The sequence below is a fragment of the Melanerpes formicivorus genome, unplaced genomic scaffold (genome assembly GCF_026170545.1).
Source record: "Melanerpes formicivorus ecotype bairdi unplaced genomic scaffold, bMelFor1.0.p_v2 SCAF_133, whole genome shotgun sequence".
Classification (NCBI taxonomy): domain Eukaryota; kingdom Metazoa; phylum Chordata; class Aves; order Piciformes; family Picidae; genus Melanerpes; species Melanerpes formicivorus.
This window is the reverse complement of record NW_027142485.1, coordinates 1-110,000: the sequence shown is the minus strand read 5'-3', so window position 1 is coordinate 110,000 and position 110,000 is coordinate 1. Positions and strand designations below refer to the sequence as shown.

The window sequence follows — 110,000 nt, the reverse complement described above, 5'->3', positions numbered from 1 at the left end:
ACCACCTCTCTTCTTCCAGTAACACTGACAATTGTTCCTCCACTGGATCCAGAGTGCCTTCCTCCACTGCTCATGCTCCAAGCTCATTGCTGTGTCTCATGCCCAGGAGACTGGTCTGGGCTTCTCTTGCCAGAAGCTTTAGGGTGCAAGCACATTTTAGAACTCTTCAGCAACCTCTCATTGGCTTAACATAGAACTGTAAAAAGATAAAATTGTCTTATGAATCATAGAAATAATGATTTCCCCCCACCAACTTTATATCAAATACCTTCCATGGCAGTATCATGGTGCTCCACCATATTCCCTGTAATACCACAACAATACTCAAGCTACCACACTGCCCTAGACGCTACCACAGTCTTTCTGTGTCCTCTCTACGCCTCTGTTCCCAGCTCCTTCTGGTATTTCACAGAATCATAAAATGGCTTACACTGGAAGGGACCCTAGAGACCAGCAGACCCTATTTCCACCAGACCTATCCCTTATCTTCCCATAGTGCCCCCAGATTAATTTCTGTACTCTCCCTCCCTTCCTAACACCATTAGTCAACACGTGTTTCCTGCCTGGCTCACCTTGGCTGTTGGCCTGACAAAAATCTTCACAATACACTTGGCAACCATTTAGCTGGTGTTTGATTAGCTGGACATCTTTTCCAGCTGTTGAGCAGTCAGACAAAATATTTTCTTTAGGTATTCACCCTTTTAGCCCAGCCTCCAACCGGAAACATGTAAGTATTTTGAAGCAGGTTCTCCTGGCCCTCCTCCTCTCAGTGCTTATCAATATCTAAAGTACAAGTGTCAAGAGGATGCGGCTGGACTTTTTTCAGTGGTGCCCAGCAACAGGACAAAGAGTAAGGAGCAAAAATTAGAACACAAGAAGTTCTACCTAACCACAAGGAAAACTTCTTTCCTGTGAGGGTGACAGAAAACTGAAAGAGGCTGCCCAGAGACGTGGAGGAGTCTCCTTGGACACTGTCAAAATATTCCTGAATGCAACCTGCTCTAGGCAAACCTGCTTTAGCAGAGGGGTTGGATTAGATGATCCCTAGAGGTCTCTTCTAACTTCTACCGTTCTGTGATTTATTTTCATCAAATTTACAAGAAATGACAGTCTCTGTGTCCATCATAGAAACTGTGATCAGTCTAAAAGGTGTTAGGGAAGGGATTAACAGACATTGCAAAGCATACTGATCACTTAAAAATAAATAGAAAATGCTTCCACAAATTATTTTCCTTCTCCCAATACACATGGAGCCCAAGTTAATGATGTTACCAGTAGGCTGCCTAAACTGGTACAGCCCTCTGACTACTACCCCTTACTAGTTATGCAGTTAGGGAATGATGATGTTGCAACCAGAACTCCCAGGGCTATCAAAGATGACTTCAGGGCCCTGGGAAACCTGGTTCAGGGGTCAGGGGCACAAATAATTTTTTCATCAATACCCTTAACTGCAGGAGGGAATACAGTAAGGAACAGGTCAGCAGCTATAGTTAACAAGTGGCTTAGAGGCTGGTGCAGTCAAAAGAATTTTGGGTTTTTTGATATTGGGAAACTTTCCACTGCACCAGGCCAGCTGGCAACAGATAGAGTACATCTGTCCCAGAGAAGGGGAAAGATCACTGTATATGAGAACGGACTGTCCCCCAAAGATAGAATAAATAAACCTTTATTAGAATAGAATAAACCAAACCAGGTTGGAAGAGACCTTCAAGATCATCGTGTCCAACCCATCAACCCACCCAAACAGCTAACCCATGGCACCAAGCACCCCATCAAGTCTCCTTCTGAACACCCTCAATGACGGCGACTCCACCACCTCCCCGGGCAACCCATTCCATAGCGCAATCACTCTTTCTGTATAGAATTTCTTCCTAACATCCAACCTGAACCTCCCCTGGCGCAGGAACCTCCCCTGGGTAGGGAATTGGCGGGTCTCATCGACAGGGCTTTAAACTAGTTTCGAAGGGGGAAGGGGCTGAAAAGAGTCCTCTCAGACAAGAGTCTGGGGGCGACAAGCTAGAGTTGGAGGGGAAACCAGCAGCCCAGCTGAAGTGCATGTACACTAATGCACGAAGCATGGGTAACAAACAGGAGGAGCTGGAAGCCTTGATGCAGCAGGAAAATTATGATATAGTTGCCATCACAGAGACGTGGTGGGACGACTCACACGACTGGAGCGCTGCAATTGACGGTTACAAGCTCTTCAGGAGAGACAGGCGAGGAAGAAGGGGTGGAGGGGTGGCCCTTTACATCAGGAAGGCACTAGATGCCATTGAGATGGAGACTAGGGACGATCGGGTTGAATGCTTGTGGATAAGAATTAGAGGGAAGACCAGCAGGGCAGACACCCTGGTTGGAGTCTGTTATAGACCACCCAACCAGGAGGAAGATGTTGACGAAGCATTCTATAGGCAGCTTAGGGCTGTCTCAAGATCTCCGGACCTTGTTCTCATGGGCAACTTCAACCTGCCTGACATCTGCTGGGAACTCAACACGGCAGAGAGGAGACAGTCTAGAAGGTTTTTAGAATGCATGGAGGACAGCTTCTTATCCCAGGTGCTGCGAGAGCCTACCAGGGGCAAGGCTATGCTTGACCTCCTCTTCACCAACAGGGAAGGACTGGTGGGCGATGTGGTGGTTGGAGGGTGTTTGGGGTCCAGTGACCACGAGATAATTGAATTCTCGGTTTTTGGTCAAGCCAAGAGGGGCGGCAAGAAGACCTCCACTCTGGACTTCCGGAGGGCAGACTTCGGGTTACTCAAGGAACTAATTCAGAGGGTTCCTTGGGATAAAGCCCTTAAAAACAAAGGGGTCCAGGAGAGCTGGACCTACTTCAATGAAGAATTGTTGAAGGCTCAGGGACAGGCTGTGCCAATGTGCCAGAAGATGAGCCGCCGGGGCAGACGGCCAGCCTGGATGGTTCATAATCTTTTAATGGAACTGAGGGAAAAAAAGAGGGTGTATCACCTTTGGAAGCGAGGGGAGGCAACCCACAGAATGTTTAAGGATGTTGCTAGGTGTTGTAGGAAGAGAATTAGGGAGGCAAAAGCACATTTGGAGCTTAAACTGGCCTCTACTGAGAAGGACCACAAAAAGTCCTTCTATAAATACATTAATAGTAAGAGGAAGGGGAAGGAAAACCTCCACTCCTTGGTGGATACGGAGGGGAACATTGTAACCAAGGATAAGGAAAAGGCAGAGATACTTAACACCTTCTTTGCCTCAATTTTTACTAGAAGGGCAGAACGTCTTCCTGACAGCTGGCCTGCAGAGCTAGCAGAAGGAGCCAGGGAGCTGCACAGTTTCCCTATGTTCCATGAGGCGGTGGTTGGAACTCTCCTTAGCAGCTTGGATCCCCACAAGTCCATGGGACCAGATGGGACTCATCCTAGGGTGCTGAGAGAGCTGGCAGATGAGCTGGCCAAGCCACTCTCCATAATTTTCCAGCAGTCCTGGCTCACTGGCGAGGTCCCAGAGGACTGGAAGCTGGCCAACGTGGTGCCCATCCATAAGAAGGGCCGGTTGGATGAGCCAGGGAATTACCGGCCTGTCAGCCTGACCTCAGTGCCAGGCAAGATCATGGAACAGGTCATCCTGAGTGCAATAACACAACACTTAGAGGATGGCCAAGGGATCAGGCCTAGCCAGCATGGATTTAGGAAGGGCAGGTCCTGCCTGACCAACCTGATCTCCTTCTATGATCAGGTGACCCGCCTGGTGGATGTGGGGAGGCCTGTTGATGTAGTCTACCTGGACCTCAGCAAGGCCTTTGACACCGTCCCCCATAGCAAACTGCTGGCCAAGCTGTCAGCCCATGGCTTGGACGGGAGCACACTGCGATGGGTTAGGAACTGGCTGGAGGGCCGAACCCAGAGAGTGGTGGTGAATGGTGCCACATCCAGCTGGCAGCCAGTCACTAGTGGTGTGCCCCAAGGATCAGTGCTGGGCCCTGTGCTCTTTAACATCTTTATTGATGATCTGGATGAGGGCATTGAGTCCATCATCAGTAAATTTGCTGATGACACCAAGCTGGGGGCAAGAGTTGATCTGCTGGAGGGTAGAGAGGCTCTGCAGAGAGACCTCGACAGGCTGGACAGATGGGCAGAATCCAACGGCATGAGATTTAACACATCCAAATGCCGGGTGCTGCACATTGGCCACAACAACCCCATGCAGTGCTACAGGCTGGGGTCAGAGTGGCTAGAGAGCAGCCAGGCAGAGAGGGACCTGGGGGTGCTGGTTGATGGTAGGCTGAACATGAGCCTGCAGTGTGCCCAGGCAGCCAAGAGGGCCAATGGCATCCTGGCCTGCATCAAGAACAGTGTGGCCAGCAGGAGCAGGGAGGTCATTCTGCCCCTGTACACTGCACTGGTTAGGCCACACCTCGAGTTCTGTGTCCAGTTCTGGGCCCCTCAGTTTAGGAAGGATGTTGACTTGCTGGAACGAGTCCAGAGAAGGGCAACAAAGTTGGTGAGGGGTTTGGAACACAAGCCCTATGAGGAGAGGCTGAGGGAGCTGGGGCTGCTTAGCCTGGAGAGGAGGAGACTCAGGGGTGACCTTATGTGGCCGGTTGACGTTGCCCCCTTAACCTTTCCCTTTACCTTACAAGGGGGAAGGGAGGAGGCTTCTTGGCCTTACCTTCCACCCACCACATTTTTTTTATTGGCGTACCCAACGTGCGGCAGATAATTAGTTTAATTTATTACTTGATTGATTTAGTGTTTTCTAGATGAATTAGCAAACATGAAGGTATTGTGGTTTGTGGAGTGATTATTCTTTTCAATTTTTGGGGCTCTGATTTACAGATATTGTTTGGGTTTGATTTTGGATTACCTGGGTAAATATTTGGTGCGGACAATTTATATGTGGGTTATGTATAGAGTTAAATTATGGTATGGAAAATGTATTAATTTATTATGGCCAGTGAGATACAGGAATGTTACCTCCACCACTCTCCCAATTGAGATAAAGGGTTTTAAGATTCCGCCTGAGGAGACAGTAACTTTAGGTGATGCCTGGGATCCCAAGGTGATTTATTTCATGTCTATAATTCTGCTGATGGTGATAATTAATGTGTATCTGCTGGTCTCTTTGCGGCAAGAGAGAAAGGTGTCCAGGGCATGTTTAGTTATTAAAACTAGATCAAAAAGAAAACGCCGTGGCTCTGGATCAGTCCCAGAATCATCTAGTGATGAGGGATGTGCAGAATCTGTGTCAGCTAAAAAGAAGGCTAAAAAGTTAATTGGTAAAGCAGCTCTAAATGACTTTTCTGCTGATTCTAACAAGTTGCCAAGGACATCGGCTGGTATCAACATGGCGCCTACTCCTTCTCCTACTCCTTCTCCTCCTTCTTCCTCTCCGTCGGCCATTAATGGAGCAACGTGACTTCCGCCCACTGCCTCGGTGGGACCGGAAGTCACTGCCCCAGCAGCTGATTTATCTCAGGACCTGTCAGCTTCCATTAAGGTGGCTGTAAATTCAAACACAGCTCCAGTTAAGGTGGCTGTTTTAAAGACTAGAGGTGGAAAGGCCAAAGATGGAGAAGAAGAGCTGGAGACTGATCCTGGTGAGGGGCCCTCTACTCTAAAAGATCCTGCTCAGGAGGAAGAGAAGGTTTGTTTTAAAGATCTAGCTAACCTAGTGAGATCAAAGCAGGATGGAGATGAAGTTAGGAAAGCAGCTGGCAAAGGTGGTTCTCAGCTTAAAGAGATCCTCAGGAGAATGACAGCAGGATAATATAGACAAAAAATTCAGGGAGACGAAGAAGAAGATGATATTTCAGAGTGTTCGTCACCACGTGAGGAATTGAGAAATGTCCGTAAAGATTTCACCAGGGCAGATAAGGAGCCAGTTCTAGCTTGGCTTAGCAGGTGTTATGATACAGGTGCTCCAGCTCTAACAGTGGGAGACAAATCAGCAGCTCAGTTAGGAACTCTCTCAATGGATAATAGAATAGATAGACATCTAGGCAGGGCTCTCGGTAAGGTTAATCTGTGGATACGCCTTTTAATGGCGGTTGCCCTGAGATACTTCCATAGTTTCATAGTTTCATTCAGGGTTGGAAGGGACCACAAGGATCATCTAGTTCCAACCCCCCTGCCATGGGCAGGGACACCCCACACTAGATCAGGCTGGACAGAGCCTCATCCAGCCTGCTCTTAAACACCCCCAGGGACGGGGCCTCAACCACCTCCCTGGACAACACATTCCAGGGTTTCACCACTCTCATGGTGAAGAACCTCCTCCTCACATCTAGCCTGAATCTCCCCACCTCCAGCTTCATTCCATTCCCCCTAGTCTTATCACTACCTGACATACTGATAAGTCCTTCCCCAGCCTTCCTGTAGGCCCCTTCCAGATACTGGAAGGCGACAATTAGGTCACCTCGGAGCCTTCTCTTCTGCAGACTGAACAGCCCCAACTCCTTCAGTCTGTCCTCATAGGAGAGGTGCTCCAGCCCTCTGATCATCCTTGTGGCCCTTCTCTGGACACGTTCCAGCACCTCCACATCCCTCTTGTAATAGGGGCTCCAGAACTGGACACAGTACTCCAGGTGGGGTCTCACCAGGGCTGAGTAGAGGGGGAGGATCACCTCCCTCGACCTGCTAGCCACACTTCTCCTGATGCAGCCCAGGATCTGATTGGCTTTGCGGGCTGCAAGTGCACATTGAGAGCTCATGTTGAGCTTTTTGTCCACCAGCACCCCCAAGTCTCTCTCCTCAGGGCTACTTTCCAGCCAGTCACTGCCCAGCCTGTATTTGTGCCTGGGATTGCCTCGACCCAGATGCAGGACCGTGCACTTGCTCTTATTGAACTTCATGAGGTTGGCTTGTGCCCACCTCTCCAGCCTGTCAAGGTCCCTCTGGATGGCCTCCCTTCCCTCCAGCGTGTCTGCTGCACCACACAGCTTGGTGTCATCAGCAAACTTGCTGAGGGTGCACTCAATGCCACTGTCCATGTCCCCCACAAAGATGTTGAATAAGACAGGTCCCAGGACTGGTCCCTGAGGGACTCCGCTTGTCACTGGCCTCCACTGGGACATGGAGCCATTGACAGCCACTCTTTGGGTGCGGCCATCAAGCCAGTTCCTTATCCATCTAGTGGTCCACCCATCAAACCCATGTGTCACCAGTTTGGAGACCAGGATGTGGTGCGGGACAGTGTCGAAGGCTTTGCTCAGGTCCAGGTAAACGACATCAGTTGCTCGCCCCTCATCTATTAATTTTGTCACCTGCTCATAGAAGGCCACCAGGTTGGTCAGGCAGGATTTGCCCTTGGCAAAGCCATGCTGACTGTTCCCAATCACCTCTTCACTATTCTTTTGAGCGAGTAGTGACTCCAGGAGGATCTGCTCCATGATCTTTCCAGGCACAGAGGTGAGACTGACTGGCCTGTAGTTCCCTGGTTCCTCCTTCTTACCCTTTTTGAAGATGGGGGCAATGTTTCCCCTTTTCCAGTCTGTGGGGACTTCCCCAGATTGCCATGACTTTTGAAATATAATAGAGAGGGGTTAGCAACCTCATCTGCCAGTTCTCTCAGTACCCGTGGGTGTATCCCGTCGGGTCCCATGGACTTGAACACTTTCAGGTTCTTCAGATGATCACGAACCTGATCTGCACTTACAATGGGCAGTTCTTCCTCCCCGTCCCTGGCTTTGACTTCCATAACATCAGGAGTGTGGCTAGAGGCCCTTGCAGTGAAGACTGAGGTAAAGAAGTTATTAAGTACCTCAGCCTTTTCCTCATCACTTGTGACCATGTCACCATTTTCCTTTCTGAGGGGGCCCACACCTTCCCTAGTCTTCTTCTTCCCATTAATATACCTGTACAAGTTCTTAGTGTTCCCTTTAATCTCCCTGGCTAGATTCAATTCAAACTCTGCTTTGGCTTTCCTAACCAGGACTCTTGCTGCTCGGGCAGCTTCCTTATATTCCCCCTGTTCTACCTGTCCTTCCCTCCACTTCCTGTAGAGTTTCCTTTTAAGTAATAGTGTGTCCAGTAGCTCCTTGCCCATCCAGGCAGGCCTCCTAGCATTCTTACCTGCTTTTCTCTTTGTTGGTACACAGAGCTCCTGGACACAGAGGAGGTGGTCCTTGAATACTGACCAGCTGTCCTCGGTCCCTCTTCCCTCCAGGGCTTTGTCCCACGACACTTTGGCTAGCAGATCCCTGAAGCGATCAAAATCTGCACGCCTAAAGTCTAGGGTCGTGAGCTTGGAATACTTCCTCCTGATTGCCCTGAGGATGTTAAATTCAACTGCTTCCCGAGATTATCTCCCATGGAATCCTAAACCCTGGACTACCATAGATGAGGGAAATAAGCGCTTGAGAGAATTTGCTGTTAGAGAGCTACTCTATGGTGAACATGAAACTCTGAATCCTGATGACATTCCTGTGGGTATTGGTCTTGCTAAAAAGATCATCAAACTTGCTCCTTCTAATTATGCAAACATTCTGGCAAGCAGAATTGTGTCAAGAAATTATGGTGGAGCTTCTCCTACGGTTGGCCAATTCAGTGATCAAATGAGACAATTAGAGGATAGCATGTCACGTGGTTCTTTGGTTTCAGCCATTGAAACCCTGTCTGGAAAAATTGAGAGTTGCATGAAGGATCTGAAAGATTCCATATCCCAATTGGCACAGAGGTATAATTTCAATTCTTCCTCCAGGTGGATACAAGTTTCATCTGTGAGGAATACACGTCCTCCAAGGAGGTCATTCCAAAACAGGTCATTCCAAAACAGGCCATTCCAAAACAGACCACCAAGGCAGTCACGTAGAACAATTTGGATATCTCTGCGTGATCAGTTTGGTGAGAACATGAACCACTGGGATGGCCAACCAACTTCTAATATTTTCAGGAGGCTGAGGGAATTGCAAAGTGGCAGAACCCGAGGTAGCAATACCAGAAGGGTAGCTGTTACTTCCGCAGCAATACCAGAAGGGTAGCTGTTGCTTCCGCAGTTCCCAGGAACAACTCTTGTGGCTCCCACAGTGGCTCCAGTTATAACATGCAAAGTTACAAGCCTGCAAACTATGTGCAATGCACGTGCGCATGTTCCCCACAACTAGGGGTGCCCTGCCTCCCGCCAGGGGGAGGATAGGGATAACAGAGATAATAGAATCTATTGGGATGTGTACATCCAGTGGCCTGGCACTTCACAATTTCAGAAGTACAGGGTCTTGGTTGACACAGGACCTCAGTGCACCATAATACCATCAAATTATCAGGGATCAGAGTCTATAACTCTTCATGGAACAGGTCATCCTGAGTGCAATAACACAACACTTACAGGATGGCCAAGGGATCAGGCTCAGCCAACATGGATTTAGGAAGGGCAGGTCCTGCCTGACCAACCTGATCTCCTTCTATGATCAGGTGACCCGCCTGGTGGATGTGGGGAGGCCTGTGGATGTAGTTTACCTGGACCTCAGCAAGGCCTTTGACACCGTCCCCCATAGCAAACTGCTGGCCAAGCTGTCAGCCCATGGCTTGGACAGCAGCACTCTGAGCTGGGTTAGGAACTGGCTGGCTGGCCGAACCCAGAGAGTGGTGGTGAATGGTGCCACATCCAGCTGGCAGCCAGTCAGTAGCGGAGTCCCCCAGGGATCAGTGCTGGGCCCCATGCTCTTTAACATCTTTATTGATGATCTGGATGAGGGCATTGAGTCTATCATCAGTAAATTTGCTGATGACACCAAGCTGGGGACAGGAGTTGATCTGCTAGAGGGTAGAGAGGCTTTGCAGAGAGACCTCGACAGGCTGGACAGATGGGCAGAGTCCAACGGCATGAGATTTAACGCATCCAAGTGCCGGGTTCTGCACATTGGCCACAACAACCCCATGCAGTGCTACAGGCTGGGGTCAGAGTGGCTGGAGAGCAGCCAGGCAGAGAGGGACCTGGGGGTGCTGGTTGATGGTAGGATGAACATGAGCCTGCAGTGTGCCCAGGCAGCCAAGAGGGCCAATGGCATCCTGGCCTGCATTAAGAACAGTGTGGCCAGCAGGAGCAGGGAGGTCATTCTGCCCCTGTACACTGCACTGGTTAGGCCACACCTCGAGTACTGTGTCCAGTTCTGGGCCCCTCAGTTTAGGAAGGATGTTGACTTGCTGGAACGAGTCCAGAGAAGGGCAACGAAGTTAGTGAGGGGCTTGGAACACAAGCCCTATGAGGAGAGACTGAGGGAGCTGAGGCTGCTTAGCCTGGAGAGGAGGAGACTCAGGGGTGACCTTATTGCTCTCTACAACTACCTGAAGGGGGGTTGTAAACAGGCAGAGGTTGGTCTCTTCTCCCAGGCAACCAGCACCAGAACAAGAGGACACAGTCTCAGGCTGCGCCAGGGGAAGTTCAGGCTGGAGGTCAGGAGGAAGTTTTACACGGAGAGAGTGATTGCCCATTGGAATGGGCTGCCTGGGGAGGTGGTGGAGTCGCCGTCACTGGAGGTGTTCAGGAGGAGACTTGACAGGGTGCTTGGTTACATGGGTTAGTTGATTGGGTGGTGTTGGGTGATAGGTTGGACGCGATGATCTCGAAGGTCTCTTCCAACCTGGTTTATTCTATTCTATTCTATTCTATTCTATTCTATTCTATTCTATTCTATTCTATTCTATTCTATTCTATTCTATAACTATCCTGGGAGTCACTGGTGGCTCTCAAGAGTTAAGTAAGGTGGAGGTTGATATAAGTTTAACTGGTAAACAATGGAGGAAGCATACAGTTGTGACCGGACCTGATGCACCTTGTATTTTGGGAATTGATTTTCTGAGAGAAGGGCGTTTCAAAGAGCCTAGAGGTTACAAATGCGCATTTGGAGTAGCTTCTGTAGAAATTGATGGACAAAACGTGAATCTGTCTGCTAGACCTGAGCTTTCTGAGGACTCTGCAGTTGTGGGACAACACAAGATACAGGACATTAAATTGCTGTTTGCTTCTCAGACTGTGCATCACAGACAATACAGAACCAACCGTGACTCTTTGTTGCCCATTCAGAATCTGATTCGTCAGTTGGAGAATCAGAAAGTCGTCAGCAAAACTCATTCACCTTTCAACAGTCCAGTGTGGCCTGTGCGGAAGCAGAAGGGAGACTGGCGTCTGACAGTAGACTACCGAGCCCTAAATGAAGTGACACCATCTATGAGTGCAGCAGTACCAGACATGATGGAGCTACAGTATGAGCTGGAATTCAAAGAGGCTAAATGGTATGCTACCATAGACATTGCTAATGCATTTTTTTCTATTCCCATAGCAGAGGAATGCAGGCCTCAGTTTGCTTTCACCTGGAGAGGAATCCAGTACACTTTCAACAGGCTGCCAATGGGCTGGATCCACAGCTCAAGCATCTGTCATGCAGTGATCCACAATGCTCTGGAGAAAGGCGGTGCTCCAGAACACATCCAGTTCATCGATGATATCATCGTCTGGGGTAAAACTGCTGAGGAAGTCTTCGAGAAAGGTAACAAAATCATTGGCATTCTTCTGAATGCAGGTTTTGCCATCAAACGAGACAAGGTGAAAGGGCCTACCACAGAGATTCAATTTCTGGGAGTGCGATGGCAGGATGGACGCCGACACACTCCAGTGGATGTGGTAAATAGAGTCTCTACCATGGCAAGTCCCACAAACAAGCAAGAGACCCTACGTTTCTTGGGGATAGTGGGATTTTGGAGACTACACATTCCTGGATACAGTCAGATTGTGAAACCTCTGTATGATGTGACTCGAAAGAGAAACCATTTCCACTGGGGACCTGAACAAGAAGCAGCCTTTGACCAGATAAAGCTAGAGGTAGTTCAAGCAATGGGTCTGGGACCTGTCCGAGGTGGTCCAGACATTAAGAACATTTTGTACACGGCTGCAAGTGACAATGGTCCAACCTGGTGCTTGTGGCAAAAAGCTCCAGGGGAGACACGTGGACGACCTCTTGGTTCCTCGAGTCGAGGTTACAGAGATTCAGAGGCTAACTATACTCCAACAGAGAAAGAAATTTTAGCCGCCTATGAAGTAGTAAAGGCATCTTCTGAAGTGATTGGAACTGAATCACAACTTCTCTTAGCTCCCAGATTACCAGTTTTGAATTGGATGTTCAAAGGCAAAGGATCCACACCACATCATGCCACAGACTCAACATGGTCTAAGTGGATGGCTCTGATAACACAGAGAGCTCGAATGGGAAAACTTGAAAGACCTGGTCTAGTGGAGGTGATCTCAAGTTGACCTGAAGGCATCAACTGTGCTAAACCTCCAGAGGAGAAAGTAACTCGTGCTGAGGAAGCTCCTCCTTACAATGACCTTTCTGATGATGAAAAGAAATATGATTTGTTCACAGACGGTTCCTGTCGTCTTGTTGGAAACAAGCGAAGGTGGAAGTCTGCAGTGTGGAGTCCAACACGCCGAGTTGCAGAGGCGAAGGATGGAGAAGGAGAATCCAGTCAGTTCGCAGAGGTAAAAGCTGTCCAGCTAGCTCTTGACGTAGCTGAACGTGAGAGATGGCCAAAGCTTTATCTCTACACCGACTCATGGATGGTAGCCAATGCTCTATGGGGTTGGCTAAAGAACTGGAAGAAGAGTGGTTGGCAGAGAAAAGGAAAACCCATCTGGGCAGCCGACCTGTGGCAGGACATTGCTGATCGAATTGAGAGAATTCCAGTGGAAGTGAGACACATCGATGCTCACATTCCTAAGAGCAAAGCTACTGAGGAACAGCAACACAACCATCAGGCAGATCTAGCTGCAAGAGTTTCTCAAGAAGACATGGACTCTAATCTTGATCTCGGCTGGAAACACCGAGGTGACATATTCTTGGCTCGGTGGGCTCATGATTCGTCAGGACATCAAGGCAGAGATGCCACATACCAATGGGCTCGTGACAGATCCATAGACATTTCCATGGATGCTATCACACAAGTCATCCATGACTGTGACTTTTGTGCTGCTATTAAGCAGGCAAAGCAAATTAAGCCCTTGTGGTATGGTGACAGATGGTCCAAGTACAAATATGGTGAAGATTGGCAGATTGACTACATCACTCTACCACGTTCTCGTTCTAGTAAGCAATACGTGCTTACTATGGTAGAGGCAAACACTGGATGGTTGGAAACTTATCCAGTTCCACATGCAACTGCACGCAACACCATTCTCGGTCTGGAGAGACAAATCCTGTGGAGACACGGAACTCCAGAGAGGATTGAGTCAGACAACGGAACTCATTTCAAGAACAACCTTGTAAAGAACTGGGGCAAAGAGCACGGCATTGAGTGGATATTCCACATTTCCTACTATGCACCAGCTTCAGGGAAGATTGAACGCTACAACGGTTTGTTGAAGACCACTCTCAAAGCCATGGGGGGTGGATCTTTGAAAAACTGGGAAAAACATTTAGCACAAGCAACCTGGCTGGTAAATAGTAGAGGTTCAGTGAACCGAGCTGGACCTGCACATTCAGATTTGCTACAGAAAATAGATGGTGATAGAGTTCCTGTTGTTAGAGAAAAGAATCTGTTAGGTAAAACTATTTGGGTATTTTCACCCTCAGGAGAGGCTAAACCTGTCCGAGGGGTGGTTTCAGCTGAAGGTCCGGGTCACACTTATTGGGTAATGCAAGAGAATGGTGAAATTCAGTGTATTCCACAAAGAAATTTAACTTTAGCTGAAAGAGGTTAATTTCAAACTGTTGTACAGCTACATCGCGTCCAAAGGAAGAATCAACGAGGAATCTGCGGTGCACGAACCCTGAGATCCCTGAGAGCCCTGAGTCAACTAAGAGACCCTGAGAATCCCTGTTTCACTTTTCTTTGCTTCGTTGGCGAAGAAAATGAACTGTTTTCCATTTTTCTCATTTTCTGATTTTCTTGGACTTTTGAATCATCTACATCTGAGCATAGCCGGAATGGACTATGAACTTTACTCACGAACTGTAAATATCATTTTGTATCGGAAGGACAGTATGAACAGCCAATGAAATTGTTTAGAAGGGGTGGACTGTGACCATTTTAGGCTGTGCCTTTAAGAAAGGGAATATGGTGGACAGATGAATAAAATAAACCTTTATTAGAATAAACCAAACCAGGTTGGAAGAGACCTTCAAGATCATCGTGTCCAACCCATCAACCCACCCAAACAGCTAACCCATGGCACCAAGCACCCCATCAAGTCTCCTTCTGAACACCCTCAATGACGGCGACTCCACCACCTCCCCGGGCAACCCATTCCATAGCGCAATCACTCTTTCTGTATAGAACTTCTTCCTAACATCCAACCTGAACCTCCCCTGGCGCAGCCTGAGACTGTGTCCTCTTGTTCTGGTACTGGGTGCCTGGGAGAAGAGACCATCATCAGCCTGTCTACAACCTCCCTTCAGGTAGTTGTAGAGAGTGATAAGGTCCCCCCTGAGTCTCCTCTTCTCCAGGCTAAGCAGCCCCAGCTCCCTCAGCCTCTCCTCATAGGGCTTGTGTTCCAAACCCCTCACCAACTTTGTTGCTCTCCTCTGGACTCATTCCAGCAAGTCAACATCCTTCCTAAACTGAGGGGCCCAGAACTGGACACAGTACTTGAGGTGTGGCCTAACCAGTGCAGTGTACAGGGGCAGAATGGATGTTGGTAAACGGAAAAAATAATCTAAACTAATTTCATTGGTGAAGTGGGAGGAAGCACCTTCTGAACTGGGAGTGCAGGAGGAGTATCCTGGGCACTCCGGCACTTCTATCTGCAGTCTTGCTTCCGCCTCTTGTTTGGGCAGCAGCTTTCTGTGCTGGGCTTTCTGCCAAGACTTCGGCCTTGAAACCGATAAGATATAAGGCCTGTATTAAGTGCTTTCCAATTTACACAAAACTGCTTTTAACTTCTTTCTTTCTCTCTCTCTCTCTTTTCTGACCTGCTCTGGGGAAAGGGGGGGAGAGAGGGGAGAGCGGAGGTGGGGAACCCCCTCTGTTGAGGGGGGAACTCTCATTTCTGTGTTACTTTATTGTATATCTTTGTATATATTGTAAATATTGTAAATTTGTATATATTCCCCTGCATATCCTACATTGCTTTGTAAATATAGAGCTCCACTGCTTTGCTAATTCAGCTGTGAGGTTTTTTTCTTTTTTTTTCCCTTTCCCTTCAATTTTCTTTCCCTTTACTTTACAGGGGGGAGGGAAGAGGCTTCTTGGCCTTACCCTTCCAACCCCACGACAGCCATGCTCAGCATAAATGCAGAGCCAGCTAGCAGTGGAGCAAAACAGTGCTGTGCCTGCAGCATGTAACTAAAACAAGACACTGGTAGCTATAAACATGGACAGATATCTTGGGACAACAGGACATGCACCTGCATCAACAAACCTCGTTGTGTCATTAGTAGTTGGACCAATAATCTGTAATAGTGCAATGTGTGGTCACTCCTAGGGAACCAATGGAGCTATGCCAACAAGGGACTCTGAGTTTATATAAGTTGTAGCAGTTCCCTCGCTCCGCACTTCTGCCTTTCCTGTCTCCTGTTTCTTCTACACTTTACTGTGCTACACTTGCACTACAGGCCTGCTCCATAGGCCTGCACCTCAGGCCTGCACCATCAGCCTGCAACACTGGAACAATAAAGGAACAATACTCGATCATATTGGTCAGCCGTATTGATTCCAATCTCCGTCGCTGGTATCCATATCTGGCGCCCGAATAAACCTGAACTCGTGGACAAGGGATCCTCGGAGTACCATACTGATCGACTCAGCAGAGAGAGGTACGTTCGAGCGATACGGAAAGCCGGTCGAATAGCACTGCCCCAGTGCAGAAAAAATTAGCAGCACGCGCTCAAAAAGGAAGTGAATCTCACCCTGGCCCGGTGAGCTACCAGAGGAGGGGCAAGGGGCAGCATGCCACCAAACAGAAGAGGCTGTGCTATACGCCCTCCACCTATCCTCTCCATGAGAGGTATTACTGGCAATTCTGGGATCTTAAAAGGGCTATTAGCCTGTGCCCAGAGTCATCCCCATGGCAATAAGCTTTTACTTCCGAAGCACAGGACGAAATTGCAGCCCAGCTGTGGGATGAGGTGCTAAATGCTTAAAAGAGCAGCTTTTCGCTATAGCACCGTGTGACGGATCGTCACGGACATTGCAATCGAAAAAAGCAGAGCAGGCTACTCCCGATTCAGCTGCTGTGGCGTTTGGTTCTAACCGAGACGAAAAAGAGAGACTCAGAAGGCACACCCTGCCCTCCTCCCCCCTCCTCTCTCCTTGCACATCGTCTGCCACTCCATCAGCATCCTCCTCAATTTCAATTGCCCGCTACTCGTTCTACACGAATTGCGGCTCTTTATTACCGTCCTTTTGCATGGAAAAATCTGCTCCTGCCACGTCAATAGCGTCAGAAGTGAATCCTGATCAAACTGATAAGGCGTGTGAAATCAAAATGGAGTTTGCTACGCATTAAGAATTACACAAAGGAGACACCACCTCCGCCATCTTGGCAAGCACACCGTGTTTATTAACACACCACCACAGCCTTCCCACCCAGCAGAGAAACCCATAAAAAAAAAAAAAGAAAAAAAAAGGCGGCAAAACCTGTGGCTCAGCGTTTTCGATCCCCTTCATGAACATCTTCCTCTGATACCGCCAGAGACGGCTTGGGCTTGGAAGACAAGACGTCTGACGCTGGGAGCCCAGACAGCAGCAATTCTGCCCTACAACTCCTGGAGCGCTTGCAGGCTCGTGATCACGGCATTTTTGCACCCCGCCGCGAGCTCCGGCCGCCCCGATGGTGGCCCCCACCACCCAGGCAGTGCTCACCCCAGCCGCCTGCAGCCTGGCAGCCCTCAGCCCGGTGGCACCCACCCCAATGGCACCCCACACCTCGGCAGTTCTCCTGGCGACGCCTCCTGCACCACCCCCCATGGCCCCCGCAAGTACCAGCGGCTCCGATCAGGCGGAATCGACTGACGCACCGCCGATAGCAGCCACCCCCACGGCAGCGGCAGGAACGGCCCTAGCCGTCTCCTACATTCCACACGTTATCAGCAGGGTATAGCACTTGGACGGAGATTCCAATTGAGTCCCGATGGGGCAATCGGGAGTTGGGAGGGACACGGAACTGTCCCGCTGCGCTGGTGGAAAGGTATTGTGGAAATGTAGTCATAGATGGAGAAGGTTAACAATGACTAATCTCTGAACTGACTAATGTTAAAGGAAGCTAGACAAGCCATAGCTACCTATGGGCTACAGTCAGGATACACAACTGCTGCAATCAATCAGTTGTCTCCAACACATTTGTTAATCCCTTTTGACACATGTATGTCAGCAAATGGTGTTTATTACGAGGTCTGAGAGAGATCATGGAGGAGATGGGTGCCTTACAACCTGGCCTCCCAACTCCCAGTCCCCACAAATTGGGACCTGATTATTATTCATTGAAGGATCGTTTTCTTTACAATTTGCTCACACCCGGAGGACTCAACAAAGTCTGCATCTACTGAGTCATCGATTAAGGCAGACTCCACCCACTGATATCAATGGGTAGCCTCAAGGCATGCTTGAATTCTCTGGCACTCTCTTCCCACTTAAATAGACTCATTGTGACATAGACTTGTGACATCTATAAGTCTATGGATGATATTCTGATTGCTACAAAAAAGTTACACCCTAAGACAGTGCTGTCTGAGTTTCAGCTCCTGTCAGCAAGCAGAGACTTTGAAAGTCACACCGCCTTAGACCTTGCAAGTCCTCAATTAAGTGACAATTCACTTGCAAATGCCTCGGAAGCCATGCCCGGCAGCCAGCAGACTCTACGAGGTGTCACCATTAACCATCTAATTGGGGCGAGATCTTTGCCAGATCTTATCAGCAATTGCAGCTTCCTGAGAAGGCTTTGCAATTAAGTCAGGATTTAGTGATCAAAGAGTAGTCCAAAGTCCAGGACAATAACTCTGATACTGCTTTTCACTACTCAGCAGGGTCTAACAGGGACACTTGGTTCCTTTGTGAATACCATCCCTTACATACGGCATTCAATACTAATTCAGACCCGACTCATGATATGAAGGTAGAAATGCTGGATACTTTGGCATTTGACAATGCTAATGAAGAAACTAAACAGGTTCTCAGCATTTTATCAACAGGTGCCACTGCCTCACGTCTGCAGGATGCAACAACGAATCGACAAGCAGCAATGTATCTAGCCACGGCCATAGAAACAGTCCCCACCAGCATGACCACCGCACCACCTGGCTGGAAATCATCGTGCCTCTGTGCAACATAGGTACCTTAAATCATAGTGCCAGACTGTTGGATAGACTCGAAAGGGTCACAGACCTAATCATTTTACTCGAGATCGGTGCAGAAGCAGCTCCCGCAGTGCAAGTACACCCCGCGATGACACTAAACCAGGCTACTTGGACCGTGCCCCCTCCCCCCCGCCAGCCCCCTCTGGCAGTGCACAGCGGACCTGACAACAGCCGCATATCACTTTTGAATCCACAAAGCATTGTCGAGCTCAACTGGCATGGTCCTTTGGGTCACAGACCCTGTGCTCTGTTAATTGGCAGATTGTCCACCTCTAGACAGGGCATCCTTATAATTCCTGGTTCAATACATTCTGATTATGACTGGGCTATGAAAATTATGCTCTATACCATTGCCTCTCCTGTTAGCACTCTTGTTGGGACAGAAATTGCTCAGCTAATACCATCTGAGTCCCGAGTGCCTAAAACTTCTAACAGGATCTGAGGGCAAGAAGGCTCAGGTTCCACCGATATGCCTAATACCTTATTAGCCCTAGAAATCCAAAAGGGAATCTGGAACAGATTGTATCTGTCAGACACCCTTGTGGACAAATTATGCAATTTTCAATTATTATGGATACTGGAGACGATGTCATCATTATACCTAGTCATAAATGGAATGGTCACTAGTCATTGCTCATGGCAAATGCTGAAGTCATGTGTTTAAAAGGTATCCAAACAACCTGGGTTAGCAAAGAGCCAGTGCAATTAGCTTTTAACTACAGCAAATCAATCACTGTAAGACTGTACATGTTAACCCTTCCAGTTGCTCTATTGGGCTGAGATGCCATAAGTCAGCTAAGAGCAAAACTTGTTACCGTTCCTTCTTTGTAGTGGCTACTAGTCAGCAACCAACCCTCAAATCAAAATGGACAACACATAATCCAGTATGGGTGTGTGGCCGGTTGACGTTGCCCCCTTAAGAAAGGGAATATGGTGGACGGAAGTTGGTTAACGGAAGGAATAGTCTAAACTAATTTCATTGGAAGAGTGGGAGGAAGCACCTTCTGAGCTGGGACTATACTGGGTTTTTCCAGCACCTTATCTTCAGTCTTGCTTTCGCTCCTCCACAGAGCAGCTCTGTCTGTGCTGGGCTTTCTGCCAAGGCCTCGGCCTTGAAGACAGATAAAGGCCGGTATATTAACTCCCTTCCAATTAACACGAACTGCTTCTAACATTTTTTTTTCTCTCTTTTCTCTCTCTTTCTATCCCACTCTGGGGGAAGGGGGGGGAGAGAGGGGAGAGCGGAGGTGGGGAACCCCCTCTCTGCCGAGGGGGGATTACTCTCATTTCTGTGTTACTCTGTTGTATATCTTTGTATATATTGTAGATATTGTAAATTTGTAAATATTCCCCTGCAAACCCTACATTGCTTTGTAAATATAGCTCCACTGCTTTGCTAATTCAGCGTGAGAGGTTTTTTTTTCTTTCCCTTCAATTTTTTTTTCCCTTTTACCTTACAAGGGGGAAGGGAGGAGGCTTCTCGGCCTTACCCCTTCCATCCCACTATATTTTGTTATTGGCGTACCCAACGTGCGGCAGATAATTAGTTTAATTTATTACTTGATTGATTTAGTGTTTTCTAGCTGAATTAGCAAACATGAAGGTATTGTGGTTTGTGGAGCGATTATTCTTTTCAATTTTTGGGGCTCTGGTTTACAGATATTGTTTGGGTTTGATTTTGGATTACCTGGGTAACTATTTGGTGCGGACAATTTATCTGTGGGTTATGTATAGAGTTAAATTATGGTATGGAAAATGTATTAATTTATTATGGCCAGTGAGATACAGGAATGTTACCTCCACCACTCTCCCAATTGAGATAAAGGGTTTTAAGATTCCGCCTGAGGAGAGAATAACTTTAGGTGATGCCTGGGATCCAAAGGTGATTTATGTGATGTGTATAAATCTGTTGCTGGTGATGGTAATTGCATATTTACTGTTCTCTCTGCGGCGAGAGAGAAAGGCGTCCAGAGCTTGTTTTGTTATTAAAACTAGATCAAAAAGAAAACGCCGTGGATCTCGATCAGTCCCAGAGTCATCTAGTGACGAGGAATGTGCAGAATCCGTGTCACTTAAAAAGAAGGCTAAAAAGTTAATTGGTAAAGCAGCTCTAAATGACTTTTCTGCTGATTCTAACAAGTTGCCAAGGACATCGGCTGGTATCAACATGGCGCCTACTCCTTCTCCCACTCCTTCTCCTTCTTCTTCTTCTCCATCGGCCATTAACGGAGCAACGTCACTTCCACCCACTCCCTCGGTGGGACCGGAAGTCACTGCCCCAGCAGCTGATTTATCTCAGGACTTGTCAGCTTCTATTAAGGTGGCTGTAAATTCAAACACAGCTCCAGTTAAGGTGGCTCCTTTAAAGACTAGAGGTGGAAAGGCCAAAGATGGAGAAGAAGAGGAGGAGACTGATCCTGGTGAGGGGCCCTCTGCTCTAAAAGATCCTGCTCAGGAGGAAGAGAAGGTTTGTTTTAAAGATCTAGCTGACCTAGTGAGATCAAAGCAGGATAGAGATGAAGTTAGGAAAGCAGCTGGCAAAGGTGGTTCTCAGCTTAAAGAGATCCTTAGGAGAATGACAGCAGGATTATATGGGCAAAGAATTCAGGGAGATGAAGATCAAGATGATATTACAGACTGTTCGTCACCACGGGAGGAATTGAGAAATGTCCGTAAAGATTTCACCAGGGCAGATAAGGAGCCAGTTCTAGCTTGGCTTAGTAGATGTCATGATACAGGTGCTTCAGCTCTAACAGTTGGAGACAAGTCAGCAGCTCAGTTAGGAACTCTCTCAAGGGACAATGGAATAGATAGACATCTAGGCGAAGCTCTCGGTAAGGTTAATCTGTGGATACGCCTTTTAATGGCGGTTGCCCTGAGATACCCTTCCCGAGATGATCTTCCCTGGAATCCTAAACCCTGGACTACCATAGATGAGGGAATTAAGCGCTTGAGAGAATTTGCTGTTAGAGAGCTACTCTATGGTGAACATGAAACTCTGAATCCTGATGACATTCCTGTGGGTATTGGTCTTGCTAAAAAGATCATCAAACTTGCTCCTTCTAATTATGCAAACATTCTGGCAAGCAGAATTGTGTCAAGAAGTTATGGTGGAGCTTCTCCTACAGTTGGTCAATTCAGTGATCAAATGAGACAATTGGAGGATAGCATGACACGTGGTTCTTTGGTTTCAGCCATTGAAACTCTGTCTGGAAAAATTGAGAATTGCATGAAGGATCTGAAAGATTCCATATCCCAATTGGCACAAAGGGATAGTTTCAATTCTTCCTCCAGGTGGTCATTCCAAAACAGGTCATTCCAAAACAGGTCATTCCAAAACAGACCACCAAGGCAATCACGTAGAACTATTTGGATAACTCTGCATGATCAGTTTGGTGAGAAAATGAACCGCTGGGACGGCCAACCAACTTCTAATCTTTTCAGGAGACTGAGGGAATTGCAAAGTGGCAGAACCCGAGGTAGCAATACCAGAAGGGTAGCTGTTACTTCCACAGTTCCCCAGAACAACTCTTATGGCTCCAACAGTGGCTCCAGTTATAACATGCAAAGTTATAACCCTGCAAACTATGTGCAATGCACATGTGCGCATGTTCCCCATAACTAGGGGTGCCCTGCCTCCCGCCAGGGGGAGGAGAGGGATAACAGAGATAACAGAATCTATTGGGATGTGTACATCCAGTGGCCTGGCACTTCGCAATTTCGGAAGTACCGGGCCTTGGTTGACACAGGAGCTCAGTGCACCATAATGCCATCAAATTATCAGGGATCTGAGTCTATAAAAATTCCGGGAGTCACTGGTGGATCTCCAGAGTTAAGTAAGGTAGAGGTTAAAATAAGTTTAACTGGTAAACAATGGAGGAAGCATACAGTTGTGACCGGACCTGATGCACCTTGTATTTTGGGAATTGATTTTCTGAGAGAAGGGCGTTTCAAAGACCCTAGAGGTTAAAAATGGGCTTTTGGAGTAGCTTCAATAGAAATTGATGAACAAAAATTGAAGCTATCTGCTAGACCTGAACTTTCTGATGAATCTGCAGTTGTGGGACAACATAAGATACAGGACATTAAATTGCCGGTTGCTTCTCAGACTGTGCATCACAGACAATACAGAACCAACCGTGACTCTTTGTTGCCCATTCAGAATCTGATTCGTCAGTTGGAGAGTCAGAAAGTCGTCAGCAAAACTCATTCACCTTTCAACAGTCCAGTGTGGCCTGTGCGAAAGCAGAATGGAGACTGGCGTCTGACAGTAGACTACCGAGCCCTGAATGAAGTAACACCACCTATGAGTGCAGCAGTACCAGACATGATGGAGCTACAGTATGAGCTGGAATCCAAAGAGGCCAAATGGTATGCTACCATAGACATTGCTAATGCATTTTTCTCTATTCCCATAGCAGAGGAATGCAGGCCTCAGTTTGCTTTCACCAGGAGAGGAATCCAGTACACTTTCAACAGGCTGCCAATGGGCTGGATCCACAGCTCAAGCATCTGTCATGCAGTGATCCCCGATGCTCTGGACATAGGCAGTGCTCCAGAACACATCCAGTTCATCGATGATATCATCGTCTGGGGTAAAACTGCTGAGGAAGTCTTCGAGAAAGGTAACAAAATCATTGACATTCTTCTGAATGCAGGTTTTGCCATCAAGCGAGACAAGGTGAAAGGACCTACCACAGAGATTCAGTTTCTGGGAGTGCGGTGGCAGGATGGACGCCGACACACTCCAGTGGATGTGGTAAATAGAGTCTCTACCATGGCAAGTCCCACAAACAAGCAAGAGACCCTACGTTTCTTGGGGATAGTGGGATTTTGGAGACTACACATTCCTGGATACAGTCAGATTGTGAAACCTCTGTATGATGTGACTCGAAAGAGAAACCATTTCCACTGGGGACCTGAACAGCAAGCAGCCTTTGACCAGATAAAGCAAGAGGTAGTTCAAGCAATGGGTCTGGGACCAGTCCGAGATGGTCCAGACATTAAGAACATTTTGTACACGGCTGCAAGTGACAATGGTCCAACCTGGTGCTTGTGGCAAAAAGCTCCAGGTGAGACACGTGGACGACCTCTTGGTTTCTGGAGTCGAGGTTACAGAGATTCAGAGGCTAACTATACTCCAACAGAGAAAGAAATTTTAGCTGCCTATGAAGGAGTGAAAGCATCTTCTGAAGTGATTGGAACTGAATCTCAACTTCTCCTAGCTCCCAGATTACCAGTTTTGAATTGGATGTTCAAAGGCAAAGGATCCACACCACATCATGCCACAGACTCAACATGGTCTAAGTGGATGGCTCTGATAACACAGAGAGCTCGAATGGGAAATCTTGAAAGACCTGGTTTAGTGGAGGTGATCTCAAGTTGGCCTGAAGGCATCAACTGTGCCAAACCTCCAGAGGAGAAAGTAACTCGTGCTGAGGAAGCTAACTTTCGACGTAGCTAAACGTGAGAGATGGCCAAAGCTTTATCTCTACACCAACTCATGGATGGTAGCCAATGCCCTATGGGGTTGGCTAAAGAACTGGAAGAAGAGTGGCTGGCAGAGGAAAGGAAAATCCATTTGGGCAGCCAACCTGTGGCAGGACATTGCTGATCGAATCGAGAGAATTCCAGTGAAAGTGAGAGATATCGATGCTCACATTCCTAAGAGCAAAGCTACTGAGGAACAGCAACACAACCATCAGGCAGATCTAGCTGCAAGAGTTTCTCAAGTAGACATGGACTCTAATCTCGATCTCGACTGGAAACACCGAGGTGAGATATTCTTAGCTCGGTGGGCTCACGATTCGTAAGAACATCAAGGCAGAGATGCAACATACCAATGGGCTCGTGACAGATCCATAGACATTTCCATGGATGCTATCACAAAAGTCATCCATGACTGTGACATTTGTGCTGCTATTAAGCAGGCAAAACGACTTAAGCCCTTGTGGTATGGTGACAGATTGTGGTGGGTTTGGAAGGGGTAAGGCCAAGAAGCCTCCTCCCTTCCCCCTTGTAAAGTAAAAGGGAAAAAAAATTGAAGGGAAAGGAAAAAAAAACTCACAAGCTGAATTAGCAAAGCAGTGGAGCTATATTTACAAAGCAATGTAGAGTATGCAGGGGAATATTTACAAATTTACAATATCTACAATATATACAAAGATATACAACAGAGCAACACAGAAATGTGAGTGACCCCCCTCGGCAGCGGGGTCCCCCACCTCCGCTCTCCCCTCTCTTCCCCCCCTTTCCCCAGAATGGGATAGAAAGAGAAAGAAAAGAGAGGAAAAAAAAGTTAGAAGCAGTTTGTGTTAATTGGAAAGGAGTTAATATACCGGCCTTTACCTGTCTTCAAGGCCGAGGCCTTGGCAGAAAGCCCAGCACAGATAGAGCTGCTCTGTGGAGGAGCGGAAGCAAGACTGAAAATAAAATGCCGGAGTGTCCAGGATATCTTTCCTGCACTCCCAGTTCAGAAGGTGCTTCCTCCCACTCTTCCAATGAAATTAGTTTAGACTATTCCTTCCGTTTACCAACTTCCATCCACCATATTCCCTTTCTTAAGGGGCAACGTCAACCGGCCACAGTCCACCCCTTCTAAACAATTTCATTGGCTGTTCATACTGTCCATCCAATCCAAAACGATATTTACAGTTCGTGAGCAAAGTTCATAGTCCATTCCGGCTATGCTCAGATGTGGATGATTCAAAAGTCCAAGAAAATCAGAAAATGAGAAAAAAGGAAAACAGTTCATTCCTTCACTGATGAAGCGAAGAAAAGGGAAACAGGGATTCTCAGGGTCTCTTAGTTGACTCAGGGCTCTCAGGGATCTCAGGGTTTGTGCACCGTAGATTCCTCGTTGATTCTTCCTCTGGACGCGATGTAGCTGTACAACAGTTTGAAATTAACCTCTTTCAGCTAAAGTTAAATTTCTTTGTGGAACACACTGAATTTCACCATTCTCTTGCATTACCCAATAAGTGTGACCCGGACCTTCAGCTGAAACCACCCCTCGGACAGGTTTAGCCTCTCCTGAGGGTGAAAATACCCAAACAGTTTTACCTAACAGATTCTTTTCTCTAACAACAGGAACTCTATCACCTTCTACTTTCCGTAGCAAATCTGAATGTGCAGGTCCAGCTCGGTTCACTGAACCTCTACTATTTACCAGCCAGGTTGCTTGTGCTAAATGCTTTTCCCAGTTTTTCAAAGATCTACCTCCCATGGCTTTAAGAGTGGTCTTCAACAAACCGTTGTAGCATTCAATCTTCCCTGAAGCTCGTGCATAGTAGGGAATGTGGAATATCCACTCAATACCGTGCTCTTTTGCCCAGTTCTTTACAAGGTTGTTCTTGAAATGAGTTCCGTTGTCTGACTCAATCCTCTCTGGAGTTCCGTGTCTCCACAGGATCTGTCTCTCCAGACCGAGAATGGTGTTGCGTGCAGTTGCATGTGGAACTGGATAAGTTTCCAACCATCCAGTGTTTGCCTCTACCATAGTAAGCACGTATTGCTTACCAGAACGAGAACGTGGTAGAGTGATGTAGTCAATCTGCCAATCTTCACCATACTTGTACTTGGACCATCTGTCACCATATCACAAGGGCTTAAGTCGTTTTGCCTGCTTAATAGCAGCACAAAAGTCACAGTCATGGATGACTTGCGTGATAGCATCCATGGAAATGTCTATGGATCTGTCACGAGCCCATTGGTATGTTGCATCTCTGCCTTGATGTCCTGACGAATCATGAGCCCACCGAGCTAAGAATATCTCACCTCGGTGTTTCCAGTCGAGATCAAGATTAGAGTCCATGTCTACTTGAGAAACTCTTGCAGCTAGATCTGCCTGATGGTTGTGTTGCTGTTCCTCAGTAGCTTTGCTCTTAGGAATGTGAGCATCGATATCTCTCACTTTCACTGGAATTCTCTCGATTCGATCAGCAATGTCCTGCCACAGGTTGGCTGCCCAAATGGGCTTTCCTTTCCTCTGCCAACCACTCTTCTTCCAGTTCTTTAGCCAACCCCATAGAGCATTGGCTACCATCCACGAGTCGGTGTAGAGATAAAGCTTTGGCCATCTCTCACGTTCAGCCACGTCGAGAGCTAGCTGGACAGCTTTTACCTCTGCGAACTGACTGAATTCTCCTTCTCCATCCTTCGCCTCTGCAACTCGGTGTGTTGGACTCCACACTGCAGACTTCCACCTTCGCTTGTTTCCAACAAGACGACAGGAACCGTCTGTGAACAAAGCATATTTCTTTTCATCATCAGAGAGGTCATTGTAAGGAGGAGCTTCCTCAGCACGAGTCACTTTCTCCTCTGGAGGTTTAGCACAGTTGATGCCTTCAGGCCAACTTGAGATCACCTCCACTAGACCAGGCCTTTCAAGATTTCCCATTCGAGCTCTCTGTGTTATCAGAGCCATCCACTTGGACCAGGTTGAGTCTGTGGCATGATGTGGTGTGGAGCCTTTGCCTTTGAACATCCAATTCAAAACTGGTAATCTGGGAGCTAGAAGAAGTTGTGATTCAGTTCCAATCACTTCAGAAGATGCTTTTACTCCTTCATAGGCAGCTAAAATTTCTTTCTCTGTTGGAGTATAGTTAGCCTCTGAACCTCTGTAAGCTCGACTCCAGAAACCAAGAGGTCGTCCACGTGTCTCACCTGGAGCTTTTTGCCACAAGCACCAGGTTGGACCATTGTCACTTGCAGCCGTGTACAAAATGTTCTTAATGTCTGGACCATCTCGGACTGGTCCCAGACCCATTGCTTGAACTACCTCTTGCTTTATCTGGTCAAAGGCTGCTTGTTGTTCAGGTCCCCAGTGGAAATAGTTTCTCTTTCGAGTCACATCATACAGAGGTTTCACAATCTGACTGTATCCAGGAATGTGCAGTCTCCAAAATCCCACTATCCCCAAGAAACGTAGGGTGTCTTGCTTGTTTGTGGGACTTGCCATGGTAGAGACTCTATTTACCACATCCACTGGAGTGTGTCGGCGTCCATCCTGCCACCGCACTCCCAGAAACTGAATCTCTGTGGTAGGTCCTTTCACCTTGTCTTGTTTGATGGCAAAACCTGCATTCAGAAGAATGTCAATGATTTTGTTACCTTTCTCGAAGATTTCTTCAGCAGTTTTACCCCAGACGATGATATCATCGATGAACTGGATGTGTTCTGGAGCACCGCCTTTCTCCAGAGCATTGTGGATCACTGCATGACAGATGCTTGAGCTGTGGATCCAGCCCATTGGCAGTCTGTTGAAAGTGTACTGGATTCCTCTCCAAGTGAAAGCAAACTGAGGCCTGCATTCCTCTGCTATGGGAATAGAGAAAAATGCATTAGCAATGTCTATGGTAGCATACCATTTGGCCTCCTTGGATTCCAGCTCATACTGTAGCTCCATCATGTCTGGTACTGCTGCAGTCATAGGTGGTGTCACTTCATTTAGGGCTCGGTAGTCTACCGTCAGACGCCAGTCTCCATTCTGCTTCCGCACAGGCCACACTGGACTGTTGAAAGGTGAATGAGTTTTGCTGACGACTTTCTGACTCCTCAACTGACGTATCAGATTCTGAATGGGCAACAAAGAGTCACGGTTGGTTCGGTATTGTCTGTGATGCACAGTCTGAGAAGCAACCGGCAATTTAATGTCCTGTATCTTATGTTGTCCCACAACTGCAGATTCATCAGAAAGTTCAGGTCTAGCAGATAGCTTCAATTTTTGTCCATCAATTTCTATAGAAGCTACTCCAAAAGCCCATTTGTAACCTCTAGGGTCTTTGAAACGCCCTTCTCTCAGAAAGTCAATTCCCAAAATTCAAGGTGCGTCAGGTCCGGTCACAACTGTATGCTTCCTCCATTGTTTACCAGTTAAACTTATATTAACCTCTACCTTACTTAACTCTGGAGATCCACCAGTGACTCCCAGAATATTTATAGACTCTGATCCCTGATAATTTGATGGTATTATGGTGCACTGAGCTCCTGTGTCAACCAAGGCCCTGTACTTCCGAAATTGTGAAGTGCCAGGCCACTGGATGTACACATCCCAATAGATTCTATTATCTCTGTAATCCCTCTCCTCCCCCTGGCGGGAGGCAGGGCACCCCTAGTTATGGGGAACATGCCCACATGTGCATTGCACATAGTTTGCAGGGTTATAACTTTGCATGTTATAACTGGAGCCACTGTTGGAGCCATAAGAGTCGTTCTGGGGAACTGTGGAAGTAACAGCTACCCTTCTGGTATTGCTACCTCGGGTTCTGCCACTTTGCAATTCTCTCAGTCTCCTGAAAAGATTAGAAGTTGGTTGGCCATCCCAGCGGTTCATGTTCTCACCAAACTGATCACGCAGAGTTATCCAAATAGTTCTACGTGATTGCCTTGGTGGTCTGTTTTGGAACGACCTGTTTTGGAATGTCCTGTTTTGGAATGACCTCCTTGGAGGACATGTATTCCTCACAGATGAAACTTGTACCCACCTGGAGGAAGAATTGAAATTATCCTTCTGTGCCAATTGGTATATGGAATCTTTCAGATCCTTCATGCAATTCTCAATCTTTCCAGACAGAGTTTCAATGGCTGAAACCAAAGAACCACGTGTCATGCTATCCTCCAATTGTCTCATTTGATCACTGAATTGGCCAACCGTGGGAGAAGCTCCACCATAACTTCTTGACACAATTCTGCTTGCCAGAATGTTTGCATAATTAGAAGGAGCAAGTTTGATGGTCTTTTTAGCAAGACCAATACCCACAGGAATGTCATCAGGATTCAGAGTTTCATGTTCACCATAGAGTAGCTCTCTAACAGCAAATTCTCTCAAGCGCTTAATTCCCTCATCTATGGTAGTCCAGGGTTCAGGATTCCATGGGAGATCATCTCGGGAAGGGTATCTCAGGGCAACCGCCATTAAAAGGCGTATCCACAGATTAACCTTACCGAGAGCTTCGCCCAGATGTCTATCTATTCCATTGTCCCTTGAGAGAGTTCCTAACTGAGCTGCTGACTTGTCTCCAACTGTTAGAGGTGGAGCACCTGTATCATAACACCTACTAAGCCAAGCTAGAACTGGCTCCTTATCTGCCCTGGTGAAATCTTTACGGACATTTTTCAATTCCTCGCGGGGTGAAGAACAGTCTGAAATATCATCTTCATCCTCATCTCCCTGAATTCTTTGCCCATAAAATCCTGCTGTCATTCTCCTAAGGATCTCTTTAAGCTGAGAACCACCTTTGCCAGCTGCTTTCCTAACTTCATCTCTATCCTGCTTTGATCTCACTAGGTTAGCTAGATCTTTAAAACAAACCTTCTCTTCCTCCTGAGCAGGATCTTTTAGAGCAGAGGGCCCCTCACCAGGATCAGTCTCCTCCTCTTCTTCTCCATCTTTGGCCTTTCCACCTCTAGTCTTTAAAGGAGCCACCTTAACTGGAGCTGTGTTTGAATTTACAGCCACCTTAATGCAAGCTGACAGGTCCTGAGATAAATCAGCTGCTGGGGCAGTGACTTCTGGTCCCACCGAGGGAGTGGGTGGAAGTGACGTTGCTCCGTTAATGGCCGATGGAGAAGAATAAGAAGGAGAAGGAGTGGGAGAAGGAGTAGGTGCCATGTTGATGCCAGCCGATGCCCTTGGCTGCTTGCTAGAATCAGCAAAGTCATTTAGAGCTGCCTTACCAATTAACTTTTTAGCCTTCTTTTTAACTGACACGGGTTCTCCACAGTCCTCATCACTAGATGACTCTGGGACTGATCTAGAGCCACGGCGTTTTCTTTTTGATCTAGTTTTAATAACAAAACAAGCTCTGGACGCCTTTCTCTCTCGCCGCCAGGAATACAGAGAATACACATTAGTTATCACCAGCAGCAGAATTATACACATGAAATAAATCACCTTTGGATCCCAGGCATCACCTAAAGTTACTGTCTCCTCAGGCGGAATCTTAAAACCCTTTATCTCAATTGGGAGAGTGGTGGAGGTAACATTCCTGTATTTCACTGGCCATAGGAAATTAATACATTTTCCATACCATAGTTTAACTCTATACATAACCCACATATAAATTGTCCGCACCAAATATTTACCCAGGTAATCCAAAATCAAACCCAAACAATATCTGTAAACCAGAGCCCCAAAAATTGAAAAGAATAATCGCTCCACAAACCACAATACCTTCATGTTTGCTAATTCAGCTAGAAAACACTAAATCAATCAAGTAATAAATTAAACTAATTATCTGCCGCACGTTGGGTACGCCAATAAAAAAAAAATGTGGTGGGTTTGGAAGGGGTAAGGCCAAGAAGCCTCCTCCCTTCCCCCTTGTAAAGTAAAAGGGAAAAAAAAATTGAAGGGAAAGGAAAAAAAACCTCACAAGCTGAATTAGCAAAGCAGTGGAGCTATATTTACAAAGCAATGTAGAGTATGCAGGGGAATATTTACAAATTTACAATATCTACAATATATTCAAAGATATACAACAGAGCAACACAGAAATGAGAGTGACCCCCCTCGGCAGCGGGGTCCCCCACCTCCGCTCTCCCCTCTCTCCCCCCCCTTTCCCCAGAATGGGATAGAAAGAGAAAGAAAAGAGAGGAAAAAAAAGTTAGAAGCAGTTTGTGTTAATTGGAAAGGAGTTAATATACCGGCCTTTACCTGTCTTCAAGGCCGAGGCCTTGGCAGAAAGCCCAGCACAGATAGAGCTGCTCTGTGGAGGAGCGGAAGCAAGACTGAAAATAAAATGCCGGAGTGCCTAGGATATCTTTCCTGCACTCCCAGTTCAGAAGGTGCTTCCTCCCACTCTTCCAATGAAATTAGTTTAGACTATTCCTTCCGTTTACCAACTTCCGTCCACCATATTCCCTTTCTTAAGGGGGCAACGTCAACCGGCCACACACATGGTCCAAGTACAAGTATGGTGAAGCTTGGCAGATTGACTACATCACTCTACCACGTTCTCGTTCTGGTAAGCAATACGTGCTTCCTATGGTAGAGGCAAACACTGGATGGTTAGAAACTTATCCAGTTCCACATGCAACTGCACGCAACACCATTCTCGGTGTGGAGAGACAAATCCTGTGGAGACACGGAACTCCAGAGAGGATCGAGTCAGACAATGGAACTCATTTCAAGAACAACCTTGTAAAGAACTGGGCAAAAGAGCACGGTATTGAGTGGATATTCCATATTCCCTACTATGCACCAGCTTCAGGGAAGATTGAATGCTACAACGGTTTGTTGAAGACCACTCTCAAAGCCATGGGTGTGGTGAAGAGGTTATTAAATTTATGAATATGAAATATGAATTATGAAAAATATTATTTTATTAATTATCAAACTATTAATAACCGATGAATCACCAACTTATATACATGTTCTAGTGCACGTTCGTGAAATACATTCCACAACTGGCTTAGTGTTATGATTATAACGTAATTGAACTATCTATAAACCCTTTCTATATTTATATAACGAAGGGTGCAGTTCCGCCGCTTGGCCACTAGATGGAGACTCGGCGGGACGCGGGCGGCTTCTGGCTATACACAGCAGTATTATAATCTTTCTATGCGTCAGCGCTTACTCTGCTAGACGCGGATACTTTGAACTGAGTGCTAGTGGGTGGAAAGCACGTGGACAATATTCAATCCCCTTCAGACAACAGGGATCGGTCCTGGTCGGGGTCGGTCCGTGGGATCGGCCCTCAGAAGTCGGCTCGCACGGCAGGGCGGGACGACAGTGGCCGGTAGGCGGGCTCGAACGACGGAAGCAGGCGAAGCTACGGGGGTCGGCCCAACCACGGCGGTTCTCGGGGCTGATGCAAACAGCCTCAGGGAGAGAATGCGGCTGCGTTAGGCGGCGGATTCTCTTTAATGAGGTTAAAGGAGCAACAGGACTCTCGTAGTGGTCCCGGGTCCGGTGCAATACAAGCACGAACAATGCTCTGGTTTTCCCTGGAATTCACAGGGCTCAGAGCGGCACTCGGCGGCTCCTCAGAGCGGCACTCGGTATTGATCAAGTCCCTTCTCCCCGGCAACTGGGCAGATCTTACCCGCGGGGGTTGGTCCAGTCCTCCGGTGGCACGATGGGCTTTTCCGATCGGCACGACTGGTTGTAGCAATGCTGAGCTCCTCAGGCTCAGCGAAGGTCCTCCCTCTGGGCTTCTTCAACAATGCAGAGGCTTCCAGTATGCGTGCATGTATAACAGAAGCTAACAACAATAAGCTCAATGGCAAAGGCTGCAGCTCGAGAGTTACTCTCTCGAGCAAGCACAGAGACAAAGTAAATGAGGGGGCAACGTGTTCACCAACTGGGGTGATACTTATAGATTCCTCGAGGCTGGGCTTGACCAATGGGCACTCTCATAAGCAACTGGCTTCAGCCTATAGAAAGCGTGAAGCTAGAATTATGCCCATACTTGGTGTAAGCACAAGCGCTGCATGCGCTGAGTGCGTGCAAGCCTGGCTAATGCCTTGGCTTTTGTCTTCCTCCAGGGGGAGGGGGAACTTGCCCACATGCTGGGACAACATTCAGTATTGGGGCATAATGTGCCTTCACCACAATGGGAGGTGGATCTTTGAAAAACTGGGAAAAACATTTAGCACAAGCAACCTGGCTGGTAAATAGTAGAGGTTCAGTGAACCGAGCTGGACCTGCACATTCAGATTTTCTACGGAAAGTAGAAGGTGATAGAGTTCCTGTTGTTAGAGAAAAGAATCTGTTAGGTAAAACTGTTTGGGTATTTTCACCCTCAGGAGAGGTTAAGCCTGTCCGAGGGGTGGTTTCAGCTGAAGGTCCGGGTCACACTTATTGGGTAATGCAAGAGAATGGTGAAATTCAGTGTATTCCACAAAGAAACTTAACTTTAGCTGAAAGAGGTTAATTTCGAACTGTTGTACAGCTACATCGCGTCCAGAGGAAGAATCAACGAGGAATCTACGGTGCACGAACCCTGAGATCCCTGAGAGCCCTGAGTCAACTAAGAGACCCTGAGAATCCCTGTTTCCCTTTTCTTCGCTTCGTCGGCGAAGAAATGAACTGTTTTCCATTTTTCTCATTTTCTGATTTTCTTGGACTTTTGAATCATCTACATCTGAGCATAGCCGGAATGGACTATGAACTTTGCTCACGAACTGTACATATCGTTTTGGATTGGATGGACAGTATGAACAGCCAATGAAATTGTTTAGAAGGGGTGGACTGTGGCCGGTTGACGTTGCCCCCTTAAGAAAGGGAATATGGTGGACGGAAGTTGGTAAACGGAAGGAATAGTCTAAACTAATTTCATTGGTGAAGTGGGAGGAAGCACCTTCTGAGCTGGGACTATACTGGGTTTTTCCAGCACCTTATCTTCAGTCTTGCTTCCGCTCCTCCACAGAGCAGCTCTATCTGTGCTGGGCTTCCTGCCAAGGCCTCGGCCTTGAAGACAGATAAAGGCCGGTATATTAACTCCCTTCCAATTAACACGAACTGCTTCTAACATTTTTTTTTCTCTCTTTTCTCTCTCTTTCTATCCCACTCTGGGGGAAGGGGGGGGAGAGAGGGGAGAGCGGAGGTGGGGAACCCCCTCTCTGCCGAGGGGGGATTACTCTCATTTCTGTGTTACTCTGTTGTATATCTTTGTATATATTGTAGATATTGTAAATTTGTAAATATTCCCCTGCAAACCCTACATTGCTTTGTAAATATAGCTCCACTGCTTTGCTAATTCAGCTTGTGAGGCTTTTTTTCTTTCCCTTCAATTTTTTTTTCCCTTTTACCTTACAAGGGGGAAGGGAGGAGGCTTCTCAGCCTTACCCCTTCCATCCCACTACAGGGTGGAACAATGGTCGTTCAGACACGATAGGCTGCAAGTCGTTAAGACCCCAGTATAGAAACAATAGCAACTAGGTCACACCTTGCTAGCCACCCACCCCTACCCCCACTCCCAGAAAAGGGAGGATTTTCTAGTATGACTCTTGCTAGCCAAAGCTCTGCTCTGATTTATAGCTACAGTGCTAATTTCTTCATTTCTGATTGCAATGTCCTTAAGAGATTTGTTATTGAGAGTTTTGCTAAATTTTCCTGGTAAGCATAATGAATGGTAGGCATTTCGTATTTCGTATGAACCTTCTTAGCTGTGTGCCTTGGCATTTTAAAGGAGCTCCATGTAATATAGTTAAGATTTGTAGTAAATAGGTATTCATTTAAAAAAGTATTCCTTAGCTAAGGTAATATCTTTATATCTCCTTCTTAGACATAGATTAGAAAAATACAAAAAAAAAAAAAAGATAAACAAAAAGGTAACATGTGCAAAGAAAAATGAAAACGTAGAAATATATAACAAAAGCACAAAAGCTCTGGATACAAAACATAGAGTACTAAATAACAGAATAATAATAATAAAAAAAAGAAAGGATTATCAAGACTACTAGATTAAAACAAACAAAATATTATACAAAGAAAGAAAAAATCCAGAAAATTAGAATGAAAAATGATAATAAAAAAGAATTGATAGAAAAGAAGGTAAAAAAATATAATAAAAAAGTAAAAATCAAAATTAAAATGGAAAATAGATTAAATGAAATAAACATGCAAAATAAAAAATAAATACAATAAAGAATATAAGATCAAAAAATAAAAGATAAAACACTAGATAAAAAGAAAAAATAGAAATTACAAAAATAAAATAAATTGAAAATAAAAAATTGATTAGAATAAGAAATTTAAATACAGAGTAAAAATTACAAAAACAAAATAAAAATGTTAATAAAGAAGGTAAAAAACAAATAAATTAAAAATGACAAAAAGTAAGTTAAAAATAATAATAGTAAAAATTTAAAGAACAAAGAAAAATTAAAGAACAAAATAACAAAAATTAATTTAATAAAATATATATAAAAATTAGATTAAAATTAACAAAACAAAAAAGTTAACAAAAATAATCAAAAAGTGCAGATAAAAAACTATAATAAAATTCAATAAAGAAAAAAACAAACGTTCAAACAGTATAAAAATAATTTAAAAACAAAAATTAAAGTTAATTAAAGACTAAACAAAATAACTAGATTAAAAGTCAAAATATTAAACATACCAAAATAATAAATTCAGAATAGAAAATAAAAACTAAAAATGAAATGAAATAACAAAAGAAACAAAATAAATGATAAAAGAAATACATTCAAAATAAAATATGAAACTACTCAAATTAGAATTAAAAAGAAATACTATAAAAATAATTTACAAAAAACCAAATTGAAATGAAAAGAAATTCAAAAATTAAATAAAAACAATTGTAAACGTGTAAAAATAATGAAACAAACAAATAAAACCCTTAGAAAAATAAAATATATATATATAATGAAATCAAACAAAAATGAAACAAATTTATTAAAAGTAGATTTCAAAATATTAAAGAACTGAAACAAAAAATTAATTACAAATTTAAAAATATCTCACATTAAAAACAAACAAAAAGCAGTCAAAACTAGTTACAAAACATGTGGAATCATAGACTCGTGGAATGAGTCAGGGTTGGAAAGGACCACAAGGATCATTTAGTTCCAACCACTGCCATGGGCAGGGACACCTCACACTGGATCAGGCAGGCTAGAGCCTTGTCCAGCCTGCTCTTAAACACCTCCAGGCATGGGTCCTCGGCCACCTCCCTGGACAACCCATTCCAGGGCTTCACCGCTTTCACAGTGAAGAATTTCTTCTTCACATCCAGCCTGAATCTTCCCATCCCCAGCCTTGTTCCATTCTCCCTAGTCCTGTCATTTCCTGACATGCTAGGATGTCCCTCCCCAGCATTTTTGTAGGCTCTCTTCAGATACTGGATGGCCACCATCAGGTCACCTCGAGCCTTCTTTTCTGCTAACTGCAATCATCGCAATAAACGGCAGCAGAAGAATCAAGACCACGAGGACACAGCATTTCCCATGCAGTCGAACATCGATCACAATAACTGCTATGATCATCTGGGATCAAACAGCATCACTCAGAAGAATGTACCACAGCATCATGTGAATTAGGACTGAATATTGTGGTTGCTTGATAACTTTGTATTCTCTCTTGTTAACTAAGTGTGCCTCTGAATGTAGACATCCTAGAGGATGCAGTTTCATCTTTACATTTTGCTTAGTAGAGATTATTAACAAAAAAAAAAAAAAAAAAAAAGGGGGGGGGGGAAGAAGAGAGAATACCCCATAGCAAAAAATTAGCTCATGGCAACCCTAGAAATGCTGTAACCCTAGAAACATCAACCCTAGAAAGTGTTGTAACCCTAGAAACATCAACTTTGCAATGTGCTGTAACCCTCTCACCACAAGACAGCACGAACACGGCACAACTGTCATGAAAATGACAATCAGCAAACCTGCTTAGCACTGACCTCAACGACTGTCACGATAAACCAAGATGCTAACAGAAATCATCTAACTTATAACTGAGTGTCGTGACTGCTTAACTGTTATGTGAACATTAAGAGATCAGAATTACTAGGATGAGCAAAAACACATTATTCTGTGTAATTTTATATAGGGCAATGCAATGAAGCTCTTTTTGCTCTTGCTGCTTGCCTGCAAGTTTTCTGTCTGTGAAGCTAGAGCCTGGCCAGATCTACCTTTACAGATTAAAGAAATCTTGCTACCATTAAGCAATTCATGATTTTTGACCATCCTAGAGAAAATAAAGATGCAACATAATCCTAAAGCAGATTGTAAAAGACAGCGCTAAGGATTGCATTTGTGCCTCAATCTCTGTGTACAATGCATTCAGGCATAATCAAGTCTTCTCTGTCAATAAGAGGAGTGAAATGTAAAGATCGGAACTGTTAAGATCTAAGTTCTTCTTTACAATGTTTATCTTTGACCATGTATTATGCCAGCTCTATAGAGCATTGTAACTAGTTCACCTTAAGCTTTGTGCCTTGTATGGGTTACACCAGTCTGTTAGACATGCTGCACTACAGAACTCTTGCTTTTGCTACACAGCTTAGCTTTACCTTGCTTGCTTCTGTGTTTGCAGTAGCATCTTGTATGGGATGAGAACAACTCCCATGACCAGATTGCTCACAAAAACAAAAAAGGGGATTTGTGGCAATGCCAGCAACGAGCAGTGTGAGCAATCTGGCAGTGCAGGCCTAGAGCCTGACATGGTGGTAGGCCATGCTCACCATAAATGCAGAGTCAGCTAGCAGTGTAGCAAAACAGTGCTGTGCCTGCAGCATGTAACTAAAACAAGACACTGGTAGATATAAACATGGACAGTTATCTTGGGACAACAGGACATGCACCTGCATCAACAAACCTCGTTGTGTCATTAGTAGTTGGACCAATAATCTGTAATAGTGCAATGTGTGGTCACTCCTAGGGAACCAATGGAGCTCTTCACCAATAGGGAAGGGTTGGTGGGTGATGTGGTGGTCGGAGGGTGCTTAGGGGCCAGTGACCACGAGATAATTGAATTCTCATTATTTGGTCAAGCTAGGAAGGGTAGCAAGAAGACCTCCACTCTGGATTTCCGGAGGGCGGACTTCAGGCTACTCAAGGAACTAATTCAGAGGGTTCCTTGGGATAAAGCCCTTAAAAACAAAGGGGTCCAGGAGAGCTGGTCCTACTTCAAGGAAGAACTGTTGAAGGCTCAGGGACAGGCTGTGCCAATGTGCCGGAAGATGAGCCGCCGGGGCAGACGGCCAGCCTGGATGGTTAAAGAACTTTTAATGGAACTAAGGGAAAAAAAGAGGGTGTATCGCCTTTGGAAGAAAGGGGAGGCAACCCGTGAAAAATTTAAGGATGTTGCTAGGTCTTGCAGGAAGAAAATTAGGGAGGCAAAAGCGCATTTGGAGCTTAGTCTGGCCTCTGCTGTGAAGGACAACAAAAAGTCCTTCTATAAATACATTAATAGTAAGAGGAAGGGCAGAGACAACCTCCACTCCTTGGTGGACACGGAGGGGAACGTTGTGATAAGGGATGAGGAAAAGGCAGAGATACTTAACACCTTCTTTGCCTCAATTTTTACCAGCAGGACAGAATGTCTTCCAGACAGCTGGCCTGCAGAGCTGGCAGAAGGAGCCAGGGAGCAGCATAGTTTTCCACTGTTCCAAAATGGGGTAGTTGGTGATCTGCTCAGCCGCCTGGATCCCCACAAGTCCATGGGACCAGATGGGATCCATCCTAGGGTGCTGAGGGAGCTGTCAGAGGAGCTGGCCAAGCCGCTCTCCATCATTTTTCAGCAGTCCTGGCTCACTGGCGAGGTTCCAGAGGACTGGAAGCTGGCCAACGTGGTGCCCATCCATAAGAAGGGCCGGTTGGATGAGCCAGGGAATTACAGGCCTGTCAGCCTGACCTCAGTGCCAGGCAAGATCATGGAACAGGTCATCCTGAGTGCAATAACACAACACTTACAGGATGGCCAAGGGATCAGGCTCAGCCAGCATGGATTTAGGAAGGGCAGGTCCTGCCTGACCAACCTGATCTCCTTCTATGATCAGGTGACCCGCCTGGTGGATTTGGGGAGGCCTGTGGATGTAGTTTACCTGGACCTCAGCAAGGCCTTTGACACCATCCCCCATAGCAAACTCCTGGCCAAGCTGTCAGCCCATGGCTTGGACAGCAGCACTCTGAGCTGGGTTAGGAACTGGCTGGATGGCCGAACCCAGAGAGTGGTGGTGAATGGTGTCACATCCAGCTGGCAGCCAGTCAGTAGCGGAGTCCCCCAGGGATCAGTGCTGGGCCCCATGCTCTTTAACATCTTTATTGATGATCTGGATGAGGGCATTGAGTCTATCATCAGTAAATTTGCTGATGACACCAAGCTGGGGACAGGAGTTGATCTGCTAGAGGGTAGAGAGGCTCTGCAGAGAGACCTCGACAGGCTGGGCAGATGGGCAGAGTCCAACGGCATGAGATTTAACGCATCCAAGTGCCGGGTTCTGCACATTGGCCACAACAACCCCATGCAGTGCTACAGGCTGGGGTCAGAGTGGCTGGAGAGCAGCCAGGCAGAGAGGGACCTGGGGGTGCTGGTTGATGGTAGGATGAACATGAGCCTGCAGTGTGCCCAGGCAGTCAAGAGGGCCAATGGCATCCTGGCCTGCATTAAGAACAGTGTGGCCAGCAGGAGCAGGGAGGTCATTCTGCCCCTGTACACTGCACTGGTTAGGCCACACCTCGAGTACTGTGTCCAGTTCTGGGCCCCTCAGTTTAGGAAGGATGTTGACTTGCTGGAACGAGTCCAGAGAAGGGCAACGAAGTTAGTGAGGGGCTTGGAACACAAGCCCTATGAGGAGAGACTGAGGGAGCTGGGGCTGCTTAGCCTGGAGAGGAGGAGACTCAGGGGTGACCTTATTGCTCTCTACAACTACCTGAAGGGAGGTTGTAAACATGCAGAGGTTGGTCTCTTCTCCCAGGCAGCCAGCACCAGAACAAGAGGACACAGTCTCAGGCTGCGCCAGGGGAAGTTCAGGCTGGAGGTCAGGAGGTAGTTTTACACGGAGAGAGTGATTGCCCATTGGAATGGGCTGCCTGGGGAGGTGGTGGAGTCGCCGTCACTGGAGGTGTTCAGGAGGAGACTTGACAGGGTGCTTGGTTACATGGGTTAGTTGATTGGGTGGTGTTGGGTGATAGGTTGGACGCGATGATCTTGAAGGTCTCTTCCAACCTGGTTTATTCTATTCTATTCTATTTCTATTCTATTCTATTCTATTCTATGCCAACAAGGGACTCTGAGTTTATATAAGTTGTAGCAGTTGCCTCGCTCCGCTCTTCTGCCCTTCCTGTCTCCTGTTTCTTCTACAATTTACTGTGCTATACTTGCACTACAGGCCTGCTCCATAGGCCTGCACCTCAGGCCTGCACCATCGGCCTGCAACACTGGAACAATAAAGGAACAATACTCGATCATATTGGTCAGCCGTATTGATTCCAATCTCCATTGCTGATATCCATAGCACCTCATGTAGGAAAGCAGCCAGCTGTGATATGCATGTGTCAAGTATCAGTGAATCACTTAGAGTCTGCATGTGTGGTTGATTATTGGGATTATTTAAAATGTGGACCTTTGTTTATAGATTAAATGTACCTTCCCATATTTGCGTTCCCCATGCTTTTCTCTAGAAGGTTAAATATCCATTTAGCATTTTCTGCCTTCTCAATACAATGATTAAATTGCACATTATTGTAGTCATGAGTCTCCTATGATGAAATCCATGCAAGTGGTGATTCACCTAACACCCCCCCATCATAAACCCCCCCACATTATAAACCTAACATGCTTAAACCTGAAAGAAACTCATAAAGCTGGACGATGGCAGTGTACAGCTGGAGGTTAGGAGGAAGTTTTACACAGAGAGAGGGATTGACCATTGAAATGGGCTGCCCGAGGACATGGTGGAGTCACCATCACTGGAGGTGTTCAGAAGAAGACTTGGTAGGGTGCTTTGTTGCATGGTTTAGTTGGTTGGGTGGTGTTGGATGATAGGTTGGACACGATGATCTTGAAGGTCTCTTCCAACCTGGTTTGTTCTATTCTAAGCAATACCAATACTTATATTAATTGCTCTATCACTGCAATGAATTCCTGGTGCTTCAGGAAAAGAAAAGTAATCTTCAGGGACCTTAGTCATGCAGATAAAATACTTTTGGTTGATAACTGGCTATAGTAAGACAGTCCAAAACATATTGCTCCTTTTGGTATGAAACCATGCATCCTTCAGCACTAGTGTCAGTTCTAAATATATTACTTAAGTCAGACCTATAATGAGACATTTCATTGCTTCCTTCCTTCTCAGTGCATTACAGCAAAGTGAGTCAGGATTTGCCATCCCCGGTATGAGCAAAGGTTAATTCTCTTTTGTCTGCCAGGATCACTAAGAGAACTGAAATGCTCCCTTGCTGTCCATGATGAGACAGGTTTGTGAGATACCTCCTACTTCATCCTTCTAGGCCCCATGGCATTTAATGATTTATGCTGGATACAGTTTTACTGATTTGCCACAGGCAACTCTAGAGCCTCATAGTGGTCAGTGCTGTACAAAGTAGGTAAGATTTGCTGTGCAAAGACCAAGCACAGGGTACAGGAAAACAGGATGGGACTCTTCTTTTCCTAATCTCTAAAATAGATTAATCCAAACATAGGCATTTACTTATGCCTGCTTAAATACCAAGAGTTCAGACTTTTCTCATTTTGTTCAAATTTTCTAAGCGCCAGTCTACACCAGTCTGCACTCTGGCAAATCAAATTGTTGTTGCTGAACCATGCCTGCCGGGTCTTATCACGAAGTCCAAAGAGCCTTTTTATTTTGCATAATAGAACAGAACGTTTATTGCAGCAAGGTCTTTCCACAAAGAGTAGTGTTCATCTCACTTCACTGGAAATGCAGCACTGGAGATACCTGTTCCTGAGCTAGTTGTCAAGGTTCCTATTAATCAATAGAGGGAATAAGCGTTTCTTGTCTGAGCTGATTTACCACTTTCTTCTGAGCTGTTTCAGACATTTATCTAACCATTTTCTGGAGTACCCTTTTCTCTCCAGTTCTCAGATGTAATAGCAAATCCTGCCCTAGGATTTCTGTAAGATTTTAAACTTGTCTCGATGTTGAACAAGAATAATTCTGAAACTGTTGAAACTACCATGGGGATGGCAACCACTTTCCATCCACCAGCAAACCACAATACAGATGGGAAAAAAAGTCAAGAAAACAAGACTGAATAATAAGCATCCTGTAAATACCTTCTGTATACTTAAAAAAAAATCATTCAGATGTTCCATGTTAAAGAAATAATTCTATCACTCTAATCAAAGTACTGCAGTAGTCACAAGAGCACTTCTTTGAGGATTCACAGAGGGCTATGGTACCATGTAACGAACTATAGTGTTAATGTGCAGGCTCCAAACTATCTTTACATGGATTTCCCAGGGGCAAATTGTGCTTGACAAACCTGATCACCTTTTATGACCAAATAACTCTCTTGATCAATGCAGAGCAAGCAGTTTACATTGTCTACCTGGACTTCTCCAAGGCTTTTGACATGGTCCCCCACAAAATCTTCTGAGATAAACTGACACATTATGGCCTAGACAGGTGGTTTGTGTAGTGGGTGGGGAGCTGGCTGACAGGTCCTACCCAGGGGGTGGTAGCAAATAGTTCATTCTCAGCCTGGCATCCAGACATAAAAGGATCCCCCAGGGATCAATACTGGGCCCAATGCTGTTTAATATCTTCATAAGTGATCTGGATGCTGGGATCAAGAGCACAGTGAAGAAGTTTGCAGACAACACTAACCCAGCCCTATCCACTGGATACTCATCCCAGCCAGCAGAAGTTAAATAGAAACAAAACTTCCATCTCTAACCAATGCAAAAGGAAATAAAACTGAAAAGTCCACTGGAATTAAATGATTCTTGTTAGACATTGAGGCTGCTGTTAAATATGAGGAACTTTGAATCACATTCATTAATTAGAAGTACATAAAGATGCAGTACACAGCCCAGCTCCTTTGCTGTTTCTTTGTCTAAATGCTCCCTCTTGCCTTTATAGCATGAACTAGTTCATGATAAACTAAAAAGAGATCCCGAGTGGAGATATCACAATACTAAGATTAATTCTTCTTGTGTCTGGAAATAAGGATGCTATTAGCTCTAGAGTCTGGAGTCTTAGATATAATTTTACATTTTCAGACATCCTCAGAAAGATAGTCCAGATACACCCCTCTCAGACCTAAACATGTAGCTGTTGTCAGCTACTTCTACAGTCAAGAAGGAGAAGCTGCCTCCAGAAAGCAATACTGATCACAGATGGCATGTGCCCTGTGCCATCTGATGGTTTGATGTTGGGCCACAGTGCTGTATTATGTTATCTTGCAAGAACATTAGAGATGGTGTAAAACCAGGAGAGACAAAAGCAAGGAGACCATTTGAATGAGCTTCATTTCATCATAAAGAGGACTGAGCCTTAAGGAACCATCCCCACCTTCTGGGAATGGAGTCATTTGGCTAGTGCATTAAAAGCCTCCTCTGGTAGCCTCAGGCAGTAGGACCTGAACAGCACAGTGCAGAGCTTATTCCAAGGATAGCTGTCCTTCTGGATGCATGAGCCTGCCTAGATTTCTTCTGCACCTTGACAAGGAGCCCTTATGTCACAGGTGCATCACTGGGGTGTTGCTGAACATAAGCCCCATGTGGAAAGGCTCTCTGATATTAATGTATCTCAGCACCTTGTAGCATGAAAGGCACCATAGCTGAAAGTCGGAGAAGCACCTAACCCAACTTAGGCTCCAGATCACTGTGTATAGTGACAGCTGAGGCTCTTAAAACAGTTTACCCTTTACAATATTTTTTTACTTCCACACCTCTGATGACCAAAAAAGTGTTTTCCCTGTCTTGAAATCACACTCCCTAGCAGCACTATTAGAACCCCTGCCCAAGTGTCCCTTGCATCCACTTTCTCCCCCATGGCAGGAAATTTCTTAGAAAATATTTCCCAGGTTCCTTCCTGGCCAGAGGTCATCTCAGTGTTTTGGACCAGCAGGAATCACCATGTTCTCTGACACAACAAACAGGGAAGGAAGATCTGCACAGAGCACTCAGGCTTGTGTTTTCCAGCTGCAACTCCACCCCGCGCTGATGGAGATCACAGGAAGAGGAGGTCACAGGGTTTGCTTGATTAAATTACTACAAGCCAAAAAGTTCTCTCTCTTGTTCACTGAGAATTGCTTTCAGGCTGTTAAATTTGTTCCAAAAAGAAAAGCAAAACAAGGAAACCCAAACACCAAACCCTACAACCAAACAGCACACACAGAAAAGCAGGTGTGTCTCCAGCTCTTGGGAAAACAAAGGGCAGAGGCTGAGGCAAGAGTTGACACTTAGATGGGAAATTTCCTTCCCAGCAGAGGAGGACAAGTTTGGAGACGACTCAAACAAGACCAGCATTTGTCCTTACAGGTATGGACAATATGTGTGAAATGTCGCTTTGGTGTCCTTGTATGGTTTAGTAGTTTGGGGTAGGTTGAGGCAGCTTGGAGGAATTTTCAGGGCCAGATTCTGTCACTGTGGTGCAAGCTTTGCATGACCAGTAAGCCTGCTGTAGGTTTCTCCTGGGACAACTGTGATTGGTGCATGGTTCATTTTGTAGTGATTAGCTGACAGTTTTCTGTAGGACACTTTTGGCTTTTCAGCCATTCAAGTCTCTGACAAAGTGCTACTGTCTATGAGCCTGGGTAGTTAATTTCATAGAGTCTTTGACTATCCTAGTTTAAGCTCATAGCTGCAGAGATAAAGCGGGATGTGCATGGAAATATAGTGCTCATCTGGGCTGTATCTATTACCTCCTAAGGCATGCTACATGGTTTCAGAAAGAAAATATCAGCTGCAGTAGTGTTTGAATTGTTTTTCACTTTGTTTTTGCTTACAGTGGCAGGGAATTGCCATGCAGGTAAACAGGTGCTGTATTATTGTTAGCTGTATAGACCAGCAGACTCCTTTAAGAGTGATCTCTTGTATCCTCCTTCAGTTTCATATTAGGTGATACTTGCTGACAGGGGAGAGGGACTTATGGCACCCATGGCCACAGGTTGAGACACTGCTGTGTGCTGGTTTTGAGTGTCATATTTTTCTAGTTTCCATTCTTTACTCTGTTTTGAGCTGCTTAAACAAACTCCAGTTTTATGGTGTTATGTTGGAATGCTACTGCCTGTGCTCATTGTCAGGGACTATGCAGGGATACTTTCTGATACTTTTACCTCCACTAATGGCTGTAACTTCAAAAGTCTGGCTCCACACAAACATCTCTGGTGCAGCAGTATCCACTAGTTGCTTAAATGAGCATGATTTGGAAAAATTGCACAGCTGTGGTGTGACTTTGTACAGCCTTGTTTCTCTCTCCATCAGTGTAAACGTGATGCTCTCCTATATGCATAAAGAGCTTTCGGATTTGGGGAAGAGAAGTGTTATTATTTGAATGCTGCAACTCTCACTTTTAGTGACAATTTTATGGGAGGCAATGAGCTTGTCACAGGCAAGGGAATAGCAAGGGAAAGGACATTAGGAGTTTGAAAGCCTGAGGCTCTATTTCTCCTTGCTCTGTCGCTTGCTTTTTCATAGTGAAAACAACATTTCTCAACTCACAGACTTTCTTCTCACTCAGAAAATTCCTCATCCATTTCTGTCACTTTGTCTTGCAATGTCTGGCAACATCACAGAATGATGTGATACATAAAGAAATTAAGGGGCAAATCATTAACATCTGCATAGCAGTGACACTTGACTGATTTCAGTCATGGCTTTGGCAGCTCAGGAACCCGGTGTGAGTACTTGGCATTTGTCATTATTTTACTTCCCCAGATCCCTCTGAGTTTGCCTCCGGTGATCCAGGCTTTAAAAACCAGACAAACAGAACATGCGTAGGCTCTGGCCAGATATCTTTGTCCTAATCTCCTTGATTATTTTCATTTTTGTAACACCTCTTAGGCTGGCTTAATAAAGCAGTTTTCCTAAGTCTGAATTGGAGACGTGGGAAATTCCACAAACTATGCAGAGCTTCCTCTAATTGTTAAAACACAAAAGACCAGTGCAGCCTTTACTAGAGTTCCTTTTTTAAACCCATTCATCTTGATCAAGAAAGTCTCCCTTGCTATTGCCATGGTTCATGGTTGAAATTAATGATTTACCAGAAGAAACAAAGGTTTACAGTAGGCAAGCATCGTCCATGAGGATGTCTTTAGTTTGGGGCTGTATTTGCACATCATAAATGAAATGAACCTGGACTTGAAACTGAAAAGATTTGCTGTAGGAATTAATCTCCATCTTGTGTAAGAATCACGGTTTTTCAAGACAAAATACAATGAATCTACAGTAAAGCCAGTAAAATTCCTTTCAGTAAAATATTTCCAGTTTTCCTTAAAACAATTTCTTAGGACTGTGATTTCAAAGAGAGGTCCAACTGTCATTCTTGAACTGATCCACCATAACTACATGATCATACAGAGTTTATTTTTCAAATGATCTTACATGTTGTCGAGTGTATCTATTGGCAGTTACCACCCATCAACTAAACTGATCCAGCACCTGCTGTGTCTGGTAATGAAGCAGCAGCTTGTTCTCCTTATCTGTCCTCAGCAGCATCCTGTAGCAGGCTGTCTAATAATTACAGAACTATATTTGCATGTTATAATGTTGCACTGGTGGACTTGGTTAAGGATGTTTTTTACTACACGTGTGTGGCCGGTTGACGTTGCCCCCTTAAGAAAGGGAATATGGTGGACGGAAGTTGGTAAACAGAAGGAATAGTCTAAACTAATTTCATTGGTGAAGTGGGAGGAAGCACCTTCTGAGCTGGGACTATACTGGGTTTTTCCAGCACCCTATCTTCAGTCTTGCTTCCGCCTTTTCTTCGTGCAGCAGCTCTGCCTGTGCTGGGCTTTCTGCCAAGGCCTCGGCCTTGAAGACAGATAAAGGCCGGTATATTAACTCCCTTCCAATTAACACGAACTGCTTCTAACTTTTTTTTCCTCTCTTTTCTTTCTCTTTCTATCCCATTCTGGGGAAAGGGGGGAGAGAGGGGAGAGCGGAGGTGGGGAACCCCTCTCTGTCCGAGGGGGGTCACTCTCATTTCTGTGTTACTCTGTTGTATATCTTTGTATATATTGTAGATATTGTAAATTTGTAAATATTCCCCTGCATTCCCTACATTGCTTTGTAAATATAGCTCCACTGCTTTGCTAATTCAGCTTGTGAGGTTTTTTTTTCCTTTCCCTTCAATTTTTTTTTCCCTTTTACCTTACAAGGGGGAAGGGAGGAGGCTTCTCGGCCTTACCCTTCCAAACCCACCACATTTTTTTTATTGGCGTACCTAACGTGCGGCAGATAATTAGTTTAATTTATTATTTGACTGATTTAGTTTTTTCCAGCTGAATTAGCAAACATGAAGGTATTGTGGTTTGTGGAGCGATTGTTCTTTTCAATTTTTGGGGCTCTGGTTTACAGATATTGTTTGGGTTTGATTTTGGATTACCTGGGTAACTATTTGGTGCGGACAATTTATCTGTGGGTTATGTATAGAGTTAAATTATGATATGGAAAATGTATTAATTTGTTATGGCCAGTGAGATACAGGAATGTTACCTCCACCACTCTCCCAGTTGAGATAAAGGGTTTTAAGATTCCGCCTGAGGAGACAGTAACTTTAGGTGATGCCTGGGATCCAAAGGTGATTTATTTCATGTCTATAATTCTGCTGCTGGTGATAATTATCTTGTATCTCCTGATTTCTTTACGGCGAGAGAGAAAGGTGTCCAGAGCTTGTTTTGTTATTAAAACTAGATCAAAAAGAAAACGCCGTGGCTCTAGATCAGTCCCAGAGTCATCTAGTGACGAGGACTGTGGAGAACCCGTGTCAGTTAAAAAGAAGGCTAAAAAGTTAATTGGTAAAGCAGCTCTAAATGACTTTGCTGATTCTAGCAAGAAGCCAAGGGCATCGGCTGGTATCAACATGGCGCCTACTCCTTCTCCCACTCCTTCTCCTTCTTCTTCTCCATCGGCCATTAACGGAGCAACGTCACTTCCGCCCACTCCCTCGGTGGGACTGGAAGTCACTGCCCCAGCAGCTGATTTATCTCAGGACCTGTCAGCTTCCATTAAGGTGGCTGTAAATTCAAACACAGCTCCAGTTAAGGTGGCTCCTTTAAAGACTAGAGGTGGAAAGGCCAAAGATGGAGAAGAAGAGGAGGAGACTGATCCTGGTGAGGGGCCCTCTGCTCTAAAAGATCCTGCTCAGGAGGAAGAGAAGGTTTGTTTTAAAGATCTAGCTAACCTAGTGAGATCAAAGCAGGATAGAGATGAAGTTAGGAAGGCAGCTGGCAAAGGTGGTTCTCAGCTTAAGGAGATCCTTAGGAGAATGACAGCAGGATTATATGGGCAAAGAATTCAGGGAGATGAAGATCAAGATGATATTTCAGACTGTTCTTCGCCCCGCGAGGAATTGCGAAATGTCCGTAAAGATTTCACCAGGGCAGATAAGGAGCCAGTTCTAGCTTGGCTTAGTAGGTGTTATGATACAGGTGCTCCAGCTCTAACAGTTGGAGACAAGTCAGCAGCACAGTTAGGAACTCTCTCAAGGGATAATGGAATAGATAGACATCTAGGCGAAGCTCTCGGTAAGGTTAATCTGTGGATACGCCTTTTAATGGCGGTTGCCCTGAGATACCCTTCCCGAGATGATCTTCCCTGGAATCCTAAACCCTGGACTACCATAGATGAGGGAATTAAGCGCTTGAGAGAATTTGCTGTTAGAGAGCTACTCTATGGTGAACATGAAACTCTGAATCCTGATGACATTCCTGTGGGTATTGGTCTTGCTAAAAAGATCATCAAACTTGCTCCTTCTAATTATGCAAACATTCTGGCAAGCAGAATTGTGTCAAGAAGTTATGGTGGAGCTTCTCCTACGGTTGGTCAATTCAGTGATCAAATGAGACAATTGGAGGATAGCATGACACGTGGTTCTTTGGTTTCAGCCATTGAAACTCTGTCTGGAAAAATTGAGAATTGCATGAAGGATCTGAAAGATTCCATATCCCAATTGGCACAAAGGGATAGTTTCAATTCTTCCTCCAGGTGGGTACAAGTTTCATCTGTGAGGAATACACGTCCTCCAAGGAGGTCATTCCAAAACAGGTCATTCCAAAACAGGTCATTCCAAAACAGACCACCAAGGCAATCACGTAGAACTATTTGGATAACTCTGCGTGATCAGTTTGGTGAGAACATGAACCGCTGGGATGGCCAACCAACTTCTAATCTTTTCAGGAGACTGAGGGAATTGCAAAGTGGCAGAACCCGAGGTAGTAATACCAGAAGGGTAGCTGTTACTTCCACAGTTCCCCAGAACGACTCTTATGGCTCCAACAGTGGCTCCAGTTATAACATGCAAAGCTATAACACTGCACACTATGTGCAATGCACATGTGCGCATGTTCCCCATAACTAGGGGTGCCCTGCCTCCCGCCAGGGGGAGGAGAGGGATAACAGAGATAATAGAATCTCTTGGGATGTGTACATCCAGTGGCCTGGCACTTCACAATTTCAGAAGTACAGGGCCTTGGTTGACACAGGAGCTCAGTGCACCATAATACCATCAAATTATCAGGGATCAGAGTCTATAACTATTCTTGGAGTTACTGGTGGATCTCAAGAGTTAAGTAAGGTAGAGGTTAACATAAGTTTAACTGGTAAACAACGGAGGAAGCATACAGTTGTGACCGGACCTGACGCACCTTGTATTTTGGGAATTGATTTTCTGAGAGAAGGGCGTTTCAAAGACCCTAGAGGTTACAAATGGGCTTTTGGAGTAGCTTCTATAGAAATTGATGGACAAAAATTGAAGCTATATGCCAGACCTGCGCTTTCTGATGAATCTGCAGTTGTGGGACAACATAAGATACAGGACATTAAATTGCCGGTTGCTTCTCAGACTGTGCATCACAGACAATACAGAACCAACCGTGACTCTTTGTTGCCCATTCAGAATCTGATTCGTCAATTGGAAAGTCAGAAAGTTGTCAGCAAAACTCATTCACCTTTCAACAGTCCAGTGTGGCCTGTGCAGAAGCAGAATGGAGACTGGCGTCTGACGGTAGACTACCGAGCCCTAAATGAAGTGACACCACCTATGAGTGCAGCAGTACCAGACATGATGGAGCTACAGAATAGAATAGAATAGAATAAACCAGGTTGGAAGAGACCTTCAAGATCATCGCGTCCAACCTATCACCCAACACCACCCAATCAACTAACCCATGTAACCAAGCACCCTGTCAAGTCTCCTCCTGAACACCTCCAGTGACGGCGACTCCACCACCTCCCCAGGCAGCCCATTCCAATGGGCAATCACTCTCTCCGTGTAAAACTTCCTCCTGACCTCCAGCCTGAACTTCCCCTGGCGCAGCCTGAGACTGTGTCCTCTTGTTCTGGTGCTGGCTGCCTGGGAGAAGAGACCAACCTCTGCCTGTTTACAACCTCCTTTCAGGTAGTTGTAGAGAGCAATAAGGTCACCCCTGAGTCTCCTCCTCTCCAGGCTAAGCAGCCCCAGCTCCCTCAGTCTCTCCTCATAGGGCTTGTGTTCCAAGCCCCTCACTAACTTCGTTGCCCTTCTCTGGACTCGCTCCAGCAAGTCAACATCCTTCCTAAACTGAGGGGCCCAGAACTGGACACAGTACTCGAGGTGTGGCCTAACCAGTGCAGTGTACAGGGGCAGAATGACCTCCCTGCTCCTGCTGGCCACACTGTTCTTAATGCAGGCCAGGATGCCATTGGCCCTCTTGGCTGCCTGGGCACACTGCAGGCTCACGTTCATCCTACCATCAACCAGCACCCCCAGGTCCCTCTCTGCCTGGCTGCTCTCCAGCCACTCTGACCCCAGCCTGTAGCACTGCATGGGGTTGTTGTGGCCAATGTGCAGAACCCGGCACTTGGATGCGTTAAATCTCATGCCGTTGGACTCTGCCCATCTGCCCAGCCTGTCGAGGTCTCTCTGCAGAGCCTCTCTACCCTCTAGCAGATCAACTCCTGTCCCCAGCTTGGTGTCATCAGCAAATTTACTGATGATAGACTCAATGCCCTCATCCAGATCATCAATAAAGATGTTAAAGAGCATGGGGCCCAGCACTGATCCCTGGGGGACTCCAATACTGACTGGCTGCCAGCTGGATGTGACACCATTCACCACCACTCTCTGGGTTCGGCCATCCAGCCAGTTCCTAACCCAGCTCAGAGTGCTGCTGTCCAAGCCATGGGCTGACAGCTTGGCCAGCAGTTTGCTATGGGGGACGGTGTCAAAGGCCTTGGTGAGGTCCAGGTAAACTACATCCACAGGCCTCCCCACATCCACCAGGCGGGTCACCTGATCATAGAAGGAGATCAGGTTGGTCAGGCAGGACCTGCCCTTCCTAAATCCATGTTGGCTGAGCCTGATCCCTTGGCCATCCTGTAAGTGTTGTGTTATTGCACTCAGGATGACCTGTTCCATGATCTTGCCTGGCACTGAGGTCAGGCTGACAGGCCTGTAATTCCCTGGCTCATCCAACCGGCCCTTCTTATGGATGGGCACCACGTTGGCCAGCTTCCAGTCCTCTGGAACCTCGCCAGTGAGCCAGGACTGCTGAAAAATGATGGAGAGTGGCTTGGCCAGCTCCTCTGACAGCTCCCTCAGCACCCTAGGATGGATCCCATCTGGTCCCATGGACTTGTGGGGATCCAGGCGGCTGAGCAGATCACCAACTACCCCATTTTGGAACAGTGGAAAACTATGCTGCTCCCTGGCTCCTTCTGCCAGCTCTGCAGGCCAGCTGTCTGGAAGACATTCTGTCCTGCTGGTAAAAATTGAGGCAAAGAAGGTGTTAAGTATCTCTGCCTTTTCCTCATCCCTTATCACAACGTTCCCCTCCGTGTCCACCAAGGAGTGGAGGTTGTCTCTGCCCTTCCTCTTACTATTAATGTATTTATAGAAGGACTTTTTGTTGTCCTTCACAGCAGAGGCCAGACTAAGCTCCAAATGCGCTTTTGCCTCCCTAATTTTCTTCCTGCAAGACCTAGCAACATCCTTAAATTTTTCACGGGTTGCCTCCCCTTTCTTCCAAAGGCGATACACCCTCTTTTTTTCCCTTAGTTCCATTAAAAGTTCTTTAACCATCCAGGCTGGCCGTCTGCCCCGGCGGCTCATCTTCCGGCACATTGGCACAGCCTGTCCCTGAGCCTTCAACAGTTCTTCCTTGAAGTAGGACCAGCTCTCCTGGACCCCTTTGTTTTTAAGGGCTTTATCCCAAGGAACCCTCTGAATTAGTTCCTTGAGTAGCCTGAAGTCCGCCCTCCGGAAATCCAGAGTGGAGGTCTTCTTGCTACCCTTCCTAGCTTGACCAAATAATGAGAATTCAATTATCTCGTGGTCACTGGCCCCTAAGCACCCTCCGACCACCACATCACCCACCAACCCTTCCCTATTGGTGAAGAGGAGGTCAAGCATAGCCTTGCCCCTGGTAGGCTCTCGCAGCACCTGGGATAAGAAGCTGTCCTCCATGCATTCTAAGAACCTCCTAGATTGCCACTTCTCTGCTATGTTAAGATCCCAGCAGATATCAGGCAAGTTGAAGTCACCCATGAGAACAAGGTCGGGCGATCTTGAGACAGCCTTAAGCTGCCTATAGAATGACTCATCAACATCCTCCTCCTGGTTGGGTGGTCTATAACAGGCTCCAACCAGGATGTCAGCCCTGTTGGCCTTCCCTCTAATTCTTACCCACAGGCACTCAACCCGATCATCCCTAATCTCCGTCTCAATGGCATCTAGTGCCTCCCTGACATACAGGGCCACCCCTCCACCCCTTCTTCCTTGCCTGTCTCTCCTGAAGAGCCTGTAGCCATCAATTGCAGCACTCCAGTCATGTGAGTCGTCCCACCACGTCTCTGTGATGGCAACTACATGATAACTTTCCTGCTGCAGCAAGGCTTCCAGCTCCTCTTGTTTGTTGCCCATGCTTCGTGCATTAGTGTACATGCACTTCAGCCGGGCTGCTGGTTTCACCTCTGGCTCTGGCTTATCACCCCCAGACCCCAGCCTGGGGGGACTGGTTTCAACCCCTTCCCCCTTCGAAACTAGTTTAAAGCCCTGTCTATGAGACCTGCCAATTCCCTCCCCAGAATCTTTTTCCCTTTGAGGGATAGGCCATTCTCGTACACTCTGATCTTACCCCTCCTCTGGGACAGATGTGCTCCATCTGTTGCCAGCTGGCCTGGTGCAGCAGAAAGTTTTTCAAGATCAAAAAACCCAAAATTCTTTTGCCTGCACCAGCCCCTAAGCCACTTGTTGACTTCAGCTGCTGACCTGTTCCTTATGATATTCCCACCTGCAACTAAGGGTATAGACGAAAAAATTATTTGTGCCCCTGATCCCTCAACCAGGTCTCCCAGGGCCCTGAAGTCATCTTTGATAGCCCTGGGAGTTCTGGTTGCAACATCATCATTCCCTAACTGCATAATTATCAAAGGATAATAGTCAGAGGGCTGCACCATACCAGGCAGTCTTCTGGTAACATCTCCAACCATGGCTCCTGGAAGGGAACAAACCTCCCTGTGAGTAGGGTCTGGCCGACATATGGGGCCCTCTGTTCCCCGCAGGAGGGAATCGCCAATAACAATTACCCTCCTCTTTTTTTTAAGGGAGCAAGTCCTGATGCCGGGGGAAGGCTGTTTAAGCTTAGTCTGTTTCACCTTAGGTCGTTTCACCTTAGGCTGTTTTGCCACAGGGAAAACCCCAGATGGCGTGCCCTCTGATATCAGAATCACCTCACCCTCAACCTCCAATGCCCCGTACTTGTTTTCCAAGGGCAGTGGGGGGGGTGAGGGGGGGCAAGGAGGTTTAACCTTGCATCTTTTGACAGGAACCTGCATCCATTCCCCTCTTCTTTTTGGATAACTGGCCTCTGCTGGAGGGGCCTGCAGAGCCTGGTTACTCAGGTTCGTCACCCTTCTGCAATTGCATACATCTCTAAGTCTAGCAACCTTATCCTTCAGTCCAGCCACCACGCTAAGCAGACAGTCAATCTGCTCACACCTAAAGCAGGAGCCGTCCCCTCTACCCTGCATCTCAAGTGCCAGGTTCCAGCACTGTCTGCAGCTAGATGCCTGGACACCTACCTCTTGCTTATGACACCTACCTATCTGCTTATATTCCCCCTCAGTCTGAGTCAAGACTGACTTTTTAAAGGAGTTATTGCGGCGAGTTACCACCATGGCCAGCCCTGCCCACCGGACCTACTGGAGAATGTTGTTTTTTTAAAAAAGTGTGGCGGCGCGCGCGTCCGAGCGAGAAATCGGGCTGAAATGGAAGCTGCCGCGAGCTGCCGTGGGCTTTGAAACTGCCGCAGCACGCAGGGACCCGAACGATCCCGAACACGTGGAGAATCGGTGAAAGCCGATTCCTGCCGAGCGCAGAGACGCTGTGCGGGTCCTTCAGGTCAAAAACAGCAGCTGTCCGTGCTTTTCCGAGGCTTCTGGTCTTGATGTGTGTCCCCGATGGAGCTCACCGCTGAAATGGAAGCTGCCGCGAGCTGCCGCGGGCTTTGAAACTGCCGCGGCATGCAGGGACCCGAACGATCCCGAACACGTGGAGAATCGGTGAAAGCCGATTCCTGCCGAGCGCAGAGACGCTGTGCGGGTCCTTCAGGTCAAAAACAGCAGCAGTCCGTGCTTTTCCGAGGCTTCTGGTCTCGATGTGTGTCCCCGATGGAGCTCACCGCTGAAATGGAAGCTGCCGCGAGCCGCCGCGGGCTTTGAAACTGCCGCGGCACGCAGGGACCCGAACACGTGGAGAATCGGTGAAAGCCGATTCCTGCCGAGCGCAGAGACGCTGTGCGGGTCCTTCAGGTCAAAAACAGCAGCAGTCCGTGCTTTTCCGAGGCTTCTGGTCTTGATGTGTGTCCCCGATGGATCTCACCGCTGAAATGGAAGCTGCCGCGAGCTGCCGCGGGCTTTGAAACTGCCGCGGCATGCAGGGACCCGAACGATCCCGAACACAGTATGAGCTGGAATCCAAAGAGGCCAAATGGTATGCTACCATAGACATTGCTAATGCATTTTTCTCTATTCCCATAGCAGAGGAATGCAGGCCTCAGTTTGCTTTCACCTGGAGAGGAATCCAGTACACTTTCAACAGACTGCCAATGGGCTGGATCCACAGCTCAAGCATCTGTCATGCAGTGATCCACGATGCTCTGGAGAAAGGCGGTGCTCCAGAACACATCCAGTTCATCGATGATATCATCGTCTGGGGTAAAACTGCTGAGGAAGTCTTCGAGAAAGGTAACAAAATCATTGACATTCTTCTGAATGCAGGTTTTGCCATCAAGCGAGACAAGGTGAAAGGACCTACCACAGAGATTCAATTTCTGGGAGTGCGGTGGCAGGATGGACGCCGACACATTCCAGTGGATGTGGTAAATAGAGTCTCTACCATGGCAAGTCCCACAAACAAGCAAGAGACCCTACGTTTCTTGGGGATAGTGGGATTTTGGAGACTGCACATTCCTGGATACAGTCAGATTGTGAAACCTCTGTATGATGTGACTCGAAAGAGAAACCATTTCCACTGGGGACCTGAACAACAAGCAGCCTTTGACCAGATAAAGCAAGAGGTAGTTCAAGCAATGGGTCTGGGACCAGTCCGAGATGGTCCAGACATTAAGAACATTTTGTACACGGCTGCAAGTGACAATGGTCCAACCTGGTGCTTGTGGCAAAAAGCTCCAGGTGAGACACGTGGACGACCTCTTGGTTTCTGGAGTCGAGCTTACAGAGGTTCAGAGGCTAATTATACTCCAACAGAGAAAGAAATTTTAGCTGCCTATGAAGGAGTGAAAGCATCTTCTGAAGTGATTGGAACTGAATCACAACTTCTCCTAGCTCCCAGATTACCAGTTTTGAATTGGATGTTCAAAGGCAAAGGCTCCACAGCATATCATGGCACAGACTCAACCTGGTCTAAGTGGATGGCTCTGATAACACAGAGAGCTCGAATGGGAAATCTTGAAAGGCCTGGTCTAGTGGAGGTGATCTCAAGTTGGCCTGAAGGTATCAACTGTGCTAAACCTCCAGAGGAGAAAGTAACTCGTGATGAGGAAGCTCCTCCTTACAATGACCTCTCTGATGATGAAAAGAAATACACTTTGTTCACAGACGGTTCCTGTCGTCTTGTTGGAAACAAGCGAAGGTGGAAGTCTGCAGTGTGGAGTCCAACACGCCGAGTTGCAGAGGCGAAAGATGGAGAAGGAGAATCCAGTCAGTTCGCAGAGGTAAAAGCTGTCCAGCTAGCTCTCGACGTGGCGGAACGTGAGAGATGGCCAAAGCTTTATCTCTACACCGACTCATGGATGGTAGCCAATGCTCTATGGGGTTGGCTAAAGAACTGGAAGAAGAGTGGTTGGTAGAGGAAAGGAAAACCCATTTGGGCAGCCAACCTATGGCAGGACATTGCTGATCGAATCGAGAGAATTCCAGTGAAAGTGAGACACATCGATGCTCACATTCCTAAGAGCAAAGCTACTGAGGAACAGCAACACAACCATCAGGCAGATCTAGCTGCAAGAGTTTCTCAAGTAGACATGGACTCTAATCTTGATCTCGACTGGAAACACCGAGGTGAGATATTCTTAGCTCGGTGGGCTCACGATTCGTCAGGACATCCATGCAGAGATGCAACATACCAATGGGCTCGTGACAGATCCATAGACATTTCCATGGATGCTATCACACAAGTCATCCATGACTGTGACATTTGTGCTGCTATTAAGCAGGCAAAACGACTTAAGCCCTTGTGGTATGGTGACAGATGGTCCAAGTACAAGTATGGTGAAGCTTGGCAGATTGACTACATCACTCTACCACGTTCTCGTTCTGGTAAGCAATATGTGCTTACTATGGTAGAGGCAAACACTGGATGGTTGGAAACTTATCCAGTTCCACATGCAACTGCACGCAACACCATTCTCGGTCTGGAGAGACAGATCCTGTGGAGACACGGAACTCCAGAGAGGATTGAGTCAGACAACGGAACTCATTTCAAGAACAACCTTGTAAAGAACTGGGCAAAAGAGCACGGTATTGAGTGGATATTCCACATTCCCTACTATGCACCAGCTTCAGGGAAGATTGAACGCTACAACGGTTTGTTGAAGACCACTCTCAAAGCCATGGGAGGTGGATCTTTGAAAAACTGGGAAAAACATTTAGCACAAGCAACCTGGCTGGTAAATAGTAGAGGTTCAGTGAACCGAGCTGGACCTGCACATTCAGATTTGCTACGGAAAGTGGAAGGTGATAGAGTTCCTGTTGTTATTGAAAAGAATCTGTTAGGTAAAACTGTTTGGGTATTTTCACCCTCAGGAGAGGCTAAACCTGTCTGAGGGGTGGTTTCAGCTGAAGGTCCGGGTCACACTTATTGGGTAATGTAAGAAAATGGTGAAATTCAGTGTATTCCACAAAGAAATTTAACTTTAGCTGAAAGAGGTTAATTTCAAACTGTTGTACAGCTACATCGCGTCCAAAGGAGGAATCAACGAGGAATCTACGGTGCACGAACCCCGAGATCCCTGAGAGCCCTGAGTCAGCTAAGAGACCCTGAGATTCCCTGTTTCCCTTTTCTTCGCTTCGTCGGTGAAGAAATGAACTGTTTTCCATTTTTCTCATTTTCTGATCTTCTTGGACTTTTGAATCATCTACATCTGAGCATAGCCGGAATGGACTATGAACTTTACTCACGAACTGTAAATATCGTTTTGGATTGGATGGACAGTATGAACAGCCAATGAAATTGTTTAGAAGGGGTGGACTGTGGCCGGTTGACGTTGCCCCCTTAAGAAAGGGAATATGGTGGACGGAAGTTGGTAAACGGAAGGAATAGTCTAAACTAATTTGATTGGTGAAGTGGGAGGAAGCACCTTCTGAGCTGGGACTATACTGGGTTTTTCCAGCACCCTATCTTCAGTCTTGCTTCCGCCTTTTCTTCGTGCAGCAGCTCTGCCTGTGCTGGGCTTTCTGCCAAGGCCTCGGCCTTGAAGACAGATAAAGGCCGGTATATTAACTCCCTTCCAATTAACACGAACTGCTTCTAACTTTTTTTTCCTCTCTTTTCTTTCTCTTTCTATCCCATTCTGGGGAAAGGGGGGAGAGAGGGGAGAGCGGAGGTGGGGAACCCCTCTCTGTCCGAGGGGGGTCACTCTCATTTCTGTGTTACTCTGTTGTATATCTTTGTATATATTGTAGATATTGTAAATTTGTAAATATTCCCCTGCATACCTTACATTGCTTTGTAAATATAGCTCCACTGCTTTGCTAATTCAGCTTGTGAGTTTTTTTTTTCCTTTCCCTTCAATTTTTTTTTCCCTTTTACCTTACAAGGGGGAAGGGAGGAGGCTTCTCGACCTTACCCTTCCAAACCCACCACAACATGCAGCTTATTCTGAGGGCTTGCCTATTTATAGTGGCAGCCGGTAAGTGATGTTTCACTTGACAACCATCCCATGATATGATGGATATTTTAACCTTAATCCAGCTCTGCACCCAGCCCATATCTTTTATTCCAACTTCAGTATATCCCTGTGAAAGCCTGTAATGAATTCTGTTCCAAAGCCCTCCCCTCTTTGTTGTCACTCCCATATGGGCAAGCCAAACAAGATGGGTGTACTGGGTCTGGCTAGGAAGGAGATAATTTTATTCGTAACAGTGCATAAAGTGCTGTGATTTGGATGAGTGTCTAGTTGTGTTGATAGCATACCAATGTTTTGGCTCTTGCTGAGCAGCGCTTGCAGTGTCATTCTTATTCTGCCCCTGTAGTGAGTGTGCTGTGGGATGGGAAGGGTTACACCTGCAAAAGATGATTCAAATTCACAATAAAAAGATATTTCAAACCATATAACATCATGTTCAACAACAAAAAGCAGGGGTGTGGTACAGGATTGTCTTCCAAGATGATCATTGCTTGGAGACTTGCTGTGCATCTGCTTGCTTGTGGGAGGGGGTAAGTGATAGTCCTCACATGACTTCCTTTTTCTTTCCCCTTTCTTTCCCTTATAAACTTGTATTTATAGCAATCCACTAGTTTTCTCACTTTTTCTCTTCCTATTCTCTCCATACCCCACTGACAGGTGAAGAGTGGCTATGTGGATGCCTCACTTCAGGCCAGGGTCAACCCACTACAATACAGTATTTAGCCCACCTTTTCGACACATTCTAATGGACAACATTTTAATAAATGGAAGGTTTTTCCCATCCCAGAAAAAAAAACTTTAACTCCCATGTGTCATCTCAGTTATGTGATTTGCACAATGTAATATTCATTTTAGGAAGAACTCAAAGGCCAGCTAAAATTGGCTACTCTTGACATGGAAATCCTTCCTTCCATCTGGGAGAGGAGTTGTGTCTCACTAATCTTCTAAGTATTTCTACTGCTTTCTTTATTAGGCTGTTAGCACAAACACATCAGTGTGTGTTACACCTGTCCTAAGTTCTGTTGAAACACCCTGTGATGTAGGGGAAGCTAATACCATCCTTGTTTGGCAGCAGAAAACAGAAGCACAGAGAAAATGAGGATCTGCATACATGGTTGGCTCCTGTCAATCCAGGCTCTGCTTAAGAGCACCTCAACAGGAGAGAAAATTCTGTGGCAGGGCAGGTTTATAGATGCCTGCAAGTAGCAGAGCTGTACGTATTCCCCATTTAAATCTTAATACAAAACATTAATTTCCAAATACCTTCCCCCAAAACATAATAGAGCTGTGATCTAGTGTGTAATTTACTGTCCTCAGAAATTCCTCAAAACAGCAGAGCTTCCCCCAATTGTTCATGAACAGAGGAAAAGCTCTGATAGAGTTCCTGCTTCATCTCATTCTTGTGACCACATGCTTAGCCCTCGACAGCTGTCTTTCGTTTACAAACATCCAACCACAGTATTCCCTTTCTTAAAGGGACAGCCTCAAATGGTCACAACAGCCATCAGGTTAAGTGTGTAAAAACCATCTTCATTCCAAAGCTGTCCCTACGTGCCTTGTGACAGGCTGCTCACAGCATGTCCCTTGCTCCTGAAATTGTTGTAATGTTCCTTCTTGAGGGAGAAGTTCTTTAAATTCCTGCATGTGGTCCCTAAAATCTGAGAGCCTGGATGAGCCTATGCATTCTTGAAGTCTCTCAGTCTGTAAAACAAGACTGATGACACACCTTCCCTTCCTCCCTTCTGCCCTTCCTTCCTTCCTTTCTCCTTCCTTTCTTCCTTCCTTCCTTCCTCTCATTATCCATCCTGTTTCAAGCCCACAGCTTAAAAAGTCCAGTTACCATGAATAACCACTGGCCCTTATCTCAGCAAGGACACAGAGCTGTTTGAACAGAAAACTATCTTCACTGATGTAGGGGATTTCCCTCCATTCATATGATTCTTATGTGTTATAGATGACTCCAGGTAAAAGTTTTTGTTAACAGATTTATTGGCACTAAAAGATCGTAAAAAGGCAATAAAAGCAATAACAGCAAGCAAAGCAGTGCGCTGGGCTTGGGAGGGGACAAAACTCCACCTCCACAGTAGCCTTACAATAGTTTTCTTCATCTTATATAGTTACATCATCTACATAAGCAAACTTATGCTAAATAGAAGGCAGGCATATGATAATGAGTCTTAGAATAGGTGGTCAAATCCCTTCTCCCTACATTCAGTGTGGTAAGGGTCAAAGCATCCACTTTCACGCATGCTCAATTGTCCAGGCTTCTTATCTAAAGAAAACAAATTCCTAGTTCTTCTTCTCAGCCTTGGTGTCTCCAATTAGCCAAACACACGGTCTCTGTTTAAGTCTGTAAAATATGCAGCTCCCCTTTTGTCCTCGAAACAGGCTCCTGCAAGCTTCTGACCCTCAGTCCCAGTGCACTCTGAATTCTCTACCTTTAACACAAACCACAGAATCACCAGTATATTCATAACATTATGCAAAAGGTGGATGCCGTTTTCTACCTCCACATTTTTGTCTCTAGGTGGGACAGGCTAGGCCCTCATGCAGGAAAATCCTGCTGTTCAGAGCTGGATTATACAAACTCCAAATGGCTGACACCTACACGACTTGTAGTAGCTTCCTATACAGCCAGCTGTGCTTGCAGCAATAACAGGAAAAAAATCAAGAGGTTAATAAAACTAAATGAGCAGGAAGCATGCAGTCATCAGACTTTCTAGTACTTCAGTCTATAGAAGTAACCTGTAGCTGGCCCAATTTAGGAACCTAATCCAAAAGTCATTCAAGCCCATGGAAATTCCACTTCAACGGATGCTGTCAGACCTGACTCTTCATTATATCAATATGGGGATATGGAGAATTCCACCTGCTGTGTACTCACACAGTGCTGAGTTCCAGTTCCAAACCTCTTGCTTCGTTACTGCTAGCTATGAGATATGCCTGATGCTAATAACTGCAGATATTTCAAAAAGGATAAGGAAAAGAAGGAAAGGTTCATGGCTACATCCCTTCTCCCATCCTAGCCATCAGTGGTGAGCAAATGTATACTAGCATGTGCTTTTTCACAGCCTCTCAAAACACGTAGTACTCAACTACATGCAAAGAGCTGGAATAGCGGAGTGGAATGAATTGTTTTATTATTGGTTGGTTTGGTTTTATTTATTTGTTCCTTCTATGAAACTCCAATACAAAAGTCAGGCAGGAGCCCTTAGTTAGAGTGGAGAAAAGTCTTCTGAGTTGAAATGAAGAAAAAATGCCAGGAAGAAAGCAAAAACTGGGCAGGATTTTCTCTTTTTTTTTCCCCAGTAAAATACTGATTTAAATGTTGTTTTCACTTTGGTTTCAGCTCTCATTATTTTCGGCCTGGCATATTAATGTGCCACATGGCATGGTGAACATTCATCCCTTCACTTCTGAATTCTGTGACATCTGTTTGCCCACAAATTAAAAACAAAAACAAAAAAACCCACAAAATTCCCCACACAGCCCCCCTGAAAAAGAAACATCTGATCAAGTCCTAGAGATCCCTTAGCACTCCAGCTAGCTCAGCCCACTGCACCATGCTAGGCACAAAACTGGAACCGCATGGTTCCTCAAACATCACAGAGAAAGTATCTCACAGGCTGTTTATTGCCTGTTTGAAACCTTATCACTATGTGGTTCGATTTGGAGTCCTTGATTAATTTGTGTGTATTTTATTTTTGTTCTCATTCAGATGTGTTATCTGAGGTCAGTGCAACTTCCCCTGCCCCCCTTTCCTTTTTAGCCAACTCTCCCATGAAATATTGTTGTGCCTGGGTGTGTGTTTCTTAAAGTCATTGTGTGCTTTATGTCTGAAACAAGCATTGGCTGATCATCCAAGTTATTATGCATTACCCAAAGGTCATGTTTTGTGCACAGAAGGGAAAGCTCTTCTGTGGTGGCTGAGGAAGAACTTACTGGATGGTCACTGGAAATGAGGGCTTTAGCCACAGAGATCGAGAGCTGTTTGAAGAAAAATAAACCAGGGCTCAGAGAGTATAAGCTACTGGACAGCCATGGAGCTAGACCGTCTTGTACAACCTGCATACCTGCTCCCTTCACACCTTCCATTTTTTAGCAGCTTCTCTCTCCCTGCGTCCTTCACCTCCAGAGATCTCAGGGCACTGCTGGCCTTTCATCCAAAATGCCTGAAGGGAGTGAGACCTTTTTAAGCTACAGGAAAATGCTGGCGTGGAGACAAATGAACTTAATTAAGTTCAAAAAAGACATAGTCCAATTGGAAGTATGCAGAGCAGGACAAGTACTGAAAAGATTTGGGACTGTTGTGCTAGAATGATGTAAGACTTTCCAGCCTAAAGAGCTGATAGGGAAAGTGATGTATGCTGCTATGAGGCTTTGGAGCAAGAATACCATCCACTTGGATAATTAAGGATCAGACCTGACCCTCATGAGTGGCAGATTGAAAGCAAGAAAAGGAGATTAAGACTTTGTCCTGGATGGACAAAAAGCCTCAAAATTACTCTGAATCAGACAATGTGGCAGAAGTTAGTAGACCTGGTTCTTTAGGCTTGCCTGAACATGTTTCAGAGCCAGAATGAGCCAGGTGGGCGTGCTTTTGGCCACGTTTGGAAAGAAGGCTTTCTATAGGTTGCAATACCAGGGTTTATCCCAAAATCTGTGTTGCTACTGGCCATTATTGCCTCGGGAAATCTATAAGTATCAGCCCAAAGAGCCAGAGCGTCGTCTTGCAATTGTCCACTCTCTGGAAGGAACCACAAGCTTCACTTGGAAGCTGAACTGTGTTTCAGTTTACCCAGACAAGACAGCAAGGACCCCTCACTATTTTCAGTGTTGTAAAGCCCAGAGGACAGACACGCGTCTTGCCGGGCCGAGAGGCAAAACCCCAGAGGAGCTGAGTCCCTGGGACAGTTTCATTTGACTGGAGAAAGGAGCAAGCGCTGCTACAAAAGGATTACAGCCAAGAAACCTCCTCTCTACAAAGCTTTCAGCTACAAATCCTTTGGGAACAAATCCTGCCTCAGTAATAAGCCGCAGACACCAACAGAAAGTGAAACTGTGCTCCTGCAGCTTCCACGTGGTCGACGCCATTTTGGTTTGTCTAGATCTTAACGTGTGCCACGAGGTATCAGGATCAGTGAGTAATTACAATATCTGATTTTTATAAGCATCTATTGAAGGTCTGTTGCCTTAGGGAATTCTAGAGTTCCCACACACACCCCCACACACACACCCCCCGCGTTGTGGGCAATTGCCAGCTTCATTGCCGAGGTTGCTTTTCTTTAAAGTGCTGTTTGTTGTTTCTGGATTTTTGTACATATTGTTTAAATTGTTACTTGTTCCTGCTGGTGAGGGATCTGTTCCACAACCGAACCCCTCGAATCTGTAAATAGGTTTTGATTAGTGGTTTTTTTGCAGGATTCTTTTTTGGTGATTAATAAAATTATTAATTTTTTTAAATTAATCACTCTGCTTATTGAACATTAATTTATCCTTTTATAGACCACAACAGACTTCTTTGCTACATACATGCTAAGTGAGTTGGTTGGGCAAAGTTAATGTTGGGAGGGGAATTTCAACCCACTACATTATTACTTGTGGCTCTGGTACAACCCCTGTGTATCTGCACCATGCTTCACTAGTAAGACCACCAAAGCCATGAGCTATGCAGGTGCCATCTCCCTGTGAAAGATGGAGGTACCTACTCTGAAGAAATGTTTGTCTGAGAAGCTACCTCAATGGCACCAGACATCTAATGTGTCTCAATCATAGGCCAGGTGAACTTTGCTACCTAGCCCTGTGAGATAGGTTAGAGGTCTAGTTAAGTGTGATAGCTTCCCAGACAGGTCAACTGTACAGCTAGTCAGAAACCAGGACAGTGTTAGTCTCACTGAGTGTAGTGAACTGTCTCTCACCTTTCTCCTTCCCTGAGTCAATGCTTAACCAATAACTATTGCAGCTAATGCCTCTTCATATCAGAATACTCTCCCTGATTTCAGCAGATTGCTCTTCTGCACTGACAAGCAGTAAGTTCAGCTATGAACTGTTCCAGAAGGTCTAGGACAACATTCCAGGGCTGGCTGGTAGTGTCCAGACTATGTTGAAATGCTCATAGAAAGATCTGTTGGTTGCTCTCAGATCATTAAGAGTGCTTGATGGATGTGATGACTTGGTCATTCAGCTGGCCAGTATTTTTTATGTTCTCAGTTATCTTTCTGAGTGGTTCCTATTCCAGCTATTGTGCCTTGCAGATATGAGCCCTGCAGAATGAATTTCTTTTTTCAGGAACTCAAGCTTGGTCATGGTATGAGTCAAGCCTGACCTACAAATACCTGGGACTAAATTGTTTTCATTTTACACGCAGACTAGTCAAGTACATAAAAACATCATCACCAGTTCATGGGAAGGCTTGCAGAGGAATTTAGTCATAAGTAAAGAGAGAAAAGTAGACACAGTTCACCACCTCTGTGCTTAAACCAGGGAATGGGAATGTTAACATGGGAATGTTATCATCAAGTAGAATAGAATAGAATAGAATAGAATAGAATAGAATAGAATAGAATAGAATAGAATAGAATAGAATAGACCAGGTTGGAAAAGACCTTTGAGATCATCGAGTCCAACCCATCATCCAACACTATCTAATCAACTAAACCATGGCATCAAGCACTCCATCCAGTCTCTTCCTAAACATTTCCAGTGATGGTGACTCCACCACCTCCCTGGGCAGCCCATTCCAATGACCAATCATTCTTTCTATGAAGAACTTCTTCCTAACATCCAGCCTAAACCTCCCCTGGTGCAGCTTGAGACTGTGTCCCCTTGTTCTGTTGGTGGTTGCCTGGGAGAGGAGACCAACCCCCACCTAGCTACAACCTCCCTTCAGGTAGTTGTAGACAGCAATAAGGTCTCCCCTGAGCCTCCTTTTCTTCAGGCTAAGCAGCCCCAGCTCCCTCAGCCTCTCCTCATAAAGCTTGTATTCAGTATTCAGTATCACTAAGGTTGGAAGAGACCTCAAAGATCATCGAGTCCAACCTGTCACTACAGACCACATGACTAGAGTAGGGAGGACACTACTGCCCACTGCAGGCTTGAACTCACGACCTTCCCATTAAGGGTCTTATGCACTACCAACTGAGCCACAGCACATGTGTAGGGTAGGGCAGGATAGACCAGGTTGGAAGAGACCTTCAAGATCATCGCATCCAACCCAACCCATCATCCAACACCATCTAATCAACTAAACCATGCAACCTAGCACCCTATCAAGTCTCCTTCTAAACACCTCCAATGATGGTGACTCCACCACCTCCCCGGGCAGCACATTCCAATGGGCAATCACTCTCTCTGTGTAGAATTTCCTCCTAACATCCAGTCTGAACCTCCCCTGGCACAGCTTGATACTATGTCCTCTTGTTCTGGTGCTGGTTGCCTGGGAGAACAGACCAACCTCCACCTGTCTACAACCTCCCCTCTGGTAGTTGTAGAGAGCAATAAGGTCTCCCCTGAGCCTCCTCTTCTCCAGGCTAAGCAACCCCAGCTCCCTCAGCCCCTCTTCATAGGGCATGTGTTCCAAACCTCTCACCAACTTTGTTGCCCTTCTCTGGACACTCTCCAGCACGTCAACATCTTTCCTAAACTGAGGGGCCCAGAACTGAACACAGTACTCGAGGTGTAGCTGTCTCGGTCCGGAGAGGAAAAGAGACTCAAGTTCTTTTAGAACATTCCCATGTTGTGAAATTAGAGGCACAAACGAGGCCAAAGTATCAACAGCTAGACTATTTCTTACATAAATAAAGTGGACATAAGAAGGGGAGAGGGAGAAAAGAGAGAGGGAGAGAGAGCAGAGAGAGAGAAGAGGAAAGGAATTATATTACCACACCCCTCATCCCCCCCAAGACAGTTAAAGTCTGTGGAGGAAAGGTGCTGCAGGAGATGTTGGGTCTGTAGAGAAATGGTGTTGAGGCTTTTGCTGGAGAAGAGCTGTGGTCCTCTGGGGAGATGTGGGGTTGGTACAGGAACGGTGCTGAGGCTCCTCTGGGCAGCCTGGGTCTGTAGAGAAAGGGTGCTGAGGCTTTGGCTGGAGAAGAGCTGTGATCCTCTGGGCAGCTTCTTTTCTCCGGAGCAGCATTGTCCCGGCTTTCTCTTCTCAGCGGCCTGGCCCGTCTCCTGTGTTTTCCTTCATCTCCATTTTTCTCCCCGTTTTTCTCCTCTGTTTCTCTCCACAAACCAGTAGTTGTTCCAGTCTTTTATACAGTTTTTAGTCCTTAGGTATGTATTCAAATATTGTCCCTCAGGAATTCCAGGGGCAGGAAATAATCCTTAGGTCATTTCCCCAGAAATCTTTCTGTGTATTGCTGTGTGTTTGGGCAAGATTTTGGATGGAGGAGGGGGGGAAATCTCTGTCTCCCCCATCTCCATTCAGACAATCCCCCCACATTCCTTACACATCAGGAAACAGGTGGTAAAAAACATTGTGTCACCCTGCCCAGGGTACTTGATGGGTGGAGATTGTCTTGCCCTGAAGGAGTGAATGGCTGGGTCATTGTTGTAGGCCAGCTGTGGCCCAGTGAGCAATGTTATCTTTGCACCTTCCAAGAGTCCTTAGTGGCTCAGCCCAATACATATTGTCTGGGCAAACAGCAAGTGATTTTATCTTTGTTGAGTACACCAAGAGAGACAAACTTATTAGTCTCTCACAGTGGCCTAACCAGTGCAGTGTACAGGGGCAGAATGACCTCCCTGCTCCTGCTGGCCACACTGTTCCTGATGCAGGCCAGGATGCCATTGGCCCTCTTGGCTGCCTGGGCACACTGCAGGCTCATGTTCATCCTACCATCAACCAGCACCCCCAGGTCCCTCTCTGCCTGGCTGCTCTCCAGCCACTCTGACCCCAGCCTGTAGCACTGCATGGGGTTGTTGTGGCCAATGTGCAGAACCCGACACTTGGATGTGTTAAATCTCATGCCGTTGGACTCTGCCCATCTGTCCAGCCTGTCGAGGTCCCTCTGCAAAGCCTCTCTACCCTCTAGCAGATCAACTCCTGTCCCCAGCTTGGTGTCATCTGCAAATTTACTGATGATCGACTCAGTGCCCTCATTCAGATCATCAATAAAGATATTAAAGAGCATGGGGCCCAGCACTGATCCTTGGGGCACACCACTACTGACTGGCCGCCAGCTGGATGTGGCACCATTCACCACCACTCTCTGGGCTCGGCCCTCCAGCCAGTTCCTAACCCAACACAGTGTGCTCCATGATGATTAACGGACTTGGGCACCTCCCCTGTGAAAAGAGACTGAGAGACCTGGGGCTTTTTAGCCTTGAGAAGACTGAGAGGGGATCTCATCAATGTGTATAAATATGAGTGGTGGGTGTCCAGTGGAGAAGGCCAATCTCTTTTTGGTGGTGCACAATAATAAGGCATAGAACAAGGGGTACAAGCTTGAACGTAGAAGATTTCACCTCAACATGAGGAGAAAATTCTTTACAGTGAGGGTGACGGAGCACTGGAACAGGCTGCCCAGAGAGGTTGTGGAGTCTCCTCTGGACACATTCAAAACCAGTCTGGATGCATTCCTGTGTGAACTACCCTAGGGTGATCCTGTTTTGGCAGGAGGGTTGGACCCGATGATCTCTGGAAGTCCCTTCCATCCTCTAATGTACTGTCATACGGACTGAGCTGCCTTCAGGAATGTATACCTCATTATCTAGAAAACCATGTACTGAAAACAACTGCCTATAGGCATGTATGTTTTGCTATCTGGGAAACCACAGAATTACAGCAGACGAAATAGAGCATTGAAGTTATATAACCAGACTGCTTGCTTATTGGGTATGAACTATAGAACATATGCAGTGTTTGACAAAAATACTATATAAACTGACTAAAATTTTGTCTCAAAGTTGCATTTTGTAAAGGGTGTGGACCCTATGCTCTCCCCACTAGCAAAATAAAGGCACTTTGGCTTACAGTTTGTGAGTCAATTCCTTTGAATCACTGTCCTACACTAGTGAAGGAGAGTTTTTATATTAATCTCTTTAGAATAATTATACATTTACCTATCATAAGTCAATGTACAGAAGCCAGAATAGCAGGAACTAAACCAATGTATGGAAGTAAGAATAACAGGAACTAAAATGTATGGAAACCAGAGTGTTTGAGGGACAGGATGACTATGTATCACAATGTGCTTCTAATTTGTGAATTGAAAGAAGGGAAGACATGAATCTTGGACTTTGTATTTAGAAGCTCAAGGCCTGCTTACCATGAAGGAAGAAAGCTGTCACACAAAAATGTAATGTTTAGATGAAGGTATATCTGTGGAATGCTTATTTAAGACAATGTATAGATAACAGGAAACAGGCCAGGGACAGACCAGATGTTCCTGCAGACGTGAGCAGAAGAACAGGAAAAAAAAGACCAAAAGGGCATATGCAGAGATGAAAAATGCAACTAAGAGGAAGACTCTCCCAAGCCCACTGCCAGGGAACATTGCCATGCACAGGTGGGAGAAGCTGAATGTAAATGAACAGGAAATAGCATAAATATGTAGTAGCTAACTGTGTATGAACTCTGTAGAACTTGCGTTCAGATGCACATGTTTGGAGGAGAAACCCCCTGGTATGTCCAGTGCTGTCTAGCACTGTACATAAATTATTAAAGAATAGCTACTGAACAGTCTTAGCCGTTGAAGTTTTCCATTTCTTTTTATCACTTGACATGAAAGGGACTACACTGCACTCAAAGCTATCCATGAATAAGATACTATAGATTAGAGATTAGCCATGCTGTAAGAACAGGGATAACCACACTAGCTGCATACACAACCACAAAATATTAACATAAACACCATTTCAATGCAAAGTCTTTTCTTACCTAAATGATTCTATGATTGGAGAAAAAAAATGCCCTTGTCAAGATTTCAAGATATTCATACATCAACAGTGAATTCTCACTAGATGCATTTTCATGCTTCACTCATTTGTCAAAAAAAAAAAAAAATCCAGCAAAACTTGGGAGCTTTTGAGTTGAAATTCAGGCTGTTGTTGAAATTAAAAAGATACAAAGATGGCTTTTGAAAACTTAATCATTTGTTACACAGGTTAAAAAAACCCAACCAACCAAAAAAAGAAACACCCCACAGACTTCTGCATTATCATATGAATTTCATAAAGCCAAATTTTAAGGTCGGGGTAAAATGCCACACACGTTTTGAATGCTTTCAAAATTCCTATTTCACCTTTCAGAAAAAGAAATCTTTAGGATTAAAATATACAATTCAGTAACAAATCCAGATACTCAGATCTTTGTTAGTAGAAATGACATTTTAGCACTAATCTGATCAACACAAAACAGCATATCTGAAGTAGGCAAATTAGCTCCCTAATAACTTACTTCAATACAACAAAAAGTATAATAAACTGGAGTCCTTCACATGAACTATTCTGAAAGCCAAACATGAGTAACAAAGATCCAAAATAATTTCTGTACCTAACAAAGTGATTTAACATTAGTTCACTCTCACAAATTACATTTTAGTTTTCACCAATAAAACCAGTGTGGCAGTTTTAGGCTGATTCCTAGGAAATTTTCCACAGATCTTGAGTAGAAAGTGATAGAATGTAAATAAATTACCATTGGATGCAAAAGAAAAATAATGATAAGGTCTAAATAATCCTATTGGTCTGATAACTAACATAAAGTTAATTGTATAAACTAACTTTTTCTCTTTCTCTAGCAGATACTAGCTGGTTGCTTTTGTTTGGTTGTTGCTGACCTTGGCTGTATTCTTGTTGCAGCTAAGTACTAACAAGCAACTCTCTGCTCTTTTCCCTTGTTCGGGGGGGGAGAGGGTGAAGCTATTGGTAGCCCCCTGGTTTTGTCCAGGGGAGTTCTTGTGTTGTTTATAAATGGTAAATACATGTAAATATTGTATATTTTAGAATAGAATAGAATAGAATAGAATAGAATAGACCAGGTTGGAAAAGACCTTCAAGATCATCGTGTCCAACCTATCATCCAATACCACCCAACCAACTAAACCATGCAATCAAGCACCCTGTCAAGTCTCCTCCTGAACACCTCCAGCAATGGTGACTCCACCACCTCCCCGGGCAGCCCATTCCAATGGGCAATCACTCTCTCTGTGTAAAACTTCCTCCTGACATTTCATATTTCTAGGCTGTAGTTTTGCTTGTAAATATAGCTTCATTTGCTTCCAACTGAGCTGGTCTGGCAATTTTATTTTGGGCGGGAAATTTCAACCCACCACAATCAGAAATATTTACTGTTGCAGTAGACTGCAGTACATGATGAATATTTCGGCATACATTACGTGAGTTTTCTTTTGGCAAATAAGGAATTAGTTACAGATAAAAAATAAGTATTCTATCTTACTAAACTATCTGAACTACAGAAGTAGGTGCTGTCTCTCTATAACTGCTTCAATTTGTTATGTTGTGGTATATTGTATAGAGGACAGGAGCAGCAGTGTCTATTGCTATATTTTAGTAGATTCTCGTAATGAGAAAGAATTAAAACAAATGAACAAACAACCCACCACCAAAATCAATCATAAAAATCCTTACATGCACAAAAAACTTAAATGGAGCAACAGTTATAGAGCACATCCACCTAGCAATCTCTCCATTTTCTATGGGACTGTGTTACAAGATGCCTGGAAGAACTATAATGAACAAATTAATTGGCTTGTACTCATTTCTTAGCTGTTGTTTTTCACAGAATCAGAGAATGGTAGGGATTGGAAGGAACCTCTGAGGATCATCTAGTCTAACCCTCCTGCTGAAGCAGGTTTGCCTACACCAGGTTGCACAGGAATATGTCCAGACAGCTTTGTTATGTCTCTAAACAAAGAGACTCCATAATCTCTCTGGGCAGCCTGGTCCAGGGCTCTATCACTTTTAAACAAGCTAACTTAATATTTATCACTCCCATCTTGAGAGCGATGACCTCAGATGCATCAGTTTTTCTGCAGAATAACCTCCCTTTTGCTGTGACCTTGACCTATCCTACTGCAATAGTATTTTTAAGCTAATACAGAAAAGTATTTTATGTTGGTAAGCATTTTTTATTCCTATAGCAACAGGCTATTGCTCTATTCTAAATAGATGAATATTATTCCCTTTTCCAATCACATTTCTGAAGGGGTTCCAAATAATTTATAGGTGTTCTTGTGATGCTCCTTTTGTTACAGTATATTACTTGCTTCTGCAAGGACACCACATCTGTCATGTTATGCACGCATGCACATATTTTAACACATAGTCCTTAAAGCCCATCTTGACCTTGGAATACAGAAATAGATATGTATACACAGAAGATACAAATGGAAGAGGAATCATTGGTGTAAAAAAGAATCACCAGGCCCCCCCCAAGACAACTATGTCCAGGAAGCACATGTAAATGCAGTTGTGTTCAAGCATTAAGAATGGGATTAAATATAATAAAATTAACCAGGCTGGAAGAGACCTCCAAGATCATCAAGTCCAACCTGTCATCCAATACTATCTAATCAACTAAATCATGGCACCAAGCACCACATCCAGTCTCCTTCTAAACACCTCCAGTGATGGCAACTCCACCACCTCCCTGGGCAGCCCACTCCAATGGCAAATCACTCCCTCTATGAAGAACTTCCTCCTAACATCCAGCCCGAACCCCCCCTGGCACAGCCTGAGACCGTGTCCTCTTGTTCTGGCGCTGGTTGCCTGGGACAAGAGACCAGCCCACACCTAGCTACAACCTCCCTTCAGGTAGTTGTAGACAGCAATAAGGTCTCCCCTGAGCCTCCTCTTCTCCAGGGTAAGCAACCCCAGCTCCCTCAGTCTCTCCTCATAGGGCTTGTGCTCCAAACCCCTCACCAGCTTTGTTGCCCTTCTCTGGACACATTCCAGCAAGTTAACATCTTTCCTAAACTGAGGGGCCCAGAACTGGACACAGTACTCAAGGTGTGGCCTAACCAGTGCTGAGTACAGGTGCAGAATGACTCCCTGCTCCTTGAGGAGTGCTGTGTTTGTTTTAGGGCAGATGGACATTCTTATAACTGAACCCATACTGCAGCATCAACCAGGCAACAACTCAAAAGTTTTGCTGTGGTGGTTATAATTATTGCACTATGCTGAAAGCAGGATTCTGTGCTGGGTTGAGGCAGCCCCCTTCCCCACCCCTGGCAACAGTAAACACTCAGACAAACGGATTGCAAAAGTGATTGAAAGTTTAAATAGAAAGCAGTGAACATTTACAGAAAGCCAAAAGCACAGTGACAAAGAAAGATCCCAAAACAGACCCAGAGAGATCCCATCCCCACCTGAGGGTACACCCAAGACCCCCAGGGCTCCTTCTTCCCTCTCCCACTGCTAGGCTAGTCTCAGCTGGCCAGGTCTGAGACTGCCCATCCCCCTGTGGCCTTGGGCCTATCCAGGCCCAAAGCCAGAAGGCATCTCCCCCAGTTACCGGCTGACGGAGGAGGAAGAAAAGAGAGCGTGCTAGACTCCGCACTGGATCTTATAGTGGGTGCAAAGAATTGTGGTAGGAAATACTACATCATTTCCTGTGTCCACCCCTCTGGGCTGGACTTCTGGACACAGGAAGTAAACATTGCAGTGGGGCACCCAGCTCAAACTGCAACAGATTCACATAAAAAACTAACAATTTCCTAGAAAAGCTCAACTTAGCAATCCATCACTGAATCTTGCTGAAAAACTCTCTCCTGTGAGTGAAGGTTCTGCCATCTATACTTAAAAATCATAAATGATAGTTCCTTATATGTGGGGGATAATTGCCTATCTTACAGTGGGACAGAAAGGCAAGCTGATTTAGTATGCTTTGGGAACAAGGTCATTCACAATCAACATGTTTGTGTTAAATGAAGGTCTGCAGAGGTGGCCTGCCAAAGAGCTATGGAGGGAGTCTTATGAAGATGGCCCTGCTTCAGCTAAAACTGATGAATAGAATAGAATAAACCAGGTTGGAAGAGACCTTCAAGATCATCACGTCCAACCTATCACCCAACACCACCTAATCAACTAACCCATGTAACCAAGCACCCTGTCAAGTCTCCTCCTGAACACCTCCAGTGACGGCGACTCCACCACCTCCCCGGGCAGTCCATTCCAATGGGCAATCACTCTCTCTGTGTAAAACTTCCTCCTGACCTCCAGCCTGAACTTCCCCTGGCGCAGCCTGAGACTGTGTCCTCTTGTTCTGGTGCTGGCTGCCTGGGAGAAGAGACCAACCTCTGCCTGTTTACAACCCCCCTTCAGGTAGTTGTAGAGAGCAATAAGGTCACCCCTGAGTCTCCTCCTCTCCAGGCTAAGCAGCCCCAGCTCCCTCAGCCTCTCCTCATAGGGCTTGTGTTCCAAGCCCCTCACTAACTTCGTTGCCCTTCTCTGGACTCGTTCCAGCAAGTCAACATCCTTCCTAAACTGAGGGGCCCAGAACTGGACACAGTACTCGAGGTGTGGCCTAACCAGTGCTGTGTACAGGGGCAGAATGACCTCCCTGCTCCTGCTGGCCACACTGTTCTTAATGCAGGCCAGGATGCCATTGGCCCTCTTGGCTGCCTGGGCACACTGCAGGCTCATGTTCATCCTACCATCAACCAACACCCCCAGGTCCCTCTCTGCCTGGCTGCTCTCCAGCCACTCTGACCCCAGCCTGTAGCACTGCATGGGGTTGTTGTGGCCAATGTGCAGAACCCGGCACTTGGATGCGTTAAATCTCATGCCATTGGACTCTGCCCATCTGTCCAACCTGTCGAGGTCTCTCTGCAGAGCCTCTCTACCCTCTAGCAGATCAACTCCTGTCCCCAGCTTGGTGTCATCAGCAAATTTACTGATGATAGACTCAATGCCCACATCCAGATCATCAATAAAGATGTTAAAGAGGATGGGGCCCAGCACTGATCCCTGGGGGACTCCACTACTGACTGGCCGCCAGCTGGATGTGACACCATTCACCACCACTCTCTGGGTTCGACCATCCAGCCAGTTCCTAACCCAGCTCAGAGTGCTGCTGTCCAAGCCATGGGCTGACAGCTTGGCCAGGAGTTTGCTATGGGGGATGGTGTCAAAGGCCTTGCTGAGGTCCAGGTAAACTACATCCACAGGCCTCCCCACATCCACCAGATGAAGCAGAGATCAAATAACACAAACATACTTCAAAGGAGATTTTGAGGGCCAGGGTGCCCAAGTAAAGACCTTTGTCTAATTAACTGCAATTTTAATAGTAAGGTTACCACCCCTCAGTATGCTAATGAGCCAAATTAAATACATGCTAAACATGGGGTTTTGACTGTCATTCAACTCCCATACCACGCTAAATTTAGAATAAACAATAACCTTTATTTAGAATAAACCAAACCAGCCTTGCTTTGCATGGATGCTCCTTGTTCAGAACAAACATCCTCTGATGCACCTTTTCCTTGCTTTCCTGAGCCAGTGAGAGCTAAATGCAGCCTCAGATGTTTACACTATAAGTGTTCTGGGATTGAAACTTTAGAACTCTAAAATCCAGGAAGTTCAGTTTCTGGTGACATGACAGTACATGATGAATGTATACAGGAAAAAACAACAGAATGATCAGGACATGCCCTTGTGGTCACACACCAGTTGGTTATATACCTAATGCTCTGTCATTGTGCAGTTTTCACATTCCTCTGCAAAGTAAACCAAGACTTCTCATACTTTTGCAGTTTGATGATGCAGGTCTGGACCAGAAACTCTCTTTTAAGGGATGTTTTCCCCTTTCTGACATTCTTTTCCATTCCCATACCCCAAGAGCTGGGCAAGCAGTCCTGCTTTAGCCACCAGAGCTTTGTTCTGATGACTGTGATACTCCTGAAATCTCATGGTAATCCTTTGTGTATTTTTAAAATACTTCTACAGGCAGTAGTCTGAGCAAGACATCTTTTCTGGTTTAACCTCTCTGTTAGTGAAATATTTTATGCAGTCCAGGAAGCTGTTTCTATTATGGTATTTTATGTCCTGAGAAACTCTTTGAACTTCTTGATCTGAGTAGATTCTGGTATTTGTCCAGCCATATTCTGCAGCCTGTGATTCACTCACCTATTAACTGCTTTTAAAATTGCTTGAAAACTATGTAAAATAAAAATGAAGGGGAGGAGGGTTTAAATGAGATCAGTTTTCCAGTCAAGGGCTGGCAATATGAAAAGCTAACTTGGTCTGACAAGCCTGCTCTCCTCTTTATCCCATCCTCTGCACTGGCACTGTTTCTTATCAGAACTTGCAAAGAAAGTCTGCAACTGTTTCTGTAGGTATGGACCATATACTCATGCTGAACTGCTTTCCAGAGCAGAAAGGAAGGGCTACTTCTTCTCTTTGCTCTCCTACCCTTCCTGCCAACCCCTCTGTTGCTTCTCCCTTCCCTGGTTGGAGCCATATATCTGCTCCTCTTTGCTCTGGTCCTGTCACTCATTGGGCCCTTCCCTGAGGTGATTAAACTCACTCAGATGAAAGCAAGCTAGATGCTTTTTTGCTGGTCTAGTTTTCTGCAGGAATAGTGAGACAAATTGGCTCAGAAAGGGGTCTGCAAGGCACCAGTGCAAGGCCAGCAGTAAAACCTGCCTGCAGAGAGAAAGGTGGATGCATTTAGTGCTGTAGATGCAGACTCAGTTTTCTGCTTATTCAAATTCCTGAATCATCTTGGGTGAATAATAACCAGAGTGATGCCACTGCAATGGTGGGCACAAGCCCTAAGGGCCACAAGGGTATCAATCAGGCCAATTTGCCAATTTTGTCATCTTAAAAGCGATGCAGAATGACAGGCTGAGGGCTGACTCACCACACTTAGGGAGCAGAAGGTGACCAAGTTTGCAGAAAAGGGAACAGGAATAGGTTGTATTGCTGTCAAGGACATTGCACCTTCAAGTTGGCTCATTGAAGAGAATTTTGGAGTCACATACTGTGAAATCCTCAGTATCCTTAGTAAATACTGGCACCTGCAAAGGCTGCAGGGCAAATTTGTTAAGCATACATTTTGCTTTCTATGACTCAGATTCAGCAAGAGCCAAACTGCTGTGACATGTCTTAGGGCTGTTAGAAATGGAGCAATTAGCACATGCATCACAGACAGCAGAGAGAGAATTGTAGACATAATCTAAGCTCACTGTGACACAAAAATGACTGTCGCTCTAAACAGATAACATCAAGGGCAACACAAACTATGCCCAGTGCCACCATGACACCCATTCCTCCCATTCCCCTGAAACAGTCAGTGTCAGTAGGCAGCATAGAATCATAGGAACATTGAATGGTTTTGTTTGAAAGGTCATCCAGCTCAGGCCCCTTGAAGTTAGCAGGGATATCTTCAACTACATCTGGTTGCTCAGAGACCCATCCAAACTCACCTTGAATGCTTCCAGGGATTGGGCTTCTACTGCCTCCTTGGACAACCTGGTCTAGTGTTTCACCACCTTCATTGTAAAAAATTTCTTCATTGTATCTTGCCTGAATCTCCTCTCTCTAAGTTTAAAACCATTACCCCTTCTTTTGTCATAATAGGTCCTGCTAAAAAGACTATCCCAATCCTCATTATAAGTCCCCCTTAAGTACTGAAGGGCCAGAATAAGGTCTTCTCAGAGTCTTCACCTCTCTAGGCTGAACAACTCTCCGGGCTGAACAACTCTCTCAGCCTTTCCCCATAGCAGAAGTGTTCCATCCCTCTGACCATTCTTGTGGCCCTATTCTGGACACACTTCAACAGGTTTGTGTCTGGGGGCTCCAGAGCTGGACATGGTAGTCCAGGTGGGGTTTCACCTGAGCAGAGTAGAGGGGCAGAATCACCTAACTTGACCTTCTGACCATGCTGCTCTTGATGCAGCCCAGGATACAATTTGCCTTCTGGGCTGTGAGCACACATTTCAGACTCATGCCTAGTTTTTTATTCACTGGTATCCCCCAAATCCCTTTCCATAGGGCTGCTCTCAAACCATTCATCACCCAGCCTGTATTGATACCAAGGATTGTGCTGACACAGACACTTGGGGTTCACTCAGGTCTGCCTCTCAAGCTTGTCCAGGTCCCATTGGATGGCATCCTGTCCCTGAAGTCTGTCAAGCATACTACATGACCCTATTGTGACTGCTGGATATCACAACCCCTTAATCTGCAAAGTATTGTTGAAATGGGAAAGGCATGTCATTTTATCAGGGATCTTATTGACTTTTTTGCTTTCATTTTCCTTCTGTGGTATGACAGTGAGTGGCATTTACATCTTGACTTGTCTGCCTTTGAGATGTGCCCTTTTAGAATGCTCTGGTGGCTCTTGTGTGTCTTACCAGGCTTTCATCTGCTCCAAGGTGGCTCTGGAGGTCCTAGGGCACATCTTCCTGCCCCATGAGTATATCACCCACCCATGGATTTCTTATGAGAAGTTAAAATCTCCACGGGGAATGTTTCCAGTCTGTTGGAGAACAGGAAGTCTTTCCATAGACCTATTGCCTGAATAATTCACTGTTTGAAAATTAATCCTCCACAACACAAGTTTAATCCCAGGTTTTTCCACAGACACTTGAATGCAGTGAGTTGCTGCCTCACATGCTTGCTGTGGAAGCAAATACTATTGATAAACCAGCTGTGATCAAACACTGTAGTGACAACAGCCCCACTGCTATCTAGACAGACATCCCCTGTTTGTTCAGTGCCTTTTGGCTCCAGATTTTGTTCAAGGTAGAAGCATATATAACATATCAGGGTTTCACCTGGTTCCTGGAGATTTCTTGCTCTTCCCCATCCTTCATGGAAGGTGAAGCTTCTCCAAGGGCATCAATGCCAGGTCCAGCTCACAGCAAGTATGCTTCCACCTTGGGTAGGAAATCTTTAGGGTTTTCCTCCCTTGTTATTTAAATCAAAACCCACAAGCATTTTACCATAGCTACAAAAGGTGATTTTACTGCTCTCAGTCCTCAACACCCTCTTCTGTTAGAACATAGCAGGTGAGTAAAAGCAGCAGAACAAGTTAGTCCACTTGAACTAATGTGCAGATAAGACACTAAAGGATTTAGATGAGTGCAGGGGGAAATAATGAGTACTACCTGATGAATGGTATCAGGAAATAACTCCTCTTAAAATGCCTTGTGGGTTTTCTGCAGTGGCATCGCTGTTCAGCCTCACACTTGAAAAGTGAGTGCAGGCTGTAGAGGTGACTGGTTTTCTGAGCAGAAATAACATGTCCGGCTAATTAGACAAGTTCCTGTGTTTCGGTTTCCCTTTGAGAGAGCAGCTTGGGCTGTAGTAGAAAGAAGAGAACATTTCAGATGGATCTAATAAGAAGACCTCTTTGAATCACCTGGGAAGGTAAAGCAGACTATATCTCTGGGTGGTGTTGTTTTCTAAAATGTATGTGATGGCAACTATTGTGCTGAGTGGATTTGTGTTTCTTTTGTAACATTTATGAAAAAGAGAAACTTGCAGAAGAAATGAAAAGAAGGTCATACCTATGTCCTGAGTTAAAGTGAGACCTTCCTGTTTACTCCTAGGAATCTTCTGAACTATATTTTAGTTTAAAAGGATTTGGTAGCAAACCTGGGTGGCATTAGCAATCTGGGACTTAATAAGTAAAAGATACTTACTGCCTCCCGGGAGGCATTTTGTAGGATAAGTTATTAACGTGTCCACATATCTTCTGCTTTACCAGCTGAAGGGAGATATTTGAGAAATTGCTCACTGCAAAGTTTACAGCAATTGTTTTGTCAACAAGACACTAAAGGAACAAGGGAAACAGCCACATTGCCTGAGAAGGACATTTAATCTTTTCCCCTCTTTGCAATGTGACCTTTGCTTTACAAGTTTCTGGCTTTCTAGATGCTACTTTGAGATTTTCTGATTTTTAAATAACTATCAAAGCTTGAGTAGCAGCATGGTTCTTTTTCATGAGTTGTCTTCTGTATGGTTTCATATATGTACAGTTAACAGGGCATTTAGTCTCAGCTACACAGTTGCACAAAGGGTGTATCTGAAATTAGAGGTTGACCCACAACATTTGAATGTGAGTTTGTGAGCAGTGTAAAAAATGCATGCAAAACAGTAGCAGATGCTGTTTAACCTCATCATAAACTTTGTTTAATGACCTTTTTTCCTTTCTATTATTTGTTTCATCAACCTTTTACCAATGAAATGCAAGTTCTTTGAACACATTAGGCTTTTGTACTGTATGCTGTGAGCTTTTGCTGTATATACAAAACTATCAGAAATCTTAGTTTGGTTAGTGTTTCTATTCTTGAGACATATCACTATCTCAAGGGTTTGTGCCACAGCTTATAAATCAACAATGTTTCCCTCTTCATCCATTTTGATCTATTTCAATCCATGGAAGTCTTATGGCTGTCAAAAGTGTATGATATCCTCAGAAAAGCAAAATAGTCTCATTTGTATAATTCTGGATATATGGATGTGCACAGAGAACTGGAGACACTTCATTCTCCTAATTTTTCCCCCCTTCAATTCTGCCTGCCATTCACCACTGGATTAAAAAAATAATAAAGCCTTTAACAGCCTTATTTTTAATGGATTTTGGGATGAGGTGGAAAGATATTGTGAATCAGTGAGATGTTTTACTTTCTGGTTATTCAGAAAGCATACTGGATAAGGTCAAATGGCTAGATAGTATGATTTTCTGGTTTGTAGTCCTCAGACCCCATTTCAGGCTGGTAAGAGTCAGTTCAGAGTCCATCACAGAATACGTCAGGATCACTTCTTTCTACCTTGCAATTATCAATGCTGAATTTCATTAATTTTGAGTTCCAGTCACTTAGCATCATAAAATGGTTGAGTTTGAAGAGACCTTAAAGATCATCTAGTTCCAACCCCTGCTGCCATGGGCAGGGACACCTCCCACTAGACCAGGTTGCACAAAGCCTCATCCAGCCTGGTCTTACATATTTCCAGAGGTGAGGCATCCACAAGTTTTTTGGGCAACTTGTTCCAGTGTGGCACTACTCTCATAGCAAAGAACTTCTTCCTAATGTCTAATCTGCATCTACCCTGCTCTAGTTTAAAATCATTGCCCCTTGTCCTTTCACTACGGGTCTATATCAACAATCCCTGTGCAGCTTTCCTATAGACCCCCTTTGGTTACTGGATCCTGAGATCCCTATGCAGGTCTTCACAGGCAGACTCTTGTTAGTCTCAATCATTTAAAGTTTTCCACAGCATCATATCAATAATCACTGCCTTTCCCACATCATTTGAGAACAGAGGGTAAGAAAGAAGCTTACGCACACATTTTGGTGGAGATCTAGTGAGGCATCTCTCTAAGAATCACCTTTGGTGAGAAACTCTCACAGATCCCTGCTGCTTACCAATGCTGGTTTTGTCAAGTGTACTGTTCAGCTATATGCTCATTGCTGTCCCCTATCCAATGAGAAGGTGAGACCACACATATAATAATGTCATCACTTTAGTTGCAAAAACCTTTAATATTAATGAGTACCTATTATAATTTTCTGCCAGGGGCTCCTTTGAGCAGAAAAGTCACAATGAAGCAGCCTGTCTACTTGGGAGAATTAGGTCTGATGTTCAATAACAGTGGCAGCAAGAAGCCACTTCCAATTTTTATTATCGTCTCAGAAGGTGCTGATTTTTCTGCTTCCCCATGGTGATTCACAGCCTTTCAAAGCGTGAGGTCCTGGATGGTTTGTATGAATACAAACAGATCATAATTTTACAGAAGCACATTAAAACTTTGGAGTTGGAACTAGATGACCCTTAAGGTCTCTTTCAACTCAAACCATTATTTTACAGACTCACACATTGCATCAGATTGGAAGAGACCCTCAAACGTCATCTTGTCCAACCCCACTCCAGAGAGCAGGGACACCTACAACTAGATCAGGCCACCCAGGGCCACATCAAGTCTGATCTTGAATGGCTTTAGGGATGGGGCCTCAACCACATCCCTGGGCATCATGTTCCACTGTTTTACCACTCTCATTGTAAAGAATTTCCTTCTTACTTGTAACCTTAACCATTGCCCCTCATCATATTGCTACAAGCTCTTCTAAACAGTCCTTTCCCAGCCTTCCTGTAGGTATCCTTCAGATATTGAAACGTAGTTATAAGGTCTCCCTGGAGCCTTCACCCCTCCAGGCTGAACAGCCCCAGTTCTTTCAGCCTGTCTTTGTGCTCCAGCCCTCTGATCATCTTGGTGGCTCCCCCTCTGGACTCACTCCAGCAGGTCCATGTCCCTCTGGCGTTGGGGGCCCCAGAGCTGGACACAGTTCTCCAAGTGAGGTCTCACCAGAGCAGAGGGGCAGAATCATCTCTCTCAACCTGCTAGCCATGCTGGCCCATGCACAGGATGCAATTGGTCTCAGGCTGCAAGTGCACATTGTTGACTCATGTCCAGCTTCTCATCCACCAGTACCCCTAAGTCCTTTTCTGCAGGGCTGCTCTATAATTTGAATATTCTATCATTTTAATCTAGCTTTAATCTAACTTCAATATTCTATATTTTTTATCAAGCTGATGTTTTCCACTCAAGTAATGTTCAGCACTATTCTCAAGAGCCTTTTCTCAGTGTTTTCCTCACTCAAAATGATTTTCACAATGTCCTTGTATTCTGCTTTTTCCTGTAGTTATTGTCTTACTTTTGCTTCTGGACTAGGGGAGCGCTTTGCTAAGAATAATCAGAAAGTGCATATTTATAGCAAAATACATATTTTTATGCATTCTTCAGCTTCCTTTCTCTGTTCCCTCTGATTACAAAAAAAAATGCCTGCTGTAAGAATTAGTTCATGTTTTGCCTCTCCCCTTATGTTTCATCATTTAATCTGCTGCATGAGTAAATTAACATAAATATTAGTGAGCTGGGAAAGGTTAAGGGTTTGTGGGGTTTGATTTCACTGCATTTCAGTGTGTCAGTATCCTTGTGTTCTAGGGTATTGGTTTACATCAGTGTAATTAATGGAGACATATACTAAAGCCTCATTTTTTTTCCCCAAGAGATATCACTCTTCAGTGTTTCTCTTGTAAACCAAGGGATAACAAAGAGGCAGAAATCTCCAGCTGAGCCCATGGTGTTACCACTGCACTCTCCAGAGTGGAACATGCCTGGTAGCAGAGCTCATATTCTGTCTGTGCATTTGCCAGGTACCACTGTGAGGAATATCTAAAGGTCCAAAGTCAACTTTTCTTATGGCAGGGGAATTTCTAGCATCTCATTTGTCCCTGTTAGGAATCTACTTAAGACTGTGCTTTATCCAAATGATTGCCTTCTTCCTCCATCTTGAGTAGGTACAGCTGATGTGAACAAAAAAAGAAAAATTATATCTAGATATAGATATATGGGAAACAGTCTGGTGAAAGTGGCAGAGGAATAATTATGGACCTTGTTCCATGCACTGTCTTAGATGGAGTGAACAGGCAGAGTGTGCTGCAAAAGTCTGGACATATTATGTAAACGTATAAAGTGTGCTGATACTTCTGCATTTGTCAGATGGACATTCCCCGATCCTTTTGTTTCATTTTCTTCTCAGGCTGTACAGCAAACTAGCTGGACAAAATGTAATCCCTGAGTACTGCAGCTCTCCAGTACCTATTTCTACTGGTCACAGCATGCTACCAGACATCACAGGACTCAAACTTTGATCCATTCATGCAATACATAGTAAGTATTTGTCAACGGTTGAGGCTGTCCCCTTAAGAAAGGGAATATGGTGGACGGAAGTTGGTAAACGAAAAAAGAAGGATCTAAACTAATTTCATTGGTAGATTGGGAGGAAGCACCTTCTGAACTGGGAGTGCAGGAGGGTATCCTGGGCATTCCGGCACCTTTATCTTCAGTCTTCCGCTCCTCTGCCGAGCAGCAGCTCTCTCTGTGCTGGGCTTTCGGCCAAGGCTTGACCTTGAAAAATTGATAGACTGCAAGGCCTGTATTAACTGCTTTCCAATTAACACATAACTGCTTCTAACTTTTATTCCTCTTTTCTCTCTCTTTCTAACCCGCTCTGGGGAAAGGGGGAGAGAGGGGGGAAGCGGAGGTGGGGAACTCAGCAGAGGGGGGAGAACTCTCATTTCTGTGCTACTTTGTTGTATATTTCTGTATATATTGTAAATATTGTAAATTTGTATATTCCCCTGCGTTTCCCTGCTTTGTAAATATACAGCTCCCATTGCTTTGCTAATTCAGCTGTGAGGTTTTTTTTTTCCTTCCCTTTACTTTACAGTGGGGAGGGAGGAGGCTTTTTGGCCTTACCCTTCCAACCCTACGACAGTATTCTTTCCAAGACCCGTTGCTTTTAGTTTGCTTCTGCTTGTAGTACCCAGCTGCTATGGTTCTCCCTTACATCCACAAAACATTAGAGGAGTCAATAGAAGATCAGCTGGGGAAACTGAACCCAGAGTCTCTCCAGTGTGTAAAAGAGATGGAGAAATCCAGGAACTGGGTTCTTGCTTCCCAGTCTTAAAGTCTCTACAGGGGAAACTGAGCAAAACTTCTGTTTTCTCGCCTGTGTTAGACTGTAAGGGATGTAAATCGGCTAAACCAAGGTAGCAATTACCTGAGCCCCATTCCTGATGGAATTCACCCATCCTATGAAAGAGAGAAACCAAAGAAGTCTTTCCTAGAAGTAACTTGTCAACAAAGCTAACTCAGGCACAGAGGTGCTTACAGATGAGTGACAGTAGTGTTCTTCACTAATCTATTGACAGTATGGCAAGTACCTATGACCAAAATGCCACTCCTGAATGACTCCTGTTTAAATATTGTGCTTGGACTCAGATTTCACTTCACTTTCCCACGTTTTCAGTAACCTTCACATACTCCTTCTGCTTCTTCAACACTGCAAATCATGGAAAGCCATTTTCTGCTTTGTCCTGTATAAAGGTTTGTTTTCAGATGGTTTCTGCACTGTCTGCACTGTTTTCTTCTACATTGTGAACCCTATGAAGCTAAAAGAAGAATAGTGAAGAGGTGATTGGGAACAGTCAGCATGGCTTTGCCAAGGGCAAATCCTGCCTGACCAACCTGGTTGCCTTCTATGAGCAGGTGACAAAATTAATAGACGAGGGGCGAGCAACTGATGTCATTGGAGTTGGGGCTGTACAGTCTGCAGAAGAGAAGGCTCCGAGGTGACCTAATTGTCTCCTTCCGGTATCTGAAGGGGGCCTACAGGAAGGCTGGGGAAGGACTTCTCAGGATCTCAGGTAGTGATAGGACTAGGGGGAATGGAATGAAGCTGGAGGTGGGGAGATTCAGGCTAGATGTGAGGAGGAGGTTCTTCACCATGAGAGTGGTGAAACCCTGGAATGGGTTTTCCAGGGAGTTGGTCGAGGCCCCGTCCCTGGAGGTGTTTAAGACCAGGCTGGATGAGGCTCTGTCCAGCCTGATCTAGTGTGGGGTGTCCCTGCCCATGGCAGGGGAGTTGGAACTAGATGATCCTTGTGGTCCCTTCCAACCCTGAATGATACTATGGTACTATGATACTATGATAAAATGGAGTCTAACATCTATGTTCAGCTCCTGGTGTCACAGGGACTTCAGTTCTGGTGGACTGACATGAGCGCAATGTGCTTTTCGAGCAGGTTGAAAAAAGGCATGGAGAAGTGAAGAGGAAGCTGCGACAGCAGTTATCAAACTGTTTTCTTCCCTCCACTTGCATTTGGAACATAAATAGCATTTAGAGGCTGTCCTCTGAGCCTGACAGAAACACTAACATAACTCACTAAACACATTCTTATGAGGTGTGATTGTTTGAGGCTGTCCCCTTAAGAAAGGGAATATAGTGGTCGGAAGTTGGTAAACGAAAAAGACGGATCTAAACTAATTTCATTGGTAGATTGGGAGGAAGCACCTTCTGAACTGGGAGTGCAGTAGGGTATCTTGGGCTTTCCTGCACTTTTCCAGTTCAGTTCTGTTTTCCCCTCCTTCAGCAGCAGCAGCTGTTTCTGGGCTTTCGGCCAAGGCTTGACCTTGAAACTGATAAACTGCAAGGCCTGTATTAACCACTTTCCAATTAACACATAACTGCTTCTAACTTTTTCCTCTTTCTCTCTCTTTCTAACCCACTCTGGGGAAAGGGGGAGAGAAGGGGGAGCAGAGGTGGGGGAACTCTCATTTCTGTGCTACTTTGTATATTTGTATTTTTGTATATATTGTAAATATTGTAAATTGGTATATTTCCCTGCGTTTCCCTGCTTTGTAAATATACAGCACCCATTGCTTTGCTAATTCAGCTGTGAGTTTTTTTTCCCTTTCCCTTCAATTTTTCCTTCCCTTTACTTTACAGGGGGGAGGGAGAAGGCTTTATGGCCTTACCCTTCCAACCCTACGACATGAGGTAACATATCAGACAGGTTTTACTAGGCAAGTTGTGGTTGTGCAACATCACATCCAAGTATTTAATACAGCAGAGGCTGTAGAACATCAGCAAGTACCGACAATAGTAGAGGACGAGATTTAGTGCCTTCTTGTCATTAGCTCCTAAAGCACTGAATGTGTTCATCAGTTCTTGAAACATGCAAATGAATCTTTTAAAGGCCTTCAGGGTCAGACGCCATGTGTGAAAATCTCTTCATTAATATCTTGCTTTGCCAATGACAGTGTTTTTTTCCGTTTTTCTATTAGAAGGAATGTATGTCTTTAAAGCAGTTTGTGATGATGTTACCTTTTCTTATGCAGCATCTGTCAGGATACAGTCAGAATGACACAGCACCTCACTAGCCACCAGGACTTTGAATGACCATTACATGTTCTTACAATCTTTAAAATCCCATACTTTTTTTTTTTCAAGCCCAGGCTGTAGAGAAACAGAAAATCTGAAACCTATAATATGTTGCTGGCCAATACACCAAGTAAATTTGTAGGATCAGGCTCCACATTTTCATTCACTTACTTAAAAGTAAATGATCAGATTTATCCCTGTTCCCATTTCTGCTTAGTCATTTAGCATTAATATAGTAAGACTTGCAATCATTGATCATGGTGTTGGTATCATTTAATTGAACTGACAAAAAGAGCAACTTTTAGCTGAAATCACTGGCATAAAGATATAGTATGGTAATTATATATAAATGTGATATGTTATGCCCCATTTGCTATTCTCATAGTATTTCTCTGTCTGACACTAGTCTGTCTGCCCAGTGGTGAGAACAGTAGCTGTTGTTTTTGTGAAAATGGATATGCCTGGCCAAGTGTGGTGTGCAATGACTTGATAACCTGCCCTTCTGTCAGCTTAGCACCTGACTTGTCCTGTGGCTACATGAAGGAAATGCCTTTCTATGGACCTTACTGTCAGCCTCAGACTGAAGGTAAGGAGAAACAGTGCTGAACTTCTTCCTTTTACAACTCACGTACTGATTAGAAGATGGTGTAGTACTGCAGGTGTGATAAAGCAGCATGACAGGACTGAGCTGGCTACCACATTGCCTATGAGCATGGAAAGTCTGCAGACAAGGTCTAGAGCTCTTCTTTTTGGGATGTTGGTTCACCTTGATGCAAGTGCTTGGAGATATTTAGTGCTGTCCTGGAGCCTAAGTTCCTGGAATCACTCATATGTTTCTTTGGGGCTTTCAGTAAGCAAGGAAAGTTTCATCTCATCAGATTTTCAATGGAGGAAGTTACAAATATGACCAAACTGTGACATAGTGATCAAGAGAAGAGAAAGAACAACAACAACAACAAACCCCAGCATATATCTTTTATTTGGTTCTATTTCATGACTCTTGTGACAAGACAGCCATGACTTTTTAAGAACCTCTTTGATGTCTGGACACCTAGGCTTAGCAGCACTGGGGTGGAGCACTACCTATTGTCTCTGTAACCCAAGATAAACCCCCACAAGCATCTGATTTGTGATGGAGCTGCATGCTGAAGTGTCCAGAGGCAGCAGTAGAGCAGGAAGCAGTAAAGTGCTGTCAGCATGCCCATTCAAATCAGCTCTGCTTAGCAGCAGTGCCCTTATCACAGAGCAGACCCATGTCAGTACTGCTATACCTTATTCAGGACTAGAGCTTGTATCTCTTCCATGTGGAAGTTACACACCCCTTTGAAGTTCAAGGTCCTTGGTACAATGCTCCTCCACTACATGGTATGGACATGTCCTTAAATAGACTCATGAACCCCAAGTTCAACAAGGTCAGTTGCAGGGTCCAGCAAATGTGGTCATAGTCCAGAAGTCCAACTGTATCCTGGGCTGCATCAAAAGCAGCATGGCCAGTGGGTCAAGGGAGGTGATTCTCCACCTCTACTCCACTCTCATGAGACCCCACCTAGAGTACTGTATCCAGCTCTAGAGTCCTCAGCACAAAAAGTATAAGAACATGTTGGAGTATGCACAGAGAAGGTCCATGAAAACAACTAGAAGGATGGAACACCTTCCCTGTGAAGAAAGGCTGAGAGAGTTGAAGTTGTTTAGAGAAGGACTGTTAATACTTAAAAGGAGCTTACAAGAAAGATAGAGAGAGACATTTGTCAGGACCTGCAGTAAGTGGACAAGGGACAACAGTTTTAAACTGAAAGAGGTTTGATTTAGGTTGGCCATAAGGAAGAAATTTTTTACAATGTGAGTGTTGAAACAAAGAAGTTGTGGATGCCTCATTCTGAAAGTATTCAGGGTCAGGCTGGAATTCCCTGTCCATGGCAGGGAGGTTGTAGTAGATGATATTTAAAGTTACATTCCAACCTAAACCATTCTATGTTTCTATGATTCTATCTTTAAGTTAGAAAGAAAAGGTAAGAAATTACTTTGTAAGCACTGCTTTGATTATTCTCATGTTTATTTTTATGGTTTTCCTTACAGATTCATGTGATATGGGAGAGCCCATTTTAATGAACATGTCAGTCAGACTGGACACAGACTTTAGGGATGATCTCATGGATTCTTCTTCAGAACTATATACAAAATACAAATCTGACCTTGAAAAAGCGGTAATGACTTCTGTTTTCAATCTCTGAGGGTGAAAAGTCCTCTAAGAACTGTGGTACTCAACCTAAATATCTGGGAAACTGGGTATGCTGCCCTTGTCTCTGTGGGGAGCTGTGAAGTATGCAGCAGTGGTAGCTGCAAAGTGGGCCAAAACTGACATCCATTGAAAGACAATGACAGTATTCCCATTCACGTCAATATGATGGCAGACAGGGAAGTATTTAGGAATGTTTTGTGTCAAAAGCCAAACCAAACTAAATCTGATGAGCACACACAGAACAAAATCATCAACATAAATTCACTCCATGATACTGGGGAGAACACCAGCCCTGGTCTATCAGGTTACATGCCCTTATTCGTATCACTGCTGAAGGGAGTTTTGTGTTTTAAGCACACTAGAGTAACATACAGAGGACTCATGCCACGTAATATGTCTTTGTTTACAGTTTAATGCTAGCTACAGATGTTTACCAGGCTTTGTATCAGCAGCAGTAACTGGTTTCAGGTAAGTAAACTTTTTTTTTTCTTCTTTTTTCTGAAAGACAAAAATCTTTCTGGCCAGTCACAAGGAGACACCAATCAGCAGAGTGCACACTCCTTCTGGCCAGAATCCACACCCAATATATACCTAGTGAACAACACTAATAATAGCTGTAAAGGAAAGCCCATTTATTAGCATGGAAATAGGACTGTGAGCAAAATTTAGTAATGCACAGAAGTCCAAGACACAAAACAGCCTCTTGTGGGAAAGGCAGAATGCCACCCAAAAGGGGATAAGGATACAAACAAACCTAACAATCTTCCAGGCCATCAGATGAATTAGTACTTTGACAATGTTTATAACATTGGATCTTGGTAAAAGAGATGTTACTTAAGTCCACACATATTTAGTTTAGTAGAAATAGATAGCAGCGAAAGGAGATAATACATAAAGACATTCTTTCTGTGAAAAGAGGTGTAGCACAACCTTCTTGTGTAGCAGAACAAATCTGAAGTCACAACAGGTGAGCTCTGTAAAGCCTTTCCAGCCATGCAAGATGGGTCACCACAACACAAAAAATCACTAATATGAAAGAATATTTAATTCTGATGCTTCTCTCATTCTTGTGTCTGTTTAGTCCTGGAAGTGTTTTTGTGAACTACGAAGTGAAAGCAGGAGCAGCAACCTTCAATCAGATAGCAAATTCCAACAGAGTTGTATCACAATTTCTAGATGAATCGTACCGAATGAATGCAACTACCTTCACAACAGAAATCACCAGTAGGTTTAAAGCTCTTTCTGTATTTTGATTCATCCTTTATGTGACCGTTTGAGGCTGTGCCTTTAAGAAAAGAGACAGTGCTGGGACACTATGGCTGAATGTTTCGGAATGTTAACAAAAACAATCAGATATTCTAAACTAATTTCATTGGTGGATTGGTAAAATGCAGTTTTAAGCTTAGGTGCAGCTGGGACTTTCCTCAGTTTGCTCCTTTCCCTCTCCCTTTCCAGCTCGTCTGCTTCTGGGCTCCCTGCCAGACTGACCTTGGACAGATAAGCAACTAAGGCCTACTAATATACTTTGCTTTAATTAATAATTGCTCTTTTTCTCTCTTTCTAACCCTCTTTGGAGAAAAAGGGGAGAGAAGGGGGTACAGGGGGGGAACCCTCCTCCAGAGAAGGGAATTTCGTTCCTGTATTATTGCTTTTTTACTTTGCTGTATGTTTCTGTGTATATATTGTAAATACTGTAAATTGTATATATATATCCTGCATTCCCCAAAATTGCTTGTAAATATAGCATTTTTTTCCCTTTTGCTTCTCTGGCTGACTAGCTGTGGTTTCTTTCTTCCTCTTTGTGGGGGGGGAGAAAGCTGAGCCCTTCTCTCAAACCCACCACATTTTAATATTTCTAGTCTTAACCATGTAGCTGCCTAATACTGTTGATTACTTAGTACTGAACCTTCAGAAAAACATTTATTTCTGCATCTATTTAATTTCATCCTGTGCCACCAAAGCTTAGGACTTGCATGAGAAGACCATGCATGCAGTACCTCCCACAGAAAACAAAATCCTTCCAGCTACTTCACTAAATCCTGAGACAGTCTCTTCACAGGAGAGAAATTGAATGCACTTAAGCTCACCTCCAGAACTAAGATAGCTCTTTGCATATCAGGCTGCCAGCGCTTCTCACTTCTTCAAACAAAAAGCCTTCTGAAGTTTACATGAGAACAGTCTCCCTTTAGCTTCCTTGGCACATTCTCAATTGCCTGATTTAGTACCCCGGAGCTCAGTGTACTGTCTGTCTCAGAGGATTACTTTAGCCTGCTTGCTTCTCCTCCCAGTTTATCTACTTAGCAAGTAGTGATGGTGCTAATATTTTTGTATCTCTGCAAAAAAAAACCTTCTCGGATCATTGGCTGACAAAGCTAGTAGAAGAATACATTGTGGGAAAATTGCATTGCTTTTGTCAGAGGTAGTGCCCTGCAACTGATGCTGAGTACATATTAGTTGTGAAGCACCTAGGACTCCCACAAGATGAAAGACACAAAATAGATTTTAATTGGAATGGCAATAATGCAGCATTTTGCTCTTTTTCTTCCCGGATCAGACAAAGTTCATTGTGCATCCTGCAGACATTTTTGAGGGGGATACCATAAGACTGATTTGTGAGATAAATTCAACAAGTGAGAATGTGACCTGGTATCACTTTGATCAGGTGATCCCAACCAGCATCCAGTATTCAACAGAGAGAAAAGTTTCAAAGAGAACTTCAAGATCGATTCTTAAAATTATCAACACTTCTATGAAGGATTCTGGTATGATTTTCTGTTGTTAAAACAGCAGATATAAATCTCTAGTATGGCTGGCTCTATAAAATCAAAGAGGAATGCAGTGACTGCACTTTCTTAGAGCAAATATGAAAAAATACATTGTTCCACACAACTTTCTACCTTTTTTGTTTGTTTAGTGAAGTATGGGACTGGGACTGAATTTGTCCTTGATGGTCCTTGCCTCCTTTGCAAAAATAACCTAACTAGTCAGAGCTTGAAGTTACCGTTTTCTATGTGTTCATGTTCTATGTGTTCATGTCCATATTTCTATGTGTTCATCTTTTTGAAGATCAGAAAGAAGTAAATTGGTAGCATTTTGCTAGGAGGAATTATCAGGGGAATTGCTATGTACTATCAGAGCTTTGACTGAAACTCTTACTCAGTTTTTGGTTTTGGACCATGAATTTTACATTAAAGTTCAAAAAAGAGTTAGACTGTGACCAGGTATTTGAGTACACATATGCAAGATAGGAGTCATGGGTCCAAACTTCTTTAGGCTAAGGATAATCTTGAACTTTGGTGTCTCCACTCCTATGTAAGCATCCTACTCACTTGGCTATCCCACTGGGGAAAGGAAGTCCACATACCTAAAGCATTTGGAGCTCTGATTGCCAAGGTCAAACAAAAGCCTGATTGCATCCAAGGGACAAATGCTTGAGAAAGTGTGTGGTAGGGTTGGAAGGGTAAGGCCAAAAAGCCTCCTCCCTCCCCCCTGTAAAGTAAAGGGAAAGAAAACTGAAGGGAAAGGGAAAAAAAACTCACAGCTGAATTAGCAAAGCAATGGGTGCTGTATATTTACAAAGCAGGGAAACGCAGGGAAATATGTACAAAATTTACAATATTTACAGTATATACAGAAATATACAACAAAGTAGCACAGAAATGAGAGTTCCCCTCCTCTGCTGAGGGGGTTCCCCACCTCTGCTCCCCCTTCTCTCTCCCCCTTTCCCCAGAGAGGGTTAGAAAAGAGAGAAAAGAAGAAAAAGTTAGAAGCAGTTATGTATTAATTGGAAAGCAGTTAATACAGGTGTAGTGGTTTGAGCCTTAACTGAGAGTTAAAAGCTCAAATGGGGAAAAGGCTGAGAATCTCTCCCCCACCCCCCCCCACCTCCTCCCTCCAAACAGGGAGGGAAAAAAAAAAAAAAAAAGGGTAAGGAGCAAATCCACTAAGCAACAATCTGGAGTCAGCTTGGAAGTAGAGAGGCAAATAATTTTTTTCTTCAAATTATATATATAACAATAACAGGGAAAAAAAAAAAAGGTTCACAAGGGCAAGGAACAAGAATGGATGGGAGTGGGACAGAAAAGAATAATACAAAACCAGTCTTTCTCTGAGGAGGTGCAGAGGCAGCAGGGAAAAGGATCAGGTCCGGCCACGTGGCTGAGAATCAGGAGGGCAGCTGCAGTAGCTCTCATCCAGCAGAGGCAGGAGCCAAAAAGGAGATCCAACAGCTATGAGGTCCTGCTTTTTATACCCTAGCTGGGCAGGGAGGGGGGAGTGGAACAGACTCAGCTTTCCCAGGGGGGAAACGCCCTTCAGGGAGTGTAAAGTACCCGCAAGCCCTCCACCCTGCTTTCTTCTTTTGTTTTCAGAAAAAGGCGTTAACCCACCACAATCCACCCCTCTGTTCCACTTCTCTCCTGCCACAGCCCCTTCATGTGATTTTGACACGTGGTATTTGAATCCTTGGTGCAAGTCTCTTGCTATCCCGGCTCGCTCTCTCCCAGGGCAGTCTCTCTCTCTCTCTGGTGATGGTCACTGTAGGTGGTGCTTGAACTGGGCAGGCATGTGGAGAAGAATCAGGAATCAGTCTGTCTTTGAAAGGGAAAGAAAAAAAATCAGGAACAGTCCGTTGCTGTAGGGACATCGGTAACAGTCCGTTGCTGTAGGGACATCGGGAACGGGTACAGGTGAGATGATGCTCTTTGGGTTGGTGTGCAGTGGGTACGTTGGGTCCTGGATGCTGGGCTGGTATTAAGCTAGGATGGAGAAACTTAGAACAACTTATAACTATTCACATAATTACATTGATGAGTGTTGCCTCCTCTGAGTTCATCCCCTCTCAGCCAGAGTCACATTCTGCTGTGGGATACACTGAATGTCCCCAGTTTCTAACATAACCCAGTACGTGTGACCAGGACCCTCAGCCGAGACCACCCCTCGGGTTGGTTTGCCCTCACCAGCAGCAGGAAAAACCCACACTGACTTCCCCAGCAGGTTCTTCTCAGCAATCACAGGAACTCCATCTCCATCCACTGTTTGCAGCAGGTCGGACTGGGCAGGACCAGCTCGGTTCACAGATCCTCTGCTGTTCACTAACCAAGTGGCTTGAGCTAGGTGCTTTGCCCAGTTCCTGAGGGTTCCACCCCCCATGGCTTTTAGGGTGGTCTTTAGCAAGCCATTGTAGCGCTCGACCTTCCCTGCAGCTGGTGCATGGGATGTGGTAAATCCACTCAATCCCATGTTCCTTTGCCCAGTCCCTTATGAGATGGTTCCTGAAGTGGGTTCCATTGTCTGATTCAATCCTCCTGGGGGTGCAGTGTTTCCACAGGATATGTCTCTCTAGGCCCAGGATGGTGTTGCGAGCAGTGGCATGAGGAACTGGATAGGTCTCCAGCCACCCTGTACTTGCCTCCACCATGGTCAGTACGTACTGCTTGCCACTGTGAGACCGAGGAAGGGTGATGTAGTCTATCTGCCAGGCCTCTCCATATTTATATTTCGACCATCTCCCCCCATACCACAGAGGCTTCATGCACTTGGCCTGCTTGATGGCAGCACAGATGTCACACTCATGGATGACCTGTGAGATGGCCTCCATAGAGATGTCCATGGATCTGTCCCAAGCCCACCGGTATGTGGCATCTCTCCCTTGGTGGCCAGAAGTGTCATGGGCCCAGCGAGCTAAGAACAGCTCGCCCTTGTGTTCCCAGTCCAAGTCTATTTGGGAGATCTTAGCAGCCAGGTCTGCTTGGTGGTTGTGCTTGTGCTCCTCTGTGGCTCTGCTCTTGGGGATGTGTGCATCGATGTGCCGTACCTTGGTTGGCAGCCTGTCCAGGCGGGCAGCGATGTCTTGCCACAGGTCAGCGGCCCAAACAGGCTTCCCTTTTCTCTGCCACCCGTTCCTCCTCCATTTCTTCAGCCACCCCCACAAGGCATTGGCTACCATCCAGGAGTCAGTATAGAGGTACAGCACTGGCCAGTTGTCTCGTTCTGCTATATCCAGGGCCAGCTGGACAGCTTTTACCTCTGCGTACTGACTGGATTCACCTTCTCCATCCCTTGCTTCTGCCACTTGCCTTGTTGGGCTCCAGACAGCTACCTTCCATCTCTGATTGCTTCCTACAAGCCGGCAGGACCCATCTGTAAATAGAGATCGTTATATGGGGGAGCCTCCTCATCACGGGTCACTGTCTGCTCTGGTGGCATTCCAAAGTCAGCACCCTCTGGCCAGTTGGTGATCACTTCCACTATGCCAGGGCGTTCGAAGTTCCCCATCCGAGCTCGCTGAGTTATCAGGGCCATCCACTTACTCCAGGTAGCATCTGTGGCATGATGTGGGGTTGAGCCTCTCCCTTTGAACATCCAGGTCAGGACTGGAAGTCTCGGAGCTAGAAATAGAGGTGACTCAGTCCCGATTACCTCAGAGGCAGCCCGGACGCCCTCATAGGCAGCTAGGATTTCCTTCTCTGTCGCGGTGTAGTTGGCCTCAGAGCCTTTGTACCCCTTACTCCAGAAACCTAGGGGCCTGCCCCTGGTTTCACCAGGAGCCTTCTGCCACAAGCTCCATGTAGGACCATTCTCACCAGCCGCAGTGTACAGCACATTCTTGATCTCTGGCCCAGTTCGAACAGGTCCCAGAGCCATAGCATGGACCACCTCTCATTTGATCTGGTCAAACGCCACCTGCTGCTCAGGTCCCCACACAAAATCATTTTTCTTCCTTGTTACATGGAAGAGAGGCTTCACAATTTGACTGTACCTGGGAATGTGCATTTTCCAGAAGCCCACAAGCCCCAAAAACGACTGTGTCTCTTTCTTGTTTGTGGGCTGCACCATAGTGGCTACCCTGTTCACCACCTCCTGAGGGATGTGGCGATGGCCATCCTGCCATTGAACACCCAGGAACTGGATCTCCCTGGCAGGCCCTTTAATCTTGCTTCTCTTGATGGCAAAGCCAGCCTCCAGCAGGATGTCGATTATCCTCTTACCCTTCTGGTAAACTTCCTCTGCTGTCTCACCCCATACAATGATGTCATCGATGAACTGCAGATGCTCAGGAGCTCCACCTTTCTCCAAGGAAGTCTGGATCACCTCATGGCAGATGGTTGAGCTATGGACCCAGCCCTGAGGCAACCGATTCCATTGATACTGTACTCCCCTCCAGGTGAAAGCAAACTGTGGCTGGCATTTTCTGCAATGGGAATGGAGAAAAAGGCATTAGAAATGTCAATTGTGGCATACAGAGACGTGGTGGGACGACTCACATGACTGGAGCGCTGCAATTGACGGTTACAAGCTCTTCAGGAGAGACAGACGAGGAAGAAGGGGTGGAGGGGTGGCCCTTTACATCAGGAAGGCACTAGATGCCATTGAGATGAAGATTAGGGACGATCGGGTTGAATGCTTGTGATTAAGAATTAGAGGGAAGACCATCAGGGCAGACACCCTGGTTGGAGTCTGTTATAGACCACCCAACCAGGAGGAAGATGTTGACGAAGCATTCTATAGGCAGCTTAGGGCTGTCTCAAGATCTCCGGACCTTGTTCTCATGGGCGACTTCAACCTGCCTGACATCTGCTGGGAACTCAACACGGCAGAGAGGAGACAGTCTAGGAGGTTCTTAGAATGCATGGAGGACAGCTTCTTATCCCAGGTGCTGCGAGAGCCTACCAGGGGCAAGGCTATGCTTGACCTCCTCTTCACCAACAGGGAAGGACTGGTGGGCGATGTGGTGGTTGGAGGGTGTTTGGGGTCCAGTGACCACGAGATAATTGAATTCTTGGTTTTTGGTCAAGCCAAGAGGGGCGGCAAGAAGACCTCCACTCTGGACTTCCGGAGGGCAGACTTTGGGTTACTCAAGGAACTAATTCAGAGGGTTCCTTGGGATAAAGCCCTTAAAAACAAAGGGGTCCAGGAGAGCTGGACCTACTTCAATGAAGAATTGTTGAAGGCTCAGGGACAGGCTGTGCCAATGTGCTGGAAGATGAGCCACCGGGGCAGACGGCCAGCCTGGATGGTTCATGAACTTTTAATGGAACTGAGGGAAAAAAAGAGGGTGTATCACCTTTGGAAGCGAGGGGAGGCAACCCACAGAATGTTTAAGGATGTTGCTAGGTCTTGTAGGAAGAGAATTAGGGAGGCAAAAGCACACTTGGAGCTTAAACTGGCCTCTACTGTGAAGGACAACAAAAAGTCCTTCTATAAATACATTAATAGTAAGAGGAAGGGGAAGGAAAACCTCCACTCCTTGGTGGATACGGAGGGGAACATTGTAACAAAGGATAAGGAAAAGGCAGAGATACTTAAGACCTTCTTTGCCTCAGTTTTTACTAGAAGGGCAGAACGTCTTCATGACAGCTGGCCTGCAGAGCTGGCAGAAGGAGCCAGGGAGCTGCACAGTTTCCCTATGTTCCATGAGGCGGTGGTTGGAACTCTCCTTAGCAGCTTGGATCCCCACAAGTCCATGGGACCAGATGGGATTCATCCTAGGGTGCTGAGAGAGCTGGCAGATGAGCTGGCCAAGCCACTCTCCATAATTTTCCAGCAGTCCTGGCTCACTGGCGAGGTCCCAGAGGACTGGAAGCTGGCCAACGTGGTGCCCATCCATAAGAAGGGCCGGTTGGATGAGCCAGGGAGTTACAGGCCTGTTAGCCTGACCTCAGTGCCAGGCAAGATCATGGAACAGGTCATCCTGAGTTCAATAACACAACACTTACAGGATGGCCAAGGGATCAGGCCTAGCCAGCATGGATTTAGGAAGGGCAGGTCCTGCCTGACCAACCTGATCTCCTTCTACGATCAGGTGACCCACCTGGTGGATGTGGGGAGGCCTGTTGATGTAGTCTACCTGGACCTCAGCAAGGCCTTTGACACCGTCCCCCATAGCAAACTGCTGGCCAAGCTGTCAGCCCATGGCTTGGACGGGAGCACACTGCGATGGGTTAGGAACTGGCTGGAGGGCCGAGCCCAGAGAGTGGTGGTGAATGGTGCCACATCCAGCTGGCAGCCAGTCACTAGTGGTGTGCTCCAAGGATCAGTGCTGGGCCCTATGCTCTTTAACATCTTTATTGATGATCTGGATGAGGGCATTGAGTCCATCATCAGTAAATTTGCTGACGACACCAAGCTGGGGGCAAGAGTTGATCTGCTGGAGGGTAGAGAGGCTCTGCAGAGAGACCTCGACAGTCTGGACAGATGGGCAGAATCCAACGGCATGAGATTTAACACATCCAAGTGCCGGGTTCTGCACATTGGCCACAACAACCCCATGCAGTGCTACAGGCTGGGGTCAGAGTGGCTAGAGAGCAGCCAGGCAGAGAGGGACCTGGGGGTGCTGGTTGATGGTAGGCTGAACATGAGCCTGCAGTGTGCCCAGGCAGCCAAGAGGGCCAATGGCATCCTGGCCTGCATCAGGAACAGTGTGGCCAGCAGGAGCAGGGAGGTCATTCTGCCCCTGTACACTGCACTGGTTAGGCCACACCTCGAGTACTGTGTCCAGTTCTGGGCCCCTCAGTTTAGGAAGGATGTTGACTTGCTGGAACGAGTCCAGAGAAGAGCAACAAAGTTGGTGAGGGGTTTGGAACACAAACCCTATGAGGAGAGGCTGAAGGAGCTGGGGCTGCTTAGCCTGGAGAAGAGGAGACTCAGGGGTGACCTTATCACTCTCTACAACTACCTGAAGGGAGGTTGTAGACAGGCTGATGATGGTCTCTTCTCCCAGGCACCCAGTACCAGAACAAGAGGACACAGTCTCAGGCTGCACCAGGGGAGGTTCAGGTTGGATGTTAGAAAGAAGTTCTATACAGAAAGAGTGATTGCGCTATGGAATGGGTTGCCCGGGGAGGTGGTGGAGTCGCCGTCATTGAAGGTGTTCAGAAGGAGACTTGATGGGGTGCTTGGTGCCATGGGTTAGCTGTTTGGGTGGGTTGGATTGGTTGATGGGTTGGACATGATGATCTTGAAGGTCTCTTCCAACCTGGTTTGGTTTATTCTAATAAAGGTTTATTCTAATACCACTTGGCCACCTTCGATTCCAACTCGTACTGGAGCTCCAGCATGTCCGGCACGGCAGCACTGATCGGAGGAGTCACTTCATTCAGGCCATGGTAGTCCACGGTCAGTCTCCATTCCCCATTTGCCTTCCGTACTGGCCATATCGGACTGTTGAAGGGGGAGTGAGCCTTGCTGATCACCCTCTGGCTCTCCAGTCGTTGAATCAGTTGGTGTATGGGGTGCAGAGAGTCTCTGTTGGTCCTGTATTGCCTGCAATGTACTATGCGAGAGGCAATAGGCAACTTCAAATCCTGCACCTTATGGCTGCCCACTACGGAGGGGTCATCCGAAAGCTCGGGCATGGTGGACAGCTGTTCTTTGCCTGCAGTCTCCACAGCTGCCACCCCAAACGCCCACTTGTGTCCCCTAGGGTCCTTGAAGCATCCCTCCCGCAGAATGTCAATGCCAAGAATGCAAGATGCATCTGGACCAGTCACTATGTCGTGCTTTCCCCATTCATTCCCGGTCAAGCTTATCTTAGCTTGCAGTACAGTCAAGTCTTGTGAGCCTCCTGTGACTCCTTGAATGCTTATGGACTCAGCCCCTTTGTACCCAGATGGTATCAGGGTGCATTGGGCCCCTGTGTCCACCAGAGCTCGGTACTTCAGGGCTTCTGAAGTGCCAGGCCATTTCACGTACACATACCAGTATACTCTGTTGTCCCTGGCCTCCACCTGGCTGGAGGTAGGGCACCTCTAATGCTGGCGGCAATGTCCACACTTGTCACACGGTCCTGTGTTACTAGGGGAAGGGTCTCTTGAGCGAGAGGGACCACTCCGGGAAACTGGGGCAGCTCTTCTCCTAGATGAGTTATCCCCGTGGTGCCCACCTTGCAGTTCCCGCACCCTGTTCCAGAGGACAGAGGTGGGTTGGCCATTCCAGGTGTCCATGTCCTCTCCATGGTCACAGAGGAACCTCCACAGAGACCCCCTTGACATTCCCCAATTGGCTTGGGGTGATCTCCTAGGGGAAGGTCGCCTGTTCCTGATTGCCAAAACCCGGACCCATTCCGAAGGAGAAGGGGAAAAGGAGGCATCACTCCCCTTTTTCAGTTCAGACATGGAGGTCTTGATCTCTTTGACAATGTCTTTAGCCATAGTTTCTATGGCTGAGATCAGGGGTTTCTGATTTACGCTGTCCTCATATTCCCTTAAATCACTGGCAAACTCACAGACGGTTTTAGGACTTCCATCCTGTCCAGTCAAGAGTATCCCTCCTAATGTGTGAGCATATTTCTGAGGAGCACCCTGGGTGAGTTTCTTTACAAAGGGCCGTCTCATGGGCACCTCATCTGGGTCCAAAGGGAGCTGGCCATCCCCATAAATTATTTCCATCACAGCCATCTGCCTCAGATACCGAATGCCCTGTTCCATAGTTGTCCATCTAACTGGGGCCCAGGGCAGGTCATCTCTTGAGCGGTACCGGCTCTTGATGGCGTTCAGAATTCGGGCCCAGAGAGTGTGTATTCCATCAAGTTTGACTAACTCTTTGTCCAGACCAGCATCATGAGTCAGGGAGACTAAAAGCTTCGCCTCCCTCTTATCCAGGTCCACTGTGTCCACCCCCTTGTCCCAGCATCTCAGGGCCCAGCTTAGTATTGGCTCACCCTCTTTCCTTGCGTAGTCCAGACGAGTTTGCCTTAGTTCCTTTCTGGGCAGCGATGTAACAGTTATTTCCTGGTCTGAATCATCTTCATCCACCGATGGGTTCTGTGAGGTGCTGGGGCCTGCTGAGGTTCCTTCCTCACCATCCGTGCTTGGCGATGATTTTTGATTTCTTTTCCTGCGTGTGGTGACCGGTGTTAGAGAGACCGCATTGGCAGGAGCATCAGGGGTCAACTGTGGAACTGCTGCTGGTGGGGCAAACCCTTGTGCCTGGGGCTCAGGCTGAGAGCTGGCACAGTCATTACAACCCGACCCCTCCCTCTTTGTGTCTACAGAGTGCTTACAATGCCCACAGCAGACACACCCCCAGTCATTAAAGGGCACAAAGGAGTGGGTTATCACCCTCCAAACAGCTCTTAATGGGTTAGCTAGTCCTCCACCCAACACGGTCCCAGCAAATGCCACTGTAAGGATTACATTTAGGCATATTGAGCATATTGCAACGTAGAGCAATTTTCCATCACAGGCACTTCTATCTACACCATTGGTTTCATAACTTGCTTCAGGAAAGTTTCCTATGTTAGAAAAGTTACCACTGACAGTGAAATTCAATGAATTCAAGAGATACATGCCTAACTTAATTGGTAAAGTTTTTATCCACTTGATCAGCATCTCTATCATTAACCACACCACATGGTAAGTTATTAATTTGTAGATGTGGGTCCAAAAGATCCAGCCAAAAGCCCATGCAAAGGCTTGGGCCATCAGGTTCTTTAAGATTGCCATTTCTACTTCTAGCTCCTTTTTCAGAAAAAAGTATTGCTTTCCCAATACAAGATTAATTTCCAAGCCCCACGTTGGAGGCGCCAAAAATTGTAGTGGTTTGAGCCTTAACTGAGAGTTAAAAGCTCAAATGGGGAAAAGGCTGAGAATCTCTCCCCCACTCCCCCCCCACCTCCTCCCTCCAAACAGGGAGGGAAAAAAAAAAAAAAAAAAGGGTAAGGCGCAAATCCACTAAGCAACAATCTGGAGTCAGCTTGGAAGTAGAGAGGCAAATAATTTTTTTCTTCAAATTATATGTATAACAATAACAGGGAAAAAAAAAAAAAGGTTCACAAGGGCAAGGAACAAGAATGGATGGGAGTGGGACAGAAAAGAATAATACAAAACCAGTCTTTCTCTGAGGAGGTGCAGAGGCAGCAGGGAAAAGGATCAGGTCCGGCCACGTGGCTGAGAATCAGGAGGGCAGCTGCAGTAGCTCTCATCCAGCAGAGGCAGGAGCCAAAAAGGAGATCCAACAGCTATGATGTCCTGCTTTTTATACCCTAGCTGGGCAGGGAGGGGGGAGTGGAACAGACTCAGCTTTCCCAGGGGGGAAACGCCCTTCAGGGAGTGTAAAGTACCCGCAAGCCCTCCACCCTGCTTTCTTCTTTTGTTTTCAGAAAAAGGCGTTAACCCACCACAACAGGCCTTGCAGTTTATCAGTTTCAAGGTCAAGCCTTGGCCAAAAGCCCAGAAACAGCGAGCTGCTGCTGCCGAAGGAGCGGAAGATAGACTGACTAGAAAAGTGCAGGAATTCCCAGGAAACTCTGCTGCACTCCCAGTTCAGAAGGTGCTTCCTCCCAATCTACCAATGAAATTACTTTAGATCTGTCTTTTTCGTTTACAAACATCCGTCCACCATATTCCCTTTCTTAAGGGGACAGCCTCAAATGGTCACAAAGTGTATGATAAATACTCTGCTCTCTTTGGTATTATCTTCTGAGCAATGTATGCTCCTACACTCGGAGTGCCAGCTCTTGTGGATTACACCTTGGGCACTTATCCTTCGCCCATCGTGTATAAGAACCTTTTGCACAGTCTACATTTTTACCATAACATATTGCTGCTATGTGGACTGTGGCAAATATACAGACCTCCAAAGCAGTAATTGAGCCATATTTTAAATATTTTAGTTCCCAGGTCATCTCTCAAGTACCCATCAACACTGAAGCTGCCTAATCCGGATGCACTTGGTACCAGAAGCCTGCAGAAATCACACTGCAGATGACCTGAGGGTACACTTTTACTAGCAAGTGTCACTGCCACTGCAGAGCAGGGAGATGTGAAAATGAGGTGTGGAAGTAGCTCCCAGCTCCAAACTCCAAATGTAGGGGGAAAACCAGCAAAGCTTGTCCTCAATACTAATATGTTACCTACACTTTCCAGGTTCCTATAGGTGCACGTTCGCAAACAGTTTCACACAGTGATATACAAGGCCACTATAACAATCGAAGTCTCTCCACTGTACATCACTCCAAACTTCAATGACATTGATGTTACATGCAACAGTCCTGAAATGCAGACAAACAGTCTTCTGCTGTCTTGTTGTATTGACAGACACTTGCCATCACTTACTGTTGACTGGAAAGTAAATGGACCAATCATGATTACAGGTAATATTAACAAAGATTATCTTTCACCTGTTGATTCCTCAAAGATCTCCTCCAAAGGCTAAGTCCTGGTATGAAAACAGGATATGCTCCAAAAGTGTGTGTGTGGGGGGAAAGGACAATGAATGGACAGAAGTGCACAGACTTCATATGTGTCCAATTCTGGGCATCTCCATGTCCTATGCAGACATCGGTGCTTAAAACTGCCATTGTGGATGGAATCAATCGCCAGGTCCAGCTTCATACCAACTGTTTCCAAAAAGCTTATTTCTGCATTACCTAGGTTTGAGAGGAAGGACGAATGTATCAATCTCTACTACCATCTCCAGAATCACCCTTGGAATATGAAAAGCGTTTGAATACTGCATACTGAGGTCTGGCAACTGAGAGGCAGGTGCTATGCTTTGAAACAGATGCAGAATAACTAAATAGAATCACAGAATGACAGAATGCACCGGGTTGGAAGGGACCTTTAAAGGTTATCTAGTCCAGCTGCCCTTCAGTCAGCAGGGACTTCTCTAACTAGATTAGGGTTCTCAGAGCCTTGCCCAACCTCACCTGGAATGTTTCCAGGGATGGGTTACCTACCACCTCTCTGGGCAACCTGTGCCAGTGTCTCACCACCTTCATTGTAAATATATTCTTACTTATATCTAGTCTAAATCTCTCCACTTTTAATTTAAAAACATTACCCCTTATCCTGTCACTACAGGTCCTGCTAGGAAAATTGTCTCCATTTTTCTTATAAGCCCCCTGAAATACTGAAAGGCTTCAATGTCTCTTCAAAGCCTTCTCTCCTCCAGGCTGAACTTCTTTCAGCCTCTCTTCATAGGAGAGGTGTTCCAGCCCTCTGGTCATTTTTGTAGTCCTATACTGAGTGCAGTTTCCCTTTCCACCTGGAGCTGTGATACAAGTCATTTGAGTCAGCCTACAAGTCTTATTTAGAATAGAATAAAATAGAATAAACCAGGTTGGAAGAGACCTTCAAGATCATCGCGTCCAACCTATCACCCAACACCACCCAATCAACTAGCCCATGTAACCAAGCATCCTGTCAAGTCTCCTCCTGAACACCTCCAGTGACGGCGACTCCACCACCTCCCCAGGCAGCCCATTCCAATGGGCAATCACTCTCTCCGTGTAAAACTTCCTCCTGACCTCCAGCCTGAACTTCCCCTGGCGCAGCCTGAGACTGTGTCCTCTTGTTCTGGTACTGGCTGCCTGGGAGAAGAGACCAACCTCTGCCTGTTTACAACCCCCCTTCAGGTAGTTGTAGAGAGCAATAAGGTCACCCCTGAGTCTTCTCCTCTCCAGGCTAAGCAGCCCCAGCTCCCTCAGTCTCTCCTCATAGGGCTTGTGTTCCAAGCCCCTCACTAATTTCGTTGCCCTTCTCTGGACTCGTTCCAGCAAGTCAACATCCTTCCTAAACTGAGGGGCCCAGAACTGGACACAGTACTCAAGGTGTGGCCTAACCAGTGCAGTGTACAGGGGCAGAATGACCTCCCTGCTCCTGCTGGCCACACTGTTCTTGATGCAGGCCAGGATGCCATTGGCCCTCTTGGCTGCCTGGGCACACTGCAGGCTCATGTTCAGCCTACCATCAACCAGCACCCCCAGGTCCCTCTTTGCCTGGCTGCTCTCCAGCCACTCTGACCCCAGCCTGTAGCACTGCATGGGGTTGTTGTGGCCAATGTGCAGAACCCGGCACTTGGATGCGTTAAATCTCATGCCGTTGGACTCTGCCCATCTGTCCAGCCTGTCGAGGTCTCTCTGCAAAGCCTCTCTACCCTCTAGCAGATCAACTCCTGTCCCCAGCTTGGTGTCATCAGCAAATTTACTGATGATAGACTCAATGCCCTCATCCAGATCATCAATAAAGATGTTAAAGAGCATGGGGCCCAGCACTGATCCCTGGGGGACTCCGCTACTGACTGGCTGCCAGCTGGATGTGACACCATTCACCACCACTCTCTGGGTTCGGCCAGCCAGCCAGTTCCTAACCCAGCTCAGAGTGCTGCTGTCCAAGCCATGGGCTGACAGCTTGGCCAGGAGTTTGCTATGGGGGATGGTGTCAAAGGCCTTGCTGAGGTCCAGGTAAACTACATCCACAGGCCTCCCCACATCCACCAGGCGGGTCACCTGATCATAGAAGGAGATCAGGTTGGTCAGGCAGGACCTGCCCTTCCTAAATCCATGTTGGCTGAGCCATATTTATAATATGAATATAAGCAGTTAATAAAGTGCCAAATAAATATGTTGCAAAGATTTAAAAAATAACAATAGAAATGCTTAGAAGTGCCTGTGAGCCGCAATTCTAGACAGCTTATCGCCCTCTTAATATTTTATGAGTATGGATTAACTGTTTATTGTTGGCCATTTGTTATAAATGAAATGTAGCAGAAAGCAGGGCAGTAAAATGTGATAAAAGCTGTGAAGCTCATGTGCACAGTCATTTCCACAGAGGACAGGTACTGGTGTAATGGGGCGACGGAGATTGGGAATCAATACGGCTGACCAATGTGATCGAGTATTGTTCCTTTATTGTTCCAGTGTTGCAGGCCGATGGTGCAGGCCTGAGGTGCAGGCCGATGGAGCAGGCCTGTAGTGCAAGTATAGCACTGTAAAGTGTAGAAGAAACAGGAGACAGGAAAGGCAGAAGAAGTGCGTAGCAAGGCAACTGCTACGACTTATATAAACTCGGAGTGCCTCGTTGGCACAGCTCCATTGGTTCCCTATGAGTGACCACACATTGCACTATTACAGATTATTGGTCCAACTACTAATAACACAACGAGGTTGTTGATGCAGGTGCATATCCTGTTGTCCCAAGATAACTGTCCATGTTTATAGCTACCAGTGTCTTGTTTTAGTTACATGCTGCAGGCACAGCACTGTTTTGCTACACTGCTAGCTGATTCTGCATTTATGGCCTACCACCATGTCAGGCTCTAGGCCTGCACTGCCAGATTGCTCACACTGCTCGTCGCTGGCATTGCCACAAATCCCCCTTTTTGTTTTTGTGAGCAATCTGGTCATGGGAGTTGTTCTCATCCCATACAAGATGCTACTGCAAACACAGAAGCAAGCAAGGTAAAGCTAAGCTGTGTAGCAAAAGCAAGAGTTCTGTAGTGCAGCATGTCTAACAGACTGATGTAACCCATACAAGGCACAAAGCTTAAGTTGAACTAGTTACAATGCTCTACAGAGATGGCATAATACATGGTCAAAGATAACAAACATTGTAAAGAAGAACTTAGATCTTAACAGTTCTGATCTTTACATTTCACTCCTCTTATTAACAGAGAAGACTTGATTATGCCTGAACGCATTGTACACAGAGATTGAGGCACAAATGCAATCCTTAGCACTGTCTTTTGCGATCTGCTTTAGGATTATATTGCATCTTTATTTTCTCTAGGATGGTCAAAAATCATGAATTGTTTAATGGTAGCAAGATTTCTTTAATCTGTAAAGGTAGATCTGGCCAGGCTCTAGCTTCACAGACAGAAAACTTGCAGGCAAGCAGCAAGAGCAAAAAGAGCTTCATTGCATTGCCCTATATAAAATTACACTGAATAATGTGTTTTTGCTCATCCTAGTGATTCTGATCTCTTAATGTTCACACAACAGTAAAGCAGTCACAACACTCAGTTATAAGTTAGATGCTTTTCTGTTGACATCTTGGATTATCGTGACCGTCATTCTGGTCAGTGCTAAGCAGGTTTGCTGATTGTCATTTTCATGAGAGTTGTGCCGTGTTCGTGCTGTCTTGTGGTGAGAGGGTTACAGCACATTGCAAAGTTGATGTTTCTAGGGTTACAACACTTTCTAGGGTTACAACATTTTCTAGGGTTACAGCATTTCTAGGGTTGCCATGAGCTAATTTTTTGCTATGGGGTATTCTCTCTTTTCCCCCTTTTTTTTTTTTTTGTTAATAATCTCTACTGAGCAAAATGTAAAGATGAAACTGTATCCTCTAGGATGTCTACATTCAGAGGCACACTTAGTTAACAAGAGAGAATACAAAGTTATCGAGCAACCACAATATTCAATCCTAATTCACATGATGCTGTGGTACATTCTTCTGAGTGATGCTGTTTGATCCCAGATGATCATAGCAGTTATTGTGATCGATGTTCGACTGCATGGGAAATGCTGTGTCCTCGTGGTCTTGATTCTTGTTTGTTGCGATGATTCCAGTTAGCAGAAAAGAAGGCTCGAGGTGACCTGTTCGTGGCCATCCAGTATCTGAAGAGAGCCTACAAGAATGCTGGGGAGGGACATCCTAGCATGTCAGGAAATTACAGGACTAGGGAGAATGGAACAAGGCTGGGGATGGGAAGATTCAGGCTGGATGTGAAGAAGAAATTCTTCACTGTGAAAGTGGTGAAGCCCTGGAATGGGTTGCCCAAGGAGATGGCCGAGGCCCCATGCCTGGAGGTGTTTAAGAGCAGGCTGGACGAGGCTCTAGCCTGCCTGATCCAGTGTGAGATGTCCCTGCCCATGGCAGTGGTTGGAACTAAATGATCCTTGTGGTCCTTTCTAACCTTGACTCATTCCACGAGTCTATGATTCCACAGATTTTCTAACTAATTTTGAGTGTTTTTTGTTTGTTTTTAATGTGAGCTATTTTTAAATTTGTAATTAATTTTTTGCTTCATTTCTTTAATATTTTGAAATCTACTTTCAATAAATCTATTTCATTTTTGTTTGATTTCATTATATGGATTTATGGGTTTTTTTTATTATTTTTTACATGTTTGCAATTGTTTTTATTTAATTTTTTAATTTATTTTCATTTCAATTTTGATTTTGTAAATTATTTTTATAGTTTTTTTCTTGAGTTGTTTCACGCTTTATGATGAATGTATTTCTTTTATTATTTTGTTTCTTTTTGTTATTTTATTTAATTTTTAGTTATTATTTTCTATTGTGAATTTATTATTTTGATATGTTTAATATTTTGACTTTTAATCTAGTTCTTTTGTTTAATCTTTAATTAATTTCAAATTGTTTTTAAATTTATTTCTATACTGTTTTAATATGGTTTTTTCTTCATTGCATTTTATTATATTTTTTTTTTTGTCTGCACTTTTTAATTATTTTTTGTTAACTTTTATGTTTGTTAATTTTAATCTAATTTTGATATAATTTTATTCAATTAATTTTTGTTATTTTGTATTTTAATTTTTCTTTGTTCTTTAAATTTTTATTATTATTTTTAACTTACTTTTTGTAATTTTTATTTCTTTTTTTACCTTCTTTATTATAATTTTTCTTTTGTTATTGTAATTTTTTAATCTGTATTTTAATTTGTTATTCTAATCAATTTTTTCTTTCAATTTATTTTATTTTTGTAATTTCTATTTTTTCTTTTTATCTAGTGTTTAATATTTTATTTTTTATCTTATATTATTTATTGTAATTATTTTTAATTTTGCATGTTTATTTTATCTATTTTCTATTATAATTTTAATTTTTACTTTTTTATTATATTTTTTAACCTTTTCTATTAATTATTTTTTATTATCATTTTTCATTTTAATTTTCTCAACTTTTTCTTTGTATAATTTTTTGGTTGTTTTAATCTAATAGTCTTGATAATCCTTATTTTCATTTTTTTGCTAACAATTCTTATGTCTTTTTTTTTTTTGTTAATAGCTATTCTGTGTTAGTAATCCTTATGATTTTTCAGTGTGTCATATTTTGGTTTTAATATTTTATTTTCATTGTTGCTCTTCTTTTTTATTACTATTCTGTTATTTAGTACTCTATGTTTTGTATCCAGAGTTTTTGTGCTTTTGTTATATATTTCTGGTTTTTTGTTTACCCTTTTTTTTTTTGCTTTTTTTTTTTTATTTTTTGTATTTTTTTTTTCTAGTCTATGTCTAAGAAGGAAATATAAAGACATTACCTTAGCTAAGGAATACTTTTTAAAATGAATACCTATTTACTACAAGTCTTAACTATATTACATGGAGCTCCTTTGAAATGCATGGCACACAACTAAGAAGGTTCGAACCAAAAGAAATCTTACAGTGTGAACTCATTACTAAGTACTTACACTTTACTACAATTACTATGTACTAGGTATCTGTAAAAACCAAATGCTTACCATTCATTATGTTTACCAGGAAAACTTAGCAAATATCTAAATAACAAATCTCTTAAGGACATTGCAATCAGAAATTAAGAAATTAGCACTGTAACTTTAAATCAGAGCAGAGCTTTGGTTGGCAAGAGTAGTACTAGAAAATCCTCCCTTTTCTGGGGGTGGGGGTAGGGGTGGGTGGCTAGCAAGGTGTGACCCAGTTGCTATTGTTTCTGTATTAGGGTCTTAACGACTTGCAGCCTATCGTGTCTGAACGACCATTGTTCCACCCATACTGGATTATGTTTTTTCCATTTTAATTTGTTGGTTGGTTGCTGACTAGTAGCCACTACAAAGAAGGAACGGTAACAAGTTTTGCTCCTAGTTGACTTAAGGCATATCAGCCCAATAGAGCAACTGGAAGGGTTAACATGTATGGTCTTACAGTGATTGATTTGCTGTAGTTAAAAGCTAATTGCACTGGCTCTTTGCTGACCCAGGTTGTTTGGATACCTTTTAAACACGACTTCAACATTTGCCCATGAGCAATGGCTAGTGACCATTCCGTTTATGACTAGGTATAATGATGACATCGTCTCCAGTATCCATAATAATTGAAAATCGTATAATTTGTCCACAAGGGTGTCTGACAGATAAATCTGTTCCAGTTTTCTCTTTGGATTTTTAGGGCTAATGAGGTATTAGGCATATCGGTGGAACCTGAGCCTTCTTGCCCTTGGATTCTGTTATAAGTTTTAGGCACCCGGGACTCAGATGATATTAAGCAATTTCTGTCCCAACAAGAGTGCTAACAGGAGAGGCAATGGTATAGAGTACAATTTTCATAGCCCAGTCATAATCAGAATGTATTGAACCAGGAATTATAAGAATGCCCTGTCTAAAGATAGACTGTCGTCTGCCAATTAACAGAGCACAGGGTCTGTGACCCAAAGGATCGTGCCAGTTAAACTCGACAGCGCTTTGTGGATTCAAAAGGTGATATGCGGCTTTTGTCAGGTCCGCTGTGCGCTGCCGGGGGGGCTGGGGGGGGGGGAAGGGGGAGGGGGGGGCGCGGTCCAAGGACCCTGGTTTGGTGTCGTCGTGCGGGGTATATTCACGCTGCAGGAGCAGCTTCTGCGACGATCTCGAGTAAAATGATTAAATCTGTGACCCTTTCGAGTCTGTCCAACAGTCAGACACTTTAAGGTACCTAGGTTTCTCAGAGGCACGATGATTTCAGGACTGCTTCTATGGCCGTGGCTAGATACATTGCTGCTTGTCGATGCCTTCATTCGTTGCGGTCCTGCAGTCATGAGGCAGTGGCAGCTGTTGATAAAATGCTGAGAACCTGTTTAGTTTCTTCATTAGCATTGTCAAATGCTAAAATATCCACATTTCTACCTTCATATCGTGAGTCAGGTCTGAATTAGTATTGAATGCCGTATGCAAGGGATGGTATTGACAAAGAAACCAAGTGTCCCTGTTAGACCCTGCTCAGTGTGGTGAAGGCACATTATGCCCCGATACTGAATCTTGTCCCAGCATGTGGGCAAGTTCCCCCTCCTCCTGGAGGGAGACAAAAGCCAAGGCATTAGCCAGGCTTGCACGCACCCAGCGCATGCAAG

The 110,000-nt window shown here is 45.3% G+C and overlaps 2 protein-coding genes across 4 annotated transcripts; one reads left to right on the top strand and one right to left on the bottom strand.

Moving 5' to 3' along the window:
* Positions 1 to 22,754: 22,754 nt before the first annotated feature.
* Positions 22,755 to 75,318, bottom strand: LOC137456620 (mitochondrial import inner membrane translocase subunit Tim9-like). The gene is given in 5 exon segments (XM_068168150.1): positions 22,755 to 22,864; positions 23,700 to 23,710; positions 75,051 to 75,122; positions 75,183 to 75,237; positions 75,240 to 75,318. Coding segments are annotated over 5 exon segments (327 nt in total).
* On the top strand, positions 43,937 to 103,444 carry LOC137456613 (adhesion G protein-coupled receptor F5-like). 3 transcript variants are annotated; one of them, XM_068168140.1, is made up of 7 exons: positions 43,937 to 44,165; positions 82,771 to 82,901; positions 86,363 to 86,542; positions 88,033 to 88,160; positions 88,605 to 88,663; positions 89,277 to 89,419; positions 102,061 to 103,444. In XM_068168140.1, the coding sequence occupies exons 3-7, from the start codon at positions 86,494 to 86,496 to the stop codon at positions 102,099 to 102,101; spliced, it is 420 nt and encodes a 139-aa protein (XP_068024241.1). In that variant the 5' UTR covers positions 43,937 to 44,165; positions 82,771 to 82,901; positions 86,363 to 86,493; the 3' UTR covers positions 102,102 to 103,444. The 3 variants fall into 3 exon arrangements, with proteins under 3 accessions (XP_068024241.1, XP_068024240.1, XP_068024239.1); XM_068168139.1 differs by lacking the exon at positions 102,061 to 103,444 and adding an exon at positions 92,566 to 92,967 and having other exon boundaries at positions 86,466 to 86,542; XM_068168138.1 differs by lacking the exon at positions 102,061 to 103,444 and adding an exon at positions 92,566 to 92,966.
* The last annotated feature ends 6,556 nt before the right edge of the window (positions 103,445 to 110,000 follow it).

Coding starts and splice junctions, on each gene's coding strand:
- LOC137456613 (XM_068168139.1), top strand. CDS start 86,494: ATGAAGGAAATGCCTTTCTATGGACCTTACTGTCAGCCTCAGACTGAA. Junction 86,543..88,032: donor CTGTCAGCCTCAGACTGAAG/GTAAGGAGAAAC, acceptor TTTTCCTTACAG/ATTCATGTGATATGGGAGAG. Junction 88,664..89,276: donor GCAGCAGTAACTGGTTTCAG/GTAAGTAAACTT, acceptor GTGTCTGTTTAG/TCCTGGAAGTGTTTTTGTGA.